This window comes from Tachypleus tridentatus, chromosome 1 (genome assembly GCF_004210375.1).
Source record: "Tachypleus tridentatus isolate NWPU-2018 chromosome 1, ASM421037v1, whole genome shotgun sequence".
NCBI classification, from domain to species: Eukaryota; Metazoa; Arthropoda; class Merostomata; order Xiphosura; family Limulidae; genus Tachypleus; species Tachypleus tridentatus.
Window position 1 is genome coordinate 65,703,370 of NC_134825.1, and position 144,179 is coordinate 65,847,548.

General features: G+C 33.7%; 2 protein-coding genes across 3 annotated transcripts; both read left to right on the plus strand.

The window, feature by feature from the left end:
• Positions 1–13,281: 13,281 nt before the first annotated feature.
• On the plus strand, positions 13,282–89,448 carry LOC143250794 (pleckstrin homology domain-containing family M member 2-like). 2 transcript variants are annotated; one of them, XM_076501806.1, is made up of 16 exons: positions 13,282–13,549; positions 20,224–20,327; positions 29,004–29,238; positions 35,534–35,596; positions 39,242–39,340; positions 45,999–46,951; positions 49,415–49,484; positions 57,714–57,869; positions 64,375–64,463; positions 64,770–64,899; positions 66,689–66,864; positions 73,932–73,997; positions 75,240–75,405; positions 79,506–79,685; positions 80,406–80,525; positions 86,694–89,448. In XM_076501806.1, exons 1-16 carry the CDS (start codon positions 13,427–13,429, stop codon positions 86,808–86,810), a joined length of 2,847 nt encoding a protein of 948 aa, XP_076357921.1. In that variant the 5' UTR covers positions 13,282–13,426; the 3' UTR covers positions 86,811–89,448. The 2 variants fall into 2 exon arrangements, with proteins under 2 accessions (XP_076357921.1, XP_076357912.1); XM_076501797.1 differs by having other exon boundaries at positions 39,224–39,340; positions 86,694–88,158.
• Positions 89,449–123,095: 33,647 nt separating this feature from the next.
• Positions 123,096–136,971, plus strand: LOC143250801 (protein hairy-like). Its single transcript, XM_076501819.1, has 4 exons — positions 123,096–123,743; positions 132,742–132,837; positions 134,183–134,270; positions 134,526–136,971. Exons 1-4 carry the CDS (start codon positions 123,693–123,695, stop codon positions 135,326–135,328), a joined length of 1,038 nt encoding a protein of 345 aa, XP_076357934.1. The 5' UTR covers positions 123,096–123,692; the 3' UTR covers positions 135,329–136,971.
• Positions 136,972–144,179: the final 7,208 nt, after the last annotated feature.

The window sequence follows — 144,179 nt, forward strand, 5'->3', positions numbered from 1 at the left end:
CAAAAAATGTTGTACATATTTTAAATGTTACAATATTAATGAAGACTACATGATATTCAGTGCTGATTAAAGTTATTTAATGTGAATGGTTTCTTTAAGTACTAATTCCAGATCAGTGTTAGCCTTACAAAGAGTATTTATATTTTATAGTTCGTGTCTTGTTTCTTCACTATGTTGGTGTATAAACGAAAACCATGAGTTACTCAACTTTTCTGTGTATTTTCATGAACAATCCCATATTTTATTAGCTCTTACAACTAGATGGCGTTTGGTCGTCAATACGAAACGCCCTGCAGTTTCTCACATGAAAATATGAACAAGCCACCAACAACGATAAATTCGAATGTCTTCAGTCAGAAGAAATCACATGTGTACGATATGGGGTTAAAACTAATCTGGAACTAAACCATAATATGTGAGTTACAAAAAAGCAATTACCTATTACCATATTGATCTGTGTCTTTTGTTTTTTAACCTATCTTTTTATCTTAATTGTTTTTTTTATCCTACTACGACTTGTGAGCACCTTTCACATGTTGACTACACATTTACATATCATATTTTAATATTTATATAAAACATAATTCTAAATGTATACTAACAGTTTTACTCAGAAATACTTTAGACTTCATAATTTTGTAACATTCATTCAGTGTCTGTCACAAATAAGAATGAAAACCAATCCAGACTTTAATGTTTCTTTAAATGTGAACTCTGACGAGTTTCTACGGTAAACAATCTATCTATTGATTTTTAACACTTAATCCCAAATCCTATGATTGAATTTGTTAAATAATTATCATTTCGTGACATACAAATCACTCATGTTTTGTTTTTCTTACAATTTTCTTACTGGTTTACTTCCTACAATCTTTTTATCTTACCCTTTTATGATATTACAGAATTTGATCTGAACAACAACCACGACTTGTGAGTAACTTTCAGATGTTGTGTGCACACCTTTATGTCGAATTTTAAACTTTAAGTAAAACATAATTCTAAATGTCTATTAAAAGTTCTCTTCAGAAATACTATGTAATTTATAATTTTGTGACATTCATTCAGTGTCAAGTTACAAAGAAAAATGAAATTCAATCCAGATTGAACAAAGAACGTTATGTACCATTTGTTTAATATATATCGTGAATCATAGTGTTTGTTCGTCCGTTCACCAGTCTCCTGTTTGTGATGGCCACTTCTTGTGTTGAGTGTAAAAAGCTGCTGATGAAGTCAAAGTTTAAAACTAACTACTTAAAAAACGGTATAACAGGTATGAATAATGTTGACAACAAACAGAATATTCTACACTAACTTAAGATGTTCGAGGTGGGAATCGCGCGCTCGAACAAAGAAAAGCCATGGCCTGGATATTGAATGGTCATGGTAGCACCAAAACAAAATGTCTAAATTACAGTTGACCTTCACAGAAAGGCTGGTTTCTTCATAAGTTCACATTATTCATACAGGCCAAACTGTGATTGTGATATTGTTCTTATTATCATAAATGTGACAAGCACCTGTTACAATAATGTTACATTGCATTAAATTAGGCACTTCTAAATAGCCCAATGACAATTTCAAAATTCATTCTAGAATTGTTTAGAAATATTATTTGGTCAGTTAACATGTAAGGTTATTATCTAATCATAAGTATAGCATTAATTGGATTGTAAGTCACAATTTTAAGTGTATGCCACAATCATCAGTACAATTTTGGATGGCTGATACACAATGCAAAATGATCTCACAGAGGACACAACACCGGCTAAATGCTTCATAGTTTCGACCTATACACAATACACTTATACATGCATGCTATGTTTAACTTTTCAATAAAAGATAAATGAAATTAATGGGTGAAACTTTCATTAACTTAGGTGAAACCTGTGAAACTTTTGGTTTATCAAGTAAAATCCCTGATGATCTGTTATAACTTGAAATCAACGTGGTTGTCTAATCTTCGTCAAAACTCAAGATAGAATGGCATTACACAGGGAGCGGCAATACAGCGCATGAGTTTCAGTGCATTCAGTACGTTGCTATGGGACGCATGACACATACTTCCGTCTCAATGAAGACGTTGAGTTTTACAGATCTATGTCTCTTTGATGTTAATTGATAATCAACAACTACGATTGTGTTTTCCATATTTTATGAATATATGTAGATAACAGTATTGGGAGGCTAAGGGGGTTGACTCATTTGGGGGGCTCAAGCCCCCCTCCCTGCCCAAACTTCCCTTGGCGCTGCCAGGATGACTAACAGGTAGTTCAAACAGCAGCATTAGTCACTTGAAGTTGTCCTTTCCAGTTCTGGTTTCGAGTTATTTGACGTTACGGCCATTTCCTAATTTAAAATCGAACTACTTGTACTTTGATTCTTAAAAGGGAATCACATTAAAAAGGTCTGATGTATAAATTTAAAAACGTAAATAGCATTAACAAGATTAATGGCATTTAGAAAACTAAAAGCATTTCTAAGGTCGACAGTGTCACCATCGCCAATAACACTGTCTAACGTCACGGATAAACTTCGGGACAGAACATGTTTAAAACGGTGCCGTCGTTGAGAGTCATAACCACGGCAAGACAGTAAAATGTGGTTTATTTGTGACCTGAGTGTTACACAGACAACACATTGGTGCATCAGTTCCAGATAAAAGAAAACAATGAGTTAAACTGTGACCAATGCGTACTCTAGTTAGAACAACTTTCTCTTTCCGATTCTTACAAAAGCAAGATGGCCAAAATCAAATATATGATTTTATTTGAAAAAGCTTGTTTTCGTTTTGCTCACTCCAAGTGTACTGCCAGCTGGCAGGGAGCCGAGTCGTAAATACAGGACCATAGTCCACATATGGAATAGACACAGCAGTGATAGTGCCAGAGCAGACAGATTAAGCTGCGGTGTCGGCGAGCCCGTTACCGCGAATACCAATGCAGCCTGGTATCCATAAAAACTGGATAGAAATAGATGTTAAAGAGAAATGAGCCAGTCGGTTTTCATACTCGGCGAGAACAGGGTGAGAACTAACGAGAAATGGCATACAGTTCAGCAGTGAACACAGAAGCTGTAGAGGGGATTATGCACGCAACCACCAAATCACAACAAACCATGGCACAGCCCACACAGTTACTTGATTTCGAACCATCTGTATAAATAGGAATGGAAGAATGGTTCGAAAGATGTTGAGCAAATAACAGACAGTATTTCCAATCGGGAGTGTCTGCTTTACTCAGATGACTTAAAGATAGGTCACATTTGGGGACTGTAATAAACCATGGCGGGATGGGCTGACCAGTAAATACAGCAATGTTATCCAAGAACAGACCCAATTCATCCAACTACACCTGAATACGAAGGTCAAAAGGAGCAATGGCAGATCGTTTGTTCTGAAAAGTATGGCCCACCGAAGAAGAAAAACATAACCCCAGATGGGATGCTTTGGTAAGGAATGAAGTTTCGAAGCATATAGTAAAGACACTTGCAAACGGCGGACGTGCAGAGGAGGTTAATGAAACTCTGTGTATAAGCTCTGAACTGGGGAAGTGCAGAAAGCCTCAATGCAGAGCCGAAGTCCTTGATGATGAATGGGGTCCAGCATCTTTAAGGCCGAGGTCCTGGTAGAGCCATAGACCAGTGATCCACAGTCTAGTTTCGATCGAATAAGAGCACGTTATATCTTTAGTATAGAATATCAATCTGCTCCCCAAGTTGTGGACGAGAGGACAAGGGGAATGTTCAGTGCTCTTGTATGTTTGACCTGTAACTGCTTTATGTGTGGTATAAAAGTCAGCTTACAGTCAAAGATAAACCCCAAGAACTTTGTCTCAGGGACCACAGGCAGCACAATTTCTTCAGTATGGAGTTCAGGATCAGAGTGAATACCCCGTTGGTGGCAAAAGTGCATACGAACGATTTTAGAGAGATGGAGAAGTTAAAGCCGTTTGCTGTGGTTGACTTCAGTAAACGATTGAGAGCAGTCTGTAGCTGCCGTTCAATATACCTCATGTTCGACGACTGACATGAGATGTGAAAGTCGTCAACATACAGCCCGTTTGCAACAGTAAAAGCGAGTTTTTTAGTGATGACATTAATCTTTATACTGAAAAGTGTGACACTCAAAACACAGCCTTGAGTGGTGTCAAGTTGTTGTAGAAAAGAAGGGAAAGTGTAGAACCCAACCAACTTGGAATCACCTGTCCACTAGAAAATGTTAATAAAAATGAACAAATGGCCACGTAACCCATATAAAGGGAGGTCTCGCAAAATTCCATACCTCCACGTTGTATCATAAGCCTTCTCAATGTCAAAGAATATTGATAAAAGATGTTGTCATTTGAGAAATGCTTTTCTGATTGACGTTTCAAGTCGAATAAGATGGTCCCTCGTGGAGCACTGTCGTCGGAACCCATACTGTTTGGTGAAAGGAGGTTGTTTGACTCGAGGAACCAAATAAGGCGAGCATTTATCATCCTCTCTAAGGTCTTACAGACACAGTTCATCAAAGCAATTGGACGGTAGTTTGAAGGAATCTTGGAATCCTTTCCAGGCTTAGGAAAGGTAGGACAATACCTTGGTGCCAGGCATCAGGAAAAACATTCTCCTGCCAGATTCGGTTAAAGATAATCAGAAGAAAAGCAAGAGAAGCAGGAGATAGATGGTACAGCATTTCGTAGTGTACATCATCAGGTCCGACCGATGTACTGCCAGATCGATGAAGGGCCAATTTGACTTCCACCAAAAAGAAGTGATCGCTCTGCCCAAGTCTTGATGGCTAAGAAGGTAGAGGAAGAAGCAGAAGTGCTAGATACCCGGCAAAAGCTTTCACCTAGAGTATCGGCGATGCTTCAAGTATCAGTTACTTTCTGGCCATCATAGAGCAAGATCGAGAGGGGGACAGAATTATATTGCCCACTGACCTTTTGAATCTTGTCCCATATGACTTTGGAATTGGTGGTAGAAGATATGCTGGTTGTGAACTTAATCCAAGGGTTCTTCTGATTTCGACTTCTAACCCACCGAGCATGTGCATGGGCCTGCTGGAAAGCAATGCAGTGCGAGAGTGTGAGATACCTACGAAAAGTATCTCAGGCTCGTTTTTGAGCCTTCAGTGCCATGTGGCAGACAGGGTTCTACTATGGACTAGGATATTGTGGAAAACATGTCGAGGTTTTAGGAATATATTAAGCAGCTGCATGTATAATACAGCAGTTACTGCTGCGACACAGTCGTCTATTAATGGCGATGACAGGATAAAGTTCTGCAAGAGCAGTGAAAGAGTACCAGTTTGCTTGATCCGGTTTCCATTAGGGCACGCGAGTCTGGTGGCATCGACCACGGCCAGTCTCTCTCAAAATTATAGGAAAATGGTCACTGCCTCGTGGGTTATTGTCAACCTTCCATGAAAAGTAGGAGAATAGTGAAGAGGAGAAAACTGAGAGATCAATAGCAGTAAACAACTGACTAGATGCATGAAAATGAGTATAAAAACCAGTGTTGAAACGAGAAAGTTTGTAATCAGAGGGCATACGCTCTACATAGCTACCCCTCCCAACAATATCAGCACTTCTCCAGAGGGTATTATGTTAATTAAAGTCCTTTTAAAAAGGGTTAAAAATGATTAAAAAGGGAGACTGCAACTATTCAATGACAGCATCAAGGGTTGATTGATCATAGGTCTCTCCAGGTGGCAGGAAGAGAAAACAAACAGTGATGGTACGACCCAAGGAAACACAGATGGCTACGGCCTCCAAGGATGTGTCGAGTGGCAAAGACAGGGTGGGCACATGTTGATCAACCAACAATGCCATCCCTCCATGCACTCGTCCATCACACAGCCTGGTATTTCTGTACAAAGAAACTGCCAAAAGGTGACTGTATCGGATGGTTTCAGAAATGTTTCCTGTAAGGAAAGACATACAGGATGGTAGGAAACAATCAGTGCTTTGGTGCCATCCATATTAGAATGTAAACCTCGACAGTTCCATTGTATCAAAGTGGCCATTTTTATTTATGTGTAGACGAATTGAGTCGATAGCCGTTCTGTTTACGACCACGTCTTTTTTCTTTATTGTCTTTATTCGAAGAAGATCTGTAGACCTCCATGGTTTCTGCCCTGGGTCGATTGGACAGGTCTTTATTGTTGAAAGAGGATTTCAGCGACTGAGAACGTGAACGAATGATCGTTTTGTATCTTGGGGTGGGAGAAGAAGATGCACACGAGGAAACGCCGGTACCTGGAACCAAAGGAAGTGGTTCTTGGGGTTTGTTGGAATATATGTTAGTGACAGAGATGGGTGTTGACATTGATTCATCAACTTTTTAATCATGGAGGTCAAAAGACTTTTTTGGAGGCACAGAGAGATCTGTCTGCACTCCCACAGTAGTAATGAAACAGAACCAAACTGAGATGAAGTGATGGACAGCAACGTTCAATCCTCAGGGTAAGTATTGTTTTGAATCGTCTTCAAACGTTTCATCTCTCTTTCTTCGAATCATTTCGGGCAAGAACGAAAGTAGGATGGGTGAGAGCCATTGCAATTGACGCAATGAGGGTTCCTTTCACATTCATAGGCATCGTGGTCCTTGCCACCACAACAAGCACACGTCAAGGAACCACAACGTGACGTCTTTGAGTGACTGAACCTCTGACACTGGAAAAACATCTGAGAGGGTTTGGAATGTATGGCCATACCCTGCAATTAAGATAACCTGCCTTGAGGTAAAAGTTAGAGTGAGATCATTGGTTGGCATCGTAATTCCATCTTTGTGGGTGGAGATGTACCTCACTGCAGAAACTCCTTGGGTGAAGAAACCAGCGAGAATCTCTGACTCGGAGATGTTCTTCAAGCCCCTCTCAACAATAACTCCTCGTGACGAATTCAAAGTAGCATGAGGCGTAACCTAAATAGGTTTATTCCCAGTCACCTTTGAATGCAAGATGAGTTCACTATGTTGAAATGTGGATGTTTCCACCAATATGTCACCAGAGTAAAGCTTTTTGACTAACTTTGGAGAGCCAGCAAGTCCCTTTTGAATGAAAAAGGGAGATATTTGCCCTAAAGGTTTGTCTGAAAGAGAATGTAGTATGAGAAAATGAGATACAGGTATTATAGATATTGAAGATTGCTGCTCAGAATCTTCGAGACATGGTCGCTTACCTATGGACTGTTTTTCCACTATTTTATTTAAGTTTTTATCTGGAGGATCCATAATAACAAAAATAATATTTGTGTGCCCAATGACCCCACCCACTATGGAGCTCTACGAGGGGACCACCACAATGCCAAACAAGGACACTGCAGCAACGCCAGGGTTTCGTGAGCACTACACCCAAACACCAACAGTAGATAACATGTCCATAACTCCTGTCAAAAATATCCAACACTGGTGCTTGGTTGACCTTATCCCAAGTGGACCAGCCGACTGACGCAAGGGTGGCCACCCCAAGGTCGCCCGCCTACAGGAATTCAAAGCCAAAGTGGTGTGTTAGGGCTGAACCTCTCAATCACCAGGATCCTCTCCTCCACTTCACGGGTCACCACGTACGGCAAACACGTGGGTGGATTTTAGATTTCAGAGGAGATAAACTGAAAGAACAGAACTTTCCCTGGGAGGTCTCCTCACCACGTACAGGAATCCACACCACGAAACTCACAAAATGACCAAGAAAGAAATTGTATATGACCCTTATAAACTAAGATGCATTCCAGGTGGTATTGTGAACCAAATATTTATCTTATCTACATGAAACGCTACAACCATAGCAGAGAGAAGATTCGTAGATGACTTTCCCACATTCCATAGATTCATTGGTTTCAAGTCATGACAATTAAACATCACCCAGATAATTTGTTTTACCATCAATGTTTTTTTTTTTGTTTATGTGATACATTTGAAGTAGAGAACTTCAACAGCATTTCACTACACTAAACCTTTCTATCTGTTAAAAAAAAAAAGAGTTAAAGTTGTGTTTCAGACAAAAGACTTTTTCTGAAGGGTTCTTAGCACCAAGCAGGTTGTATTTGCAATATTTTGCAGAAAAGAATGACATTTGTGAAGAGGTATTTATTACTTAAGGTGCTGCTGTGTAGTTTCTGGTGCAGTATAAAATTCATTTGCTGTCTTTAAGGAAGTTAACACACAAATAAAGTTTCTCACAGTTTTCTCTCTGCTATGGTTGCGTCTGTTTATATAGACAGGATGAATAGTTGGTTCACAATACTGCCTGGAATGCATCTTAATTTATGTTTACTTTCTTGGTCAAACGTCACTATGTAAATTCACTTATGCATACACCAAATGTGCAGAGTTTTTTTTCATATTACATGTATCTATGTCACACGTGGAATTTTATTAAATTGTATTTATTGCTCCTTGAAGCATTTGAAAATAGCATAAAACGCCTCAAAATTTCACAAATGATTCATTCCTTCTCTTTAAAGAAATGTTGAGCATCAATAAAAATTTCAACACTAAGCCTGCACATTTGTACCTTCTTTTATTGTATTAAAAACGATTACAATAGCCCCTCTAATTATATTTTACTCCAAATTATATTATATCTTTGACCTTAGTACCGACCACATAATTAATTTCAATATTATTGATACTTACCATGATTACCAAGTAATCATTTTATATTTAATTTAAACATCATTATTTATAGTAATTCTTTACTTCGTTATTCAATGCCAAAAAAAAATAACTTTAACAAAACAATCATTTATTTGAGGCTTTAACATACAAATACAAAATATCAGTATCATTACTTAGTAACTCATACGCATATCATTAACATTAGACCCTTACTCATAATAAATGATAAAATCCATATTAGAAAAATTAGAATAAAATGAAATACTTCTCTAGAAACCCTATTTAGCTTATATATTTATGAACTCGTAATAAACATATTTAAATATACTGTATGCAATTAATATTAAAATACTAATTTATATTATCTTAGTACTCAATATTTTTACATCTAAATCTTTACTCATAAACTATGTCAATGAATTACAAAGACATTGTTAATATTCCAGTACCTTGTAATATGATTTTGGTTCATGTTTCTAGGTCATTATTTTAATATGTTTATGACCAATTTTGAGTTGTTTCAAGTTTACATTAATTCACTGCACACACTTTGCATCTACACTGGTTTACTTCACGGATTCCAGTTCCCGTCATCACGTTATCTTCGAAAATAATTTTCTCGTCCATCTTTCTTATGTTGATTAAATCAATCCTATTTGTTTTGCCTATTACTTTTGAACTATAATAATTGCATCTTATAATTCACTAGCTTAATTTATTCATTAAACTAGCCTAATTTTATCATCAGTCTGTACAATATGTCCATCTCCCATTAGACGGTTCACAATCGTTCATTTCGACCATTTCAGTAAGTCTCTGAATATGACAGCTCTCTTTTACTTTTGAATTTGCATAATCCACCTAATCTCATCAACCTAATAAAAGCCAATTTAATCAAATGCTTTATGAAATAGCATGCTTATTAATACAATTATTAACCAGAGAGTTTTCAGTACTGAATTCGATAACTTCCACTTATCTAACCTGTACCTTTCAGTTGTAGTTTGTAAGCGACTACATTATTAACGTAATTAAAAACAGAAAATTAATTCTATATAAAATAATTGGAAAGAAAATTAAATACTCTTAATTGTCAAAACTTTGACTGGAAGAAATACGATGGAAAAATGTTTGCAAACAGACTGGCAATTTACAATTTTCAATCATAACCAATCGCTGATTTAGTCTTGATTTTAGTTCCGAATATTATGATGAGTCAACAAAGCTTATCTAGTGAGTGTGTGTGTGTACAGTAGCATTTACTATAGTTATTAGTTGATGAGGCTGACTTTACTTTCTCAGTACATATTTCTATCCTCGCCAATTTGGCCCGGCATGGCCAAGGGTGTTAAGGTGTGCGACTCGTAATCTAAGGGTTGCGGGTTCGCATCCCCGTCGCGCCAAACATGCTCGCTCTTTCAGCCGTGGGGGCGTTATAATGTTACGGTCAATTCCACTATTCGTTGGTAAAAGAGTAGCCCAAGAGTCGGCGGTGGGTGGTGATGACTAACTGCCTTCCCGCTAGTCTTACACTGCTAAATTAAGGACGGCTAACACAGATATCCCTCGAATAGCTTTGTGCGAAATTCAAAAAACAAATAAACAAACATCCTCGCCAATTCACTCAAGACAGTGTTCCAAACTGCTTAAATTTCGCATCATATAGTTGAATCAGTAACATCAGACATTCCCAGAGAAACTAAGGTTTGTCATCTTCATATTAACACAAGGGAAGTCAAAACAATGAGATTACGTTTGACTAAATGTTGAAGGATATTGCTCTCTATATTGAAGCAGTAACAAAGCTAACAAATATGTCCAAAAGGAAAGTCTTCAAGATCTAATTGGAATTTAAATAACTGAAAAAATTAACAGTTTTCAGTGAGAATGCTAACATAAAACAGCTAATTTTAGAAAAAAAATTTAATAGATACAGCAGACGAACTGTGAAGAGCAATAGGCACACAATAGCTATCCAAATCACTAACTGTTCAACTATAAATGGAAAACAAGTATTTCCACATGTATACTACACCAGAAACTACACAGCAGCAGTTTCAGTAAGGGAATACCTCTTCACAAGTGTCAATTATTTCTACAAGGAATTCAAACACAACCTGCTGTGGTACTATGAACCCTTTAGAGAAAATCTGTGGCCTGACACACTATTTTAACTCTTCTTTTTTCTAACAAATAGAAACTTTTAGGTAGAGTTAAATACTATTGAAGCTTTGTACTTCCCGTGTATCACAAAACAAAAAACAAAAATGTGATTGGAAGTAAAACAATTACCTGGATGATGTTTAACTGTCATGGTTTGAAACCAATGAATCTGCGGTATGTAGGCACATCATGTACGAATTTTCAAAATTTTTTCATTTATTGTGATTATGTGCAGTTTTTACACAAAAACGTAGCCCATTAACTATTGAGTCAGCTTTGTTTCAGTTATTTTTGTTGTCATTCTGTAATAGAAAATACTTGCTTTGCCCACATTGTGTAAGCAAGTGAACAAAAGCATTATTCTTTGCTAATTCTATAGATCACATTTAGATGTTACGAATTTAACTCTATTGTATGAGAATGATCAGTCGCAAGGTTAGTGCTAGTCTTTATGTGTAAATTTGATGCTTTCGCTTTAATAAGAAGCATTGGACTGACACATTTCTAATTGTTTACCAACACAAATCAATCAATGAAATGATATCTGGAAGAAGAAGGAAAGCTGTTGGTTGATTTATAGATCCATAGTGAGCGACAGCCCCCTCCCTGCCTTTTGCTAGAATACATACTGTGTTTTGTGCGTTGAAAATATCAATAAATATTAATTTTTACTTTATATAACGTGTCCAGCCAGTTTATTTTCTTATATATTATATGTTATAAAACAGACCTATCTAACACTGGTACGAAAGTTTGTTTCACATGAGAATATCACAAACCCACTGGACAAACAGATGATTCATATGGAGTATTCAAGGATTATAATTTATTAGGAGCACTTTTTTGTGTTTCACTTTCATCCAGATAGTGATAGTATGGTTCACTAAGCCTTATTTTATGGAATATCTAATACTATCTTGTGAAACTGATGTCGCGTTGTTCGGCTGTTGTTTTTCTAACCAGGGGTTGTTAAACACATTATTTTGGACCATCTTATGATATTATAGCTATTGTGTGCGTATTTCTTAGAAAACTTACTCTTTAAGCAAAAATAATTTGTTCAAACTTGCCATGAGAATTGTTTTGTATAATGTTTATTTGAAAATTAATTTTAAAAATATAAAGAACATTGGCCACGTTATGAAGACTTACACTTTCCTTGTTTTTATTAATTTGTTAATAAAGTGTGTTCTTTATCTCAAAGTGAAATAATTGTGTTTAACCTCTGTTTGTTTTTTTAGTCACATTTAACTTAATTATCCTCTGCACAGAAAGTATTGTCTATATTCTTTACTTGATGGTTTCAATTTACCAAAAAATGTAACATCTTCTTTGTTTGTTGTATGCAGAATAACTTCCAAAGTATCGCTGTATTGTATTTGCACATTCATATTATAACAGTAGGGAAACACAGCCAAACATTTTTTTTTTTTTTTAAATGGAGATAGCAAAAAGTCAGAGAACCGCAGAGCATAAATAATTATATTAAATTAGATTAATAAGTATGATGAAGCTAAATAGTCACAGGGAACAGTGGTGACATTAAACTAATAAAGTTCATCTACACCTCTCAGGGGTACAGATGTATGTCTGCGGACTTACAACGCTAGAAACAACGTTTCGATACCCGCGATGAACAGAGCACACGCATACAGCGCCACGTGTAGCTTTGTGCTTAATTACAAAAAATATATATCTTTATATATTTTTGTGTACATTTGCTTTCTTAATTTAATTTATTGTATATTGTATATACTTAATTACAAACAAAAAATTCATCTGAACACATTTTTGTGTACCTTTGCTTTCCTAATTTAATTTATTGTACGTTCTTAACAAAACAGGTAACATTTTACTTCTGATGAATGTTAATTAAAATCGTAAGTAATATTGGTTTGGAATTTCTTGCAAAGCTACACGAGAGCTAACTGCGTTAGCCGTCCCTTATTTAGCAGTGTAAGACTAGAGGAAAGGCAGCTAGTCATAACCACCCACCGCCAACTCTTGAGCTACTCTTTTACCAAAGAATAGTGAGGTTGACCGTCACATTATAAAACCCCCACAGCTAAAAAGACGAGCATGTTTGGTGTGACACGGATTCGAACCCGCGACCCTCAGATTACGAGTCGAGTGCCTTAATCACCTGGCCATGCTGGGCCGTAGGTCATTTTGAAAAGCTATAATCTGTTTTCTTAAAATCTCTTGCGAAACAGTTTTTCAATTATAATAATTAATAAAAAAAATCAGTCTTACATACCTTTGAAATATAGCCAGTTGCCTTTCCTCCCCAGTGGCAGAGTGGCATGTCCACTGACTTAAACTGCTAGAAACCGGGTTTCGATACTCGTAATGAGCAGAGCACAGATAACCTTTTGTATAGCTTTGTGCATAACAAAACAAACAAACAAATATGTAGCCCGTTATTGTTTATTTGTATATTTTTATGCTGATCTGTTTTCAAAACTTTCCAAACATATCAAAACATAAATTATTTATTTTAGTTTTTGTACACTAGGTGATAGCTTAGTAGTAGTACAGGTGACAAATGGCGATGTATTGTTTAAGTTTTATTTCTATTCAAAGTTATAGGAATTTGTGTGTGGAGGTCCATGTTTTGAATTAGTTTTTAATTTTTTTTGAAATTCATTCCTGTTATTATAGTATGTCTACCGTGATGGTTTCACCAATTGGAAGTGTACCAGTTATAGAAACAGTTGCAACTTTAGAGGCTAGCGATGAAAGTAAAGACAGGATCTTAAGAAGTATTCAACTTGCTGTTAGAGAGGTAATGCTTTTCTAGTCTTTCAGTTTAAACATATAATTTAGTAATTAGTTGTTTGATCGTTTTTGTTTTGAAACCGTTAAGGTTGTGAAATAAGGTGTTAATAACAGCATTGCTTTTTAGTATCTGACTTTAAGAATACTGGCAAAAGATAAATGATTGTTAACTGCATAAAAATATTCATAATTGTCCAGACAGTGTATTTCAAAATTTGTCTGTTCAAAAGCTTTATGCAAGGAGCTACTAAAGTACTGAAAAAGGTTATTTCTAAAACTAGTACGTAAAAAAAAAAATTAATAAGTCACAGACATTTTTAATTTGGGTAACTATTAATTGTTAAGTGTTTATATGAAGTTCATAAAGAGTATTCAATTTGCTCAGAAAAACAATGAAATGTGTATATGATGTCTAGCACTTATTAGCATCAGCAATTTGTTCACTTTTTAAATTCAACAAAAGTCAGGTTTGGAATGCTGATAGCGATGTTGCACATAGCCAAAACATTGTGAACATTCACTATTGAAATTTGAATAATAAAACAAGTCTGGGGTTTCATGCTTAAAATAAAATTGCTTATGTCAAAAAATTATTTTATGTTGAATGATGCAGTATGAGAAGTATTTATTAGTGGGATATTGAAGTAAAAGTAACACAAATATATATATAAGAATGCAAGAGTTCTTCTCTACAGATATATGTACCTTATTATTTAATTATCTCTTAAGATTCACAAGCTAAATAGTGCATTATAAATTTTCTCTTTTGTAATTTACAATGTGTGACAGTAAATGTTTTGGACATAGGAACCTGTGGCTTATTTGTAGTAAACATTTCTGTTTATTTTTCAGTTAATGTTAAATGCTGATCAAATTTATCATTTAATTTCACATGGAAACAGCTATTCAAGTATCAGTATAAGCTTTTACATACCAAATGTGTGACTGCCAGCTCTTATGTTATATGCAAGTGATAATGTGTGCATTACCACTAATGTAGTTATCGTATTTGTCATCACCAACTTTTTTGTTTTACCTTCATTTACTGAATTTTATGAATCAAACTATGTAAATAAATACATTGAATACCTTTTTCATTCCTTCTGTTCTTTCTATTTTTTAATATAGAAACATATCAAGTCATTTAATACTTACAACACTTGTTACTTCATTTTCATTTTTTTAATTTTAGTGTTATCTGTGGTTACTACAGTGTTTTCTTTGTGAATATGATAAGCATATATTAGTACTTATGAATAGTTATTTTGTTTTGTCTACTTTTATTTCCTTTCACAGACCTAATTCTGTAAATAAATATTTCTAAGAAGATGTGAATGTGATGCTTAAAATTTTAACTGGTATATACGACAGACAAGTGACAAACAGTTTTACTTTGAGTTCAGTAATGTTTATGAGAGCAAATGCTTATACAGCTTAAATAATGTAGCAGACTTCATGTATATACTTACGTATTTATAAACAGTGTTTCTCACATTTGGAACCATCTTCTAGGGTTGTGGTTCTTAACCTGTGTACAATCAACCCCCAGGGGTTTGGCAGAGGTCAAGACATACACACTGCGTGTGTGTCCATTCCGTTCATCCCACTCATATGATTCGTGACATCGTGCTCCACTTGGCCATCATTGGCTGCGGCTGATCACGTCACATCACTTGGCCTTAATATCTGTGCTGCAGGGAACTTTGTGCACTTAGCAGTCGACTTGTGACTATAGTAATTGTGCGTCATTTGTGATTTTTTTCCTAATCTTTCAATCCCTTCATACTAACTATATCGAGCAAAAACAAAGTGGTCAGACAAATACCACAATATGGATTCACGTGTATAACGGAACATGATGGTAGTCAGCGTCTTCAATGCATTATTTGTAATGCCAAGTTGAGTAATTCTAGTCTAGCACCAGTAAAACTAAGAGAACACTCCGTAAAGCTGCATGGAAATGGGAAATACAAGAACACAACACTTGCTGAATTCAAGGTAAAGAGAGCCAGGTTCAATGAAAAGGCTACTTTGCCTGTTCTTGGCTTTGTACCCATCAACAAACTGATCCTCACAGCATCGAAGATGTGTCTGAAATCAGAGACATTTCTGTACCCAGGGAACTGAAGCAAGCAATTACCATGCACTTAGATGAGCTCGCAAAGTCTCTCGATGGATACTTCCCCATCAGAGACTCATATCCAGCATGGGTGAGACAGCCATTCACGTTTAGTGTTGCGACAACAGATGTCAATGAAGAATATCTCAACGAAATCATTGAACTTCAGCAGAGCCAGGTTCAATAGCAACTTTTCAAAACAACAACGCTCTCGACGTTTTGGTGTCACGAAATTGTAGCGTACCCTCTTATTGCTAAGAAAGCCCTTGAGATACTCATACCGTTTGTTACAATGTATCTTTGTGAGCAATCCTTTTCGAGGATGGTAGACATAAAAATGAAGAAAAGGAATAGACTTTGTTGCAAAAATGATATGAGAATGGCACTTGCAAAAGGTGAAGCCGTGCATTTCTGAACTTGTCTCTGAAAGGCAATAGCAAAAGTCACATTGATTTGCAGTAAATATTCATTGAGTTATGTTTTTGTTTTTGTGTGAAATTCATGTTTTTTTGGTTTTGTTCTTTGAACACAATGATATTGTGTGCAACTGATGCATGGTTCATTTTGTGCACTAATAAAATATCTACTTATGTTTTGAATTTGAAAAAAATCTTATTTTATTTTTCCAATTACGAAGGGTTCAGTGAATTCAAGTATGAAACTTCCGGGGTTTAGTACCTCCAACAAGGTTAAGAACCACTGTTCTAGGAGGAAGATAGTAAAATTCACCTTAGTTTGTAATGTTTGAAAATAAATTAGACTATGAGTAGAGAAACAAGTCAATGCAATTACCTGTAAATAACTACTTTGTTACCAATAGTTTATCATATAACATGGAGCTGTATTAGAGAATGGAATCAAAATCAACATGATAGAATATATTTTTTAGTTTTTAGTCATTTTTTAATGGAATGCATGTAATTAGATTTAATTTGTGAATATAAAGTAATCTTGTTTTTTAGGTGCTGAAGCACTGATAAGGGATTAATTTTACTTTCCTAGATAACTGTTTTCCTGTCAGTTCATTTTTGAATATATTATTTTGAATTATAGTTTAATATAATACTCTTGGGTGATGATTAAAATTTACTTTTAGTTAGGAATTAGATATAGTTTTATCATTTTAATTAAGCTGCTTTTTTCTTTGTCATTGACTCTAGGGTTTTGTTATCATTCTTTATATATATATATATTGAATTTCATTGAATAAATTGTTCAGTATTACATCACACTTTGTGATCCATATTGGCTCTACTTGCAATTCAATCTGTCATTGGATGGCAGTAATTGTGATGTAGTTTTTATTACAGTGATATCAAGTATTTATAATTATCTATAATATATATGATTCTATTTATACAATTTATAAGGGTAATTCTAAAAATGTTGAGTGAAAGCAAAATTACTACATAATAATATATAAGTAATGTTCAGTTTGATAATAATATTGTTGGTAAAATATATGTTTTTTTAAGGAATTAGGCCTAAATAATGGCATATTTAAATTTTCTAATAGTAATTTATTCTTTTTTTGAAAGATATATACTTGGATAGAAAAGTAATTACATGAGTAGGCTTAGTGAGAAAACATTTCATACAGAAGCACTTCAGATACTGAATATAGTATTAAAATTTTTTTTTAAAGAAAATAATTTTATTCAAGCAATTTAATGCAGTATTTTTTCTGTGTTGTTCATATCTAAGACAGATACAATGCTATGTAAATCTTTCTGATTGCTGTGCAAAGTGTTTTTAGCAATTGCTGCTATGCAGAATTTTGGAACAAGTTATTTCCTGGTTTTTAATTTTATATATTTGTAGAAGGCCAAGTCAAAAAAACAAACATGTTTAGTATCTATGCAGCTGTTTCCAATCTTTTTTTAAATTATCATAAGACTTGTGAATGAAACATGAGATGAACATGGTTGATTCATTTTGCCTTTTTTTCTTTATTTGTAATAAATCCTGTGTCAGTTTGATGAAAATATGAAACAAATAAGACTATTTGATATGGACCCTTTGAAAACAAGCAACAATTATGAAAAAAAAACAGTGCAAACTCTTTGTCAAAGAAGTCATTTAAAAAATAGAAGGAATTAATTGTGGACAGGATATTCTGTTTCAGTATTGTGAAAAGTTTATTTGATTGTTATGTAGTTCAGGATGTTGTAAAAAGAATGCTTTTTTTCTATTCTGAGTTATCAGACATGAGGAACTATTAACCAGGTAAAAATAACTCGGAGATTCAAGGATAGAATTGGTGAAAAAAGTCTGTCAAGAGTTTACCCTGCTAGGTTTAGGCAAACATTTTGAGAAGGGGTGAAAGAATAGAATAAGTAAATTATGGGAATATGTGTGTATTTGTAGGTAAATTGGTTACATTTAGAACTCAGGTTTAAAAGAAGAAAAGATCTATGTTTGTGTTTCCATAATAATGGTCTTCATTCAATTGTAAACAAGTTGTGAAGCAGTTTGTATGGGAAAGTGTTAAACAATATTTAGACTATTTAGTTTTCTTAAGAAAACAGATTAATGTTGTACCAATACAGGCTTCTTTCAATAAGTAATTCAATATGAAGGTATTGTATGTTGTTAGTATGGTTGGTATTGATATTACCAAGTTTTGATGAAATGAATGTTATGAAGGTAGAACATTGAAAGGTTTTAAGGTTTTTTTTTAGAAATGTGAAAAGGTAAAATATGTGGGATTATTATTATGTTTTAAAGAAGTTGGCTAAAAGCTTAATAGTAAAATAGTGTCTGAGGTTGTCTGGAATATAGAAAATGTATTGAAATTCCTGAAAGTGAAAGGTACAATAACTTAGTGTATTTTATGAGTTTCCAGATTAGACTGTTGAAGCCAGTTATGATATTTACAGCTATTTTTCTGATTAATTTTATAGTAATTAACTTCATCACACTGCAAGGAAAAATTTCTTTAGATTGTGGGTGACTGTTTTCTCACTCATTTAATCTATAAGCACAGATGTAATTTGAGGGTTTTTTTTTTAATAATGGTGATCTTATAATATAATTTATTAATATATTATTTTAGATCTTTCTTTTGTATTCTGCAAAGTCTTGTTAGAAATGTGTGGGAACATTTAAGTTCTGGCAAATAAACAACTTTCACAATCTGTTGGAAATTATAAAAGATAATTATTGGAAAGCTACTTTACATATGGTACACTTTCATAATGTTCAAAGATGTTTGGTGCTTCAGTTAAACTTGCTAAATAGCTCAGAGTTATTTCTGATTTTAAAAATTCTAGGCTTAGGAGAAGATGATATACACTCGTAAGATGAAGTACTTTATTGTGTTTTATTAAATACATAAAAGAAGCTAAGAAAGGATTTATTAAGGTCTTAATGTGGGGAAAATAAACATGGTGCAATTACTCAACTTTCATATATATTTATTTTACTGGTAAGGAAATGATAATTCATTCAGTTTCTTTGGAGCTAGAGAAAAATTATTCCTAGGTTTATCTTCAGTCTAACAAAGATGGTATTTTTAAACTCTTTTACTGTAACTATATATTTTTATTTAATGTTCTTGTCATCACACAAATGTTTTTCATTTCTCATTGATTCATTTTTAACTAATCTTTCTAAGTATTTTCACTATTTTACAGCATATTAAATATAAAAAAAATGTTTTGAAATTGAAAGCCAATTGTAATTATATTTTGAGTAAGCATACTGTATTTATTTTTTCCTCTTGGCTCTTTTAATACAACTGGATCAAAGTGTGCATGTATATCATGATCTTTTACAGTGTCACATTCAAAAGTTAATTAAATTACTTTATTTTCAATATTCGTCAATAACTTGTCCTGAAAAATTTAGTTTATTATTTGAATTTTTATAGTGTTTAAGATTTAACATTTTGATTTCAAAAATTTAAAACTTATAACTTACTTAACCAAAAAATATCAATAAATTTGTTAAACCTGCCATAGAAACCCCTTCCTTTTTGTTTTATTTTCTATATTTTGTGCTAATAAGCTTCATGAGTCTGAAAAACTTACTTGGGAAATAAAAATAAGAAAAAATAAGGTACAGAAGATATTTCTCAATTTTGTCTTCTTTACTTTGGAGATCAGTCATTTTCTCAACTGTCTGCAAGCTGTGAATGGTGATATAGGTGCAGGACATTGTGGGCTTGAGCACCTACATCTCACTTTCCTAATTTCTATATCTCTTATTTCTATTGCTATTCCTTTATTTTATTTTTTCATGTGATACTGGCAAATGGATGTTAAGACTGATAATAATGTATCCCCACTGAAGTATGGGGTTTACTTTTGTAGTAACCTCTAAAACCTAGAGTACATTTTATATCCACATATTATAGCTTGCACCCTGGGATTCTTTCTATTATTGCAGTGTTTTTTAATTTTTTTGCTTGTTTTTGGTTATAAAAACTAATATGATTAGTCAGAGGTTTGGATTTGCTGTTTTCAGTGCAGTTCTTCCTTTTGATTTTGTTTACTTAACTCTTTATCTGTATTAAGTTTCTCTTAAAATATATGTATGTACATGTATGTTTTCTTTTTCAGATTCATGATTTAGCCAGCAAAGCCAATCCTGACTTTATGTTGAATGGACAGTTACAAGAAGTGCACTTCCTATGTGAGAGGTTGGACAAACTTTTTTTACATGGGTAAGATGCTAATTACAGTTTTTGTTATGTATAATGCATTTACGATGAAGCACATATAGCTTTACCTCCTTTATGGCTTTGTAACTATGATTCATAACCTCTTCTTACATACAACTTTTTATGGTACAGTACTGCTCTCTATATGCAAACTTTTTTCTATTAGTTTTACAGTTCCCACCTACAGTGGCTTCTTTTATCTCCATCTCAACAGGCATTCTAAGACCATACCAAGATTCTCAGATGGATGTTAGGTTGATGCAGGACCAGCCAACATAAATTGTCATTGAGTTGTAGTTCAAATGTCACATTCCCATCCTTGGCTTGACGTGAAGATGGTAGGCACGGCTGGATTAAGACCTTTATAGATCCCAAGCACTGAAAACATTATGGTGCCCGATATATATGTAATTTAAAATAAATTGTACTAAACAGTAACATAAATATTTATCCTTCAAAATGAAACAAAACTTAGATGAATGCTAAAATTCAAATAGCTTTTTTCTAGACTCTCTGCTAGCAAAATTCTGGATAATTTCATCAAAGCTGAGTCAATAAAGCATGTTTACTTCTGTACATGGTAGGGAAAGTGAATCAAGTCTGTTCTAGCACGTTGTTTTCTGAGGGTTTTTTTTTTTTCAGTTGAAAAAAAGAGCTTTCTGTGGAGCAGTTAGTAATCACTAGTGTTAGAAAAATACGTAGTGCAATACCTACATTTGGAAATGCACATCATATCCTGTTTAATACCATAAGCACACGTTTGATCTGTCTGTTGGGTAGTTCATAACTGATGGTAGGGACCTTCCTCCTACCATGGTTCAGAAGACAAATTTTTGGTGCTGTCTGGTTTTTAGACTAGAATTGACACACTATCTATAATCTTACTTGCTATAGCTACATTAAATATTTAGCACTTTCATTAGCCTGTTGCAGTTTTTGAGTCTGTGCTTAGTTTTTCTGATCCTCCTGATAACACTTACTTCAGTTATAGGAAAATAATATACCCTTATACAGATGAGGTGCAATCACCATCAGAAGAATCCCTGTACTGTTCCATAGTATAGGCTGTTGCATTTTGTTATTTCCCTTTGGACACACTTCTTGAAGGAAGCTCAGCCAGGTAGAAAAACTTACACCAACCTCTCCTTCACATTAATATAGGATTCTAATTATATGTTAGTGGAGGTTGTGTATTGTATCGAAAGGTAACATTTTCCAACATTGAAAATATAGTTCAAATACAATACGTCCCTCCCCTTATGAGATTAGGTATTCTCATTTATTACTGTCCTCTATTTGCCAACTTCTTATTGTGCATACCACAAGCCTTCTGCTCTCCTCCAATTGGAATAAAATTATTCTGACACATCTCTTGTACAAATCATCATGCATCATGTATCTATGAATGGGAACATATATCTCTTACAAAAGGCATATGACAACTTTTATACTCTGCTACCAAACTACCACTTTTCGTTTGGCAGATTTTGCACTTGGGCATCTTTTTTTTTCTTCTTTTTGTTCAGTGTTTTAGGGTGTATTTTTCTTAAAATGGTTATATTTAATTTCACATTCTCTTTTTTTTTTTTTTTGACATCGTTTCAATTTACTTATCTTTATTCTGGTCACATTCCTTTATTTCAAATGCTTTTGTTGACTAATTCAATGTGCATTCCAAAGTTAATGTCATTACTTTGGGTGTAACACCATCAGCCAGCTTCAGGTTCTGAAAACCCAATGGGAGATTTGTTTATGTTTATTTGCAGGGAGATTAATGTCATATGGGTCAACCTTTTTTTTCAGACATTGCTTCCTTTCTTCCTAAGCCTATAGATCCTGGTTAGATTGATGAGAACTTTGATTGCATTTTCATCCTCCTGATTTTGCATACTGTCCCATAATTTCCGGAAGATTCTGTTTGACCATCAACGTTTTTACGTTGTTTGAACTTTATTTCTCAGGTATGCAAGGTTTTATTCCTTGCTTCCATACCTTATCACCTGTGTCATTTGTTATTGCAAGACCATACTTCCTGACACTGTTTGGTGTTTCCCCCATCCCCAGAAATTTGGGTTCATGCTGACCGATTTGTCTCTCAGTTGGGCTGTGGTGTTAGTATGCTTTGTGTGCCCCGTGAGTTTCAGACCAGTTAACCCTCACCTTTTATAGGGCTGACTTTCTATATTTAAACCAACAGCTGTTGGGTTTGGTTTTGTCTGTTTGGGGGAACCCCCAAATCTTTTGTTAGTTCCCCTTATGCCAAGTTTTACCACCTTTGTTTTGCCCTCAAAACCCTATTGTGGTACTTTTCCATGGTCCGTCTCCTGTTTGAGGCTCTTTGTAGAAATCCAGAGGGATATTCTGGAGACATTCTCTTTCTCCTTGTTGACTTGTTTATTGTCTTTGACTCTAGCTTTACAAACATGGTTTATTTGTTGTTGGGGCCTTTCAAATCACAATACTCTTTTATCTTGAACCTGTGTATCTGCTTCTTATCTCCAGGATTTGTGTATAGCTCCCTTTTTAAGATGGCTTATTTTTGATACAGTCCCAATATCCTTGGAATCTTGGATGGTACTTGCCAGCAACAATCTACTATTTCCCATTTGGTTTTCTATCTATCTCAGTCACAGCCAAGTATGGTGCTGATTCCAGTTTCCTGCCCCTTTTCCTTGTGGAGCCACAGCTCATTGTTTTTCTTGACAAGATATGCTGCCACCTTGTGGGTTTAGGCCTAGTTAGAGCTTGCCTTGTGGCCTTTGTTTTGTGGTGGCTCCCTTTCATCTCAGATGTTTGGGTTCTTCAAGTTTTGTCAGAAAGATTTAGAATTCCACTTCTTGCTCCACCTTCCTTGTCCCAGGCACTTGTTTCCTTACCTTCTCCTTAGGATCCTGTAACTGCCAACATCTACCAGAGGCAGTACAGGACCTCCTTGTGCAACAGGCTATCAAGTCTGTTCCATATCATTTACCAGGATTTTACTCCTTTCTGTTTGTTCCCAAACTCACTGGGGACTGGAGGCTTGTCATCAGTTGTTTTTGCCTCAGTCACTTTGTTCACCTCCCACGCTTCACCATGGAATTCTACCTCAATCTTTGGTGGGCTTTTTCTCCAGGTCTCAGAATGATTGAGACAGATGTCTCTCATGGCTATCTACATATTCCCATCTTGGAGCAGTCTCATCCTTACCTTTGGTTCCTCTGTTAATGGATGGTATACCGATTTTGCATCCAATTATTAAGGCTATATTTGGCTTCTTTTGTTTTTTGTCAGGTGGTACAAGCTTTTAATCTTCATTTTTATACCCTGGGTCTGTGTTTTCAATTTGATGTAAATGACTGCCTACTTCTGACTCATTCTGAACAAGTTGGCCATTTATACTCATCAGCTGGTTCTTGAAGCTGCTCAGGTAAACTGGTGGATCAAATAGAATTCTTTCTCCATCCTACCCAGTACTTTATCTGTTTGAGTGTCCCTTTCAATACTCATCTCAGTCTGACTCAACTTTCTTTTCTCATACTTCATTCAATGGAATTATCATTTCACCACACTATTTGCTCCTTCACTTTCTGTGTGCAAGGTTCTGTCACTTTTGGGTCCCCTACTAGTACAGTGGTAAGTTTACAGATTTACATTGTTTAAATCAGGGGTTTGATTCCCCTCAGTGGACTCAGCAGATAGCCTAGTATGGCTTTGCTATAAGTAACACACACACACACATATATACTGTCATTTTTGGAGATGTGGTCTTCTATGACACCATTAATCCCCCCTTGCCATACACACATGACTCTGTATGATCAGTGAAACTTTGCTGTGGATCCCTTGCATACTATTTTCACTCTTCTTCCTTCCATTGTAAATGATCTCCTTTAGTGGTTGGACAAGACTTGTACATCATCAGGTCTCCTGCTTCCTCCTTCTCATCTGAACATACATCTGTTTATGTACACATCCCTTCAGGTCTGTAGTGCATGGGTTGATCACCAGGAGACTTTGTGTTGTTGGTTTCTAGAAAAACAAATTTCACGTATCAACATCCAAGAGCTCTTAGCTTTTTTTTTTTTTTCATTTTGGACCACTTTTTTACAATGTTAATGAATCAGTCTCACAGTTCCATAGTGGTAGCTTATAACAATTGCGAAGATGACACCTGTTTGAGATTCCTCTGTTTTTGCACATTGGATCTCTTATATTGTTCCCAAGTACAACACTTTTATTCAATTGCATGCCATGTCCCAGGTGCTTTCAATCTTGTGGCAGATTGTCTTTCCTGCCCTGACAGAGTTTTCCCAAGAGGTGGTTCCTTCATCCTCTCATTTTCTGGCAATGGATGCATTCAACAATGATTTGGGCATACAAATTCCTATATGTTTATCTTCCTTTCAGATTGCCTCATGGGATAGCTTTCCCACTCCATGTTGTGTCATTATTGCTTCCTACTGACCTGTTCAACCCTGGTTTCCTCAGTTATTCCACTTGTAGTTATTTCCTCCAGTACCACTTCCCTTAATACCTGACCTCTTTCATCAATCTTTATCACTGGTTTTACATTCTGCCCTTCATGTCCTCCATCTTCACACCTGGCTTTTGTTTGATCCTTCATTAGGAAATCTAGTTTTTCTCATTGTGTTGCTTCTCATTTGGCCCAGTCATCCATCCTTCCTCCATGGAAGTATATCAGTGAAATCGGAAGGTCTTTTGCTCATAGTCCAGGATTGGGAATTTACTGCTCCTGGTGTCTAAAACTTTCTCATTTGGCTTTTTTGACCAGTGATCTTTGGCCTCCTAAATTCAGGTTATTGGGCAATTTTACCTCATAATTTGTGTCCTTCCCATTACCACAGAGTTTTTCTCTTGCCCATCATTACCATCTTAATCTGTTTCTTCTGGATTTGTTGATGTGTCCTTCTGTATTGGGATATTAATGTGGTCCTCCATTTTCTTACTTTACCTCTGTTTGAACCTATATCCTTGTGTTCTTTGTTGCATCTGTATTTTAAGACATATTTTCTTCTCCTTCTGGCCTGTAGGTATCGACAATTTGACTTGTTTGTCATCATCGTTACACTCACACTTTCTTACAATACCTATCTTCTACTTTTTCTCTGGATTGCTCCTACTGCACCAAAATCTCAGTGGCCTGTGAGGGAAAATCCTCCTTTTCACAGATTTCTCTCACTTCTATTATTCATCCTTACCTCCTTCCCGATCCAGATAAAATTCTATGTCCTGTGCATACCTTTGTTGTTATATTGCCTACACAGCTCCATTCCATGGTTTTCTTTTCTATCTCTTTATCCCTTTACAATCTTCTTTATCCAGGGATCTCTCCAACTACATTCATCATTTGATCTAATTGACTTGTCCCTTTCCCAGCATACTTTGTATTGCATTACCTCTCATCAAATCTGACATCTCTTATCTCACTTCTTGTCTTTTTTGACTTCTGGAGGAAATTCTACAATTGGGCAGGTGAATCACTCTTAACACATTCATTTTTCATTATTTACATCATATCATGGTTTTGGCTTCTTTGGGTTTTTGCCTCTCACCTGTAGCTATACTCCAATCTTTGGTGTGACTCTGATTCTGGATAAGTCCTTATTCATTATTTATTGTCTTTCATGGGCCTAGTCTTTATACCTTCATTACTTATATCCCATTCTGTGACAAGTGGTGCTTAACTAGGTATTCTTTATCTCTAGGTGCACACTGTATGCCATGTTGAATTACACTTTCATTCCATGGTTCCACATGCTTACCTTGAGATGGGATGTTTCACAAAATTTCTTGTAGATGAATAATCTCATGACTTTTGCTTTATAAACTTAATTGTACTGCTCATGGACTTCATGAACAAAGCAGAAGGGGTGATAGCTGTCCATCCTTTTCATGAATAAACTGCTATGGTCTGCTTTTCAAAATAGGGTTTTGTGATCACTCATTTCATTGTCTTGGGTTTTTGATGTTCCTGTGGGTTCTCCAGTACATTCTATCCCTCTTCGAGTGGATTATGGGAGTCTTTACAAAATCCAAGCTGTTAGGGTAGTTGACCACGGAGGCATCCTGCTGGAGGATTCTTACATAAGGTGGCTATAACCATTCAGTTTAGAGTAGGGCAGTGATGTTCTGCTTGTGTAGAAGATATAATATCCCCCAATTTGTAATTAAACATACAGAGGAGCAAGATGTCTGAATGCAGTTTATCCTTTAATTGGGATTCCTCTTCCTACCCTCGTGTGGATATTGGTATCTCATGGGCTGGATTTTATTTTAGGGTGAATCAATCAACATATTTCCTCATACTGGTTTTGGGTTGTCTGTCTTCCTCCCTTGATCTCTCTTCTGTGTTGTGGGCAACAGTAGAGATACATGGGACTACTCTGGTTCTATCCTTGGCTGTATCTCATTCTATTTTGTTATGTGGACGTTATTGCTCTTTAGATGGTCCAGATCTGTTTTGCAGGAATTGATTGCATATGATAGACTTTCTTTTGGTACCAGCTGACATATACCCAGATTAATAACTCAAAAGTATTTCAGGAATTGAAGATGTTCTAAATTTCCTGGTTCTTAGGTTTGAGGTGAAGACAGTATGATTCTCATCCTACTTTCATGCAAATGTTAGTAACCGACAAAGAGGTTTAGGATGTAGTTGACTTGCCAAATATGGTTCACCACTTCCTTGTAACTCTATATTGTGAAATGCATTCTCATTTACCCAATTTCTTATTGTAGGATTGAGTTACTATATCTTTCTCTGGTTAGGATCACTTTTCTGCTGCTTCGTCTCCCACTAGGATCTGCTCCTCTCATTTGTGGGTTTGATTTTTACATGTTTCTCAACTAGGAAAAGAGCATAACTGGTTCAGAAATGGTGCAGTTCCCATCTCCAGATCTTTGTATCTGACTTTCTCATCTATAGGGGTATCCTTTGGGTGCTTTGGGGAAGAAGGCTATTCCTCCCTCCTACTGGTCCCTCCTCCTAATCAATGTAGGATTCTAGCTATTCTTGCAAATGGAGGGAAGTGCTGTGACAAAAGTTCATTTTATTATACAGAAAATGTATTTCCCTCTTCTCACACTTCCCACTCACTTCCAGTGCTTCTGTCATCTAGCAAATTTTAAAGTTATAGTTCAGTAGAGGCACATAGAGGAGTCACATGTGTCATACAAATGTACTATGCTCCTTTTGGTGTATAGGTGATGTATGATGATTTGTATGAGAAAGACGTTGGAATCATTTGATTCCACTGGGAGGGGGGTGCAGAAGGCTTATGGTATGCATGATAACAGTTTGCATATAAAAGAGAATAATAAAGAAGAATAGCTAATCTTGTGAATAGAAGAAAGTACTTGTTGGAAAAACATTTTCAGTATATAATTTCTGATAGATACCTTCCCTCACACTTCCAAAATTTCTTCCCCATTTGTTCTGTATCGTATTCTTGCCTGAACTTGAAGTAATGATTGAATAATTAGTACAGGGGGACCCACCAGCTCTAGGAAAGTTTGTTGTACTCTTATTGGTAGAGGATTTTAGCATGTTCATTAGAATGCAGCCAAGTAGTAATATCACATAGCAACACATGACTTTAGGTAATAGTCTCAAGGCTAGTGTTAAGGAAAAACAAAGCTTGTGTATAGAGGACATTACTAAATCAAGAAAAGCTGTATGTAAAAGAGGTGAGTATCTATTGAAAGCACATTTTTAGCCATGGCATTATATCTTACAAAATAATTCTGAGATTTTTTGTTTGTTTTATCAAATACAAGCTTTTAGCTCATAGTTCCATCATCTCTTTACCAATTTGAAATCTGATTAGAGTTTTGGACTAAGGATGTCAAACCCTTTTGATTGATGTATTTGACCATTTCCTAGGTTCCTATAAATCTAGTCTAATTCTGTGTAAAAGAATTTCATTTTAAAGGTAGGTTGGTAGATATCCTGGTGAATAGTAAAATTGAATTGGTATACGTGCACCCCACTCTTGGAATTGTTAGTGTACAAAAATATAGCTAATAAAAAGGAATAGAAGGTTTCGTAAATTAATTTACTGTAATCCTTCCGTAAAGAATTTCAAGTACCTTGGCTCTTGAGGGTTTCTTCTTGCTAGTTTTGGAAAATGTTAACCATAATGCTTTTCTATACAGTATGTATGAAACATAGTGTCTCAGTTTTATATTACAAGTAATTATAGATGTGAGTTTTGAGATGAAAAGGTAAAACACACATACTTATATCACAGCTGTTTAAAGCAAACTGATAGATTGATAATGATTTTCTTCATCATACACATCAGACATGAACTGTTTCTGTGAATTGAAATATCCACAACTTTTGTGACAAAATTAAATTGAAGTATGATAAATTTGCAAATTAAAATTATGCCAATATGTATTTTAAATTGTATATAATGTACAAAATTTCTCTTGTACTGATTTCGCTAGCATGTTCATTTGGCAGTTTTATATGTTTAAAGTCAGAAGTAGTCTTTCTTTTCTGCTCCATGATCTGAAATCCATATCATATAAGCATGAGTGCTGCCATTAACTAATATATGCATGTGTATATGTTAAAATATTTTTTATCTTTGAACATTTAAAAACGTTGGTACTTATTGTTTTGAAATAAACTGTTGATGTATTGATTTTACTAATTTGGAAACATTTCAGCTTGAAACAATTACAGTGGGGGTATTGGTCTTTTGTCCAAGAATTTTGTCATCAAGACACCCGAGAATATCTAAAAACACTGGAACTAGTGACCACAAGTCTCGGAAGGGGTCGTGCTTGGCTTTTCCATGCTTTAAATGAAAGTACATTGGAAGGTTACATTAGGTCATTTCTTCAGAACCCGAAAATAGTTCGCAAATATTATATGCAACCAGCATTACTTAGAGATGAACAGGTAGTGTATAAGAAAGGTTGTTTGCAAAGTGATTTAACAACTTGATTGAATTGTCTAGTAAAGACATTTGAATAAACATCAGGTAAAGTTAAAAAAATATTGGAAAGTTTTTAATTAAAAAACAAAACAAAACTAGTGTTAAGTCTTTGTGAAATATTTAATGTTGTGATGCTTAATGATTTGCAGAGGAGAGATACTATAAACAAATATTATATATATAAGGTGGGAACCATATAAGAGCAGAAGAAATTTAATCATTCACATGTAAACTGTGGCTGCTTATAAGAGCTTAAGAGCAAATGCTTTTAAATTCTTGAGTGAAAAATCTGAAGAATGTTTACACACTACCCTATGTGTTACTCATTTTAATTAAGTTGGATGCTTTGTTCATCGGCACAGAAAAATAAATGAATGAATGTTTGTTGTGGCAAAAAACATTTAATTATTTTTGTATTTCAAAAATGTAAATGTCTTACTGTTATTTTTCAAATGTTTTACTAGTTTTGGTTTATGACCAGCTTAAAAATATAAAACTGTTACAGTTACTGTAAAATAGTTTCTCACTCATGCCCTTATTACATTAATAGCATGCAAAATTCATTTCTCAAATGTAAATTTTCTTTCAGAAAGTGACCTGTGTATCTCAAAAAAAATTAATACATTAATTTAAATAATCGTGTTGTATGTCTAACCAAACTCTTAACATTTAGAACTGGTAGTATTAGTGTTTTTTATTGTGGTATATATAAAAAAACAAACAACAAAAAACAGCATAAATAACTGTAGTCATAAAATTGAACATCATTTTTCAGGATGTTTCTTAAGCTTTAAGATCCATCTACTGTGTTTTCATTATTCCTATTTCCATTGTAAAATTTCAGTAAGTAAATGAGATTTTTGTTATGTATATAACATGAAATGTGATTTTCCAATGAAAATACAAATTACATTAATAGTCTTAATAGTTGTAAGGGATGAACTTTAAAAGGGGTTAATATCAGTCATTTTTGATTTATGCAATTTTAAAAATTCCTGTAGAGAATCTTGGAAAGTTGTGCTACTAAACTTTAAGGATGGCTACTTCCCGTAACAACAGATTTTTCAGAATATTGAATAAAGCAAAACCATAACTTGACAACAAACTATGATATCACAATGGAATATATATATATTATTTTATTTTGTTAATATTGCTGCATTGAGAGATGTCATATAATATTCTTGTTGATGGAATGGTGTTAATACATCCAAAATGTTGTTATTTTGCCCTTCCAAGATATGACTGTGCAGTCTGAAAGTGTACTTATCTAGTTTATAAATTTGCAAATATGCTGTGGAATATACTTAAACAGTTACCTACTTATGCTGTCACATGGTATAGTAACTCTACTTCATTTAAAGGGAAAGAAAATACTGGAATTCTTCTCTAATGCAGTAAGATTTCCTGATCCGCAAAGACAAAAGATGTATTTGAAATTGTAGATGGTTATGTTAACAGTTGTAAGGCTTTTATGTACAAGACTTGCACCAACCAGATGGAACACAACTGTGATGTTTACAACATTCTCAGATTTAAGATTTTCTACAGGAATTTAGCAAATGACTTGACATTACCATTTTATGACAGGATGTACTCATTTAGCATTTAAGGTAAGCAAAATAATACTGCTGCTTGGAAACATTCTGGAATATCAAGCCAATTATTATTTCGTCTGAAGACCATTGCTGAAAAGTGAATGCAGAAGAATTGGAGTCAGTTTTGATGCTGCAGTCTGCAACCCAGTATAACATCATTTGTTTGACCATTATTACTGCAAGATATCAAAATATTATAACCTACAGTTAAAGTGCACTGAGACTGAGAGGTACAGAAGTTTGTGAAGCAGAATCTAGCCACTGTTATAAACATTACTGACTGTAGTTAAGGTAATGAAGAGGAATTAGGCTTGTAATTTGTCTTTTAAATTGTTTTCTAGAAGATTAATAAACTTTGTTAATTAAGTGATAGTAAAAGAAATTGAGATTTCCTGTTCTATTCAGTGTTATTGGAATATATGAACCATAACTTAGAAAAGGCAGTTGTTTTACTTAATGTATTAAGCAATTATTTAAGATTTCCCAGTCTGTGATATTTTGAATTGAGATATAATGTACCAAACAGTCAGAAGGCATGTTTTGCTGCTAAATTGTATAAAATTCATAATATATCATCTTAAAAGGGCAACACAACATCATTTTGGATGTATTAACATCTTTCCATCAACTTGTACCCAATAGCAATGTTAGTAGAATAAAATAACATTTATTTCACAGTGATCTAACAATTTTTTGTAAAGTTGTGATGGAAAACTTTGATGAAAGGTATTGTCAGATCTGCTATTTTGAAAAATTTGTTATTTAAAGGGCTTGCTAATACACCATGAAAGCAGAAATTTTTTACATGGGGTGGGTCAAAGAATCACCTATGAATTCGATTGTAACTTGGACAGTAATAAATTGAAATAGTGAAATTATTTAGTATAATTTTGTGATGAATTATGTATATGTGAAATTTTATCAACTAGAATTTTTCTTATTGTATTTTAGCCAAGAATGTTACTTTGTTGTAATTAAGTGGATGGTGAGCAGATTGGAATAATTTCAAGTGGCAGATCACTGGTTTCTTTAATAAAAAAATTTTCAACCTTCTAAAACTGAACCTTTCATTTGCTAATGTAAAATTATATATATATTATAATCATTTCATTGCACGTACATTTGTGGATTGTTTTGTAATAGTTTGTTTTGTCTTACTTTAAAAAATGTATGTTGTGTAAGTTAGGGAAAAGTGGTTATACTTCAGTACAACTATTGAAACCTAAGAAAGCTCTTTAGCTACAACTCAACATTTTGTGAGGCAAATGTAAAAATAAATTTAATTTAAATGGTGTTTAAACTCAGTCAAAATTAAAATACTGTTCAAGTATGTAAAATTATGTACTATAAATTTTGTATATTTAAATAATGATAAAACTGTTATAAAAATTGATATTACAGGTATCCAGTCCTAAATCCAGAATGCTTGCAACCTGAGCCATACCATATTTCAGGAGTTTCCAATTTTTGAGTTGTTTGGCTTGGCATGCACAAATGATATAAATAAAGTATTGAATATGTAAGAGATGTTATTTGCATTCCAAATTATCATTGCTTTTCCCCTTACAAAACAAGGCCTGTAGGATAAACCTTCTGTAATTGACAGGGGTTGGGTGAAGCAACATTTGTAAAAGTTAAAGGTGTAGGCTTTACAGGATTTTCAGTACACTCAGTAACTTTCTTGAATGTGTCTGACAGTTTTGCTTGTTTGATATTCTATAGTTTTTTTGCTAGAAATTAATAATATGTAGTTCACTAATAAAACTCCTTTGCCCCAGACCTGATAAGTTCCTCATTAAGGCAGATACACTTATTGATAGAAATTTTTTTCCTTTTTCCCCCTTTTTTTTTTCCAAAGCATTATCTTTATCATACCATAACCCTCAACTTTGCAAAATGTTTATCTTGTGGGCATGTATATTTGCAATAGGGGTCACGATTTTCCTGTCTTGTCTCCACTTCTCATCATGGAGAACTATTTTTCTCCATTTTCAAGGTGCAGATACAACATCATTAATAAATAACACGTGGATCTAATCCACTGGTACCGTCTATGTAAATATAAGAGTGCTTTCTGTTATATGTCCATGTAAGTACTTTGCAGAGTTTGGATGAATTTTTGCCAAAATTGGTATGGAGGATCATTAGGTTCATGGGAAAATACGCACAGATTTTTAATTTTGCATTTTGAGGTTTTTGTGGGGTTTTTTTTAACCACTAATTTGCCTCTCTTGATGGATCTTCACCAAATTTGGCATAAAGATTTGTTGCGTCTGTGAGGAGATACATGCACAAATATGGTTTCACATTTTGTGTTTTCCTGTTTTTGTGGGCAATTTGTTTTGGTTTTTTAATTATATGTTAAGGAAACAACTTTCCATGTCCTAAAATAATCTTTCATTAATCATGGATTTATATAACTTCCATCTAAGGTACGGGTACCCCAGCTAGTCTTTCTAATTTGCTTCCTTTGTTTCCCTGGATTCATCACCATTTGAAATATTTCACTGTCTGTGAATGGATTCACAACTGAAACACCATCATCTATGTGCATGCATTCTTTGACATGCTCTCTGTGTAATATCCTGGCTTCTGTATATGACAATATTTAACATATTCCAACAGGTCATGCAAAATTTATTTTTCATATGTAGTATGTAATATTTTGGTAAACACTTGACATACCTTTTAGCCTTGTAAAATGCTTCTTGAGAACCTTGTCCCATGCTTTATCAGTGCACCAAATAGCACTCTTGATGATGTCCCTCTAGAATACATGAATCCCTGGCTACTGTTGTAAGCATTTCACACATGAATTTTTCCTTGCAGCAGCACATAAGCATTTAGGATTCCTTAATCCATCAGTTGGATAAATGAAGTGCAATTGGGAGAAATATAGAAGCTGTAAGCAGTATCTTTTACAAGGAGTTCTGCATCAGAACTTTTGTTCAAATTTAAGAAAATTTTACAATTTTCAGGAAATCCAACTGACCAACAGCATGCCTTGATGTTAGACAGAATAATTCTCAAACACATCCCTTACATATTTCAGTTGTAATCTGTGTATGTTTATTGGCCTTGTACGACACTGGAAAAATCCTGACCCCCTTAAAAGTCCAAAGATTCTGGCTTCTACCAGTAACTAATAATTTTAACTTGTGTGCTCCAACTGCATTAGAACACCTGAAAACTATAAGCATTTCGTTTAAACCTACAAGTCCTTAGAGTACTTACTGTCTTCCTGCTGTAACTTGCATCTTCCTAGTTACATTTCAACAATATAAAATGTTTTATCAGCATTAAACACCTGCATTAGTAATAAATCTTCACCAGAATTTATTTTAGAGAATTTATCCAAATAGGTCTCATGGGATTAATGATAGACTTATTATTTTTCACCACACACTTTCAATTGTCATAAGCAATGATATTTCTTGGATTTTGTGAATCAGCCTGAGAAATAGTCATGTGGAGTTGTTAGGACTAATTCATCATGTAATACCATGGTTTGTGCCATAATCACACCACCATGAAATGAGCCTTCTCACTTAAGTGAAGTTTTATTCATCCAAACAATACTTTGTCCAGTTCAGTGTTCTTAAGTTGATACAAAATTTTTCCACAAATTTTGGCACTTGATTGTCAGCCTAAAATTTCAGTTAAGTTGGAAGTTGTGAAGTTACTGACTCCATACTCTTCACTGAGGCTTATTTCTCTAATTTCCTTGGTAATTCCACCTTCTTTGCAATACTTAGAAAAATGCACTTCCACAAGCCACATGACTGTTTCCTTGTCTTTTATGCTTAAAGGAATCTTTTACTTATTTAATTTTTATTTCTTATTTGTACAGTAATTTTTGGTGCAGTTTTAAATAATTTCAAGTCAAAGGTGTACATTAGTAATCAGAAAAAGTTCAGGTATAAGGAATTTCTTCAAGTTAGTTCACCAGAATAGGCAGTTTCTGGAACATTCTGGTGTTATGGTCTCTGGATTTGGGATTGTCTACCTGTATTAAAGACTAACATGAAAAACTGAACATTAAGGTCAACTGTTTATCAAGGTCATCCAAAAACTTATCTTTGTCATGAGCCATTCAAAGAAAGTAAATGTTTATCGTGTAATTTAATATTGATTTTCTAGTTAGTATATACTTCAAACAATAATATTTGTGTCAAGTACTTGAAGAAAAAAAAACACCTTCAGGTTAGAAAATCATTTGCATGAAAATGAATCAATTATTTTTCCTGGTTGGAAGTAAAGTTTTGAGATAAACCTGGATATAAAGTTATTTTTATTTTTTGCACTGAATTTAGTAAGACTGAGTTTAATTCCAATGTGATTGTATAAAAAAATATATTTAGAATCACATTATAAAAACGAATCTATGATCTTGCCTTTTTTTTCATTACAATAATGTATAACATTTTGGATGAGTTTTTATTTCTATGTTGGTGTTTGCTTTACATAGGAAAGATTATATGTCAATTGTGATATACCTGATTTAGAAGTGACCATGAAATTTTACTAAAGTTATATCTAATTGCAAGAAATTAACAGGAGATAACTTTGAAATTAGGTTAAGGACTTACAACTGTATTTATACTCATTGTTAATTATATATTTTTTAAACCTTCACATCCTTTGAATTTTCTTTCCACAGAGAACCCAGCTGTTGATTACTATAGTAGCCGGCCTTGAGTTTGTTCCTTTTCAACTTCAACTGGTAATTGTTTTTCCACATAAAATTCAAACTTTTAGTTATCCTGTAACAAATTCTTTGTCATTTAATTTGATGTTTTCAAATCATTATACCTGAGATTTGTGTTAACTTTTATCTTTGTGTTCACAGCATGAGTTGTTGTACAAATTTAGCATTATTTGTTGAAGTAAATCTTAGCACCGACATTACTCCTTATGTTTTATTGCATTTCCCAGTTTTGAGATATCAATACTAAATTTGTTAACATTTTAAAGCTTTTGCTCAGAAGTATATGTTTTATACAATAAATCACTAAGTTTTAAAGTATGAAAGTATTTAGACTATGCTAATAGTTGAAAGCAGTTTTATTTTTTCTTAGCTTTAACTCCAATATTGTTGAATTCACTGAAAACACTAAAATTTATTGAGATCGAGTTAGTTGTTTTCATATATAGATATTTTCATGTGATAAAAAACTTTGTAAACGTATACATTTGGACTAGTTTCAACATGTATAAGATTAAAAAATTCTAATTTCCAATTTATTTGTTCTTTGGTAAGCAGAGGCCAAACTAAAAGCCTTGTTACTTAAGACGTTACATTCAAATGTAAGTTAGATAAGGAATCAGTCAGAAAATTCCAAATATAGAAACAGCTTAGTGTATTTTATAGAATTATTTTAAACATTTTTATATCAGAACAAAACTATTAAAATAGTACAGCTCAATAAAAGTAGAGAAATACTCAACATTTATAAACATTTTCCAGGGATGTTTATTATAATTGTTTTAAGTAAGTTTTGTTATTACTTATGAAGTTTTAACTTCTGATCAGAGCAAGCTATGTATTTGGAGCAAAACAAAAAATCAATCTTATAATAAGTTTACCTAATTAAGTATTATTCTTTTACATTCTAACATATGAAGATTACAATGCATTGTTTTTTCAGTAGGGTATTTTGGTTATATATCCTAATGATATCTCAAGAGCTTTAATTAGCCTAGGCAAATTAGGTATACATGTTTCCATAGATCTGAGAAAAAAAGTAAAGGAATATATATATACTTTTGCTCTTCTGGCTATAGAAAGGAAAAATTATGGCAACTACAAACACTTTTCAGACTTTTCATTTTATTCTAACTTGAAGGATGTAGCAGAGAAACTGATTTAACTTTTGAACTTGTATGTGATTGCTCATTATTCAGTTGTACCTATGAAAAGTACCTCATGACCAAGCCATTTAGACATTCATCTGTTGTATGCATTTGTATGCTACAGTGTTCTGAAATGGAATGAGGTCTTGATCCAGATATGTAGGAATAAATAGTTTTTTAAATTTATTTATTTGTAATTCTCAGTGATAGCTAAAGTATACAGCAATATTTTCTAAAGTTACTATATTTATATATATATGAAAATGTGTGTATTTTCAATCTGTTAGATCTGTATGCCTGTGTCATCTGCAATGTGATTATCATTGCTCAAAGTTTAATAGACTTTCACAGAAAACACACATGTTCAATATATGGCTAATAACCCCTAGTTACAGTTATAGTTTTATATTTAACTAGACTGTACATGTGGCTGATCAATATTTAACTAGACTGTACATGTGGCTGATCATCATGGTGTTTAATATTTTATGTAGATTTTAAGCTCTTCAGGACAAAACTTTCAATGTCAAATTTAAAATAATTAGACTGAAAAAACACTTATTTTGTTGCTTATTAATGGAAATTTTTGTGGTTAAAACATTTGAAACTCAAAAAGTTATTTCATTTGTACAATATTTTGAGCTATGGGATTCTTTACAGAGAAAACCAACCTCAATTTTCTGCATTATTTTTCAATATATTATACAAATAATTTTTGCAGCTTTCTGTCATGGGAAAATGTTTAGTTGTGTATAACATCTACTACAGTGATAATATATTATTGGGGTTGTATATTGTTTATTTAAGTGAACATATGTTACTTTTGTCAGTATTTTGTAATATTGGAATTACAACATAACAAAATGTTTTCCAGCTGCTTAATAATATTAATTTTTCAATCTAAGTTAACATTTTTGATTAACTTTGACCTAGGTGGGTTTCACAAGTTTTAAGTTTATAGTTAGGTCTTCTTTATTAATTTTTAAAATAGTTTGGGTTTCACCAATGCTAAGTTGATGGTTTATGGCATCTTAATGAACATTTAAAGTAGTTTGTAGTTAACCAGTGGTAATTTTATGTTTTAGGGCTCAAAATTGTTGTTATTAAATTGCAGTTTTGCTAGTGAATCTTAGAAAACACTAGAAAGGAATTTCTAGAACATATTTCAGACAGAAGTTTTATAGATTCTTATTGTCAAGTATTAATATACCTGAGATACATTCACTTCAGTAATTTATGTGACAAAATTATAAGAACAGAAGGTTGATGAGACTGTGATTAACAATGTTGTTTCTCTTTCTGGTGCTGTGCTGGTTTTGCATTCTGTCTCAGGAAATGGGATAGTGAGGTCATATTTTCAACTAATTTTATTGGTTGCCAAGGCAATTAGCACCTGGTGAGGCTTGCACTATCTAGCCTCTGCAATGCAGTTTTTCCAAGCAGTTGCTCATTAGAGATAATAATAAGATAAAAAAAACAACAAATTGCAGATGTTTTTTTCTTCATTCTTCTTAATTTGTCCATGATCAACCAATTGTTAGGGCTGTTGCCTTCTAATACTTCTCTAGCTTTGAGTATTTAAATCATAATGCTTAATACAAATACAGAAATACCTTTTTTAATATAGGGAAGCCATTAGCAGTGTGATATGTAGATTGTGTATGCAGGTGTTCATAACTGAAATGCCGCAATTTCATCCCAGTCCAAGATATTTTATCTTGTGTGAAATAGTTTAAAAAAAAAAGCATTGTGACTTGTAGATAACATGAGATTTGACAATTAAAAATATTTAGAGACATGACATACATGATTTATACATGTAAACAGGATAATACATATTAACATTTAAGCTTTGAGGAAAGTTAAAATAAAATAAAAATTAATTATATTTTTTATCATTATGTTCAATTTTAAACCAAAACATTCTTCAAAAAATGATTGAATTTCTGTAATATCTAAATCAACTAAACATTTAATTACATTACTGTTTCCACAAGAGTTCTTATTCTTGACTTCCTATAAATATTGCTTTTATATCCAGAATCCATCTGGTACATGGTTTCCACGTGGTTGGTTTTAAATAAAGTCTTGTTGGTCTTAAAAGAACATCTAAGTTTCACATTTATTTTCCATCAAAAACTTTGTTTTATTTGAATTTAATTTTTGTGTGTGAAAATATATTCTGCCCATAATATTCTTATAGCTAGTTTATTTAAACAAACATTTGTGTACAAATCCACACTTAGCTGAATATACCATCAGTTTTATTTTTATTATAGTAATACAAAGACTAACACTTTTATTTTATGTAAACACTTCACCTTTTCCTTAAAATCCAGATTTCGTATCACAACTATATTTCAACAAAAATATTTTGTATCTAAAATCTGCTGTTTTTACCCACACAAGGTATATGTGTGTGTGTGTGTAGCTTTTTTTTCCTTTTAATATAAAATTTTGTAAATATACGTGACAGTCATTCATTCTGTTTTTGAAGCAAAACCATAAATTACAGGACATGCTTAGTCTTGACACTCCAGAGTTCTTTTCCTCAAAAAGAAAAGTGAAAAAACGAGATTCAGCATCATCATGGAGCCTGGACATGGACTCAGAGGTACAGTTTGTACATAAACAGTGTGAATAATATGAAAACATTTTTTATTACTCCTGGAGAAAATGAAACTTGAGAACTTGTTGTTTTTGCTTGAAAGTTAAGTACATTATTTCACCAACACCATGAAATAATGAAACACCTTCAACCACAAACGCGCACTTTTTGCAATATGTTGAACTGTGTTGTTGGATATAAAAAAAATCAACCAACTATCAGTTAGCATCAAAGAGATATGGGGTATATGTCTTTTTCTATGTTTATATATAGAGAAGCACAATGTTTATCAACATTCACCTTTTTTATAACATTTGATTTTTGAAGAAGTAATTTAACTGTTTTATTTACAAGAGGTAATTGTTGGTATAATATGGCTTATTTTGTTTCCATTTTTTCTTGGTTTTGTTAATGTTGGTTTATCTACTGGTTTAAAATTAGTTGAAAGTTTGGTTTTAATTTTGTTCTCCTAGGAACTAACAGCTGAGGAAAAGGCTTGTAATGTACTGGTTTTTGTGACTTAGTAACTTGTTTCTTGAAAGTACTATCTTTATTATTTATTCTTTAATTTATTCTGTACAAAAGTCTGATTTTTTTTCATCTGTTATTAACATCACATTTTACTCATATTTTTAACAATATTTTGTAAGCAACAGTTAACCTTAGTTCCAGAGGAACTCAAAATTTGGTACTAAGTTTAACTAGAAATGTTATGGCTCAGTCATTTTATGTTTTAAAAGGATTTTATGTTTCTATGGAACTTAGGTTGAATGTTATTCACTGTCCTATCAATGAGTCTGTATTAAGTGTGGTAGTGAACTGTGAATACTTGTGTAGCTAACCAATTACCTAGAATAAACAACTGAAAATTTTAGAGTGTGGACATATTTACTGCATTAATGTCATATTAAATGAAGAGCAATACCCTTATCTCAGGCAAGCATGGCTTCTGAATTTTGTTCTCAAGATATTTCAGTTTTTGACATTCCTGGACTAATTAAAGGCACAAATTCAGAGTTGTGTTTCTAGATAATTACAGTATCACAGGTCAAATTATAGAATGGTTTAATGTCACAGTAATGAGTCAGTTTCTGATAGGGTATCTTACTTCTACTCACATACATAACTATTCTTGTTTAGTGTTGCCTTCTATTTACAAAACTTTTTCATGCTACAGGACTTTCACTCCGATGCAGCTTTTAATTTGAATAGTTTAACTTATTCTTGCATGCAAATTATCATGTGACAAACCTCCACCAAGAACAGTGCCACGTTTTACTCAGCTGTCACTTATTGTTGGCAGTGCTCATGTTCAAACATATAGATTGTTCTCTCTTCAGATGTTTTATGTTATTTTCTTATATCTTGTTTCAATTTCTCATGACAAGTTTGTTATTTCTTATACAATAGTGATATTTGCAACTTATTCTGAGGTTGAACTATTTTATATTTCTACTCAATTACAGAACTTAATACTTCATTACAAATTTTTTTTCCATTTTTTATTTCTTTCTGCCAATACAGTTGTGTTTAGTTATTCATTTTAAGTTATGAATTCAGAATTTTAAGTTACTTTTTTTGAGGTTATACCTTATATCCACACATCTACACAGTCTTTAGGTGGTAGTCATTTGCTGGGGAATTATTGCCTTTACTTCACTTGAAGATTGATCATCCAGTGAACTGATCTTTGTTGAACCCAGTCGTGAGCTCTGGGGCCCACACATTTTGAAATATGGTCTGCCTACTTTTGGAAAGAAAAGACTATACTCTTAAGGTTTTTGAATATGTTTACAGTTATTTGTGTTTAGTACCACAAATTTAGTTAGACTGACCAATATTCATAGTCAAGTTCAGGTTTGAGATTAGAGTTCACTTCTATTCTTTGTCCTATAACAATAGATTAGGCTTAACATGGGTCTTTGTCAATTTAGGATTATCTGCAATTCATCATATTGGTATACTATAAATAAGGTTAATTATATCATTTTTCTTCAAAACTTTGTATTTCAAACACACATCAATACACACATAATTAAAACATCTGTTTTATTTGTGTTATTATTTGTCTTTTATACTTCTACATATTTTAACTTTGTTGGTGTGGATTCCTGAAGCTGGAGTTGGTACTAACTTCTCTTGATTTTGTACATAGTTAGAATGTTTAAATTAGAACTTAATGATATACTTTGTCCTGCACGATTCTATAAGACTTAACAAATGTCTTTGTTATTTTCTGTTTACCTACAGTTTATCTTGTACGTAAATTGATAATCATGTTAAATATTACTACACACATTCTTAAATTTACATTATATTGACTATTTCAATTTTGTAATTCTTTATAATTTATACTTCTTACAATTAATTTAATTTATAAGGACTCATGAGGCTAGGATCCATCTTACTTTCTCCTGACATTTCTCATCTACCTCCTACAACTGCCAAATCTGTTCAGGATGACCTAGATATTGGCAGTTTTCTTCAGTATGATTGAGGCTCACTTTCCCAGGTGTTTACTGTGGAATCTATTTGGCCAATCTAAGTCTTTTTTTTTAAAAAAAACGTTTTATAGTATCATTTTTTTCTCTTTCTCCATGGAATCTGTTTGGCCAGTCTAAGTTTTTTTTTTTAAACATTTCATAGTATCATTTCCTTCTCTTTCTCCATGGAATCTGCTAGGCATATCTAAGTCTTTTGTTAGACATGTTTCATAGTATCATTTTATTTTCTTTCTCCATACATTATTTTCATGATGAGCATTTTTGTTCTCTTTTTGTGAGAGGCTATGTGCATGTCTTGCCATAAACAGGATTAGTTTCATTTTGTCTCACCATAATCATCAAACAGATTATTTTTTTCTTGATTCTGTGCACTTAGAATTCCTGTTGCCTTTATGTAGAGATGGTCTCTGTTAATCCTATCCATTTTATATTCTGCCTGGTTTTCCAGCTTCATCTTACCTTATTATTTGTCATACAGGAAATGTCTACCTTACTCTCCCTTGTGTAGGAGTTTGTCTTGTATCTAGGAGATATTAATAGATACCTCCTTGTTGGGGTGGGGCATTTGCCATATTTGGTTTTTCCCCTCTACACATGACTTCTTTGCTTTATGGATCTTCTGGGGTGGTACATTGTCTTGTACCAAGTTTGTTTACCATCCATTTCTAATAGAGACTTGCCATTGGTTCTTTTTCTTCATCGTTCCATGTTTTGGAGTTATTCCTGTGCATTTAGCAACATATGAAGTGTCTGCAGTCTTACAGTCTATTTTTTTTGCTGTTTGTTTGTTTCATTTTGAGGCATTGCCATCTTTATTCATTTCTGTCTTTGGCATCTTCCTGTTCTTTACCTTTCTTACCTATGGATTCTACATTCTTCATATATGCTTTATGCTGATTGGAGTTCTGGATCAATTGGACCTGCCTCCATTATTTCTTGATTCTTCTTTTTCTCCATTTTAACATGTAGCCTTTAATCAAAATCATGTGGGCAATTTCTGTAGGAGTGAAAATGCAGCACACATTCTTATTTTTCATTTTAATGTGTGATTCGGTCCCAGCTTTGCCTTGCTCTTCAGACTTGCTTTAGTTCCATATGCATTTTGTCAGGTGGTGAACATTTTATCCAATTACTGCATTTTGAGGGATTTTACAAACATCAGTATTTGGACATGTGACTAAAGGTTAGCTCCTTCTAAATGAGGCAGTCATTCTCATCTGCTTTTTACTCAAGCAGCTTTGGTGGTTGGATTTTCCTGTGGGGTAAGTCTTTTGTGTTACCTACTTAACAATTTTGTATATTTACAGTTTGTCTTTTAAAACACCCATCTCCATTGGGACAATCCATTCTTCTCCTTCAATCCACTCAATGGATTTTTCTGTTATCCATACCATTATGGTTAACTATCTTGCCATTAGCAAGGTTCTAATGCTTTGGTAATGTAGCTTCTATAGAAAAATATATATGTAAAAATGGCTGGTATGGATAGAGAAAACTCTAAGTAGAGGACCTTCCACAGAAGCACTTCTCTCTTTGGGTTTGGCACATGGCAATCTATTCTGGGGAAGCTACATGACTCATGATCTCTTGGTTGTGTTCCTCTGGATTATCTTTGTAATTTTCCTCCTTCCATCTTTGATTGTGTTAATGATTAAACACATCTCCTAGGTTGTCATGTTTATTGCTTTCTCCTTAAGTTGTTTGAATTTATTTCTCTTCCTTGATGCTCACCTCCAAAGTTGTGGTTCATGGGTTGATTGGCAGGAGGCTTCAGGACAGTGGTTTATGAATGAAAGATCTTACCATGCTAACACCTTGGTACACTTATGTTCCATTTTGACTATTTGACAGTAGTGGCTTCTATCACTCTCCAAAGAGGGATTTCTTCAGGTTCACTTTGTGGTAGGAAGTGGATCAGTTTTTGAACCCACACATTTATCATGTGTCTCCTGGACTGTCATGTTCTGGATGCTTTCATCTTCCTTGCTGATTGCCTTTCCAGTCCCAACACACACACTGAAGATTTGTCTCCTGTGGGGTACTTCTCTTCCTTTTTTAATTCCAAGTTACCTCTGTTTTTTGTTTGTTTTTTTTGGTTGTTGTTGTTCTCTGGCTCATCATCTCTGGCTGTTGGTGTGTTCAGGCAGGATTAAATCCAGTATAAAAGTTTAGTTTTTCTTATTCCATCAGTCTTCTTCCCAAGTTGATTTTGATCATTTGTCTCATTCTGGTCAAGTCTTTCTGCTTCTGCTCACACTTCTTAACCTTCCTCCCCACTATCAACTGGTGTGCTTATGTTTCTGCCTAAACTAGTTGGACAGATAACATAGAGGCAGTAATATAGGTGTGTGGGACTACTGTTAATGGAAGTTTGTTGCATAATAATTTGCATACTAGAATCAGTCAAATCATATGATGTGCATGATGTGTGGGAGTGAAAGGCTTGTGACAAACAAAAAAATGTTTTGCAAGTAGATAGCAACACTGAATGAGAATAGTTATGCATGTGAGTTGTGAGTGGAAGTAATTACTTGTCAGAAATACATTTTTGATGCAGGAAAATTATAACTTTGAAGGATTGAGATAACTGTCAGTTACTAATTTTCACATTTTAAATTTCAAATAGTTTTTGATCTCACTTTAATAAAGTAATTTAATTTGCAGGTCAACTTAAATGCTTAAATATTACAGATTTTAATAGTTATTACTAATATTTTGTTATGTATCAGGTGTGTAATTATTCTTAGTTTTATCAGGTATGCTTCAGTATCACAAAATGTTAACTATAGCCATGTAATAAAATCAAGTTATGTTTAGTAAAAGTGCATTAAATATTGATGCTACTACTGATCACAGTAAGTATTTTATCAAACATGTCATCTTGATGAAGGGAACAAGCTTTTTGAAAGTGGTTTTATCAGAGAAGTATGTTGCCATAAGAAGTGTATGAACTGCACACTTTGTTTTGTGGAATGTGATACCATTTAAAAATATATATATATATATATATATAATTCCTTTAGAAATATGTTTCTGAAAACTGAAGAATTATAATCTTGTAGCTGGACAGTGAAATATTTCAGCTTTTAAAAGTAATTGGGCAAGTGTACTTAAAATTAAATTCATTGAGGCCATTTATCATTTTGAAATTAAGGGAAGTATTTTACGATAATTTAATTTGGGAAAGCAGATGTCTGACTTTAGAGGTTGCACTCAGATGAGATAATTTTTTCTCAAGGTCATCTATATATATTAGCTCTTTTCAGTGTATGGTGATTTGATAGGTTAAGATATTTTTTTATTTCTGAAAGTGTAGGTATTAAAATACTGCTTAGAAGAAATTTTATAAAGAACCTTTCCAATACAGATTTGATAATTGTTAGTTTTAGATCACATCTTGAAATACCACAGTTTTATGTGCTTTGTAATCTTGTTGTGCTGTACTACCAAAATAACATCATTTAAGAGAATGAATGTTTATTCATTGTGTATAAACATAGATAAGAAGAAGAAGAGAAAAAGATGTAGGCAAAAAAAATTGTATGTAGATGTTAGGTCTACTAAGAATGACTTGTTGATGTGTATTAACTTTTATATGTATGTGTTCTTAAAATGTAACAAAAAACTTTTTCTACTCTAAAGTGTTTAAATCACAATTTTCATTTAATGTTGTAGCATTAAAATGATATTTTAAAACCCCAGTCTCAGAGTATTATTTGTTATTTATGCTCATGAAAAAATATAAAAGTTTTATATTTTAGAGAAAATACACTTGGATTGGGCATATTTTGTTTTTATTTTAGTTTTGAATAGGTTTTCTGTGTAATTTTCTAAAAATTGTGTTTACAAATTTAATATTTTCTTTAATTCTGAGAATTCTGTTAACAAGTGTAAAAACATGGATGGTGAATTAAAAGTCTTTGGATGTGAGGTAAGTACTCACAGAGATGGATTTTAGTTTTAAAAGAACTTATAGAAAGGACATAACTTAGTAGTTAAATATTAGATTTTGTGCAGTAAGTATAATAATGTGAATTTAATGAAATATCTCAACTCTAGATTTTTTGTCAAATTTTTGACATATTCTACTTGTAGTTTAATTAAATTGCTTTGACTTTCTTGTTAGTAATTTCTGTTTCAACATGCTGTTCTTTTGTCAGGGAACAATGCCTAGTTCTAGTTCATTGGGAAGTTTCCAAGAGTTTGATTCAGGTGTTGTATGCCCAGAGAATGCTGTTGAAGTTACTTGTGAAAATGATGTTGCTGAAGTCATAGAAGTTGAGGTCCATGCAGAGATGGATGACAATGCTACTCCAAAAGCAACTCCTCCAGAGGAAAGGGCTAGGATACAACATATTATTGATATGGATCTTCTTAATTGTGATGCTGCTTCCTCTGACACCACTGATGTTGAAATAATACGCACTAAAGTTGTTCGCAGACGAAAGAAAGTAATATCCAAAATTGGTTATAATGGTAATGATCTCATTCCTACTGTTGAGAAACAAAATATACTCGCTGAGCATAAGCCAGGAGAGGAACAAAATGGCATTTCTTGTAACAGGTACAGTAGAGATTCTGGGATGTGTTGTGAAACTCCTTCTAATCTGGAGTTGGATGATGACTTTGAGCAAACTAAGAACATAAGTAATTCCCTGAAAGTACTTGAAATTCCTTCTCATTTTGATAATGAGTTATTAACACCCTCAGAACCATGTAACATGGAAGGTTTAGTAACAAAAATAAGAAGACAGGAAGATTCTACCCAAGTTTGGATGGAAGAACGAGGAGTCCCTGAAGGTGAAGAAACACCTCGAACTAATGAACAACACCAAGAAAGTTTGTGTAGTCTTTCACTACAACTAGATTCTCCAAAATTGGAAGACACCGAAACATCTATATATGATTTCAACAATGTTTTTGTAAACAAGATTGGCTATTTTAAGAAATCTAGTCCTGCTTTTCAACCCTGTGAAGAGGATAGTTTTGAAACAGTAGAAATTGAAACAGCTAAGAACTCTCCAATTGAAGAAAGAAAAGATACAGATTGTACAGAAATGTTTCAGAATCAACTGTTAAATATGAAAGATATTGGATCACAGTCAGATCTCAGGTAAAAATATTTTATAAAAACATTCATTACTATTAACACCAGTCAGAGTAAGATATGTACTTTGAATAGAACTAAAAATCAGCCTGGAAATCAGTATAGCTAATTAAATAATTTTCTTGCATTTCTATTTAAAAAGATTAGAATGCATTGTTAAATCATCAATATGCAACTTTTGTTTTTAAATGAAGTGCTTTATTTGACATTAAAAATGTGTTTTTGTAATACTTCAGGCATGATTTAATAATTTTCTTTCATTATTGTTCAGGCAGTTGAGTTTTAATGAGGTCTTGTATAAATTGAATTGTGTTCCATCTTGTAAACATTGTATAGTAAAATAGGTTGAATTATACTAGCAATGCTAGTTAAGTATTCATATATTAATATCTTTCAGTAGACCATATAGAAAGACTAAAATTCAGCATTCAATAATAAAATCATTGTAGGGTAAAACATTGAAGTCTTTTATCCTACACTAACTAACAACTGAGAAAATATTCACCATTGTTTGGGTTATAATTTTATGTATAGGTAGATAGGTGTGGTTAAATATTTTTCTTGTACATGTAAAATAATTTTAGAAAACTATGAAATATAATTTATCAGTAATATGTTTTCTGTAACATAAATATGTTTACCTGGAATAACTATGACACATGAGCATTGAACTCATAAGTTTAGAACTTCAAAGAGATTGAAGATTTTCCCCCTTTTTTATATGAATATAAATAATATATAGGGCATTATCCTGGAGGAAAGCCTTTATTTAGTGACATAGTGAAATCAGTTTTAAGTGTTTCATTCAGAGAACATAAGAAACTAATGTGATTCCTTGTTTAATCTGAATAAAACAATAATCCATGTAAACCATACATGAAAAAAAAACTTTACATTTTAAGAACTTTAAGAAATATTCACTGAAATTTGCAATACAAGCTGCCATTTTTGTAACAAGTAAACTCTTAAAATGCCTTCAGACAGTTTAGAACAGAAACATTAACTTTACTCACTAATAAAGAGTGATTTGTGTAATTCGGTAGTGTGTGTGTGTGTATATGATCTCTTTGTTATAGAGAGGTTATTTGTTTTTATTTAACTTGTGAAGTCTCATGTAGTTTTTATTGCCTGAATTCTCTCTCGAAAAAAAGGTGAGAATTTTAAACTCTTAAAAATATCTTTGTTTCAGATAATCATGAATGATTTTCCAATTGTGTACATAATGTTATGTTGGGAATAAAAGTAAAAAAAAGTCCAAAAACATTGTTTGACAAGCAGTGCTAAAAGTTTATTGATGTTAAAATTACTAAGATTTTTTGCATGATCATTGTTTCTTCAGATTTATAGAAGTTCATAGGTGAAAGATTTTATTTAGGAAATAAAATATTTCTCAAGGCAATGACATAGTTATGGTTATGTTAATTGTAACCCACCAATTATTGCATGAGTGTTGACCATTTGTTTAATTAACATAACATTAGTGACAATCACAACTACTCTTTAAAACATGTAACAAAATGTTTTTCATGTTAGTCCATGTGTTTCAGTTATATACTTCAAATCACTTGTCTAAAATATTTAAACATTGAAATGTTTACAGGTTACTGAAAGTAATATTAACAGTAAGTAACAGTTGCAGTTTTATATTACGTCATTTATGTTATCATGCTTATTTTCAGCATTACATAAGATTCCTTATCACTGTTTGGTCTTATATTTAGTTGTTTCATAGCAGTGATTTTCATTTCATTTGATCATGATTGCTATTGTGGGGCAGATTCTTCACACAGTGGGTTTGAATGTTAGTTACTGAGAATGCCTCACCACATCAAGTCCTAACTGCCTGATATGTTATTTTGTAGCTAGCCACGGGTCTCCCATGCAGTGATGTTGCTTGTATTACTCCCAACATTTGACTTACTAATATGAATCTAAAATGTGAATTAGACACATTGATCTTGGAATACTAGACCTTTGTCACCCTCTTCATGGTCTGTTATATCATAGATATATAGTACTTCACTTACTCTCATTCAGGGAGTGTCAGATGCCTCTGCTTTCTCCAATTTTGCCTCTACAATTATGTTGGGCTGTAATTTAAAGTTATAGTAGACGTATTTGAAATTAACATTTTAGATTTAAAATGGAAGTTAAAGAGATGTTTACTTCATTTCAACTGATCATGTTCTCTTCATATCACTAAATATGTAGATTCTAGGTGAGAGCATTCAGAGATAGTCTATGTTGATGGGAGGCAGTAATTATGTGAAAACATATAGCTGTATTATTCACAAGATATAGATGATGAACCATATAGTGTATAAATGGAAAGATGTTGGACAGAAGGAAATAGAAAATGAACTCTCTTTTCTGACACAAACAGTAACTTTTAATTCAAAATTTGAGGTGAGAACCTCTGTGTTTGATTTAATTCTAAGAATGTTAATGCTGATTATTACAATTTTCTAGATTAGACAGTAATACTCTTCTGTTCCTGATGCTAGAAGTTTTTGAAAATGATGACGAAATGATTTACAAGGTAAAATATTTTCAAACATTTTCAAAAATAAATATTGGATTATGAGCCTAATCTTTAAATTGCTTCAGTGTTTAGAATCTGTAAAAATTGTGTTCTTAAGTGTGTAAAATTGTTAATTCCTGTATTTTTTTTAGTTATTATAAAACCTATGAGGAAACAGTCACAGTTGTTTCTTATATTGTATTATAAGTTTAAAATAAAAAAATATTAAAGACAGTGAATAACTTTAAAAAAAAAAGTTATGTCAATAATATGAATGGATCTTATTATGTATACCATATGCATAGAGTAAGCAAATAGTAGTATGAATATAAATTTGATAAATGTCTTAGTCCCATGCTATTATACAAAAAAAAAAACACCAAAAAAAGCTTTAAGAATTGTATTATTCTGCTTCCTGTAACAATGCTGAAAATGTTTCGTAACCTCTGTAACACATGTATATTATGTTTGTGTGGTTCTGGATCCCTTTTTTTTGTGCATGAATTTATATTTTACAGTAAAATCAGTGGCTGATTTTGGGATTTCCATATTTCCTTTCTGTGCTTCATTTGACACTTCATTCAAAAAAGCCAGTAGAATATTTGCTATTAAGGTGTTAAGCTCAAGGCTTTAGTGTTTGCTTGCTTTTCATTAAAACCAAGATTCTGAATTGTCAAATAATTTGTTTTTATTTTTAACCTTTTGTATTAGTTTTATGGCATTTTCTGAAATTCTGTTAAATCATGTGGAACCATTTGAATTTGTTCAGCCTCATACTGTCACTTCCTGGTTGCATTTTCATTTCAGATTGAGGTTAAAGGTTATGTTGCTGCATTCCAGATTAGGATTCCTCATTGATAATGTATGACAAATTGGCTAGAGTATCTTCAGTTGTGTTAATAATTCATTTTTTATTTTATCTTCAGCCTTATTTAGTGCAAGTTTTCCATAAAGAACATGAACCAGTATTTTAGGGCAAGTTGAATTTAGAGAAGGAAGTTTGTTGAATATTTATGCCTTGTATTATGCTTGCTGACACTTCCTAATGGAGTTGACAATTTTAGGCAATTTAATGAATGCTGTAATGGTCTTGTGTATCAATAAGCAAAATTTCCACAGTTCCAATGGTTATCTTTTTTGTATCCCTACATGAACGTGATACGAATGGAACTGTTGAGAACTTGTTTCTTATTAGAAGTGAATAACCTGATGACAGACTGACTGTTTTGTCTTGGCTGAAAGATTCCTACTAAGTGATTATCACAGATGGTTATTTTGTTGAAGTTAATTCAAGGTTAAGATACTGGTGTTTTGACTTCCCTATTACTTTACAATACCCTAATGATGCTAATTTCTATTTCAAGAACATTGGTAAAACCAAGCTGGAAATATGCTTTATCACAGCCTTCTAAATCAGTCTTTCATCATAATTTTTCAGGTTACAGGTTGATGGATAATTTTGTACTTACAAGACAAGAGTCTTCAGTTTTGTATGCATACATATTTCATTTTGATGTTAATATTCCTTCCAGCTATAAGAGAATTATTAACATTATTTTTATGCATAGAATTTTACACTTAAAAGATACTTTTTTGTGCTGTTAAGGAACATAAAACATGGCAACATAAATAGTAAATTTAGCACTAATGCAGTATTTATTTCTTTGTTTTTTGTTGAAACTCTAGAATGTATTCAAAGTTATACAAGGTTTTCTGCATTTCACAGTTTTTGAAATTAATAATTTATGTATTTTAATACTGACGTTTTCCCAGAAAGTCTTTGTAGTTATTTATTCTTTACCTAAGTTAAAATTTTAGTGATCATTTTTTGGAAACTGTTGTTTTTACTTCTACAAGATTGCTCTTTCTTTCTAGTGAAGTGCTCTGAAAGTTAATTTGTTTCCTTCATTTTTATTCACAACCCAACATTTAAATGCTTTAAAAATTGAAATTGGATGTAAGTTTTGTACATGCAATTCATAAGTATGTAATTTCTATAATTTTTACAACTCCCTCACTACATGTGTGTTCTGTTTGTCCAGCAGATAATTTTCCTTGCATGCTTTAATGATTGGTTATTATACTTGTAGGTGAACAATTCAACTACTAATTTTATACTTCAGAAGTGCTCTATTACTTTTCTTTTTTTATTGCTACTTTGAGATTATTCATGAAAACTATCTTGAAGATAAGGATGTTCACTCCTCTCGTATAAGCTTCATTTTTTTTGCTGTATTTGTTCTTCTTTCTACAGTTAGATCATAATATCCATTACTCAAAAGGGTAAAGGACAGGAGTATTGTCTTATCTTTGAGATGTATGCTACATAAACATAATGAACTTTTCTTCCTGAGTTAACTGGCTCAGTTTTATATACGAGTTCATTTATGCATTTGCACGTTTTAAGTATTTGCACTCTAACTTTTGATACAGCATGTGTATCTTTAGAAAATTTGGAAGACTTTTAGTATAGGTTACAAGTATTCTGTATACAAAAAATTAGATTTCTTAGTGAAATATTTTTACTAAAGATTTGTTTGTGAAAATAGTCTGTTTTGTTACTTGTCTGAGTGCAAAGTGATTTCTTGTTATGATTAAAAAAACTATTATTTATTCCAAAATTCTCAAATGTTATTTTCATAATCTCTAAAACCTCCTAAATACATTTCAAATGCTTGTTTTAAGCAAGACTTTATATTTTGTTATTTTCTATACTCTAGCTATTTGGGGTCTGTTACTTGACCAACCCTGTAACCATTAAAAAAAAAAGATTAGGAAAAAATATAAATTATCAGTTTTTCATGCTAGAATGACCACATATTATAACTACAATATTATTATATTGACTTTTTCAGTCATGCCTAGCTAACAGTATATAACTTGAATTGACAAGGTGCATTTTCACTCATCTTATGTATCCAGTACTGACCTTTAGTCTTCCCAGTTTTGGCTGCATTTTAGTGGACTAATATTTTATATTATATAGTTGCATTTCAATTACTGTACATTATATATATGTATACATATTTATGTTATTACTATTAAGAAATAAATTATCTTATTGTTTTTTTTTAAATATAGAACAATAAATTATGAAGTAAAGCAAACAATTATCTCTTCTCATTACGACCTTTCTACTTGGTTGCTGCTGGACATAGGTTGCTGCTAAGCCTTTTAAAATTTTGCATATGCAGGATATGAAACAAATTTTTTTTAGATTAGATTTGAATGACCAAAATATCATAAGTAACTAAGATATATTTAGATTTTAAAAACTATGAAACTTTGAGCAGATTAAAGACACAACCTACCTCTATGAAATCTTAGGTCAAAAGAACATTGTAGCCTTTTCAAAGATTAAAATGGCAGGGAAAAACCACTCTGGGTATATTCTGTGCTGTTGATTGGTTATTCACATGTCATATAATGTAGTAAGTGTATATATGGGACCATTTCCAAAAATGGAAAGAGGTGAATGGGGCCACTGTGTTTGATTCAATACATAAGCCATATCTCAGCAAAATAAAAAAGATATGAAGTTCTTATTTTACATTCTAGTTGATAACGTTAATAATTTGAGTTCCTAATTTGTAGGAAACTGTAAACTTAATATTTTGATATTACAAACACCTGATTTTAAACAGTGTTGCACTAAAAACTATATTTGGATATGTTCTTTTAATATTTGCTTTAGAATTAAGAAATTGAGTCATATATAATATTAAAGTTTGAATTATACTACACAATTTGATTCCAAAGTTATTGATATAAATTTGTAAAATAGTAGTTCAATAAAATTTTGAATGCAAGTCAACAAAACGATGACATGGCCTTTGATCTAAAATCTGTCCCAAAAGAGTGAATTAAATTTATTTCCCAGTGGTTTCAGAAGGTAATGTTCACAGACTATGCTTGTCATGTGAACTTGGACATTTTCCTTGTTCCCAGCCTTTTCCTCTGGTCTCCTGTAAATTGAATATTGTTATGCACTGTGGTTGTGACCCTTACCATCTTCTCTCTGGTAGTATAGTAAGGTTTAATTTACACCTCTGATTGTGTTTTTGGGTCATAGAAATTTCCACTTCTAATTTTCTTGTCTCTTATGCTTTATGATAAACTGGAGAAATTAATGTATCATATTTCATAAGATCACCTCTTCCAAGGAATGGTCAATTTGTCTTTTTGAGGTTTGTATTCATCAGTTAGTGCTATAGTATCTGCTTACTTCTTCATGTTCTGAGTTTGTAGAACTAGTCCTGTAAGAGTTCTGGATCATATTTAGATAGTACCTTACCATTCATCCCCATTCCTAAGTTTATCATACTGCTGGCTTATTTAACTAATTTTTGAACAGTATTATACATCAAGTTAAGACAAGAGGACCATGGTTTGATGGTGAAAAAATTTAGTTTAGATGATGTCTTGCATTATAGAGGAATTATATATGTTGAGTGCATATACACAAAGAAAGTTTACCAAAACTACCCAAAAATACACATTATAATGATTATGGGAAAGAGCCAGTTGATGTTTAAATGTAATATAGAAGTTAGTAGCTACTATTTTACACACTTTACTGAAAACAATTATCAACTTATATCAATTGAAATACAGTATTGTAAGAGTAAATTAATTAAAATTTTTTGTATTATTAAAACAATACTTCTTGTTCATAGTAAAAAAAAATTATCATGATATTATTAAGATATGAAAGTGATAAAACTCATAGTTGCAGAGTAAATGTTACTTTTATTTCTCGTGATGAAAAATGAACAGAAATGTACTTTTATTTCAAAAAAAGAAAATTACATTTTCGATACAATACTTCCTCTTTCTATCAAGATTAGCTGTTCTCATCCAGTACTGCCCTCAGTATGCAAATTTTTCTTTACACATACCAGACTTCTACTCCCCCTTATTGGAATCAAATGATTCCAACATGCCACTCATGTAAATAATTGTACATCACTTTTCCACTTATAGGTGTGAGACATACATGATGCATGTGACTGCCTGTATATGCTTCTACTGAACCACCATTTCTCATTTGGCAGTGCTTGTGCTCAGACATGTTATTTTTCTGTTTGTTTAAGTTTTTTGTTCATCTTCAGTAGACTCACTTCTAGTTTCTATTAAGATTGTTTCTTAATTTCACATTAATTAAAGTTCATTAAAGTTACACTGTGACTTATACTTTCAATTATTAGTTGACTATGCCTCATTATGAATTCTAAAGTGCATATTACAACTTTGAGAATCATATTTGTGACAACTGCTATGTCTCGGGTGTTGGTGACCCAGCTGGGATTTATGTGTTTATTTTTCCTCAGATTGAATATTACATGGGTCAGTCTCTATCTCAGGACCTTGCCCTGTTTCCTCCCAAAACAAGATGAGTCTGTTTAGGCAGACCAGAACTTTGATCATCTTTTTTGCCTTTTTATTTTTCTATACTTTCTCATGCCCAGCCTAAGGAGTCAGTTAGGCCTAATATGTTCTTTTGAATTTTGTTTCTCAGGTATATGATGTTCTATTCTTTTCTCCTATTTCCTGTGAACTGCTTCTTTCCTTACTTCATGACCAATCTTCCTATCCCTATTTGGTTTTCCCCTCTCCCCAAATATTTGGGTGCATGTTGACCAATTTCCTTCCCAGTTAAGTGACAGGATTAGCATATGTCCCCATATGTTGGCTTCATATCAGTTTGCTCTCGTATATCATCATGCAGGCTGCCCTTTAGTGGACCAGTAATTGTTGGTTTCCAATTTGAGTTTTGCTTCCTTCATCTTACCCTTACAATCTTTTTGTGGCATGTCTCTACTATCCCTCTCCTCTCTGAGGCTCTCCACCAAATTCATGAGGGGTTTTCTGATGACATCCTCTCCCTTCTCTCCTCCACATTAGCTCATTTGTTGTCTTTGGCTCTGCTTTTAAATTTATGATTTCTCTGTTGTTGTAACTTTGTAGTTCATGAAGCAATCTTAACTTGTATCCATTCACAATCACTTTATCTTCTGGATTTGAAAATAACCTCATTTTTGTGGTTATATATCTTTGACACAGTCCATGAGTCTTTGGAAGCATAAGTTGAATTAGTACAACAACAGTATGCTATCCAATTGTTTATCTCAGTCAGAGCCCAATATAGCACCCGTTATCCTTTCCTGTTTCTCCATTTCTCAACCCTTACCTGTCCCTTCTTCTCATTTCACCTCACCTTGTTGTTTTCTTTGATGAAACCACACACCATGTCACTAACAATATTTGTAACTACCCAGTTGTTTCTGGACTGTACCACTCATGGACTACTTGGATAAAACAAAAGGGGATAGTTGCCCATCTGTGCAGTGCCTTGTATTGAATAAATTGTTATGGTGTATTTTTCAAAATAGGATTTCTTGGTCATGTACTGCACTGTCTCAGGTGATGACATTCATCAGGACTCTCTATGTTCTCACTTTCATTTCTTTTAGTGGAGTATGGGACTCTTTATCACTTTCCAGTTCCATTCACTGCAATGGTCAACCATGGAGGCACCTTCCTGAATGGGTTTCACACAAAGATGGCTATAACCATTTACTGCAGAGCATGGTGGTGGTGGTATTCTGCATGTGTACATGATGTGCTATCCTCCAGTGTGCATTAGGTACTCATAAACGAGTGAGACATCAAATTGCAGTTCACCCTTTCAGTTGGGATCCTTCACCCTGACCCTACATGGATCTTGATACCCTGTAGCTGGGTTTTGGATTCATATTATAACCAATCAACATAAGTTCTCACATATCTTTATAGCTGTCTTTACTCCTTCCTCAATCATATTCCTTCTTGTTGTGGTCACACCAAAAGTATGGGGAACTGTTATGGTTCTGTCTTTTTTGCTATCCCTTGTTGTATTTTATTTGAAGGGTTTGAATGTTTTTTTTGGATGGTTCTGGTTAGTTTTAGTGTTGGAGGAGTCGATTTATATTATATAGACATCCTTTTCATTACCTGAGTTGGGTCCCTAGATCTATATATTGAAGCTAATACTGGACTTACTTTGGAATTGAAGTGATTACAGATTCCACCCTGTCTCTTGATCTTGAGGTAAAGATGGTGTGATCCTCATCCTATCCCCATAAGGATGTCAGTTCTCAGCAGCATGAGTTTTGGATGTAGTTGACTTACCAAATACAGTCTGTCACACCCTAGTCACTCTACACTTAGGAGCATGTACATTATTTTACCCACATTTATACTTTATGGAATTAAGTTATATATGTATTTACATGGTTAATATCACTATTCTATGACAGTTCTCTCCCACTTGGATGTGCTCCACTCTTTTCTGCCCATATTTCGTAAATGGGAAAAAAGAGTATACCTTGTGTTCAGAAGTGAGGTGTTTCCTTTCATCAGATTTTAGATCCTACTCTGTCATTTCCAGGGGTATCCTTTGGATGCTTTAAGGGTGTACTTCTCTCATTCCTTTCCACTGGTCCAGCCACCTAAGCAGCGTGGGATTATAGCTAATCTTTTGAGCTTAGGGAAGGGCTGTACCAAAAGTAATATTTCCTTAATAAAAATGTATTTCTGATATGTACTTCCCTCATCTCACACTTCCCACTTTCTTCCAGTGCTTATGTCTTTTGCCAAACCTTGAAGTGATTGTTCAGTAGAAGCATACAGAAGGAGTCACATGCATTAAGTTTGTTATGCTCCTATTGGTGGAGAAGTGATGCATGATGATTTACATGAGAAACATGTTGAAATCATTTGATTCCAATAGGGAAGAGCAGAAGGCCTGTGGCATACATAAATAAACATTTGTACATAGAGGGCGGTACTGAACGACAATAGTTAATCTTATGAGAGAAGAAAGGCAGCTATTGGAATATATTTTTAGTATAGGAAAAATACAATGTTAGTAAAAGTACCAGTTCATTCATACAAAACAAATAAACATTATTTTAGAATAGGTTGCACTTATATATCAATAATTTTCTCTTAATCCTGTTGTATGTTTTCAAGTTTTAATATACTGTTTACTTCTAAATGTTTTATTTAATTCCAATACATTTTCATAACAGCATTTTTGAAAAATCAAATGTATTCTTTACACTCATACCCACAAAAATATGCAGCATATAAGTAGTTTTTATATAAAATGCACAAGTCATAATGCCATTTTATATGTGGATATAAATTGTTAATTAATTGATCAGAAATTGAATTTTAAAAATATGTTTTCTTTCTTTTTCATAGATGTTTCTAACCACTACAGAATTTGTGGAAGGTTTTGGTCGGCATATATTTCTCTTGCTTACCAACAAATGCCTTTATGTATTGCAACCTGGCATTGGTGTATACAAATTTCACAAGCTCCTGTCTTTCACCTATTCTGAAATTGACTGTGTGTTGGTATGGATTCATTATTCTTGATATCAACATTACTGAATAAATGAATAATGTTATGAGATTTCAGGATTTAATTTCTTCATTATCTTTAATAAAACTAATTGTTCTGGTTCAGTAAGACTATGTTTATGAATTTCAGTCCAGTTAAAGAGTGAAACTAATGTTCAGTAATGCCCTTCATCTCTTTACTTGTTACATCTTAGATCTGAAATAGAGGTACACCCATCACAGGCTGAGAAAAAATATTTTTGAATCGTGATGTCCTTGGGACAAGTGAAATTCAAAAGTTTTTGTCCTCTATATAATTTTGCTTATCTCACTGAAGTCAAGATTAAAAAATTATTTTTACAAATTGATTTAGTGTAGAATTTGTATAAGTTTAATAGATTATATATTAATTGTGCTGTTTTTTGTAAGTGAAAAAAAAAAGAATTATTACTGATTAAAGAGTTGGATTTTATTTTTCAGAACAAACTATCTTTTGGTATATTTTTTTTGCCTGCTGAAGACATTATGTAACCTGATTCCAAAGTATGTAATTCTGGCACGATCATTAATTACATTGAATGTCATAGCTTGCAAAAGAACTATTGTCCAACTGTGATGCTGAATATCATTTGCTAACTTCTTAGTGTATGGAAGTATTTTTGTAGCTTTAAAAGAATATAATATCAACAACAAAAGAAATGCCATGAAAAACAAAAATTCCCAGATCTCTAATTTCCTTGGAAGTATTGTTTAAAAGCATTGAAGTTAACTTTCAAATATGACTTTGTCTTATCACTTCTTGATAGCTAGTACATATCAAAACTTCCAATGTGAAAGATTGGCAAGTGTTTACATTGTTCAATAACTTAGCTCATCCTCTTTACAACCAATTTTTACATTCACTCATTCTCAGCCAGTTTTTGTCCATCCTAGATAAGTTGCCAAGCAATTTTCTGCACAATGTATTATCATGCTTGGTCGGTTTTGAAACCTGTAACTGAGGTACAGAGAGCATATCTTTCACAGTTACCTGATGTTACAGCCTGTAACTGAAATGTGGATAGTATACCAGTCCTTTTTACTTTGCTAGTGTTACAGCCTAAAACTGGAATATGGAGAGTATATCTGTATTCTTATATGCTAATATTATAAGAATAGATAACATAAGAAAAAATTACATCTTTTCACAGATAGCTATTCTTGTTTAGTGCTGCCCTCTATATGCAAAACATTGTTTTTACATTCCACAAGTCTTGTACTGTTATGTTCTCCACACTCGTCGTAGTTAAACTGCATCTTGCACATAAATTATTATGTGACAACCCTCCATCTATAGGACTACAACAAACTCATATGATCCATATAACTTCATCTATTAGATTCTACCAAACTATCACTTGTTCTTTGGCAGTGCTGTCATCTAGACTTTTTCCTTTTCAAGCAAAGTGGAAATATTTTTTTCTTTTTTTTCCCCCCCATTTCACTTTAATGGTTTTAAGTGACAGCTTTATTGTTCTTATATTTTGTGTGATTTTCACAAAGTTTATATTTCCATTTTGAAAGTGATACCATTTACTTCCAGCACACCCCTTGGTGCGGATTCTTGTACATGGTGATGGAACCTCCCAGGGAAGGTTCTGTTCTTTCAGTTTACCTCGTCTGGGATCTAAACATCCACTCTTGTGTTTGCCATGCATGGTGACCCATGAAGGGGAGGAGAGGATTCTGGTGGTTGAGGGGTCTAACCCTAAAACACCACTTTGGTCTTGAATTTCTGTAGATGTACGGCCTTGGGATGGTTCCCCTTGGGTCAGTTGACTGGTCCACTTGGACTCGGGTCAACCAAGTACCAGTGTTGGATGTTCTCGACAGGAGTTGTGAAAATTTTATCTAATGTTGGTGTTTGGGTATAGTACTCATGAAACCCTGGCATTGCTGCAGTGTCCTTGTTTGGCATTGTCATGTGTCCCCTCATAGGGCTCCATGGTGGGTGGGGTCATTGGGCACAGTAATATTATTTTTGTTATTGTGGATCCTCCAAATAAAAACTTAAATTAAATAGTGAAAAATAGTCCACAGATAAATGATCACATCTTGAAGATTCTAAGCAGCAATCTTCAACATCTGTAACACTTGTTGTACTTCATTCATAAGGAACTTGAGGGACTTGCTGGCTCTCCAAAGTCAGTAAAGAAGCTTCGATCTGGTGAAATATTGGTGGAAACATCCACATCTCAACACAGTGAACTCCTGTTGCATTCAGAGGCAATTGGGGATATACCTATTGAGGTTACACCTCATGCTACTTTAAATTCATCACAAGGAGTTGTTGAGAGGGATTTGAAAAACATCCCTTAGTCAGAGATTCTCATTGGTTTTTTCACCCAAGGAGTTTCTGCAGTGAGGTGCATCTCCACTCACAAAGATGGAATTACGATGCCAACCAATGACCTCACTCTGACTTTTACCTCAAGGCAGGTTATCTTAATTGCAGGGTATGGCCATACATTCCAAACCCTCTCAGATGTTTTTCCAGTGTCAGAGGCTCAGTCACTCAAAGATGTCACGTTGTGGTTCCTTGACATGTGCTTGTTGTGGTGGCAAAGACCACGATGCCTGTGAGTGTGAAATGAATCCTCGTTGCATCAATTGCAATGGCTCTCACCTGTCCTACTTTTGTTCTTGCCCTAAATGGTTGGAAGAAAAAGAGGTGGAGCATTTGAAAATGATTCATAACATTACTTACCCTAAGGCTCGAAAGTTGCTGTCCACCACTTCATCTCATACGTATGCTGCTGCACTTCGTTCCACTACTACAGTAGGGAGTACAGATGAATCTTTCTGTGCTTCCAAAAGAATCATTCTCAAATCAAATGAAAAGTCTTTTGACCTCCATGATTAAAGAAGTTGATGAATCAACGTCAACACCCATCTCTGTCCCTAACATACGTTCCAGCTAACCCCAAGATCCACTTCCTTTGGTTCCAGGTACGGGCATTTCCTCAGGTGCATCTTCTTCTTCCACCCCAAGATGCAAAATGATCATTTGTTCACGTCCTCAGTCACTGGAATCCTCTTTCAATGCTTTGAAACTTCGTTCTTTACCAAAGCTTTCTACCTGGGGTTGTGTTTTCCTAAATATATCTGCTCTGGCACTATCACCGCTGTGCCTGTTCTGTACGTGGACTATGGTCTTGTATTCAAGGCTCAGCTCCATGCCATTTGGCAGTTGACTTGGAATGAGTAAAGTGAAAACAAGCTTTTCAAAATAAAACCCTGTATTGGACTTTGTCTGTCTTGCTTCCATAAGGATCAGAAAGAGGAAGTTGTTCTAACTAGACTATGCATTGGTCAGAGTTTTTCAACTCATTGTTTTTTTTTATCTGTTACTGATGCATGAATGTGTTGTCTGTGTAACACTCAGGTCACAATAAGCCACATTTTACTTTCTTGCCAGCTTTGAGAGTCATAACTATTTTAAACATGTTTTCTCCCAAGGTTTATCTGTAACGTTAGTGTTATTGGCAGTGGTAACACTGTCCACCTTAGAGATGTTTTTAGTTTCTTAAAGGCCATTAATCTTCTTAGTGTTTTTTAATTTATACATTAGACCTTTTTAAATGTGATTTCCTTTTAAGAATCAATGTCCATCTAGTTTAATTTACAATTAGAAAATGACCGTAACGTCAAATAACTCGAAACCAAGTGACTAACACTGCTGTTTGAACTACCTTCTAGTCATCCTGGTGAGTTATTATTAAAATTTTGCTACAGTTGTTTAAAACTTTTTTTACTTTACTTTTCGAAAATGGCCATAACATTAAATAACTCAGAACCAGGACTGAAAAGGCCAACTTCACGTGACTAAAGGTGATTTTTGTACTTACCTTTTAGTCTTCCTAGCAAGTTATGATAATTACAATTTGCTACAGAAAGTTCTTTACAACTTGTATCACTGTAGTTTTTCTTTTAACGTTGTAGACCAGATGTAAACATTGGTTTTATGCTATTTATGTTTTTTTTTAAACTTTGTTTTGTTTTACCTTTATTTCCTTTTATGAATTTCACTAAATTCACTTTAATTTTAACTTTTTACCAGATGTTTGGCACAGATAGCCTAGCTGCTTTGTGCCATAAAACACTAAATCAACCAACCAACTTCCAGCACAATTATGCAGGCTTCAGGTGTGGTACTTGACTAAGAAACTGTCAGTTTTAGTTCATATCGAGTTTAATTGTTATATGAGTTGACCTTTCTTAGTCTTTAGTTTTTAGGGCCCACACATTTTGATTACAGTTTGCTGTATAAATTCTTATGCTGTTGTAGGATTTTGTTTTTGGTTTTTTTGTATTAATGTTATCATTTTTATTTATTTGGGTTCAATTACATAAGTTTAGATAGATTTGTAAAGTTAAGGTTTTACATTGGAGCTTTGTGATATTTTTTGTACCATAAGATTTAATTAAGCTTAAGAAGTGTTCTTTGTACTCTTTTACTCCTCAAAGAGTTGCATGTACCAAGGATGATACTGAACTGAAGACACTCTCTGATTGATTCTGAGTGGCATGCAGCACAGTATGAGGATGTCTGTTATTCAGATTATCTGGGAATTAGAGCTTAGTGATATCTTTTGTGCTACAAAGTTTAACAAATGTACTTGTTAGGGTTTCACATTGGAGCTTAGTGATGTCCTTTGTACTACAAAATTTGATTAGGCTTAAGAAGTGTTCTTTGTATTCTTCTTCTCCTCAAAGAATTTCATGTACCAAGGATGATACTACACTGAAGACACTATCTGATTAATTCTGAGTGGCATGCAGCACAATATGAGGATGTCTTAATTATTCAGATTATCTGGGAATTAGAGCTTAATAATATCCTTTGAGCTACAAAGTTTAACAAGTGTCCTTTGTGTTCTTCAACCCCATGAAGAGTTGCATATACTGAGAATGATATTGCCTTGGGATACTACCTGTCTGGTTGTTTTTGAATGGGACATTTCACAATACGGCGACATATTTACTATTCAGATCATACAGATGTCAGGTTTTTGCTCACACTTCTCACCTGTCCTCCCCACTGAAAACTGGTGCTTCCATTGTATGCCAAAACTTGAAGTAATAGTTTGATAGAATCAGATAGAGACACGTGTCAGAAGGGTGTGCCGCACTCCTGTTGGTGAAGATTTGTTACAGGATAACTTTGCACATGAGACACAGCTGAACCATGATGATTGTGGGGAATGTAGTAGTGCAAGGCTTGTGGCATACAACATTCTTTACGTATAGAGGGAAGCACTGAATGAGAACAGCTGTCTGTGAAATAGTGTATCTATTGGAAATACGTTTTTAGTGTAGGAAAATTATAACTTTGCAGGTGATGTGTCTTTGAACAAATGTGTGTGGATAATCACAAGGTAAAATTAGTTTTAGATCATTTTACTGAAGAAAGAAGTTAGTAATAGTGTAATTATTTATATAATGTGTTTATATAATCCAGTTTCAGTTACTGGTGAGATAAAATTAATCCTCATCAGCATATCTGGGGTCCACATGGACCATAATGACTTTCTTGGTTATATATTTTTTTATGTAATCAAATTTATATCAACTCATGTAGTTGTCAAGTAGAAACTCTGGATCAATATGACACTATTGTTTTTGAAGCAGGCAGATAGAAAATGTTGTTATAATATTTATCTAGGGTCCATACAGCCCCTATACTGTCATTGACCATCACTATACATGCAGTTTGCCCAATACCATACAAAACAAATTTCTAAATGTTTATTTCACTTTATGTGTTTTAGAGAATAATCCATCAGAGTTGCACAGTATCATCTTGTTTATTTGCTTATAACACTATTGTAGCAAGCATGTTTGCACATTTCATTCCTCAACAAGTGTTCTCTTGATGACTACTTATAATGCCTTATTTTATAGAAATATTGTCTTATAATTGTTTTAAATAACTTGTTTGTTGTATTTTCAAACAATAACCTACTCTTAGGATATATTTGTGTTGGAATCTGGTGGGGCCCATGGTGACCCCACGACATACATTTTCAGTTTTCTTTGAGTTAAATATTGCAGTGTTATGGTAGTCTCATCATATGTTGGTGAATAGTGACTTGAATTTAGGAGAATAATAAAACTTTGGCATTTTTGATGCACTGTTTGTATAAAAAGTTGTTTAGTATTGTTTATTTGTATGCTGAAGAACAATGGAATTTTGTAATTTATTGATTTGTTGACATAGTTCATCTATAATACATATATTTTTGTGTTGTTTAGATTTCATGCTAACCCAAGTAAAAGTTGTATTGCTGTTGGTTTTTGGAATTTCAACTCAAAGCTTACTGTAATGGTAATTTTGTGCTTAGGTCCAACTGAACCTTAGATATTAAACAACATAACTTTTCAAAAGTTAATAGCACAATCATAGGATTTGTAAAAGAAATCATATGTAATGTAAAAGGTTTTTGAAAAGTAAGGAAATTATTACCTTTCACCTTTTCAGTTGTTTTTAAACTACCAAGGGTTTTTGCTTATAAGTGGAGACAGAAAAAAGAAGTTTCCTGTCTGGACAGGTTGTGAATATATGACAAGGTAATTGGTGGGATTGATTATTTAACCTATATTTCATTGTTGTTAAAAATAAAATCAGTTTGTAATATAAAATACTTACATCAAGGGTATTTGGTTACATCATATTTGAGTTGTAGTTTTTATTGTTTGTAATTTGTGTCATTATTGAGACATACATATGAAAAATAAGCAGGAGAATGGAACCATATATTATTAACACAATTTTTGTCTGAAGTTTAAATTTCATTATTTTGTTATCATTTTTGCAAATGAATTTTTTTATATACATTTGTGTCGAATAGTACTTGATTTGTTTTCTAATCTTAGGAGCATCATGTCTAGTTTAGAGTTGGCAATTAGACGAACAAAACCTCCAGTTCTCCCATGTGTTCCTACGAGCTATACTGGACAGATAACTGTTTTAAAGAAAACCTTAGCTGCAGAAAATAAAACTGAAGTAAAGATATTTTTCAATTTTCAAGTTCTTTAAAAAATCAAAAATCTACAAAATGTTATTTATTATTTCATATATTTTACATTAAAAAATAGAAATAATGAAAATGTTGATGTTTTAATAGTATGTGAAATCGATTGTTTTGGTAAACTTAATCATTATTTAACATATAGTTATAAGAAAATATAATTAAACAAAACATCTTTAAAACAGAAATCTTATTAACAACCAAATGAAAACAATAAAGTGTTGCAGATAATGTTCTATATGGTCTTGAAAAATTTAATTGTGGTTTTAATGACTATCTAAACATGTTTAGCCATTAAGTTTTCACTATTTTTTTCATAAGTAATTTAATTTAACCCTCTCTATATGGGCTTAATCATTTTGACAAATCTTTCAACTACCATGTAACAATAAAACTGTACATACTATAATTTTTAATGTATTAACTGTATCTTCATGAAATTTCATAAGCTCTTAGTAAACATTACAAGTCTTTTTGTACACAAAAAAATCAGTTTTTGTTTATTTTTTTTAATAAAGAATTGACTGTGAATTTATAGTCATAGACTTTGACAAGTCTGAGTGCAAGGTGATACTCATGTTAAGATTAAAAATACTCTTTGTTAAGTTACAGTTTTCAAGTTTTAATTACATGACCCTTAATTCTTCCCAAATGAATATCAATAGTTTATTTTTTTTAGAACTTTATATTTTATTTTTTATTTTCTTTACCTTAACAATATATAGGCTTGATCCATTTGACCAATCCTATAAATCACTACAAAACAGAAACAAAATCTAAAGTCATAATGACTGCAGATTGTAGCAAAAAATTACAATTGTTTATTCTTACCAGCTTTAAGCTCATAATGTTTTACATCAGATTTTATTTAACTTTATTGTTTTATTAGCCTTTAAGCCGTGTTTAACTACTAAATATACAAGAAACTTGATGTCACCCACAGTTAGATAAGCCATGTCTAACTACTAAACATACAAGAAGCTTGATGTCACCCACAGATACATAGCTCAACTTACAGTATTGTATTATATAATACATGAGCTTCTTGCATATATTGCTGAAACATTTTTTTCATTTGTTTCTTTTTATAGCAACCTAATAGGTTTCTAATTTAAAATGTTACTTTTACATTAATAAATGGAAAAAGTGCATAAATAAAAAAGAAATGTATTACCTACATGTGGGTTTTGTAACTTGTTTTCTGCAGTTAAAGACTGAAAGTTTGGGTGAAAATTAACCCAACATTTTGTTAGGGTGGTTGCTAATGCCATATTGAGATCTGAAAAGATCCAGTTTTCTGCAGTATTGATTGACATATCTAATATAACCTCAGAGCGAAAAGTGGGAAAATTTCATATTTCTCATTTTCTCAGGAGTGTTTGATGTTAAATATAAATAAAAGATAGAAAATTATTTCATATGATATCAGAAATGTAATATATTGTTAAATATTAAATATTACTTTACAGTTTTGATTGTTTAAGCTAATGATCACTTCAGTGTTTTTTTTAAAGAATATCTACATACATCTTATATTTATAATAACCTCTAAAAAGTTACGGGAGTGACTAAGGTAACTGTTTTATTTTTCTTTAGAAATAAAAGTTTTTAAAGTGTATGATTATAGTGTAAGTTTTCTCACATATATGATTATTTTCATGCTAGTGGTGTATATTATTTATGTTGATAAAATTTCTTCTATTATACTGAGCCTTTCAATATTTTTTTTATGTTGCTATTAACTATAATTTAATTTCTCTCAAGACATCTGAATTTGAGGTTCATCATTATGTCCTTGTATTCTGGGATAATCACAAGAATAGTCCTTCACCATCCTCAACTCCAGGTGGTCCAAAGAGAAGTGGCTTTCTCATGTATCGAACAAAAAAGGGTAGAGATGGGAGCTCTAACCCCTGGAAACCAGCTTATTTTCTTCTTAAGTATGACCTAGAAGCAGTTTGTGTACTACAAATAATTAATAAAACTAATTTGTACATGACAAATACATATGTAATCACAATTTTATCTAGCAAAGTTATTGAAAATAACTTTCAGAAAATAAGATAATCACTAGAAAGATGAAATAAAACTTTCAATTAGATGTTAAAATTTTTAGCTTAGATATATGAATTTTAAATTTTGTCAAAGCATATTTTTGGTAATGAAGCTAAACATTCAAGATACTTGTCTAAAAACTGATTAAAATAAATGAACAATCAGCTGTTTACATACATTATATAAAACCTTTATTCTGATGACCTCTACTCAGAAAAATAACCATTCCTATTCATTTCTACCCTTTATAATTTTTACTCATGCCACAAGGTTTTTATCTCTCCTTCATTGGAATTGACTGATTCCAATGCATCTGTCATGCAAATCATCATGCATCAACATTCCACCAATAAGAGTGTGCACATACTCTCATGATGCATGTGGTTCCCTCTGTTCAGTTGTACCTCATTGTCGCTTCTTGTTTTGCAGTATTCACATTCAGATGTTTTGTCTTTTGGTGCTCTTCATGTGAGTCATGATTTTAATAGTTTATTTGCCAAAGTGGGATTTTTTAATTGTAGTTTAGTTTCTTTACATTGAAGAAGACTTAATTTCTTAATCTTTTTTCTGTTATTATCCATTGTGAGATTGATCATTATATGGATAAACAACTGATCATCCTGAACAAACCAAAATGTGTTTGGGCCATTCAAGATTTGATAGATTTTTTACAACCCCAGGATTTTACAGTGTTTTTCCCTACCTCTCCTGCAAAATTAGCTTGGCCTAATACAGAATTATTCTGTGTGACTTCTCATGTATGTTATGTTCTGTCCAATTCTTTGTTTTTCTCTGATTCTGTATTTTCTCTTTGCTGGCTTTTTTGTTGTCTTCAACTCTCGGTTTGCACATGATTTCACTGTAGTTGGGATTTGCTGGGTAGGGATGTAACTTTGTCCTGGGTGCTTTTTCTGCCTCTGTTTGTTTCAGAATTTTTATATTTTAGTTTGGTTACATGTTTTTGATGACACATCTATGACTTTTAAATCTTGTTTATAATCTGTGCATCAACACTTGATCCATTCTTCTTTGGTTGCATGTTTCTTGCAGTTGGACTAAAGATATGCTAATGTCCATTTCCTGTCTTGATCTTTATCTGTCCATTCTTGTACTTTCTTTTGGGGTTTCTCATCTCATTGTTTTATTCAACATTCATAGGCATATCCCAATATTTTGTTACTCACAGCCCTCTCTTCAGTTTATTCTCCACCTTGTGTTTTCTCACACTGCCTTTTGAACTTGCTTCAACCTTACATGGTTTCAGATTGTGCTTCCCTCATTCTTTGGTTGACTGGCTACTGATCTCTTGATCCAAACAGATGTTACCCTTATTATCTGCTCCCATAAGCAGCTTTAATGGGCTGTTGATCAAGTTGGAGATGTCCTCACTGCAACCTATCCAATGTTTTGTACATTTAGATGTTTTTCTTTTTCTACATACATCTCAGTTGGGCCTGCCATTCTCCTCTTTGACTCTATTCAATGAGGTATCAGTTTTTATTATAGCTCATGAAGTTCTGTCACTTTTGGGGATGTTCTTCCATGGTAGCTTTAGTCCCTTAGGTAAGATCATATGTTTACTCTTTCATGGGCTTTTCACAACCACTTGGAATTTCACAGGGATCCTTTGTCAGATTTCATCTATCCTTCTACTCCTGTAGTCAGTTGGTGTTGGTGGTTAGATGTGACCAACATGTTAGCAGGCTATCCTGTGACCTCTTCATCATCTGGTTTAAACATTTCATAGATGCATCCCTTCGAGGATGGGGTATGTGAATTGATCAACTGGAAGATTTGGGGTTTTTGGTCTGTAGCTGAGATGTCTTATGCTATCAGTGTCTTTGAACTTCTCACTGTAGGTCGTATTTTGTTTCTTTTTCTCCATCTGGCCAGAAATTGTCTAGTTATGATCCAGTCTGACTTTTATTCATTGGTTACTTATTTTAGCCCTCGTGAGTTGCCCTTTGGGATGTGGATATTAGCGTGGTCCTGCACTACCTCACTTTGCCTACATTCAAACCACTCTTCTGGTGCTCCTTGTTTCATCTTCCTTATATTTTCCTTCCTTCTCCTATTTGCCTATGGACTTAAGTGGTTTGTTTATTTTTCAATGACATTTTATGTACTCATTATCCTTCAACAATTCTAATTCTTTCTCAGGATTGTTTTATCTCACTCTTACTTTGGCAGCTTTTAGGGATAATTCCTTGATTTAGCTATTTTCCCTTCCTATTGTTCCACACCTATGCACCTTTATCTTAGTTGTGATCCAGATAATCCTGTGCATCTTTTCTCTGTTATGTATTGCCTGCATGACTTTTTTCTGTGGTGTTCACTCTTTCCTTTTTCTTTCTTGGCATCTGTCCTCTATTTGTGTTCTTTCTCCTTCTTCTTTCATTAGTTAGGTTTGGCTCTTTATTGGATTAGCTGCTTTTTCTTTATCATTTTTTTCCCATACTTTTTCCTAGTCACTTCTCATCCAGTTACCTTTTCAATGGTGTTTCCTCTTCATTGTCCTTTGGAGGTACTTCAATCAGGCATGTGAACTGCCCATGATATGTTTGTCTCTCACTATTTGCATTGGATCATGGTACTCTTCCTCTTTGGGTTCTCTTCTGCCTATAACCATTCTAGAATATCAGAATTCAATGAGACTTTGACTGGGTAAGTTTTTTTCTTATTTTCCTTTTCAGAGGACATTTCCCTTTTGTTATCATTCAATGTTTGGTTCCTACTCTGTAGTGAGTGGTGCCTGACCAGATATTCTTTAGCTGTTCAAATCCACATTGTCATGCCATGTTAACTTGTATGTTATAATTCCATGCCCACACAATTTACACTGCAGAGATGGAGTTTTCCTCAAGATTGCTTATGTTTATCTTCACAATAAAATTCTTCATAAATTTGCCTGTGCTAGACCATACTCACTTATGGATTATAAGAGCAAAGCAGAGAGAAATAACTGTCCATCCCTGCCATGCCTTTTGTTGAATAAAACAGTATGGTCTGCTTTTAAAAATAGGGTTTTTAAAACTGTGTTGGATGTTGTTGTTTTTTAAGATTCTACACCATGTTTTACCCACCTCTTCATCTAGCAGCACTTGAGAGTCTTTACTACTTTCCAGTTCCAAGCTGCTTGGCGATAGGCCATGAATACATTCTCCTGAATAGGTTAATAAAATACAAACAAAATACAGAAATTATTATAAAACCATTCATTTCAGAGTAGGACAGTGGTTCTCTGTTGGTGTAAATAGTGCTATATCCTTCAGTATGAAATATTAAATAGAATGGGAGTGAGATATCCAAATTTCATTCTCTCCTTTGGTTGGGATTTCTCATCCAATTCCCATATGGAAGTTGGTCCCAGTGACTCGATTTTAGATTTAGACTAAAACCAATCAACATAAGTCCTCACACATCTATTGCAGATGTCTATATTCCTTCCTCATTTATACTCCATCAGTATTGTGAGTTACAATGGATTATTAAAGTTGTTTCCTTTCTGCTATCTTTCAGTGTTTCTTATTTAAGAACATTAACAAGCAGGAGTGATTCCAATCAGTTGCAGTTTTGATGGAGCATGTTTATGTTATGTAGCTATTTTTTTCATTCGATAATTGACTCTTCACATACTATTACTCACACCCTAGTCACTCTACACCTAGGAAGATATAGATTTCATTTTACTCACTTTTTATAAATTTCTGGGATTGAGTTTCATAAAGATAACATGATTTTGATCATTTTCTGGCTATGGTTCCCTCCCAGTTGGATGAGCCTTTCTGTTTTTCACCCATATTTGCAACATCTTTCTGTGATGGGCAAAAATGTATACCTGTTTCACAAGTTATCTGTTCCCCACATCAGATCGTAAAATCTATCTCATCTTAGGAAGTGCTCTTTGAATGCTTTTGGAGGATACATCTTTCTTTCCATCACACCAGTCCCTCCACTTATTCAGTGTGGGGTTCCAGCTGTTTATATGAGGAGAGGTAATGTACTGTATCAGAAGTAATCATTTACCTACACTGAATGTACATTTCCAATAGGTACTTATCTCTTTTCACACTTCTCAACTTTTAACCTCACTGAAAACTAGTACTTTCATCTTCTGCCAAAACTTGAAGGGAGAGTTCAGTAAAATTAAATAGAGGGAGCCACATGCATCCTAGGAGGATGTGGCACTCCTATTGGTGGTGGGTTGACACAATGATTTGCAAGAGAAATGAATTTGAATCAGTCAGTTTCAATGGAGGGGAGATGCAAGGCTTGTGGCATGCATAACAAAATGTTTTTGCATATGGAGGGCAGCACTGAACAAGAATGGTTATTTATGTGTAAAGATGTGAGTGCCTATTGGAAATAGCTTTTGATGTAGGAAAATTATAACTTCTAGGGACCATTGCAGTGTGTAAAAGTTTTATGTTGTGTGCTTGTAAATGTTGATTGCACAAGTATTTTAAGCATTTTCCTAGTTTTTCAAGAATAGGAAAATTTGAATAGCAAATACTATTTTAAGAAAGTGGTCCCAGTTTTAAGAAATAAAAAACTGAGATCATATAACAGTTACAGTGTTTACTAATTTCTTGAACTTGCTGAAAGTCTGCATAAACAATTTAAAAGGACATATGCAATGCATAAAGTTTCTAATCTGGTCACTTCTGTGTGTGTGTGGTGTAAGGTGAATTTGTTACACACTTACTGAATTTAAAAAAAAAATGTTACTACCAAACCTTTGGCATAATATTTCTTAACTCTTTCACGATGGCTCAGTATAATGTATACAAGTTCTTCCATATGTTTGCACAAATTAACTATTTGCACTATAACTTTTGATATAGCATGTGTATTGTCACAAAACTTGGTTGATTTTTAGTGAAGGTTATAAGTCTTTCATATAAAAAAATTCGCATATTTTAACAAAATGTTTTTACTAAAGATTTTTTGTGAAAATAGACTTTTTTGTTAGTATTCTGAGTGCAAACTGATTTCATGATGTGATTAAAAAGCTTTTCTTCATCCCAAAAATCTCAAATATTGTTTGCATAAACTTTAAATTCCTAAGTGTATTTAAAACATTTGTTTTCAGTAAGACTTTATATTTTGTTATTTTCTATACTCTATGTGAGGTCTGTCATTTGACAAACCTTGTAACCATCAAAAACAAAATTAGGAAAAAGTATAAATTATTCTATTTTCATGCTAGAATGACTACATATTACAACATGAAAATACAAATGTTTAGTTTAAGTAGCTTAGTCTCATAACTCTACACATTAACATGCATATTTATTATATTGACCTTCCAGTCATCCCAAGCTAACATCACATAACTTGCACTGATACAGTGCACGTGCAATTAAGTTACATACCCAGTAATATAAAACTGACCTTTAGTCTTCTCAGTTTTAGTGGACTAGTATTTTGTAATATACAGTCACATTTCAATCATTGTGCATTATATATATGTATATAGATTATTACTATTTAGAAATAAATTATTAAACCTATTTTTCTTAAAATATAGAACAATGAATCAAGAAGTAAAGCAAACAGTTATCTTTTCTCACTACAACCTTTGTACTCAGTTGCTGCTGCATATAGATTGCTGAACCATTTAAAATTTTGCATATGGAGGATTTAAAATTTTTTTAGGTTGCATATATGCAGAAGAATAACCAAAAAATCATAAATAACTACAATGATACCATAGAATTCCACTATATTTATTAAGCTTAGTAACTAAGATTTATTTAGATTTTGAAAAATATGAAAGTTCAAGCAAACTAAATACAACACCTACCTCACCGAAATCTTGGATCGAAAGAACATTGTAGCATTTTCAAAAACTAAAGTGGCTGAGAAAACCACTCTGGGGACATTTTAAGCTGTTGATTGTTATTCACACGTAAAAAATGGAAAGAGTTGAATGGAACCACTGTGTATGATTCAGTACATAAACCATATTTCAGCAAAATAAAAATATGAGGTTATTATTTTATATTCTAACTTTATATTATTGGTAATTTGAGTTCAAAATTCATACAAAACTATAGACTTAATGTTTTGACATCACAAACATCTGATTTTTAAACAATGGTGCATTCAGCATACAACGTAACTTGCTAAAATCTTTGTTTGGATGTGTTTTTTAATATTTACTTTTAAGTTAAGAAATATATAATGTCATATATAATATTAAAATTTGAATTATTATATACAATTTGATTTCAAAATTATTGACATTAATTCATAAAATAGTAGTGTAATAAAATTTTGAATGCAAGTCAACAAATGCAGTGGCATGGCCTTTGAACTCTGACCTGTTGCAAAAGGGTTAACAGATAGAACAGCAGTGATTTTTTTCATGTTAAGAATTAGAAAGTGTTATTCTACAATTAATAGAAAAGTGGTTGTTTAACTCATGAATTAAAAGGTATTGTGTAATTAAACTGTAGGATTTACTGTTAATCTTCTATATTCTCAGTGAGTGCATTAGATATGAGCTGATCATTCTTGTGCATGTTTAGTCTTTCTCTTTATATCACCTTCATTATAGTTCTGACAAGTTGAACATTTAGATTTAAGTATATTTAATATAATTGTAAAACTGATATGTTTGGTAGATGGTGTGTCCTCATATGGTTAAATCTCTTTCTAATTGCACTTTGTTCTGATTATATAATACTGTATGACTTTACAAAATAAAGGGTAGGAAAGTCATTGGTCTGGATGATATATTTATTATTTAAATAATATTTTATTTTAAAAATATGGTTTAAATGCTAAGTTTAAGAAAGTGTTGAAAACAAATAGCAATGTAAATTGTTCTAAGAGTCAAGTTTGATGCAGATGTTTTTTATCATTCCTTTTAATTTATCCATTGTGGCTTTAAAATCTCCATTTCCTATGGTTTCAATTGCTCTCTTTTTTTTTTTTTTTTTTTAAGAGCTGGTGTTCTCTACTGCTTTGAGCATGAGGAAGTGAAAGAACCAAAGTTTTTTATACATTTGAGGTATGAAATGAAATGTTGAGTTAATTTCTAGCATCATAAATACTGTGGATAAATAAATGTATATATATACATATACCACTTTTGATCTTTTTTATTATTTTATTTGTCCTAATGTTGTTTGTTATAAAACCAGTGTCTTCATATTTTCTGAAAAAATATTTTTATATTTGATATTATATATATATATATATATATATATATATATACATATATATGTATGTATACAATGCTAAGCATAGAATCTAAATACCAGGTTTTGAAAAATCAGAATTTTATATATATACATACATATATATATAACAGCTAAATGTGTCTATAGCATAAAACAGTATAGCTCTGTGTTCTTATCAGGTTGTAGCTCAACTCAAATTATCTGGTTTTTCCACAAATTATTTTATTGGGATACAGAAGGTCTCATCCTGGAATGAGTGTTTTAACATTGTAGAAAAAACAAATAATTGTATAACTTAATTATGGCAGTAATAGGGCAGGTTGAAACCACTTCCATTGTTATTGTATTTGGAGGCTGCCTGAGAAACTTAAATGATAGCCTAACATAGGGGATGCCTAAAAATTTAATGCAATAAATATATCACAAAACAGTGACGTTATAAATCAGCCTTACATCATCATTCAAACTTTTTCATTTAATCTTTTAAGTTTATGACTAAAGCTTTCACAGTTGTTGATATTATAAATAGAACTTAATAGAACTTAGCATGGCACAAATATGTCAAAGTAAACATATTTGCTCTATGGAAACACAGTTGCAAGATGACTTGTACTTTGTACTTAAATTGGCAAAAAAAATACATAACTATATGCCTTCTGATAACATATTTAAATGTTGAGATGGGTCAACAGTTATTCATGACTAATGTTTACAGTGAAGACCAGCTTCTACACCAGTTAAATAAAGAACTGTTTGGTAAATAAAAAAGGAAAGGCTTTAATTTTACTTTTGTTGTACATATTCATTTTGAACTGACACCACCTTGAAGTATGGTTTATACATATATATATAGTTATTGAGGTAACTTTGTGAATACAGAAAAACTGGTAGAGTGCACCAGCTTTAATAAATTAAACTAAAAAGTAAGAATTGAAGCTTTATGGTTATTTTTATTTTCACTTGATATGATACAAGAGGGTAAAAGCTAAACCAGTTTGATGATTTGGTAATTGTTTGTATGCAGGTTTCTGTAGTAATTAGAGCTAAATACCATATTTGTAAACATATAGGGTTCCCCATTGTGGTGGTTGTAGGAGACTCCCCCTAGAAGACAGACCTCATTCATTTGAAATTATCCTTCCAGACTGGGACTCACTTCAGATGGCAGCATCTAATGATATTGAAACAAGTGATTGGTTGCAGGACTTGATTTACACAGTTTCTCAAGCAGATCGTGTATGCTAACATTGTGCATGGAGTGATGTCTTTTATTTAAAGTTCTAATTAGAATAAGAATTTTTTCATTTGTTAATCCAAGTTCATAATTATCGGGTGTGAATTATTTCCATTTTATGTAAAAAGTTAAGATGCGTATTTGATTACACTCTTAATAATTAACAAATTAGATATTTTTTAGCTTCCTTTTTGTATAGTGTTTTTAAGAATTTGTTCTGTACTTGTTTTCTGTTTAGTTTTGTGTAGTATTTATACACTGCAGTCTGCTGTAAGTTTGTATGCTGCTGATATGATATAAAGGTTAATGCCTATTGTCAGAATGTATTAAATATATCAAAATATAGCATATAATAATTATGTCCTTCTGTTGATGGTAGAAATCATTTGAAGTCATAAGTATGCTGTTTAACCTGTTCAGTGCTGTAGACGAGATAATTCGTCCAAGCCGATCGGTAAAACAGTGCCACAGACAAGTTATTGTTTCATGTTTTGTACATATTTCTTTATTTTGTGTTTGGCTTAGAAAAAAATAGTATTTGTTGCTTATTTCCTTTGTTTTAAAAATTACTCAATTTTGCTGGAAAAATACCCAGCAGAGGAGCTGCCATAGCAGCTGAAGTACTTGGCAGTCAACAGGTTAAAAAGGTTACTAATATAGACATTTTCTGCAATAATTCATTCATATTTATGCTGATTAATGCCTTTTTGTTAATAGTAGCAGCATAGAAACAGGTTTGTTTGATTATATACTCTTCAAAAAAAAGAAATGCAAAAGGCAAAATATGAGACAAATTGTTAACAAGTTTATTCTGGGTAGTTCTGTATGACATGTGTGAAACTTTGCACGTTCACTGCTGAACATCCAAAGTCTGCAAAGGCAAAGTCCACGCTCACCAGTTGAAGTTTAACGTCACTCAACGTCAATAACGAGTATGCCCCCATGAGCATCAATAACTGCTTGGCATCTCCTGCCCATGGAAGCGATGAGATGTCGAATCACATCCTGTGGAATGGCTGTCCACTCAGCCTGCAAAGCTGCTGCAAGCTGAGGTAGAGTCTGCGGTTGAGGTTGTCACCGTTGTAGACGTCGGTCCAATTCGTCCCAAAGATGTTCGATGGGGTTTAAATCTGGTGATCTGGAGGGCCAGGGAAGAACGTTGATGTTGTGGTGTCTCAAGAAGACAGTGGTGAGTCGGGCTGTGTGAGGATGGGCGTTTTCATGTTGAAAAACGTCCTCGACGTTCACCATGATGGGTTGCACATGGGGCCTAAGAATCTCGTCGACGTATCATTGAGCCGTAAGATTCCCTCAAATGTGCAAAAGGTCTGTTCTGGCATTGTAGGCGATGGCAGCCCACATCATAACGCTGCCACCACCAAATCTGTCAACATCCTACACACAGTTTGCTGCAAAACGTTCACCTCGACAACGGTAAACACGGGTCCTTCCATTCTGCCTACGAAGCATAAAACATGATTCATCGCTGAACCAAACAAGCCTCCATCGTCGATGAGGCCATACCCGATGTGCCCGAGTCCACTGCAGTCGTGCTTGACGATGTTGCTGGGTGAGGATGACGCCTCTGACTGGACGTTGAAGTCAGATTCCTGCATCTCGTAGACGGTTGCGTACGGTCTGATCAGAAATCCTATGCAGCCCTGGTATCATTGAGGCAGTAGACGTCGCAGTGGTGGTCTTATCCCGAAGGTGACGTAACCGGATGTTGCGATCTTGTGCGGGCATGGTCACACGAGGTCTGCCAGGTCATAGACGGTCACGAGTTGATCCATGTTGTTGGTGACGATTCCATAGCCTTGTGATGGTGCTTGGGTGGACATTCACAGCTCTGGCAACATCTGATCGAGATTTGCCTGCTTCCAAGCAACCAATGGCGTTGTTGAGTTGTGCTTCAGTCAGTCTTGGTGTAACTAAATTGCGTGTCGGTGGCTTAACACTGAGCTATGGAAACCGAGAACCCGTCACTTTTATAGGGATTTTGCACATGTTGCACTTGCAGAACATGCAGATCTCTCAAACAAATTTATTGGACACGCATGCGTTTTGGCGAAAAATCCGATGTTTTCCTCCGTTTTCAAAGTGCACAACTTTTATTGTCATTTTGGTCTGACAATCAGTGCCTTAACATGTGTAACATCACATACTCTGAGCTTGTAACGTTATTACATATATTTCTCTTTAAAATAACAAAAATATCCTTTTGCATTTCTTGTTTTGAAGAGTATATATTTGTGTTTGTGTGGTTGTGAGTATACTGAACAATCAACAACAATACATAGTGATTTACTCTTTCTCAAAGCACTTGCTTCAGTATTTTGTTTTACAAGTAGGAAATGTACAGTATTTTGAGCTTAGGGGGCTATGTATCTAGTAAGAACTGTCAAATGTTTTGGGACTAACGATCTAGATTTTGTGCTGTTTTACTGTTCAGGCTAGTTCCTCTAGCTGATGACCATACTCATTCTCATGGCTAGGATTACACACTACTGCCTGGCACCTTAATTTCTGATATGTAAAGTTTCTAAACAAGTGACAAGGAAATTCGTAAATCACACATGGTGACAAACTTTTCATAATTCCTTCTTTATATGTGGATGTTAAATTCAAGAACATCATGTAAGCAGACCATTGGTTTGGAGCTGCATCAGGGAGTTTAATATTTATGTGATCAAACAAAAGCTTGTGAGTTTTCATCCATTTCAAATTCTTGTTTATTATATTGTTAAGTGCTCTCAGGAGATACATTTAGCTTCATTGAAATGGTTTTTAAGTTGTTTCTGTTTTAAGAGCTCTACTTGAGGAATTTTTCTGCTTTTGTGGAAAATGTTCAAATCTCTTCTCCATCATATCTGCATTCCTTGGTTCAACATTGCTTAACAGTCTAGCTGTATGAATAAGTTTCTTCAGAAAGTGGTTTCACATTTCTGCAACCATAAGTCTCCTATGGCAGTATTTCACTTTGGGATGGATGGTGATTTGGTGTGAACCAAGTATAGTAGTTAAGTAGCTAAATGTCTTCAGTGACACACACCTGCTTTAACCATATTTATGTATACATATATCGTAGATAAACTGTTTCTCAATGACTGTTGTACATTTAGCAGTATATGGTTGTGTTGAAGTATTGAGACATTGTTGCAAACCCATATGCTCTGTAGGTCATGCTCTTGATAATTATACTGTTATCTTTCAAATATATCATGAAATAAGTTTCAACATGAATTTTATCTTGAATTGATTACAGCGTGGGCTAGAGTAGGAACGTTTTTTCACTGTTTACCTTTTTTTTTACAAAGGTTTTATGATAAAGCAGATGTCAAATCTGAGTGAAGTCCTTCAACTTTGAATCTCGTACTTTCCAGTATGAATCCCAGAAAACAAGAGTCGGACAGGTCCCTTGTGTGTTAGATACTCAACTTTTACTCACTTTTGAGCTGTTCACTCTTTTTATCATATTGTATAATATGCTTACTTTTATAATAATTGAATCAACTACATATAGTCATGATTTTTTTAACTAACACACAGAAGCTGTGAAATAAAGATATAATTAATTACCTAATGCAGAATTGTTTTTGTATTAAAAGTTACTATGATAGGAAATTGTTCAACTTCCTTAAAAAAGTTGAACACATTTCTAATTTTAGAACTTTGTGATTCACTGTGAGTAAGTCATGCCAAATCTAATTGGTTAGAGTGGCATCTGATTCCTAAACTATTGCTGAAAAACTTGTTTTCAGTTTGTTAATTTAATGAGAGAATTTAGTTATTTTTCATAATATATTTGAAAAATTACATTCATATGAAATACGTACATGAATAGTTTAAAACTGAACCATGCAATTCTTTACTTCATGTCATTCATAGCATGTTTCACCAAGATTATTACAGCAAAGGACTGGGTGTTGTTAATCATGTTTACCACTGGCATGTGTAGCTAAAGAAATAAATACCAGTAATATTACATAAAAAAGTTAATGTTTACATTTTACTTATTTGTAATAAAAGAGATGAAAGATATTCAGGTACTAAATTATTGCATTAATCAGTTCATTTTAATTGTTTCTTTGGAAATAAAAAGATCTTGGAAATAGATCCACCTCTGCCAACTCAGTGTTGTCTGGTTTTTGCTGGAGACTTCATGTTCACAGTTTTAATTAATAACTGTGGAGGAGAAATCAAGACGGTTTTAGGAAGAGCCAGTATCACTGACCTCGTCACATTGAGCTGTGATGAAGAAACACCAAACTGTTGTATATTGGTATGAAGTTTTTAAAGAATTTAATCATTTTTATATTTTGTATCAGTAAGGTTTTTTCTTTGTTAAGTTCTTGATTCTGAACCAGTTTAATAGTTTCAGGTTTAAAATATATGAATTAGATATCTTACTGTTTAACCATCTCAAGTAGCAGCAAGACCATATTATAAAAAATCAGTATTATTTTATATTAATATTTAATCATAAATGTCAGATACTTTAGTATATTTTAGAAACTTGTCTCTATGAAATAATAGTAATTTTTCATCTTCAGTTCTTCGTACAAATGTGCTTTTGTGTTTTGGAACTCAAATTTTAGTAAATAAAATGCAAATTATTAACTGAACAATTGAAAACACATATTTAAAGGAAACAAAAGTCATAATGTTCACATTCAAGTTTAAACTAAAGATAAGAAGCTGTACTTGTAATGAAGAATATAAAAGGAACAACAACTTTCACTCTATTAAGTTGACATCTGAACAGTTGCAGTACCGTCAGTGTTATGCAGTTCATTAATCACTCACGCATGTTCTTATTGATACTGCTAAAAGTAATATGTATTGTAGGTAATGTACAAGTTAAGTTTTTAAGCCAGTTTCTGACTTGTATTTATTTTGTGCAAAGGGTTAGTAGTAACAAAAAATCCAGAATGCTCTATTATATTTAAAGCAGTAAGAACATAAACTAAAGTAAATGGAACTTCTATTTCCAATTTTTAAGGAGTTTGATTGTACAGAAGCAGACAGTTGTAGTGGAGAATGGGTCTTCTATTTTGTATCTGAGCATGAACAGAAAAAATTTGTGTGTGTCCTTTCTAGTTTATGGGAGGATCTGTTCAAGGTAAGTTTAAATATTTTAGGATTTGAAGGGGAAATGACATTTTTTTAAATAATTCAAAATAAAATACTGAAAACATTTAGAACAAAGAGTAAGAGTCAAATTTTTTTTATTTTAAAGAAATTAATAGTAAAACTATGCAGGATTCAAACTCACGATTCTGCTTAGCAGGCAGGAGTTTTAGGCATCTAACTGACATGATGCAGCCCCAAGTTGGTTGGACTCATGAGCTGTGCTGATTGGCTTATAAAGCCGAAAATCGTTTTGTTTTGTTCTCTGTTTGATTTTAGTAGTGCCAAATTAAACTTTTAAGTAATTAAAAGTACAGTACCTCTTGTAATACAGGGATATTTCTGAAGAAGTGAATCAGTTGAATGCTGCATGTATCAGTTTAACTATTGATTGGTATGAACAGTATTTTTGTTGCACTTTTAAATTTTGTATGTTGTTTACTAATCTAATTAAGAACATTAAGATAATATAATAACATTCTAAGTTTATTTTACGCATAACACTGTTTTTTTAATGCATGCTCTTTTTCCAGGCTTCACAGTGAAAATCATTATTTTACTTGTTTTTATGACTGTTTATACTTATCTTGTACAGAATCATAAAAAAAAGAAATAACAAAGCCTAATTAGGAACATGCCTTCTTGAACCTCAGTTATTGAAGTAAAGATTAGTGCTACATTATATTATCAAATTCATTACTATAAACCCTCCTTTCTTAGTGGCTGTATGATACTAATTTGTGTTTGTGTCATATTGTATACCAGGGGTGTGCAACAATTTTCGTCGGTGGGCCATATAACCAACTTCATCAATCAAGCGGGGCCACTTAAAAAACAAGCTTATTCATGTACATGCACAATAAATTAAAAAAAATTCTCAAAATGCAAGCAATAATATTTTATATTTTTGCATGAGTGATCATTTTAGTGCGACACTTGAAATTTAGAGTCCTTGCAGAGCTTGTCAATATCAGCTTTGACAGAAGTGGTTGCCACTCTTAACTGACTGGTCAAATGTTCATCAGTCAGCTGACTTCTACATTTGGTTTTGATTAGCTTCATTTTGGAGAAAAATTGCTCACAGCAGTAGGTGCTACCAAAAAGGGAGGCAATTCTTTGTGCATGACGGGACAAATTGGGAAACTTTTCACGCATTACACAGAGTTTGTAAAGTCTAGCAAACTGTTTTCAGAGAATTTCCTTTTAGTGTCCATGTCAGCCTGCAGTTCAATGAGTTCCATTTGGCAATCATCAGGACTGTCTTCCACTGCCAAATCAAAAGGTTGAGCGAACAATTTCAATCTAATTTCAGTTTGTCTGAAATCTGTTTGCAAACTCATCACGCAGCTTTTGTACACTGGTTCCATATTTGGTGCAATCCAGATTAGGAAATTCCAGCTTCCTGGTTGCAAGACATGTAAAATGGGTCAATATGGCTCTTCTCAACTGAACCTGGAAAAGTTCCAATTTCTTCTCAAAAGCACAAATATGCTCAAACAACTTATTCACGAGTTGACTTTTCCCTTGTAGTTTTAAGTTTAAATCAGACAGATGCTGTGTAATGTCTGTGAGGAATGCTAAGTCATTCAGCCAGTTCTCATTGCTCAAGAAGTCCACATTCTGACGCTTGCTCTCCATGAAGAACTTAATCTCCTCTCGCAGATTCCAGAATCTCTTCAAAGTAGCAGCTCTACTAAGCCAACGTACAGCAGAGAAGTACAAAACATCTGAATACTCACTGTCCAGCTCATCTAAAAAGTTTTAAATTGTCGATGATTTAATCCTCGTGTTGAATATAATTTACGCATTGGACGACATTTTTCATGACTTCTGCAAAATCCAGAACTTTGGTGCACAAGCTCTCTTGGTGAATAATGCAATGGCTTACAACTACGTCTTGTGCTCCAATTGCAGTTAGAAATTTCTTGGTGAATCCATTTGTCCTATCTGTCATGGAAGGAGCACCATCTGTTGTAACACCACATAATTTATAAGGATTCAGTTCAAACTTTTCTACAACCTTAAGCACTTGTTCACAAATATCCTGTCCTGTGGTTGTGGAGGAAAGGCTTGCCATATCTAAAACTCTTCGAAAACATCAAAGCCTGCAGTAACAGCTCTGATGAAAATGACAAGTTGGGATGTGTCATTGATATCAGTGCTTTCATTCAAAGCCAGACTGAAAGCTTCACACGAATTCAATCTCTCTTTCAAAGTTTCTTTGATGTCCTCTGAAAGATCTTTTGTCCCATGTGAGACAGTAAAGCGGGAAAGGCTAGTTTGCTCCACCAAATATTTTTCTCTGGACATGCATATTCTGTGAATATTGTTAAACAATTTTAATAAATTCTCCATCACTGAAAGGCTTTTCCTTTTCTGCCATACATTCACAAAGCTTAAAACTCAGTTTTGTCACCAGTTCTGAATTTTTCTTGAAAGTGGTAAAAACACCTTGTTGCTTTTCAATGGATGTTTTTAAATGTTCAATTTTGTCCTTTCGTGCCTGACCAACAATTTCATCAAACTGGGAGGAGTGCTTAGTTGCGTAATGTCGCTTAATATTGTACTCTTTCATGACTGCAATTGTAGTTTGACAGACGAGGCAGACAACACCTTGATTATGTGGGACAACAAGATATTTTGTGCACCATTCACTGTTGAATAACCTTCCTCATCATCAATTTTTCGTTTCTTAACTGCTGACATTTTACTAGCCCTGAAATCAAAACAAAAATTATTCTCACGAAAATAGCAAAGTAGAAAAAAACATAGAATTTATTTACACATGGAACCTCTTATGGACAGAAACACATGTTTCTAAATTGGCATCCCGATAATAGCCTTCCGGTACTTAAATTAATTGAGAATAGCAAAATACAGTGTGACCTCGCCTATTCGCGGTTCGCCATTCGCGGCCCCGCATATTCGCGGGTTATGCGCGAATTGCGTTTTGTAGGTCACAGAGACTGAAAGGGCTTTTCGAGGAGATTTCTGTTGTATTTACTCAATCAAGCCGTTTTATCAATTGTCGTCTTCACCAAACAAGATTGACTGCTATTGGCTGACTGCCTCAGCTTCCCCAACAACGCAAACGGCAAAGCACAGCCCGGTAACGCACGGTACAATTTTGTGAAATACATAACAGTATGCAATATTGCTACATTATTACTGCATCAATGAGTATAAGTATCATTACTGTTTGGGAAGCATTTCATATAGTATATAATCGCATACATATACGTTTTAAAACTGCGTCCAATATTCGCGGTTTTTCGCTATTCGCGGGAGGGTAAAGAACGCAACCCCCGCGAATAACGAGGTCACACTGTACATAGAATCAGATGCATCTGAAAGCAAAAATTTTAATAAATTCAGTAAAGTCACAACAATATGCTAAATAATAATCAATTTACCTTCAATCTCTTGTAGTAACTGTAAAAGGTAATAAAATTTTCACCAATAATGAATGACGGACAGCAGAGTTTAGGGAAAATTGTCGCCAGCGGGCGAAGGCGAGGTTCAGGACATGACGTTGAGTCGTAGACAATAGTGCTAGTGCACGTCACCTATTCATGCCCTAAGGAGGCCGACCAATCGAATTCGGCCTGCTCCTATCTAGCAAAGATAATTTTAGAAGTTTGTCGAGTCGAAGCCTGGGAATCCCGTAGGATCGATGCTTTTAAAAATATTCCATTTGCGTTGGATTACAGATCACGCCACATGGTTAGATTACAACAACTAGGGCCACACTAAATGGCTTGGCGGGCCGGGTTGTGGCCCGCGGGCCGCCTGTTGCACACCCCTGTGTAATGTATACCTTTCTCTGATAAATAAAATATGCAGGCCTAATTTTGTATTTAACACAAATGAATGTTATTGAAAGTTGGCAATTCTAATCACAAAGACAAAAGTAATTCTTTAATGTTATACTCCTACAAATAAACATTGTATGACCTAATTATTATTTCCTGCAGAATATTTGACAGACCAACTCATAGTAATAAACATTCCTAAAGTCTTGCATACAAAAAGATCTAGTGGCTTTAACATTGCCATCCATTTACGTACAGTCATGTTGGGTTGTTTTATTGTAACAAGAAGTGTCTTCACATAGCTTGCATGAGAAAAATGGAAAAGTTAACAAAACAGTTGACAATTTAACAGTTTAGTTTTGGCAAAGTGCATTCTGAGTGCAAACAATGTATTTTTTGTGGTATGTTATCCTGAGCAGTAGAGGATTTAAAAAAAACTAAACCTCTGTATTGGAGCTTATTATATGGCAAAAGAAAAAAATGTATCAACTTACTTATATGGAACTTGTATACATCGTCATATTATAAGATTGAACTTGTGGGAAGTCAGTCTAGGTAATCAGTCTGTTGAAATATGATTTAACCCTTTCACAATGGGTCACGTGTCAAAGGCCATATTATCACGTTTGTTGACTTGCATTCAGAATTTTATTGTACTACTCTTTTATGAATTTATGACAGTAAGTTGGGAATCAAATTGTAGAGTATAATTCAAACTTTAATGCTATATATGAGTTAATTTCTTAATTTAAAAGTGAATATCAAAAGAATATACCTGAATATAGATTTTAGTGAGTCGCTTGGTAAGTTGAATGCAGCACTGTTTAAAAATTAGAAGTTTGAAATGAAAAAATAATAAGTTTATAGTTTTGTACAAATTAGGAACTCTAATTACTAATATTGACCAGCTAGGATATAAAATAAGAACCTGATATCATTATATTTTGCTGAGATGTGGCTTGTGTACTGAATCAAACATGGTAGCCTTTTTCAACTCTTTCCATTTTTGAAACAGTCCCTTGTATACTTTCATAACTTTTAAGCTGTGAAAAGTCTATTATGTTCTTTTAAACCACGTTTTCCAGAAGGTATGTTGTGTCTTTAGTCTCCTGGAAGTTTCACATTTTTTAAAATCTAAATACATAAATGTTACAGAGCATAATAAATTATAGTGAAATTCTATGGTGTTAGTGCAGTTATTTATGATGTTTTGGTTATTCAACTGTATATATGAAACCTTAAAAAAAATTATATCCTCCATATGCAAAATTTTAAATGGCTTAGCAGCCTATGTCCAGCAGCAACCCAAGTACAAAGGTCATAGCAAGAAGAGATAACTGTTTGCTTTACTTCTTGATTTATTGTTCTATATTTAAAAAAAATAAGTTTAATAATTTATTTCTAAACAGTAATAATCTATATACATATATAATGTATAATAATTGAAATGTGACTGTGCATTACAAAATATTAGTTCATTAAAACACAGCCAAGACAAAAGGTCAGTTTTATATCAATTGGATATGTAACTTGAGTGCATGTACACCATGTCAATGCAATTTATGTAATGTTAGCTAGGCATGACTGGAAAGTCAATATAATAAAAAATAATAAAATGTATTTTCATATATAGCTTTATGAGACTTAAGCCACTTATGCTAAACATTTATATCTTCGTGTTATAAAATGTAGTTATTCCAGCATGAAAAGAATCATAATTTATATTTATTTCCTTTTTTTTTATAGTTTCAAGGTTGGTCAAGTGACAAACCTAACATAGAGTATAGAAAAATAACACAAAATATGAAGTCTCACTGTAAACAAATATTTGAAATATATTTAAAAGGTTTTAGAGATTACACAAATAATATTTGAGATTTTGGAATGAAGAATAATTTTTTAATCACAACATGAAATAACTCTGCACTCAGACTAGTAACAAAACAGACTATTTTCACAAACAAATCTTTGGTAAAAATGTTTTGTTAAAAACCTGACTTTTTATAAATAAAATACTTGTAAACTTTACTAAAAGTCTACCAAATTTGATGAAGATACACATGCTATATAAAAAGTTATAGTGCAAATACTTAACGTGTGTAAATGTATTGACAAACTTGTGTATATTATACTGAGGATAAAGGATTAAATACTTATTCTTTTAGATGCTTGAAAGAATAAATGCAACTTAAAATTGAAGAAATTTGTTCACTGTGCACAAAATGTACACTTTTTTAAAATTCTTTTAACTGTATGTTTTTAGCTTTTAAGTGTCTCAAAGTTCTCTGGTAAGTATGAATATGTTTATATAATTCTGAAAAATATGTGTTGACTTTTAAATTTTTCAGATCCCATTGGCCAAAACAGCAATTAAAGACCTAAAGTTGAAGAAAAGATGTCAAGAAAGGTGGGCTTATATATGTCAAACTAAGGAAGTGCTTCACAAACTTTGTCTAGACAGTTGACGGTAACGAGGATATCATTTTTGGAAATCCCTAGACGTGCTTGATTGTGATGACAAACTGTACTTTTAGTGTTTTCATTTTACCAGAAAACTTCCTTAATTTGTACTCCTTTAACCGAGATGTGTTATTCAATAATTACTTAGGTTTTAAATGCAGTAATTCACTACTGTTGCATCCTTGAACACAAAACTGCATTATAGATACTCTTGAATATAAAACAAAATGCTAAATGGCAAGTTGGGTTATTGACATACAAATAAAGGAGGTTTCAGTTATTTCTGTATTATGAGAGCATTTTCAGCCATCATACACACAATGTGTTAATTGTTTTTGTTCAGATAATTTTCAATTTCAACTTATTTTTTGTATGTTTTGTATTAGCAACAAGACTGTGTATATGTAACAAGTTTTCATTATTTCTTTAAACTATTGAGTTCAGTAGGATATATTTAGTTAACTGTTAGAAGGATAAAGAAATATAAGTTTAACATTTATTTCATTTTTTTATGAATGATGTAGTAGCTATTTATCTATGTAAAGTCTATACAATAAACATAAATATCGTGGTAGCCAGATTTATGTCAAATTGAAATAGCATTTTTTGTGTAGATGAAAGAAAAGTATTATTGATTTTCAGTATTTTATGACATTTTGTTAATATCATACTTTCAAGCTAAACGTAGAAAGCTGTGCACTTCAAATATCTGTAATTTACATTTGTTAAAATTCATTTATACTGAGAGGCAGTAACATATGTTACTTCACATGTACAGACTTTAAATTTCAGAATAAATGATAGGTTAAAAATATACAATTTACTGTAAACACCAAATTTCAAAATGAGAACATTTTATTGTGTTTAAGTAAATATTTGTAAATAATGTTTAATAGAAGTTCTCTTGGTAGATGAACTCTGTCTGGTCATTTTAATGATGTGTTATTTAAGATATAAGCCTTTAGTATATGTCATGCTTTTTTTTTTTTTTTAATGAAGATGACCACATTTCTGTATTTATATTAGTTACATATTAATTTCTAAGACATTTCTTCCTTAAGCTTTGCCTTTCAGCTAGCTGGTTTAATTATGTGAGCTTTTTATTATTTTTTTTCACCTTTTCTACGTGATTGAGTGAAGCATATTATTTTGTAAATTATTCACTTTTTTATGCCAAATTACTCAAAATGGTTTAAATAAGTGTCATTATCATTGCAGTGACATATAATTATATGTTGTAATAGTTTATCTGATATCTGTTTTATGACTTTATTTAAGTTCAGATTTTATTACTTGTAGAGTATTTTTATTTATTATGTTCTTTCTTTTTGGTTTAAATAAAAAATAAACTTAGAGTTCGTTATTGTTTTAAGGAACACAGCTGTGACAACAGGTGTTACTTGAAAGGATCGGAGATCAGTGAAAGACAAAAACAATGGTTAATGTTTGCTGTTCAAGCTGATCAAATAATGGTGAAAATGTTAAAACTGTTTATTAAATGTCACAAGGAGGTTCATAGCTCTATTAAACTTGTTTATAATTTGTAGCTTTTAAAGTTTGCTAAGTTTTTATTTGAGATATATACACATTTGGTGCTTTTTTTTTAAGTGTGCTTGCTGATGTAAAGATACTCATGATTCATACTGAGTTGTTTCAAATTATGTAACAAATTATTATAGAAAGTTTTATTTTTGATATTGTATAATTGCTAGATGATCTGTTCTTAGTCAAGGGGGGGAGGGGTCCTGTTCTGCAACTAAATGGTTTTTCATGCATTGTCCAATATAGTGAACTGCATAGCTTATTATGAAAATATAACTTAGATAGTAATTTTAATTAGTTTCTTTTCTGCAGTGTTAAGATAAACATGTGTTTTTTAAAAAAAAAATAGGGGCATGGTATTTGTTAGTCCAGAAGTGTTCCTAATATTAACTTGGTGTAAACAGTGATTGTTCTAACTGTTGTTGGTATTGGACAGTAATATAATATCATTGTTTTTTGTTTCTTTTCTCTCTTCTATAGGGTATGATAGATAAAAAATAATATAATGTCCACAGTAATATAATATCATTGTTTTTTGTTTCTTTTCTCTCTTTATAGAGTATGATAGATAAAAAATAATATAATGTCCACAGGTGTTTCCTTTTCCAATTTTATAAATAATTCAGAGTCAAATTTCATATGTTTTGTTAGTGTTGTCATAATAATAAAACTGTTTAGGAAACTGTCAGTATCAAATATGAAATTTTTGAGTTTCTTAATTATTGGTCAGTTTTAAGGAGAGAAGATACTTGTATCTATGAGTTTATTGATTTTGATTAATTATTATATTATTTATAATGGGGCAAAATTATTACTTTATGATATGGTTCATTTGAATAAAGAAATAATTTTGTTACTTTTTGTAACTTTAATATATATGTATATACTACAATGTGCATTGATCAAAAATAGTATTGTTATTTAGTGGATGTTCAACATAAACTTTTCTACACTGAAGTAGAGTTAGAGGGACTTTACCCTATTGGTCTTATGAAATTATGTTTTTCAATTCCTGACCATTATCTGTAATTCTGTTTAAAAATGTGTCCCCTTACTCTCTTGTATGAAACTGAATTTTCCAACCTGAAAAAAAATGAAAAATTGAAATTTAAAATGCATTTAAGTAATCCTCTTGATTCTCTGAAGAGTTAGTGATTTCTGTCACTTAAAATATCAAAAAAATATATTAGTAATGTAACTTCTATTAAAGCAATTTCTCCACATAATCCATTAATGTTCTTATTTATAGCGATTGGAATACATTGTGTTATCAGTGAGGTATTCTCAATATTTGCAATATATTTTACTATAATGCGAGTAATACCTCTCAGTGGTTACATAATGTAATTAGTGATAGAAAGCTCTGCAAAAAAAGTCAGGATGAAGTTGTGCTCTTCTGATTGGTTGACACCAGGTGTTTGAAAAGATAAAATTGATAAGTTGGAAACAGAATCAAGAAATAAACTTGTATTAAATTGTTTGGGTGGTTAATAAAGATTCAGAGATGACTTGAATTAGTACTAACTGGGATGTCAAAATGGTTATAGTGTGTCCTTTATAAAGAACAGTTATTAAAAATGTAGGCAATTTATATAAAGTTTATAAATTTTAGAATATAAAACTTTATTCTCTGTAGTTGCATATTAATATCAAAACAGTTTTTACTTACAAAGCCATGAACTAAAGGCACCAGTGCAACACTGTTAATATACCACTAGAGTAATGTTAATGATAAAGCTTGTCACTATGGTCACAGGGTGAAAATTCATTTTATGTAATTCAGGGGTAGATTACTCTAGATTTCCAAAATAGCGAATATTCTAGTTGTGTTGGTTTACCTTTCACCAAAGATTTGCTTTAAGAACTAGACTATTTGGAATATAATTTTAAAACAAGTGTATGCTCTTTCATATAAGATATTTTCATCGAGATTGTTAAAAGATAGCTGGAAAATTGTTTTAGTTAAACTGTACTTACATTATAGCTAAAAATCTGCTTTTTTGAGAATTGATTTGAACTCAAATTTTTAAAATGGTGAAGAATAACTTAGATTTGTTTATTTTAGGCCTTACAACCAAAACTGTGAAATTATGTTATTATGTTGAACAGAAGCAGTTGCTCGTAGAAGGTATTTCATTTATTATAATCTTGGCAGTAGCACCATTTAAAGGGTTAAGCTCAGAAATGATACTTAATTACATGCAACTGATGTTGCAGGCTAGTAGTTTCTGTGTTATAAAAAAATCCATGATGCATGCTGATCTGTGTATGTTAATTGGTGATATCACTTTGAAGAAAATCCATATAAATTTCATTAAGACAGAATGCCTTACTGTGTTAGTATAAATATCTGGATTAAATTTATAAGTTGCAACTGTCTTATTGGAGAAAATCTTTTATGTACACCAGTTGGAAGGTCTTTTTGTCATACTGTGTTAAACTTTTAATGGATACTATCACTGGTGGGTAACTAATATTTAATTTTGTGTGATACTTGTAGTTGAGTTATTTCATTCTGCATTATTAATTGTGAACTTGATTTAATAATGGATATTCGAGCTTGAGGTGTTCGGTAATTAAACGATGATTTTCTGCCAATGCAATGATATCCAGGATGTTGCCTTGTTTGTTTCAAGAACCACCAAGGTCAAGAAAATTTGAATGTATATGTTAGGCAACAACAGTAAGAAAATAGATAATAAAGTGTATCATTCACTAGACTCAGTTATTACTGTTCACCTTTAATTTCACAGATACTTTTGTGGAAATATAAAAGTATTTTTCAAAGTATTTGTTTGATGTATATATGCTAACAGAAGAAAACATTATGTGTTATATGTCAGAATAATCTAAAGTATGAGGCATATTTTAAAGTGTTTTGATACAGGATAATGCAAAACTTAGTTACACTGTAACTTTTTGTACTCTATCTTGTCAAGTTATGTTCTGTTTACTCATACTTGTACATTGACTTGTTACCAACTATTGGTCCACCCTGTATAATGAGTATTATATTGCTCTGGCTAGATACTTTGTGCATCTTTTAAATGGTTGTTTTTTAGAAACCCCTAAGTTTTCGATGCAAAACTTTTCATGTTGCTGAGTGATAAGTAAACCTAGTGTGCCCAAAACTAAGATTTTCATTCTGGAAGAATAGTCTGATCAATCAATCTGTGGTAGGTATTTTGGTGTAAAACAAGGAATTAAAAATTTCTTGTTTCTCTGTTCTTGGTTCAGCTCTTATTTTGGCCTTGGTGAATAATTTTTGTCAAGTGGACTTGTAATTTATATACTGTTATGTCATGGTGATAACTTCACATGGTTTTTGAAGTGTAGTGGTGGAAGCTTCTTAAGAGATTGAAGTGGTAGCATCTCATGTCTGTTGGAGTACAGTTTGTGTATATTGATCTTTCATTACAGATTTCACTTTGGATGCATTGACTGGTGATGTTTTTTTGTGATGTGGTGTTACATTGCTGGAGCTTAATGACAGGGACTTGTCAGAGGTCCTTCTCTAAAGTGGAGGTTACACCCATGAATTAAAATGAAGTCAGCAGCTTGTATTGATGTAGTATCTATCTTCATAAAACGTGTGTTTTGTCCAGTTGTTCTTGATCCGATTTGATGTACTGCATGTATTTTGATCTGGGTAGTTCCTTCTAGTGAGTGACAGATTTCACTGGGAGAAATTGGAATCTCTGAGAAAGGCAAAAAAAACAACCCTTTAGTCAGTTCTTAGTCTGCATATTTTATAAATGAGTAAGAGCTATTGAACATTACAACTTTTGGTGTATCCACCTGTTTTCCAAAGGTAGTTTATTCTTTGACTTTCTTTTCTATGGGCTTATTGAAAGTGGGTGTTTCAAGTTAATATAAGTTATGCCCAGAAATGTTATTGAATTAGTGAACTTGATTTGTGTGTCATAGAGTTTGGACTGTATTCTGTTTGCTTTTATCTTGTTTCTTATAAGTACTTTCCTGAGTGCTATGATTTATATCCCTAGTGGGTTGAGTGATATATGCCAGGTGTTATACCATGTGGTTATATGATTGGGCAATTAATGAACTTTATTGGCTGTAAGCAAGGGTCCTGTGACACTCTTCAAACAGCAACGTTGTTAGCATACTTAGGAAAGTGAGTTTGTGCTGGCATGGGTAAGCTAATTTAATTCACAAAGATAATGTACAGTAAGGGTCTTAAAACAGAGCCTTGTGGTACACCTGCTTACAGTTTAAAAGCTGTGGATATGTTATTATTAATTCTTAATTTTGGCTGTTCTGTCTGATAGGAACTAGAGATCCTTATAATATGGGGTATTGGCATTTTGATTTGAGATAACTTGTATTGTAGGCCATTGTGCCAAATGCTATGAAATGTTTCATTAACATCAAAAAAATGTGGCAATTCTTGCTTGGTTATGAATAAAATCATGACAGATGGATTTGATTAACCTTAGTGGTCTGTGATGTGACATTGCTTTCTGGGCACATTCTGTGTCTCCAGTAATTTGTTTAACTCTTGATAGAAGAGTAATCTAGTTTTTATTTTTCCAGTAATTTTCTTGTACATTTTAACAGGCTCATTTTTCTGTTATGTGTAGAGTCTCTGGGGTCTCTTCCTGATTTGGGGATGATGTTTATGATATTTATCTTCCATGATGTGAGGTAATAGCTTGCCTTTAGTGATAAATTATAGAAGAGAGTAAGAAGAAGAGCAGATAGATGACTTATAGAAGAGAAGCCAGTTTTCATTTTATTGTTCTCTGATGAGCTATTTAATCTCTAGATTTTTCTATTCACTAATAGTTTAGGGTTTGGGTCTCACAATTGATTGAAAAGCATTTGTAACTGTCTTTTTTTCTAGAATTAGAAAGTGTATTAGAGGAGTGAGCTTCCAGTGATTGGTGTTTATTATTTTCTGGAAGGAAGTAACTATTCTGTTTTGCCTCACTGATGGCATCTGTTATGTTAACCTCATACACATCAGTGTTTAAGTTGAAGGAAAAAGGATTGTGATCATCACATCTGTTATTGTGCATTGAAAAGCTGTTTCCATGTGGAACAAGTTGTTCCAAAGCTGTGGCTAAGTCTAGAATCTCCTGTAAGTCATGATGAGAGGTGTGGCATCATTTATTATCATAAGATTGTTGTTTTCTGTTAAGACGTAGAATTATTCCATTGCTATTAGTAGTGCAGCAGCTGAAGTTTACATGCTTGGAACTGAGATATCAAAGAATTATTATATCTGTGTTTTGTCTACAATCTTTTGAAAAAATATATTGGTGTCTAGTTACTCTCATTGGCATACATAAACTGCTAATAGTGTTATTTCAGCATGGTTAGGTGGTTGATTGGATATGACAAAGTATGTACTTGTTGGTGCTGTCTATATTTGTGTTTGGGAAGGATACTTTTAAATCTTTTTTTCTTTATATATATAGTAGCATTAGGTTGCATGTGCCAGTTGTTTTGAGTATTGATTTTGTTTTAAAATCAGGGAGGTTAAGATAATTTTTAGAATTTAGGAATTTTATTGATTATTATAATACTGGAGTAAAGATAAGTGCTCTGGAAGGTCTCTGTCTACATAATGTTGTTTCACACCAATTTCGTCATTTAACAATGTCTTTAACTGCTCAAATTCACTGCCCTTTGGAAGAGATCATCCAGGTTTGGTATATGAACAACTTCTAATGTATCTGTCGCACATTATCAACATAACATAACTGTGTCTTTCTCAGTTGGGTATCATCTTTCTTCATGTAGCACTTCTGCACATGTCTGTTTACCTTTGACTGGGATAAATCAAAATATTATTTTTTGTCTTATTTAGTTGATATACACCATATTTCAGGATTCTATCTGTGGTAGGTGTTGCCTGTTCAAGTATGCTTAATATTATTTTCGCACTAAATCTGTATACTTCTATAATGCTCACTGTGGAGATTAATGTTTTAAGTACTGTGCTACTATAGAGGGTGAATGCAGTATAATTGGTAGAGAGTAGCCACATGATTGCCATGTTTTTTGAAATGTTGCCAAATTGATACAGTATAAAAGACTGATGTGCTGTTAGCAAAACATTTTGTAATGCTTAGCAGGCATTCCAAAAATGAGAGAGCTTTGAGTGAGTAGAGGTAAGTATATATTGAAACTACATTTTCAGTGTAAGAAGATCTTAATGTTTGTGTTTTCTAATATGTAAATCACCTGAATATTCACCTGTAAAAATTCGAACATTTATATTTTCCTGGTATCAGGGTATCCTACTCATCAAGTCTGTCTTTTGATAAAGTCTTAAAAGTTATGTAGCTTGGCATTTTGGAGGTCAAAGCAGAAGAAGACTGCATGGTAGGCATCTTGCAAGAGCTCCTTGTGTGACATGATATATCCATTTCATAATCTAGTCATCAGTCAATGGTGAAAGTTACAAGGTTGTCTCTAGTGAAAGATAATATTGGATCTGTTTGCATTTGGCTGCATTCATGTATATTCAGGTGGATATGGTGCTTCTAAAGCTTTCTGATCTGGTAATGTGCTGATTGTTCTGAGAAGATTTGACTGCTGGGTGCTTGACCCTGGATCATGGTGAGCTAGTGTTGGGCTGTTTGAGCATTGGTTTGGATGAATCTGGCTACCTTAAAGATTTGTTGGTACTTATGATATCCATTATATGAGGCTGTATGATGTCTCCCACAGTTGGTACAGATGAGATATTGTCTTCAATGGGAGCACTTATTGACAGGGTACTGCTCACCACAGCAGTCACATGTGGCTCAGGAGGTGTACATTGTCTGGGTTTGTCCAAATTTGTGGTAGTGATAACACTTCATTAGACAAAGTTGTTTGACTTTGGCTGTTTTATCAGTTAATACCATTCTAGATTAGTTTGGCTACTTAGTTGTCCATAGCTACTGAGATCTTCACAAAATGGTCTTGGAGGATGAGAAGCCTTAGGTGTTTAATTCATGAGAGACTTCCTTGGGCTTTACATTGAGAAGGACAGCTCATTTGACAATATAATTTAGTTTAGGTCCTCTATCTTTTCTAGCACATGGACATTGAGTTAGGATACTTGAAAGGCAATGTTGAGCAATTTGGTTTACTTCTGAGGGGTGCTGGTCTTAATCATTATTCCTCTTTTTTGGAAATGTGTGCATATTGGGGAAGGTGATGGTTAGAAATAATTGTTGACTTTGGATCCAGTTTTGGGCTGTCTAAAAGTAGGTGAAATTCCACCTGCAATCATGGTTGAGTAAATTTCGCACACTTTTAGACTGCTTTCTTACTAGAGGTGGTGTTTTTTGGTGTTGTGATTTGGCTGGCTGAAGGTTGGGGCAAGCTGTGCTTGGCAGCATTTGTTAGTGAAGTTGGCTGAATGATGGTGGGTCATCTACTGATGGCATTCTACTGGAGAGGCCAAGGGCTTGCAACATGCAACCTTTGAGAGCATGGTGAGTTGCTTGGCATCATTCATGGGCTTGATAGTGGACCACTTTCCTCTTCACAAATAAGTTGAAGGTGTCTGAGAGCTCAAGCCTTCAAATGATTGCTTTTAAGGTGTTCCCTTTCAGGGATGGAACTTGTTATGGTGATTGTTTTCTTATGTTATCCTATGGCTAGCATCAAAGAGTAATTATTAAAAATTTTGTTTTTCAATTCTTGGTAATATAGTAAAGAAAAGACATGCCTTTACTGTTTGGAGTCAAAGGCATGTTTCCAAAAACCAAGAAAGAGTATTTCTGCTAGAATTTAAGTTTAAGATGCACTGAAGTAAAATCTTTGGTTAATAATATGTTTAAAACATTCATCTTTTATCAAACTCATCTAACTTTAACATAATAAGTAAATGTCAGCTTTGCGTGCAGGAAATTTTGGTAATAAATTCATAAATATTACACAGACGCTTAATCTCCGATATGATAGTCGGTGTCAACAGCAAAAGTAATGTCGCTTAATGGAAGTATAGGTTAGGAATCCATTTAGATGCACAATAGTAGGTTTGGAATAGAAAATTGGGTTTGAAAAGTAATGTCGCTTAATGGAAGTATAGGTTAGGAATCCATTTAGATGCGCAATAGTAGGTTTGGAATAGAAAATTGGGTTTGACTTTGTTGTTAATGTTCATTAAATAAAAAAAAACATAGTTTTATTTCAGTTGGTATTGGGTTTACAATCAGTTCGATGGCTTGGAAAAATAGATATATGTGTCCACATTTGAGATTAAAAAAACACTCGAGTCTTGGCAGCAGTGAAAGGAAGTTTTAAAGAACGTTACTAGTATATGTTTCACAAGTAAACACTGTATTATTATTCTAACAACGACGGCATATTGTGAAAACCCTAATAAAGATAATAATGCAATTAAAAGGTGAAAATGTTGAAGTTTGAAACAATGGGTGTGGTAGTTATATAATTCTTGCCCTTTTGTTATTGTTCATTATTATAGAGCTTCCACCTTTTACACTTTAAATTCACTTATATTTTTATTTACATTATGTGTCTTTGTTTTTAACTGTGTCGTCGTTTTTCAGGTGTGAGAGTCATAATGTCTGCACTATCGAGACTGAATAAAAGAACTGTAGAGATAATTTTGTTTAAAAGGATTAAGACAACTTAATGCTAGCTAAATATTAATACTGTTAATAAGATTTAAATCTGTATGATGTGTAGATATGTTAAGACGTGATAATTACTAAGAAATTCTCCAGTTTGTTTTCAGTTAAATGTAACTGATTCGACGTTACGTCAAAATTATCTAATATTGATTTCGCACATACATCGACTCGCTGTCACTGTTGCGTATTGTATGTTTATCTCATCAATGTCGTTTGAATTATGACGTTTAACAATCAGATCTTCTTAATTTTGTCAGCCCTCTTCTTCTTAACCTTTATATGTTAACAACAAGAGTTTGTTTCTTTCTCATCATTTTTTTTTTTTCAAAACAGCGGTTAACTGGATTAAATATGATTTTATTGTCTGTTACATCTTATACTGAGGGCGTGGCCAAAAGGTTAGTGATACTACTATGTATTTGCAGGTTATTGTTTGTATCCCGTTACCGTGTCCTGCAAGTGGGGGCCCGTGGATGTGCATCTATGTTTAAGTCCTACTATTCTCTCAGACAAGGGTAGCTCAAGAATTAGTCATGAGTTATTTATTAGCTGCTTTCTCTCTATCAGCTCAAAATTAGAGAGGACTACATTGGTAGCCTTTAAGCAGCTTTGGCCGAAAATTCGAAAACAGCCTAATTAACGAAGTGGCGCCTCAAGTTTTGTTTGTTGTTGAGCGTAGGAAATTATCTTTACTGTTCTCGGCGCATTGAGACCAGAATTTTAGTGTTTTAACCCTTCGGGCTTACTGCTAAATCACCGGAGGCGCCTCAAATTTATTACACTTAAGTTTCAGCAGTCCTAAGGAAAAAAAAATTAAAATTAAGTGTACTTTCTTCCCAAAACACCAAAACTTAGATAATTGTTTATATTGAAATTGCGTTTGTTTTTTAACAATTTTGGCAGCATTATGATTTAATGATCTTCCATACCAGGATCAAGGGCTAATGTTTTGTTAAGTTTTCTTTTCAACGTGTTCATTAAGTCCATCAACTTGATGTCATAAGTCATTACATTAACCGTATTTTCCGATGGAATAGTGGAAAGTTTATAAAGTTATAACGCTAATGTCCAGTGTGAGATTCTCTGTGGTGGACAGAGCGCAGCTAGCCCATTGTGTAGCTTTGCTCTAAAAACTCACCATAAGAAATTAGCATAATTGAGTTGAACGTAATATTCAAAATTGCGAAGCTTATAAATCGCCGTTTTTTTCGTGTTACAGTAATAAATGTTAGTATTGTTTTTGTTTATGAGGCATTTCTCATTGAGTCGAATATTACAGAAAGAAAAACGTTTAGATCGCTTAGTCCTCAGGGTTATTCACTAAAAAGTGCTTTTTAAAAAAATGTAACAAATTCATTCTATTGAGAATTTAATATATATATATAGTTATGCGTGTTTAAATACTTCGCATTCGTATTTTATTTTGAAAATTATGCATAATCGTAAAGTCGTAGAAAAAATATCTGGCTTTTGGGATTTTCTAGAAATATCAAGCATTTACAATGTTTCTTATTGTAGTTATTTTGGTGTATGGTGGGAATGCATTGTTAAAATAGGCATTAGGCAACGAAGACGATAAAAAGCTACGAATCAACTGAACTGAAAGAGTAGATTCTGCATTTAGAAAGTTCCGTTTGTAAGTTGTTGCTCTTATTACTGTTGAAAATAACATATTTTTAAACCATAAAGTTTCGAAAACCTATATAAGGTGTAACACTAAGAATTTGTTTCTATTTAAGTCGATTAATTTACTTAAGCCCACGGATTTGTAGCTATAAAAAATTGTTTTTTCTTTTTTTATACAGTAAGCTAAATAGGTTATGAAAAAGAACATGAACGCGTAATTTCTTTGAGTTTAATTGTGACGTACTGAAAAGGACAATATTGTTACGATACGTATGCATGGCTAGGGTTGAACTACTTGTGTATTAATCATACTTGTCTAATCAGAATACTTTAACCTTTGGGTACTGCTGTAGTATGGTAAATTATGTGAAATGCAATATTCTTTTTACCAAACTTTTCACTTTTACGTTTGAGCAGTGTCTTCGATTTGTATAAATAGCGTGTCGATTCAGGTGTATTTTCATTATAAAAGAACAAATAATGAACTATTATTATTACTGGTATTATAATATAAATTGCAATATAATTTTTGGTTCTTTCTCTTTGCTAGTCCTCTTTCTTGACCTATTACTTTTTTTTTTTTTTTGCTATCTAAAGTAAAGTTGCATTAATTTTCAGTTTTAATAAACAGCGTACTGATTAATTAGTTTTAGTACTTGTTTATAGAAGTTATTAAATGTGGTGAACAACCTCGTCAATTTATTTATTGTAACTGCATTAAATGCCTAAAAGGAATACTTTACATGAAACAGTGTCAATAAAATAATTTGGACATAACAAGATAATATAATTTGATTGAACTTATGGTTATTGTCACGGTGCTAGTTGTTTTCAGAGAATTGTCACGAGCAACAATACTTATAAATAAGGTTCATGGTGTATTAGACTGGATTTTACTTACATTTGTATATATGCTATATTATTGACAGAAATTGTGCTTATGTGATATGATACAATAAAAATAGATAAAATGTGAATGGTTTGAAGTATAGATAGGAACGTATAAATCAGGTTTTGCTTTGCAAATGTGTTGAGCTTGGTCGAAAAATAAAGAATTTGAAAACCATGTTCAGATGCAAGAAATTCTGTGAAACTGACAACGCTTCCTGCTTGATCATGTGTAATTCTTTGAACAAATAAAAGAATCTCTAAAAACCACTTCTGACTACTATGTTTGCTATAAATTATGATATTCTCAGTATTGTAATAAATAACTTTGTTTTAAAATATTTCCTAAAGTCTATTTCTACATACTAAAAATAACTAAAATACACTAGTGGTCTAATATTGACATTCAAGAATTCACTGCTCGTGTTATTGTCGTTGTTTTCAGTCTGACCGTCATTACGTCATTATATGGCTTATTCATTTATTATGTTCTTGCAGATAAGGACGTTTTTTGCAATTACAGTATCTAAGATAGGAGGTTAGTCATAAGAAGGAATGAAACACCTGAACAAGTCTGAATGTTTTATTTCCTTATTATATTTATGTTATGCTCCGAAAGTTCATACTTCATGTATACGATACTAAATGTAAATGAAACGTGTACATAAGACTTTTTTTTTTTCCTCATGTTCCGGACCTTAAAAATTTTCATCGTCTGCTGCCAGTCATTTATTTTGCATGTAACAGTTAGTTTGAACAACAGGCAGGACATTTGGGAACTGTTCAAATCTATCAAAAGTATCTTGTGATACTTTACAAGGTATTCGGCAGCTTCCAGATGTGGAGTAAAGATTCCGATAATGACACTGATCTGGTGATTAAGTGAATAAAATTATTGAAATTAAAAAATACACCGATCCTCTAATATCTTTTGAGTGACCGTACACAGTTCATTGCCTTGTAATTTATTTCCACTTGACTACCTAGATTTTCAGCCCTGCATGGCTAGGTGGTTAAGACACCCGACTTGTAATCCAAGGGTCGTGGGTTCGAAATCCCGTCACATCAAATATGTTCGCCCTTTTAGCCGTGGGGGCGTTATAACGTTACAGTCAATCCCACTATTCGTTGGTAAAATAGCCCAAGAATTGGCGGTCTTAAACTGCTAAATTAGAGACGGCTAGCGCAGATAGCCCTTGTGCAGTTTTGCGCGAAATTAAAAACAAACAAACCCCAACAACAACATAAGTTAATAACAAGCTCTGATGATGTAAAGTTAAACGCACACGATACATACATACATATCTCTATTTCGTCTACAAGTTAAGTCTTATGTATAATTTCTTTTATGCTTTTGTCTAATAAATATTGAATATACCTTGTTGAGGACTGATGTTAGATGTTCTGGTGGGTTAAAGAACTGATATTGGCAGATTCTGTACGATCTGTGTTGATTTTATTTCAACATACATGTTTTCCATTGATATGTTTATAGCATCCATGTTCTTTTATTCTTTTTTGTTGAATCATAAAACATTGCCAAATAAACCATGCTGTGGGAAACAAACTAATTTTAACTAACCAGTAAAAACTACCAACAATGAACCTGTATATTCCTCGTACAATTTATAAAACTTGAACTCATAAGATGTAAACACTAATATTGAATATCTAAGTTGATTTTGCTTTTAGATCCGAGTACCTTATGTGCTGACACATCATCAGTGATTCTTGAAAAGCTTTATCCGATGACGCCCATATTCAGGTAGAAGTTATAAAAGCGGAGGAAAATGTTAAGTATTATCGTTCATTAATAGCCAAAATATTTATAAATTTATACACGTAAAGTGAAGTTCGTAAACTAACATAACGTTGTTGTTGTCTTTTTATCTCAGAGTTTGACAAAAAGCTACACAATGAGTTTCTGGTTATAACCATACTTAATTTTGATAAGAAAGACAGGAGTGAAAACAACTAGTCGACACCAGCTACCGTTGACTCTTGAACTACTCTCGTTTGGTTAAATATGTATGTTTGAAAGTCATTCTTTCAGCGTGCTAATGACAACAAAGTAAGGAATATGCTTATGCGGCAACGAATTACCAACCATGAACCCTCAAATTCATAATCCAAACACGCTAATTACTATTTTAGCTTGACCAACGTGCAATGATAAATAAGTGTCTGAAACACAGGCTTTAAGTCTTTATGTTTGTTTTAGCTTATTTTTTACCGTGTATTTCTAAACATTCTGATAGTATGTATGAGACACTTCATTATTTTTAGTTTTATTTTACTCTAAATGTGCTGATTCCTTTAACTGATATATAACCTGATATATTTGGCATATCAGATGAAATAAATAAGGATTTGTCCATTATTCACTGTAACTCCAGACTCAGTGGCAGCATGTAACTTCGAACCATATTAGCAAAATGCTGTGGGTTGTTTTTCGTCTTCTCTCATGTGGGATGCAAACGTGGTGATAAGAACATTATAACAGCAGCACGTATTTAGACCCAGATGATCAGAATCTTTGTAGGCGTGATCTGATGGAATACTAAACATGGCAAAGCCGAGTACATTAATGGTAGCCTTTGCACCATATGTTTAGGGATATTGTGAAAACATTGTTTGTTTGTTTGCTTTTAATTTCGCGCAAAACTACGAGGGGACTATCTGCGCTAGCCGTCCCTAATTTAGCAGTGAAAGACTAGATGGAAGGCAGCTAGTTATCACCACCGACCGCCAACTCTTGGGCTACTATTTTACCAAAGAATAGTGGGATTGACCGTAACATTATAACGCCCCCACGGATGAAAGGGTGAGTATGTTTGGTGGGATCGGAATTCGAACCCGCGACTCTTTGATTACGAGTCGAGCGTTTTTACCACCTGTTAATATGGCCCTTGTGGAAACATGCCTAGAAAATTATACACAAAGAAAATAACACGTATTAGAAACTGCATCGAGAAATTATCTTCTAAATACCTCATTTAAACTTTTCCGTTGCAGTTTTCTATATTTAAAAAGAAAGAAACTGTTTTATAAATGTTATTATCGGAAGGTATGCTTCAGCTTCCAAACGTTTTAAATTCTAAATACATAAGAACTTGTCTTAAATCGTCTGAAGTTAAAAACTTGAAATCCACAATGTGACTTATGCACACAGATATTTTGCAATTCTTCAAATATACTAGTCATATGTGGGCTATATCTTTAAATCTAGGTGACATTCCAAAGCCTCTATTTGTAAATAATGTCAGTTTTACTTATGGAAATTAAAGTACAGTGGTACCTCGGTTCTCGAACGACTCCCTTCTCGAACAATTCGGTTTCGAACATATTGTTTGAAAAAAAAAATGTCTCGGTTGTCGAACATAAACTCGGTTCCCGAACCAAGATGTTATGGCTCGAACCCCCAAAATAACTCGACTGATGACCCGAAAGACCCTTCGACTATTTTCGGCCCACGCCAAGCTTGCCCAAAACATTTTACCCGCACCTGTCGCTCAGTCCACACACCCGCTAAAATCTGCTGTGGACGTTCTCGTTTTTCTTTTTTGTTTTTCTAAATATTCTGATTAAATAAGCCACCATGGGATCAAAGAAGGATAATGAAAGCAGCAAACCAAAAGAAAAGTTGTTAGAGCCACAATAGAGGTGAAAAAAGATCTCATAGCGAAACATGAGAGTGTTGTTCGCGTGTCTGACCTTGCTACACAGTTTGGTATGGCGAAGTCTACAGTCTGCACCATACTGAAAAATAAAGAGGTCATCAAAGAAGCTGATGTTGCAAAAGGAGTGACAGTGCTTACGAAACAAAAATCACAAACAATGAAAGAGGTAGAAAAACTTGTTGATTTGGGTGAACGAAAAACAGCTGGTGATAGCATTTCTGAGACCATCATTTGTGAGAAAGCAAAGCAATTCCATGCTGACCTCTTGAAAAACACCCCTGGAACGAGTGCTGATACAAGTGATGCCTTTGAGGCTAGTAGGGGTGGTTTCAAAAATGTAGGAAGAGAAGTGGCATACATAGTGTGGTGAGACATGGGGAGGGTGCCAGTTCTAACAAAAACGCTGCTGATAAATTTGTTAGGGAATTTAAGGACTATGTATAAGCTGAGGGTTTTATTCCCCAACAAGTGTTCAGCTGTGATGAGACAGGCCTCTTTTGGAAGAAAATGCCAAAGAGGACCTACATCACCAAGGAGGAGAAGTCACTGCTAGGACAAAAGCCAATGAAGGACAGGCTAACTCTATTGTTATGTAGTAATGCAAGTGGGGAGTTAAAACTTAAGCCTTTGCTTGTGTACCATTCTGAGAACCCGAGGGCTTTTAAGAAAAATAATGTCCTGAAAAGTAAACTAAATGTCATGTGGAGGGCTAATAGTAAAGCATGGGTAACCAGGCAATGTTTTATGGAGTGGGTCCATGAAGTGTTTGTCCCAAGTGTAAAGAATTATCTCACGGAAGAACAGTTGTCACTCAAGGCCCTTCTTGTGATGGACAATGCACCTGCTCACCCACCAGGCTTGGAGGACGGATTGGTGGAGGAGTACAGTTTCATTACGGTGAAGCTCTTGCCCCCTAACACGACTCCTCTCATCCAGCCGATGGACCTGCAGGTCATGTCGAACTTTAAGAAACTCTACACCAAAGCACTATTTCAAAGGTGCTTTGAAGTGACCTCTGACACAGAGTTAATCCTCACTGAGTTTTGTAAAAATCACTTTAATATCCTCCATTACTTGAGAATCATAGACAAAGCCTGGATGGAAGTGTCTTTGAGGACCATGAACTCTGCCTGGAATAAATTGTGGCCAGACTCAGTAGCAGATAGAGACTTTGAAGGCTTTGAGGCTGAGCCTACTGTCGAGGATATTGGTCCCCCGCTAGTACAGCGGTATGTCTACAGATTTACAACGCAAAATCAGGGGTTCGATTCCCCTCGATGGGTTCAGCAGATAGCTAGATGTGGCTTTGCTATAAGAAAACACACACTCGAGGATATTGTCTCACTAGGCAAGTGTATAGGCTTGAATGTGAGTGGTGATGATGTGGAGGAGTTGGTGGAAGACCACACAACACTGAGCTCACCACGGAAGAACTCCAAGACCTTCAGAAGGAGAAGCAACAGAAGGCAACTGAGGAAGTGTCTTCAGATGAGGAGGAGGAGGGAAGGGAGGATGTTCCTAGTTCACTAATCAAGGAAATGTGTGGAAAATGGGGAAAGTTACAAAGTTTTGTGGAAAAAATTTCACCCATCACAAAGCTGTAGCAAACCGCAGCATAAACCTTTTCAATGACAATGTCATGTCTTACTTCAGAAACATTTTAAAATGTAGGCAGAAACAAACCTCATTAGACTAGTTTTTAGTGAGAAATAGGTCCAGTGAGTCTCAAGGAGGTTGTAGCTGTGCAAAGAGACAGATAAGAGAAAGAACCCCAGAAGGAGAGTTACCTGACGTTTTTATGGAAGGTGACCCCCCTTCCAAACAACAATAACCCTCCTACTCACCACCTTTCACTTGCACCATCTACTCTCCTCAGCATAGGTAAAGTGCAGTTAAATTTTCATTTATTGTTTTTTTGTTGTGTTTAAAGTTTTTGTGGTTGACTTTACGGATGTAAGTATTATTATACAGGTATAAATAAGCAATATTTTTACTTAAAATGCTTCATAATGCGTAATATATGGAGGTCTGTAACGGATTAATTTAATGTACAGTATTTCTTATGGAAAAATTCATTCGGCTTTCAAACAGCCTTCTGGAACGGATTAAGTTCGAGAACCGAGGTACCACTGTATAACTCTAGTATTAACCTTAAAAAGTAAAACTACTCTTACTGTCATTGACTTACATTGCTCTCCGTGAAATAACTGAGATGTAAATCTGCTGCAAAGAATTGTAACCCAGAACCATAAGTACATTATGATTGGTAACTAAATTCTTGACGACGGAAAACCCATTGAAGTAAAAATGCATTATTAAGACGGCTAGTAGGGGTATTAAAACTTTGATTAAACTAAAGTACAGACCAACGTTTTGACTTTCTTAGGTTATTTTCGGGTTAACAAAGAAAGTTTGCAACTAACCGTGGATTGGTCTGGGTACATGTCTTAGAGCAAGAGTGTAAACGGGTATGAGATTGTAGGGGACGTTACAGTAAGATGTTACGTTATTAATTAGTATAGGTATAAAATGTTCCTTTATAATGGTTTAATTTTAGATGGGATTCTTGTATATGTAGGGCTTCTTTGATTTTGCGTTTGTTTATATTTGTGTCCCTGCTTAGTATGTTGGTGTTTTCTATTGTTGTGTTGTGATTATTTGATTTCAGAGTTCAGAAACGTGTGAAGGTGTTTTCTTGTCTTATTTGAATCCGGTTTCCATTTTTCTGCTTGTTTCTTCGATATGGAAGTAGTGGCAGTTGTTGCACTGTATTTTATAAATAATGTCGGTTTTATGTTTGTCAGTGTAGCCTCCATTCGTATATGTACAGTATTAATCTCTTTAGATAACATATTGTTGATGTTTCACAATTTGGCAACTACACGATTTTTTGATTGGTTAATATATCAAAAATAACGTTGAATATTAAAAGTTCTCAAACGTGCAGTTAAAGTATAAAACAACTTAAGTGATCTCTGGTAAGTTGAGGACGTAATTTGAAAATCTTTAAAATAGGAACATATGTTAAACTGTTGAATCGAAAGGATGAAATAAAACAAACGGGTACAATGACAACACTGAGGCATACAGTCAATGTTAAATTTAGCGATAGTAATACATTGCCTTACTGATTTATAATGCGGTGTCGTTTGTTTGTAGTTAGGCATAAAGCTATACCACGGTCTGTCGGTGGTCTGCCCATCTCAGCTATCCAACACATTTTATAGCTTTGTAATTATGCTGACATACCACTGTATCTCTGGGGGACAATACGAGCTCCCAAATTAAATAATTATAGTGATGCTAAGTTCTTCCTTCAAAGTTACATTTCCTCTCTATTTTTTTGCTAATAACTAACCACGAAAAGTCTCGGGAAATACATGATACCTTAAATATATATTCGACTTTTCTAAATTACGGTATAGTGAATATTCGAAATATAAATATGCTAATAAACAGCATCAATTTAGGAGATTTTGGACGACGTTTCGAATTGTTACGTGATGAAGACCTGCGTTAATAACTCGAAACGTCATTCAAAACTACGTTAACAACGCCTATCAAATATACTCTCTTCTGTCTAAGCCTCCTCTCAAGCATAATATTTTCTAGCTTTCAGAAAAGATATAAGGTTGTATTATTGACTAAACAAAGATGTTAAGTTGTAAGTTAAATTTCCGGTCATTTGACACAGTAATACGTTAACGTACGTAATGTAATAAATCGGAGATTCGTCCAAACTCAATTACAATACTTAGCAACTCCCATCGATTAAAAACATTTTTATACAGCAGTCGCTAAATTGCATGTGTATTCGTGGGTTTGTCAGTTATTGGAGTTCACGTGTCCTAGTAATTAATGTCGGATTTTGAGTCAAAGGAACTATGGTCTGCATCACGTTGATGCAGGGAAATGCTTGTTTGTTTGAAATATAGCACAAAGCTACACAATGGGCTATCTGTGCTCTGCCAATCACAGGTATCAAAACCTGGTTTTTAGTAATATGAGTCCTGAGACAAACCGCTGTACCACTGGGGAACGCAGAAAAATGCGCTCAGCACTTTGGGTGTGATGAGAACAATGGTTTGTTCTCACAACTTGATCAGAGTAGTTCAAGAGATACTGGTGGGTAATATTGACTAGCTATTTTCGCTCTAGTCTATTAGCTCAAAACTAGGGATGGCTATCGCAGATAGTCCTTGAGCACCTTAGCAGGAATTTCCGAAATATGCAAAAGTAATAACTTTTTATGACTAATTACTAATGGTGTGTGTTTTAATACCTTTGTCAAAGGGAACAAGAAAGTTCATTCTTTTTATGCTCAATTATGTATATTGAGTGTTGTGACATAAAATTACTCAACATGATGTAATATGTGTGCTCGACTTATGGTACATAATTTGAGGATTAAAATTATTTCTGTGTTTTCGACACTGCTGCTAAAACTGGGATGGAATGATGCTATTCTCAGTGCATTTCAATGCTGAAACGATAAAGCGAAAATTGCATCATATTCTCGGAACTGCCAGCAGTGATATGTTTATAAGAGTGTAACTAAAGATGCGTTGGGAAACAAAACTTGTATTACGACTTACAGATTAGCATGCACTCAGTTACATGCTAATATCTTTCCTCGGCCACTAACTTATGATTTAGGTTACAGAAGTTACTGAATATAGTTTTAACTGGCATGTGTGGCATACAGAAAATCTAAACAGTGTATAAGACTTGAAATCAATTCAAAGCCAGGTGTGTGTGTGGAAGAATTAATTTTGAAACTGATTTTTATTTACTACAGACTTATCTGTAGGTTTAATAAAAAAGTGTAATGTTTGAGATTATTGATGACGATGATAAACAGTACTGGCCTGAGATAGAACTTTGAGCTTTAAGCGAGATAACTTTATGTAACCAGCATAAAAATTAATTATTTTCAAACTTATCCCGACATAAACGAGTATTTGAACTGAAGTAATAACAAGCAATTAATAAAAGGGAATTTTGCGACTAAGAGTTTCCAAAAGTGGAAGAACATTTACAAAATGCAAACAAAAAAAAAAAACAAATAGCTTTCAGCTCTCCAGAAAAAGACGACTGTCTGTCTGTCCTGTCAAATAACTATACATACTATTTTTGTTAGTGAATAAAATATTATATGTTTTGTGCTTACACATTCACGAACTTCATCAGGTTCAGGTAATTCAGAGTTATTTTGCAATCTGCATACATTGTCGAATCTCTTCTTGATCTCCCGATCTATTTTATTCTTTTTTAAAGGAATTAGTTTTACTTCAGAATACCATACTAGCATATATGCCACTATTCATTACAGATATAATGGAAAAGAAAGAACAAATATCCTATATAAAAATGACTGTTTCTCAAACAGGACGAATAAAAATAAATAAGATACATAGACATTAGTTCAACCAAGTGAAGGAAATGGTGTCAGAAAAATAGAAAAAGACTCTACTGAATATTTTTACCAGAGGGATAAGCTGGAAAAAGAAAAGTTATGGTTTACGTTGTACCACCAAATCCCTAAAAACAATGGGAAACTTGTATTTTACAACGGCTGGTACGAGTATTAACACTTTTATTGATAAGCAGTTATCTGCTTATTATTTAAAAGTGTTAATACCCATACCAGTCGTTCTGAGATAAATTTTTATTCCGAATGGGTTTCTCGTCATCAAGAATGGGAAAGTTATTTACGACAAAATTACTATATCGTGGGACCAGAACATGAAACGATACTTGTTTTAATAAAGCTGTGACACGAAACCTATAAAACCATTTCTATGGGCATTACGTAAACATATTGGAGGCACGTGTATTTTTCGTTTTATTGCATAGAGTCATAAACAATACACAATAGTATAACTTGATCAGGTATAAACAAAAGACTTCACTCTGGTAAATATGTTAGTAATATTAATAACTTTGTTATCACACAATTACGTAAAGCTGTTTATAGTGTTCTATTTTCTTATATTAGTCTGTTTTCAGAAGCTTTGGGAAAACGAAAGGCTTGAAAGTTTCCATGAAGTAAATATTTCGTATTTAATTTCCTGTGTTGTTTGTCGCCATGGCTTATTGTAGCAACAAGAACTAGTTTTTCGTACTTATTACAGCTGATTTATACCCTTTATTTCAAATTATTCTTCTGTTTAATAGTATCTATCTATGATCGGCCTGGCATGGCCAAGCGTGTTAAGGCGTTCGACTCGTAATCCGAGGGTTCAAATCCCGGCCGCGCCAAACATGCTCGCCCTCCCAGCCGCGGGGGCGTTATAATGTGCGGTTAATCCCACTATTCGTTGGTAAAAGAGTAGCCCAAGAGTTGGCGGTGGATGGTGATGGCTAGCTGCCTTCCCTCTAGTCTTACACTGCTAAATTAGGGACGGCTAGCGCAGATAGCCCTCGAGTAGCTTTGCGCGAAATTCAAAACACAACAAACTATCTATGATCACCTTGTTATATTTGATATTTAATTTCAAATTATGCCTTTAATCTCACACGCGTCGTTTTTATCAATATCATTTTAATTTTTGTTTTGAATGTGTATTTTCAATTTTGTATACTCTTTTGTCATTTGCATTTATAATTTGTTTAATGTGTATGTCTGTATTTTTACTTCCGTGTTAGCAATTTGTCAATTCTTTTGTCAACCTTCCAATTAAATTGCAAAACATGATTAATAAATATCTGTTAATACTGTGCAACTACATAGTATTTTAGAACAAGACAGTTCTATAGCCTGTTGACCCAATCATTTGGTCAGAATTCTGTAGGATTACTAAAGGCAAATTAAATACTTCAGTCAGGTTTAATGAATTTCGAATGTGCAGCAGCGCCCCCTACACACAAATCACAACTCACTCGCCCCTTACAATCTTACTTTATAACTTCTAACTTTATATAACAATCCTACCTATCATACATTGCACTGTCATGATTATTTGGTCTTTGAAAGATAAGGGTAAGACAATGAGCCTTAGTGTTATGAGAACAGCTAAGTTCTGGGTAAACTGGATGTTAGTTTGACGCCCGGGGGGGTGGATGCTCCCTGCACCTATCTCACTATGCCACAGATAATGTGAATTTTTTAAACTTGTGTTACTTTGTCGAGATTGTAAAAACAGCTAGGAGTAAATAGGATTCGAAGTAAACATATCTAGTAGGGCTGAAGTGACAGTTTGAACAATAAAATATGTTGAGCAAAGCCACCTATAACAGAAAACTTCTGTGCGTTTTGAAAGAACCTATAAACAAGCGTGTTATTTAATGTGAATATAACGTGATCATTTCTATTCTTGAATTATTTAATATCTCGTAATCCTTGCAGTTTCTGTAATTTTTCCACATACAAAAACAAAACGTTTCGGGCAAACTTAAAGTGTTATAAAGTGAGCTCATTTTCTGTTATCGGAATCATTTCTTGACTGTTTTACCAAAATTTATACGTTAGAGGTATATTGTTTGTTTGTTTTGAATTTTGCGCAAAGCCACACGAGGGTTATCTACGCTAGTCGTTCCTAATTTAGCAGATTAAGACTAGAGGAAAGGTAGCTAGTCATCACCGCTCACAGCCAACTCTTGGACTACTCTTTTACTAATTAATAGTGGGATTGACAGTCACGTTCTAACGCTTCCACAGCTGAAAGGGCGAGCATTTATGGTGCGACGGGGATTCGAACCTGTGACCCTAAGATTACGAGTCGATTAGTGGTATATGTATATATAAACACACGAATATTTGCTTTTCTAGAGTATTGCACCATCAAAACTCCAACTGAAGAGCGGGGTGAAGAGAAAGCTATTTTCTGAGCACCCCCGGTTATTTCTGTTTCCAAGCAAAGGGGACAGAAGTATTCAAACCGAAACACCTGTCAGTTTTAAGGTTAAGGTTTACTAGAGTCACTCTGTTACATGATGTGTGTGTGTGTGTTTTCTTATAGCAAAGCCACATTGGGCTATCTGCTGAGTCCACCGAGGGGAATCGAAGTTACATGATGCATAACTCAGGAGTGCCACATGAAATCCCGCTGCTTAGAAAATTGAATGATTCTGGAAGACAGAGATGTTCCCGCTGACAGCCATTAGGTGTCGCTCTAAATCTGTTTTGACCTCATGCAATGTGAATAGAGACAGACTTAGTGGGAGATAATTTTAAGTTTAGTTTTGGATCTATTTTTGTAACTATTTAGCAGAAAAGATAATCATTTAATAATGTATGAAATGATAGAATATCAACATCGAAAATGTGTTGAAACACTGGCTATTGACATTTGTTGTGTTATTAAAGTTTGAGTGAGGTATTTCAGTATGTCCCCTCCAAAATAGTTTTGTTAAAATCTTTTTACTTTTTTGTATAAATAAGAAGTCTTTTGATGGCTACATGCAATAGCTACTCTACTGTGTTCGAATTTAGGACTTTAACGTCTATGAGCAATCAAACTTGCATCTCAACCACCAAGGGGAGAGTGAAGAAATATTACAGCTAAAATGAATGTATGAACTAGAATAAATATTATATAAGGGTTACCGACAGTGGTTATTTTATATAAAACAAATGGTTTGGTTTTTGGAATTTCGCACAAAGCTACTCGAGGGCTATCTGCGCTAGCCGTCCCTAATTTAGCAGTGTAAGACTAGAGGGAAGGCAACTAGTCATCACCACCCACCGCCAACTCTTGGGCTACTCTTTTACCAACGAATAGTGGGATTGACCGTCACATTATACACCCCCACGGCTGGGAGGGCGAGCATGTTTAGCACGACGCGGGCGCGAACCCGCGACCCTCGGATTACGAGTTGCACACCTTACGCGCTTGGCCATGCCGGGCCCTTAAAACAAATGACAAAGTTATAAGTTCAATTCTAATTCTCTATCTGACTTCAGTCCGACTACATATTGCGCAATGCAAGGTATTACTCAGAAGACAGTTATATTTCATAAACAAATTATAAATTAATTTTTTAGGCGAAATGGTATAATTTTCGCTTTTTTGTTTCTCGGAGTTACCGTATATAGGATGAAGAAAATTTCAAATAATTTTCGTAATATTTTTTAACAATTCAACTTCGACAACGTTTCTTCCTTGAAGATTTACGATGTTTTGAAATTTATCACTAAGTCATGATACAAATACGAGTTGCTTTGCATGTAAATGTTGCTTAAGCTACATTACTTATTGTACTTTATTACCGTCAGCATTTTAAATGAGATAATTAAGCTGGGACCTGGCATAGGCTGGTGGCTAGAGCGCTCCAAACTCCACTTGGCAGGTTCGAAATCCATCGCCAAACATGTGGGATGCCATGTATCTTTTCTTTGGTAAAAATGCCATCAAAGTGGGTGGTGTTGACTAATTGCCATCCCTTTATTTTATAAATTAGGGAAAGCTTTGAAATTTCAACCTGAAATGGCGCTTTCGTATATAATCTATCGCGAATTAATTTAACAGACGACATAAAGTATTGTCAAAAATTACATTTTGATTATTGACGTTTTATTTCTGAAGCAAACTATTAGATTAAGATTTTATTTCAAAGAAAATTAGTATCTTGAATTTTCAATGTTACATACAGACTACGTGTTTATGCCTAACTTCTACTTGAATGTGAAAGTAGTGAAATGTTAAAACAAAAATTGTTCGAATCCCCGTAACACCAAACATGCTGGCCCTTTCAGCCGTGGGGGCGTTATAATATGACGGTCACTCCCACTATTCGTTGGTAAAATAGTAGCCCATGAGTTGGAGGTGGGTGGTGATGAGTAGCTGCCTTTCCTCTGGTCTTACACTGCTAAACTGGGAACAACTAGCGCAGATAGATCTCGTGTAGCTTTGCGCGAATTTCAAAACAAACCAAACAGAACGAAGATAGCGCATTGTGTAACTTTCCACTAAGAAAATAGCAACACGGGTAATATAATCACGTTCAATGTTACGATACAAACGTTAGATCTAACTTCAATGTCAACAATAATATTCCTTGAATTTTATAATTTTTATTTTACCAGATTGTTCAAAAACAAAAGAAAATTCAAAGAATGCGAAACTCTAACGCACTATATTTAATAACAATCAGTATTCTTCTGTATATATATTATTTAGGGTTAATCGCACCTTATAAGAACTATGTTTCAGGTCTCGTGTTATTTTTGGAATTTCTTCTACCATTGTTGATTGTTGTCTCTTATCTGTTATTATGTACTACTCATTGCTCGACACCACAGTTTCCATGGTAACAAGCTTCTACGTCGCGGGACTTATGGCGTTGTTAATCTTTACTCTTAGATCTTACACCTTGACAAATTTTTCGCAGACCTTCTGCTGTACGTTGACGTCCAATAACACCTGTAAGCAAATTAAGGACGCGCACAAATCCATTATAGTTGAATCATCGATGGGAAATTGAGAAAAGAAGATTAGTTATCTTTATCATGAAAACAGCCGTTTATATTTAGGCGTAACTGAAAACCTATGAGTTTTTGGCTTTTAATCTTGTAAAATTTATATCCGTTTTTATTATAGATAGCAAGAAACGTGTTCCACTTCGTCTTAATGACTCTCTGGTAAAGAAGATTTTATTTGTAACATCAGCTTTCAGTTTACAGATGAGGATGTTATTCTGGATTGGCTTGTACTTTCAAGATTCTTTGCTGTTTTAAACACTTTGTGTACTTTGATTTATTCCATTTGGAAATTTCGCTGTGTGGTTTTTTTTTTTTTTTTCCAGTTACTTATATTAATCCTGCCATACATCCACCAGAAGTGCCACTCCAGTGACAAATGAACGGATGATTTCCGTCAACGAAACATACAGAAGCTTACATCTGCGGCGACACTATTCATCTTATCTGTAAAAGTAATAACAGTACGTTTTATCATACACTGTATGCATTACTTTGTGATATATATTGCCAAAAGAGAAATGTCTCCATGAAAAGAATATGAAATGGCAACAAGTTTTGAAACATAAGTAAGAGAAAGATAACAACAAACTACTAATGTACTCAATTTTAAGATATTACAATTTTCAGATGTTTCATGTTTAAAACTGTGCAACATTGTTATGATATGAAAACGTCTTGCCATTCTTTTCATTTTATGCGCTAGTTCGTAATTCTTCCATGTCTCTAAAAAAATGTAAACTACAACACCTTGTTAATGCTTTACTGATTTTTGTTAACAGTTGTATAACCCAGGGTGAAAATACTTATTATTTAGAATTCCCATATGCTTCTCCCAAGACCACGTAATAATGGTTCTGCTTGAATGAACATACTGATCAAATTTATGGTCTGAAATGACAGTCATGGTTCCATTATGCAGTACTATTTAGAAAGAAGCTAGCATGTGCTACTGCTGTATACCAGGAGAAAGCAGTTTGAAAGCACGTTACAAATAAACCTTCATCAAATCAATGTTTAAAACCATATATTAAGTTTTGTTGTCATGACACAGCCCAGAAAGTGTAGAGAATTCTCAGTAGAGCAGAGAGTTTGCATAAAAGCTTTACGTGATGTTGGTTGGACACTCCAACAAATCGCTGCAGACTTGAAATGTTAACCAAACACTGTCAAGTATTCCCTGGATCATGAGATCGAGACAGGTAAATTTGGAAATAGTAAAGGAAGAGGTAGAACAACTAAACTCAATGATACTGATGTTGAGTATCTTTGTTTATGCAGCCTTTGGAGCAGAAGGAAGGCTGTCAGTGACTAAAAGCATGAGATAAACAACCATGTACCAAATGATAGAAAAGTGCCCAGATCTATACTATCAAGAAGATTCAACAAGAATGGAATAGTTTGTCATTTAGTAGTTTAAAACCCTTTACTTCAGTCTCCGAGTAACGTAAAGAGATTGAAATTTGCTAAAAAGTACAAAAACTGGACTGTTAATGATTGGAAAATGGCGAGCTTAAGTTTGAAATATTTGGTTCAAAACGTAGGTTGTACGTCCGGAGGAAGAAGGGTCATATATACTTACCTCAATGCATAGCACCTATGAAAAAGCTAGGGGGAAGCATTGTGTTGATTTGTGGGTGTTTTTCTGCTAAGGAGATACTGTAAAATAGATAAAATAATGAACCAGCACAACTACATCCAGATACCGACTAGTCAGTGGTTCGCGTAAAGGATTCTACTACTAAGAAGATAATTACTCCAAACACCCATCCAACCTGTGCGGAAATTACGTAGCTAAGAAAGAAGCTGCTGGAATCATTCAAATGATTGGTTGTTCGTGACAAATGTATTGGTTAAAGTGGTCGTCTTAGAGAAAGCTGAGGGTATCTGGGAAGGAAGTCATACAACCAGTTTATTTAGCTTTTTTTGATGCTTTGTCAAATGTACGATCTGGTAACCAATGCTAATGATTTTCGAGTATCGTGTGTAATACCAAAAACATATCACCTATTCTTACACTGTAGTCATAAATCTGTCTTATTAATGACCTGGGCAGAGTATGCTTACCCATCTAAACAGGTTGTGTTGATTTCACATGGACATGCACGGGTGCTTTAGGAATCGTAAAGCTTTGTGATGCTTGTCTAAGATATTTTTTCCCCTCACGCATTTTACAGACATTTCTAAATCTACAGAATTGTGATTCAGTCGAAAAGTTTCCTTTATATATCTTCACCCTATTCTATAAAGGAAAATCATCTAATGATAAAACAGTGTACAACTCCATGTTTATATAGACTTGTAACCCCTTGGCTATAAGATATCGACTTCAATTTTGATCATCATGTTGAGTTAATGTCACTTCATCCTTGCTGTTTGGTAAAAGTTAAATTACTATATGTTGTTTTTATTGCTTTAAGCCAAAATTCAATGAAACATTACAGAACATACTGTTCACATTCTTTTACACTATTCTTACGTATTCACTGTCATTGAATTTCTATGAAATTACCATGTGGGATAATACCGAATGATCTTTCGAAATTACCATCTATTGATACAAGTGTTTTTTCTCCCCCCAACTGTTGCTTCAAGGGATACTTCTCTATAGTAATAGCGTGCACTCTATCATGGTTGCACAATTATGCTTTCCTAAACACACTGTGGCCTGACCCTATAATGACCTTAAAATGTATAATGAAGAAATGATGTGGAATAATTTTATGAACTTGTTTCACGTTGTTAGATGTTTTTCCGACGGAAAACGAGCGATTTGGACTTCAAGAGCAAAGTTAGGTTGCTGGAAGTAGTGGAACAAATAAAGATTAATTAACGACACGTATTTCACATTACTAGACATCGCAGAGTTCACTGTTGCTCCACATTCGCGATTACCCTACTCTCCCCTAAGTTTATGTGCTTTGTTTGTTTGTTTTTTTTAATTTCGCGAAAAGCTACACGAGAGCCATCTGCGCCAGCTGTCCCTAATTTAGCACTGTAAGATTAGAGGGAAAGCAGCTAGTCAGCATCATCCACTGCCAACTCTTCGGCTACTCTTTTACCAACGAATAATAGGATTGACCGTCACATTATAACGCCCCTCCCCGGCTAAAAAGGCGAGCATGTTTGGTGCGACGGGGATTCGAACCCGCGACCCTCAGATGACGAGTCGAACGCCTTAACCCACCTGGCCATGCCGGGTCTCTTACTTTAATCATTTATATATATATATGTTACCCATAACAACTAACGTTATATTGTAGATATCGAAAGGTCATTTTACCAAATGTTTTGGCCCGGCATGGCCTAGCGCGTAAGGCGTGCGACTCGTAATCCGAGGGTCGCGGGTTCGCGCCCCCGTCGCGCTAAACATGCTCGCCCTCCCAGCCGTGGGGGTGTATAATGTGACGGTCAATCCCACTATTCGTTGGTAAAAGAGTAGCCCAAGAGTTGGCGGTGGGTGGTGATGACTAGCTGCCTTCCCTCTAGTCTTACACTGCTAAATTAGGGACGGCTAGCACAGATAGCCCTCGAGTAGCTTTGTGCGAAATTCCAAAACAAACAAACAAAACCAAATGTTTTAGGGCCTGGCATGGCCTAGCGCGTTAAGGCGTGCGCTTCGTAATCTGAGGGTCGCGGTTTCGCGCCCGAGTCGCGCCAAACATGCTCGCCCTCCCAGCCGTGGGGGCGTTATAATGTGACGGTCAATCCCACTATTCGTTGGTAAAAGAGTAGCCCAAGAGTTGGCGGTGGGTGGTGATGACTAGCTGCCTTCCCTCTAGTCTTACACTGCTAAATTAGGGACGGCTAGCACAGATAGCCCTCGAATAGCTTTGTGCAAAAAAAACAAACAAACAAACCAAATGTTTTAATACTTTTTGTTGTAACTGTATCATAACTGTGCTATTATTTTCATCGTTAAGCATTAAAATATTATTATAGAAAGGCATGTAAACATCTGATTACTTTTGAATAGCAGCTATTATACTGCGTTTAGACTTTTTACTGTATGTCTGTTCGTTTTGTTTGTGAAAACGTCTGTATAGATCATGTAGAGAACCCTTTGGTCAGTTGTGATGCATCACTGATTTTGAAACGTACTTAAAATATAAGAAAAAGGCAAACTCCTTTGCTTGTGAATTTCACAGCTCGTCAGAGAAAATTCTATAGTTGTTCTAAAAAAAAAAAAAAAAAGACGTGTTTTACTCTCTAGTTAACCTCCCCGATTTTGTCTCACTAGTAAATATAACGTTAGACAGTCGCCAGCAGGTGTATGTTTTGTTAACCTTAAAATGACCACTACATTCATTTGTTTTAATGCCCTAGTGATACACTGGCGCTCTTGCTCAAATATTGTTTTTTTTTATGAGAACGGTTCGTTTGTTTGTTTGGAATTAAGTACAAAACTACACAATGAGCTATCTGTGCTCTGCCCGCCAAGAGTATTGAAACCCGATTTGTATCGGTGTGAGTCCGCAGCCGTGCCGCTGTGCCCCAGAAGGGGTGGGTACACGAGGACAATAACAGGTAAATAATACAAAAACAACAATTATTCAGGCCAAGAAAAAACAAAACAAATAATAACACATGAGCACTATAAACGGTTGTATTTGTTGATTTAACAGTTGAGGCCGAAGAATTATGTTTAATGAGAAATTATTGTTTGTATTTTTTTCCATTTGTTCCCTTAGAATTAATCTAGGTCTCTTAAGCTGGTCGGGCCTCACGATATGTTAACGGGATTACAGCCAAAAATAATGTTAACAGCAAAGGATCCCAACAAATAATTTAACGAAATTTAATCGTTATAGCTTTTAGTAGAGACGGATGTAAACAAGTAATTAACGTACCAAGCTTTCAGTAGAAACGAATGTACCCAAGTAGTTAATATGCCAGACCATCAGTAGAGCCGGATGTAGTCAAGCAGTTAAAGTGCCAGACTATCAATGGAGATGGATGCAGTTAAGTAGCGAACAAACGTGCCAGGCCATCAGTAGAACAGAATGTAACTAAGTAGTTAACGTGCCAGACCATCAGTAGAACAGGATGAGTCATAAAAGTAACCTAGGAATTTGCAGAAGGTACTCTTCATTAGCCGTCTTTTCCCTAGTTTGTCTTTTCATAGATAGGAACGGATAGTGCAGATATTCCTTGTGTAGCCAGCCATGCACAAATATCCGAAACAAACAAATAAGTTTTAATACTTTGACTCAGTTTGATATACCAGATTGTCCATATTATTTTATCGAAGTTGCATCACATTTTCATTTCAGTAGTGGTTATGATCATGTTTAGAATCTTCATATAACCTGCACTGGTGCTAGTGTTTACTGAATTTTGTCTGATATGATGAGGCCTGAGAGTTATTTATCGCAAAGTGTCGCTAAACCACTAAAGTAACATAGAAGATGTATTCTGCAGAACGTTTGTTATGAGTGTACAAAAGGCTGCGTTTTTGTCCTTTTTGTGCAAAGTGTGACTTTTAAATTCTAAACACGGTTTAGTGGTGGGTGGTGTTGACTAATTGCCGTCACAGTTTATAAGTTCAAATTTAGGAACGGCAATACGCAGCTTGTATACACACATACGGGGATTCAACCGGTAAATTTGTCGGCCTATAATGCTAAAACCCAGTTTTCGACACTACTAGAGAGCACAGCATAGTAAGCCCATTGTATTGCTTTGTTCTTAACACAAAAAAGTCATGTAACGTCAATAGAATTGTAGACTAACAAAAACTGTAACGCTTATGTAATATATTTTGTTTATTGAATTGTGCCGGAAGTTATTCGAGGACTATCTGCGCTAGCCAAATTTACTTTTAACTTTTGGATTCATTTTTACCAGCAAAAAAGTATACGTGATTGAAAGGACAATCATCTTTGATAACGGGATTCGAACTCGCGACCTCCAGATAGCGAGACAGACACCCCAAACCACCAGACAATGTCACGCTGCAGTTTACTTATTCACATTACACTTGAATTAACTCTATCTTAAAGATCGTGTGAAACATTGGAATAAAGTGAAATTTGTTTATAATGGTTTGCGAAAGTGAATTTGGTTTGGCTTGTTTTGAATTTCACGCAAAGCTACACTAGGGCTATCTGCGCTAGCCGTTCCTAACTTAGCAGTATGAGACTAGAAGAAAGGCAACTAGTCATCACCACCCCCGCCAACTCTAGGGTTACTCTTTTACCAACGAATAGTGGGACTGGCCGTCACATTATAACGTCCCCCTCCTAGCTGAAAGAGCGAGCATGTTAGGTGTGATGGGGATTCGAACCCGCGACTCTCGGATTACTAGTCGAGTGCCTTAACCATCTGGCCATGACGGGCCGAAAGTGAATTTATCCATGCACTTTGAAAGTTGATGTACATATAGGTTGAGACAATGTATAATATTTTCCATCAGTTCAATTCCTCTGTACGTGGTCACGTTCTCAGTGTTGGATTTTGATTACATGGGTATTATATGAATATATGTAATCGCAACAGAAATAAGTAAATGCTTGAATTAACCAATAAAAAACAGCTAATTTTCAACAGCATATAACGTATTGAATTAATAAACATATATAAATATACATATGCACTAAAGTTCATATTTAAACACCTCCACACCCACCCCAATCCCTAGTGGCTTGGCGGTATGTCTGCATAATTACAACGCTAGAAACCTGGTTCATGTGGGATACAGTTGAGGTTGAATTTGCTTTTGACATTAAAAACTTAAAATTAATTGATATTTAAATTTTTTCATCATTATGTGTGTGTGTGTGTATATATATATATGTATAACATATTTCGTGGATTGCAGATTTGAAGATGTCACATACAAAAATACAAGAACAGAAATTTGTTTGTTTTTAGTTAAGCACAAAGCTACACAATAAGCTATTTGTGTTCTGCCCTCTACGGGTCTCAAAACCTGGATTCTAGCGTTGTAAGCTTGCAGAGATAGCGCTGTGCCATAGATGAAAACAGGAAATGAACATAACAATTGAAACTTAGTTAAATTTTTGTACAGACTAATAAATTGTTCAGAGTCGCGAAATAAGCTGTTTTTATCAGTAATTGGCCTGTATTTTGAGCATATATTATCTGAGTAGCAACTCATGGATTTAATTTCCAAAAAGTTCTCAGCGTTATGAAAATGCAGCCGGGAGAAAATATGGCGTATGTGTATGTTTTTCTTATAGCAAAGCCACGTTGGACTATCTGCTGAGTCCACCGAGGGGAATATGTCACTTATCGACCAGCCGCTTAAGGAAGGAGGTTACGTTCGTTTCTGGGTGAAGTATGCCTAAATTAGGCAAATTTAATCAGTGAAAATCATTTCCTGTTTCTAGTAGATCATTTCCGTTTTCTGATATATAACTAACTGTTCTTTTGGTTAGTTCTTTGAACGCAGTACGTCAAGGTAAAAAAATTAATTAGTTTGGTAGAAATAATATTCGCACCAGTTTGTTTTATGTTAGTTAGTCAGTAGACACTAAAGTGGAGTTGCATGAGGGATCCTTAACGTTGCAATTTGTAATGTCGAGACGACGGTAAAACGTGCGCATGCCATGAATCACAAAAAGAACTGTGCACTTTACAGATTACAACACAACATGACGTATGAACTTCAATATAAAGTAATAAAAATATTTGTCGCTCTTTGTTTTGGTTTTATTCAATCTTGATACAGAATACTGTCGAGAACTTCAGTTACAAATGAAAGCTCTAGATGGCGCCATATTGAAGAAAGCTTCAGGGCTATGAAGCAGAAGAAAGTCGCACCTTGTACATCTTTTTTGTTTTGATTACTATAATTAAGTTTTAAAATTATTATTAGAAATGTGTATATTTTTAATAAACTATTTCTAACTCATAGAACACCATAATACAATTACAGATAATTGGTGCCATTTCTCAATAAACAGTATTATTAAAAGCTGCCAAACATTTTGTGGTATTATAGATTGACTTTTTATGTTGTTGTTTTTCAGACTAATATTTTGTGTGTTTTTTTTATTCTACAGACTCTGTTTGTTTTTAAGAGAAATATCTGTTGCTTTTTTGTAGTGTGCTATAACTTTATCAAATTATTAAAATGTTCTAAATATTTACTAAGGCTATTTGCGTTAGTCGTCCCTAATTTAGCAGTGTAAGACTAGAGGGAAAGAAGCTAGTCATCACTACCCACCGCCAACTCTTGGGCTACTCTTTTACCAACGAATAGTGGGATTGACCGTCACATTATAATGCCTCCACGGCTGAAAGAGCGAGCATGTTTAGTGTGAAGGGGATTCGAACCCGTGACACTCGGATTACGAGTGGAGTGCTTTAACCGCCTGGCCATACCGGGCTATATTTATATCTCCCTTCGCTATAAAGTGAATCATAAACTCAGAATATTGATGTGATTCCATTGTTAAGGCATTCGATTCGTAATTTTAGGGTTGCAGGTTTGAATCCCTGTCACACCAAACGTACTCGCCCTTTCAACCGTGTGGGCGTTATAAATTTATGGTCAATCCCACTATTTAAAAGAGTAACCCAAGAGTTGGCGGTGGGTGGTGGTAACTAGCTGTCTTCCCTCTAGTCTTACACTGCTAAATTAAGGACGGCTAACGCAGATAGCTCTTGAGTGGCTCTGCGCGAAATTCAAAACAAACCAAATCAGTCCCTAAAAACATGACGCGGGCTGACTGTTTAAGAGTTCTAGATTACAAAATTGACAAGTCGATTTAGTTTCGTAAGATGCCATAAAATATTCTTCATATATGCAATAAAAAGAGATATAATGCTAAAATAATTACACAATAAATAATTTATTACAAACAGCGACCAACCGTATAAAGAAGATGGTCTCCTAAGAACACTTTTTAGGGTTGGCGCTGTTTTTAATAATTATTTATAGTGTAATTATTTTAACTTATATATATATATATATATATTGCAAAGTGCTGTTTTATATAATACATTTCTCACACTTTAAACTCTAAAATTTAAAAGAAGTTTTTCTCATTTGATATGCTTTACGGTTTTAAAAATATTATATATTTTATATGCCTGTATAAACTTCTTTCACTTATGTATCAAATCGTCATTAACGTTTGCATTGGTTTTAGAAAGAAAGTTAGATTAAAATATTTAAAGTTATGATGGAATTCTTTTTTTAAAAAAAAAAACTTTGTAATAAGGTCACAAAATAATTTTACAACTTGTTTTATTTACCGAAAAACAATTTTTGAAATTTATGTGTTAAAACATCATTCTCAACTTTATAGTTAAACTAGAGTCCTTCATGAATACCTTATAACTAAGTCTAATCACGTGATCTACAAAGGAAGCCTTATTTACAGTTCAAACGTTTTGTCAAAATATTGAAACTAAACAGCTAATACCATTTAGTGTTGTTGTTTTTTAATTTCTCAGCTGTTTATTATCCAAATATTTTTGTATCTATACTGCTCATAACGGTTGTTAACGTTTTAGAGGCCACACAAGATGTCTTTCTTTAATTTTTCAGATGAAACTTGACATTTGAAAGACGTTACGTTTAAAAAAAAGGAAAAGAAAAAAGAGAGAGTAAGAGAAGCGCTTCCCTCCCTCACCACAGGAGTCTTCATTTAGGGAACGCTTGTTTGTGATCAAGGAGCACGTGGCACGGTTGTGCACGCCACACGCTAGTACTTACCTTGTTCCCGTTGGTCGTTATGGGCTCGCGAGAATCAAGACCAATCACGATTTCGTTTAACCTGTCAGTAGATTGGCTGAAAACCACTGGTACGCGCAGCACGTGTTATAAGATTTCGCTGTAGTTGATTATTTTACACTGATGCGATGGATCAAAATTGTGCGTGCTCATTGAGGAGAAATTTCTAAACGCTGTGTGAGGCCTAACAACTGACCTGCACTTGTACACCACGTTACTTCTAATTAGTCCTCAGAAGATTATCACATCGCTTCTTTGTCATTGCAATAAATTTTTGTCATTAATTCCTTTAAGAATAATAATTAGTTAAGTCAGTTGATAAACATTTGTATGGTTAATTACAACAGTGAAGCTTAAAACATAATCTTAAAGCTTTGTCAATAACTACAACTTAGAAGTTTACAGTGATGAACAGCGAGGACCAAAATGTGGACAAACCAATGCAAGAAGTCAGCCGGGTAAGTGATTAAAGATTTTATGTGAAGTTCTGAAGTCTATAATGAACGTAAGATAATTATTTCTTTTCAACTTCAGTCTTATGATTGATAATTTAATGTATGGCGAACAAAATAGTAACATTTCATTTATTTGTGTTGGACAAAATAAAACTAATAACAATGCTAGTAGTACTAGCTGGTAATTTTACGTTTACTTATTGTATAGGGCCTGGCATGGCCTAGCGCGTTAAGGCGTGCGCTTCGTAATCTGCGGGTTGCGGGTTCGCGCCCGAGTCGCGCCAAATATGCTCGCCCTCCCAGCAGTGGGGGCGTTATATAGTGTTTCGGTCAATCCCACTTTTCGTTGGTAAAAGAGTAGCCCAAGAGTTGGCGGTGGGTGGTGATGACTAGCTGCCTTCCCTCTAGTCTTACACTACTAAATTAGGGACGGCTAGCACAGATAGCCCTCGAGTAGCTTTGTGCGAAATTCAAAAAACCAAACCTTATTGTATAATTTTTCTAAAGTCATTTCTTATTTATTGTAATCATGTAAGAAGGAACGATTTTTTATTTTATTTTTCTGGAATGAATGTTGTTGAAGTATGAACATGTAAAATCGTGTGGAAATCTAGTAATAAAAATATATAATAAATTTATATAATCATCAGAATTCAAACAATAAAATAGGCATAACATACTTGCTTGAAAATACTCATTTAAAAAAATTGAACTATACATTTTCCTTAGTTTAAAATGCGTGCATCATGTTAATACTTTTTCAAACAAAATTTTCAAAAAGTTTCGAACATCCAAGTAAAGAGGAGTATAGTAAGCGTCACAAGAAATAAACTGTTTTTCATGGTTTCAATAAATCAAGGAATTTTTACGTAGATAAAAAACAACGAAGTTAAAACAATGGGTTCACCGGTATAACTGTGTGATATCTAACAATAGAGCCAAGTTGTATAAAACATTTGAAGATATATTCACAGTGGTGGTTTTTTCCAGTTCCAACAGAAAATGGAGGAGCAAGTTTTTTCCAATTTATTCCTTGTTTAACTTAACCACTTTTACTCTATCTTCAAATGGCTTTCCGTTTTATAAATGTTCATTCTTTTTAGATATCACATGTATTTAGGGACAGCCCTTTTATTATAACTTGTTTGATTTTGTACATGTAAACTGGTGGCTATTTTAACATTCATTAATTACTATTTCACCCGAAGTTTGGTGCGAGCCTCAGTTGACAGGGTCATCAGAAAAATTACTGCATTCGTATATCTTAGACTTTACGTGTATATATAAATCATCAGTCTTAATGTAGCGGCTGTTGAGCATATCTTAAACTTTACGTGTATATGTAAGTCATCAGTCTTAATGTAGCAGCTGTGGAGCATATCTTAGACTTTACGTGTATATGTAAGTCATCAGTCTTAATGTATCGGCTGTAGAGAGTAATTAACCGTTAAAATTATCGAAAGCACTTTCATAAATGAAATAATGCTATATGCGCTACAGTCATCAACATTCGCTGGTACAGATTCTGGTGGAGCTTCGTTTCGTGTCAGTCTTTATTGTCTCGTTCCACCGTGGGACAGTGGTAAATCTTTGAATTTACATTGCTAAAATTAGGGGTTCGATTCTCCTTGGTGGACGTAGCAGGAAGCCAGATGTGGCTTTCTTTAAGAAATCACAAACAAACACACGCTTCTTCAGCGAGAAGAATAAAAATAATAATTTTTACCACTTTGTGTCTGATCTTAATCTAAAGTTCGTATATAAATGTATGTATTAATTAATGTGACCTTAAAGTGTTTAGAAATGTAAGAGTAGTTGACATCGAGCGTTTGGAATAGATCTGCCAATAACCGCATATGTGATCAAATGTTGGCTCCTGAATATGTCATACCCGCAGCAGTGTTACTCTGCCCTTTTAACTTGGTTGAAGTTACTATCATGATTGTCATATTATTTAGATTTTGTTGAAAATAGAAACGCTACTTGAGTTGGCCCGGCAAGGCCAGATGGTTAAGGCACACGACTCATAATCCGAGGGTCGCGGGTTCGAATCCCCGTCGCACTAAACACGTTCGCCTTTTCAGCTGTGAGGGTGTTATAATGTTCAGTCAATCTCACTATTCGTTGGTAAAAGAGTAACTCAAGAGTTGGTGGTGGATGGTGATGACTCGCCGCCTTCCCTCTAGTCTTATATTGCTAAATTAGGGACGACAAGCGCAGATAACCCTCGTGTAGCTTTGCGCGAATTTCAAAACAAAGCAAACCACTTGAGTTAGGTATGGCTTTATAGTTAGAGTACCGAAATTTGAACCTGAGGGTTTGTGACTCGTGACCAGTTGCTTAAGAAACTTACTCTATACTTAGGGATTGTGGGTGCTGTCTTCTCTCAAATTTATTAATTCAAATTAGATAGGGCTATTCGCAGATAGTCCTTTATGTAAATTTGCGCAAAAATTAAAACAAACGTGGTATATCTTTCCAATACTCTCTCATACCAGTTGCTCAAGTTTTTTTACGTTGACGTTATATATATATAATGACCTAATCTGTGTGTAGAGCCCTTAGAGCTATGATCCAAGACATATTTCTCAATATAAAGCTTCGTTGTTTTAATATTAACGTTCGTGTGTAAATGTTAGATTCAGCGTACAATGAACTCTGCGCTGTGACCATTGTGAAAATCATACCCTGAGCGTTAACATTGTAAGCCATGAAGCCACCGAATAATATATATATTCAAGTGATTAATTTAAAATTGTTACGATTATTACGATGATTATTACGATAGAATGTTAATAGTGTGTAAGCTTTCCGGAACTAGTTTTATATTTAAAGTTTATTGTACTCAAACATGTTTCTTACAAATTACAAGTAGGTCGAAGGCTGTGATGTAGCCAAGTTTTCAGACCGAAAAACAAACATATGTTTGTATTTTATTATTACATATCCGTCTTCTGTTTGTGGGTAGAAAACAGATGGCGTTATGTGGCTTTGCACTGAAATATTTAAATATTTCAATGATTTCATAGTGTGACGTAATCGTAAGGTAAAAGTTACATTCAGAATGTAATTTAAGTTGAACCTGCGAACTGTAGAAATTGCGGTTATTGTATTTGTGATATTAAATATATAGTTCAATATATTTTTTACTAAACATTAAATAAACGAATCCTGTAAGACGTTAGTTTTATTACCTGCTGGTTGTACGAGTGAGAGAGTATCTTGGTTTAAACATTAGACCCTTGCCTAATGTAGTTGTTCGGTTTTGCGTATTAGAAACCTATATCTTTGTCTTAAACAACTGTGTAATTCCATAACCACAAAGCTCGTGCTTCAAATGAAATATTACATCATTAGAGGATGTAATACTACTCGTAATTATTTCGTATTCGTGATGTCTTCTTTTGTTGTCGACTTTAATAGTGATAAAATACTTATACCAACAGTTATGCAGAGAAAGAAACCTCAAGATAAATTAATTAAAAAGAGCACATAAAAAATAACTCTACCTTTACATGTTCATTCTTATTAATTGATGCTGAAATATTATAATCAAATTTTAGAATACGGTTTTATAACCGAGTGTTCTGTACTTAAATCTTAATGCCTTTCAGTACGTTCTTTTTGAGCGACCATAGACAGGCGAGAGGATATTTCAACCTCTAACGCTACGCGTTTATGTAGCTCGTACGAATCACAAACGAACAGCTTAAAACGAGAGATCGGTATTTGATATTCATTACATTCTCTCCCGGTAATTCTACCGATTTACAACACTAAAACCAGAGGTTCGATTCTCCTCGGTGGACACAGCAGATAGCCCGATGTGGCTTTGATATAAGAAAACACACATACGACATTCTCATATTCCTAAACGACAAATATGAGTGACTTTTGGAACTTAAATGTGTAATGATCTGGAGGCCTTAATAGTCGAATTTCATCATATTCAATGCCCTATAGTTATTCATATTGGGTTATGAAAAATCTTCAGCATGGATATTAGTAAGCTTACACTTCAGCAATTGCGATATTCGTACCTGCATCGAAAAACAATAAAAACAAACGATATTGGCATGCACATATTCATCCGAACAGTATAAACTGAAGGTATTAGCATGCTTGTTTGTTTTAGTGCAAACCCGGACATCAGACTATGTAAATTGGGACCGTCACGGAGCGACAACGGCAGGAATAAAACAATAACACTTTCCAGTTTCACACTCGAAAAGAATGATGGGGTAAGTAGTAACATCAGCATTCCATTGTAAGCCCTAACTTCACATTTCACAGCTAACTGAAATAAATAAATTTTGCGAAATCAAGCTTGATTAACAAAGAGACAGAAAAGTGTAGTGGCGGTAGTCAGACATCGCTAAACTACTTTGTAAATCAAAACTAAGATAATTCATGAAATGAAATTGTTGGTATTCATAGAATAATTATTGGTAAAAAAATCAGATTAGCAACTTCTAATGTATAGAAAAGTCAGTGTGTTTGGGTAGTCCCTCGTTGGGACAGTGGTAAGTCTTCGGATTTTCAACACTAAAATTAGATATTCAGTTTCCCTCGGTGGACGCACCAGGTAGCCTGATGTGGCACTGCTATAAGAAAAACACACAAACAAACGTATTTTGGTAACACTATGTTCCATCAATGACTTTTATGCAGTTGAACTTAGCAACAAAAGTATTTGTTGATTTCTTAATTTAAAGTCTCAGTTGAGTAAAGAAGTTTGTTCTATTCAAACACGTTGGTACTATAACAGGAAATTCCCTAATTTTAAAATTGAATCCATAATTTTACTTTCTTCATAATTTTTTTTTGTACTTGACTCTAGGCTACAAGATCTCACACTATATATTTACTTTAGGCTTATTATACAAACATTCACTACACTTATAAGGTTTCATCAACCCACTTTCTCATGATTCCTTGCACCCCTGTTACTAAAATCGTAATAGGCAGACATTAATCGAACTATTCTATCTGGATAAATTCATTTTGGATTTTATGGCTCCTCCTATTTCGAGAAATCAAGCATGATGTGACACGACACATTTTTTAAAAGTTATTTTTATTAAAGGTGTGGAGATACAATACTAGTATCCTATCGTGAAGCTGTGATACGATTGTATTGATACATCGTCCGATACGATACAATTTATGTATCTTCACGAAATTTGGCAAACTTTGTGTAAATATTATAAGTCGTTTGCACAAAAAAAAATCATAATTTCAAATAAAGTAATGATTCAATAAAAAAGATGAGTATTGAGTACTACATGTTGTCATCATTTCTTTTATCAAAAACATTACATGCAAAGTAACATAAATTAATAATAACAAAATAATTAGACGGACATTAACTTTTTCGTTTTACTTCTCTTGCCAGCTGCTATTTAGTTGATTAAACCTGAGAATTAAAAAAAATTTGTGTAAACACTTCTTGATTACGAAAAACCTATTTGAAATAATAATGTATATCAGAACTGCTGATATGGGTATTACACTTTACTAATAAAGCAGAGAACAACGTTTCAACCTCAAGATGATCTAAGTAGGTCGAAACGTTGTTCTTTGCTTTATTAGTAAATGTGTTAATACCCATACCAGCCGTTCTGAGATACAAAGTGTAAAAACGTACTTAAATAAGACAATGTTAGTAATGTAGATAACAAATTACATACGAGACTTAAACTTTGTAATTAACTGTTGGTAAAATTACTGTATTGTATCCACTATTACAATAAGATACGTATCCCTAGTTTTTATATAATTTAGTTGTTTGGTGGAATTGAAAATGCCACTTTTGTCATTTAGAAGTCTATTTGCATGCGAGTGCCGCGAATATCACTCTAACTTCAGGCTACCCAAAAAAACGTTTATGTTTTGAAAATGTTATCTAGTATCCATATGTTTTACTTCTTTCAAGAAACGGTAACCTAGCAACTACCCGGAAAGAACGCAACGACTGTACTCTTAAGGGTTGTTATTCTGTTGCTATGGGAGATTCTCAGTCAGTAATCGCTATTATTCAGTTCACTTTCAAAGTTGTTATCCCAGCGTCTCGGCCAGTTTTTGTTGGAAGCTAGCATATAGAAACTACTTATTTATTGTTCAACATATATTGGAACTGTTTCCCAGCAAACACTCGAAGGATCTATTTCTATAAGGTTTTCTTCAAGTTGCTACATTCAAACTGTATACTTTTCAGCCGTTGTTTGGACTATTTTCTTATTGACTATTCAACACTGTGTGAAAACTGGTTTTTGTAACATACTCAGGATGTTTGCTTTGATTTATTTAAAAAGTATCTATTTGTTAATGTTAGTTACTTCGAGGTTTATCCCTACATACAAAGTACTTTTCTAACTTGTTTATGCAATTTTTTTCTTATACAAAGCATAAACATTTGAAACTGACTTGATTTCCGAGTATCCTAGTTCTGAACAAATGTATTGAGTGATCATGAAGTCAAACACAGGTTAAGAATGTTTGTTAATAACAGTTATGAGTGAAAATACGTAATTGGCAGAATATTTAACGAGTATAATCAACTCATTGGTAAAGCTGGGCGATTAGTCCAATTTGCTTACTGAATAATTATCTCGCTCATTAATTAATTACTTTCAACCTTTCGATAATTCTCACTTGAAACTTTGGATTGTTGGAATAATTTAAGTTAGTGTAATTGGAAACACTAATTGTGATTAGTTACTGATTTTCTTGAGCAGTAACATTAAAAAACTGAGTTGAATAATTTTTAATAAATCAAAAATAGTAATGGAAAATCATAATGGAACTATTTCGATCACTTGGCTAGTTGAAATAATCAAACATAGTAATAGTCAGAAACATTATTTCGATTAGCTTTTTATTTACGAGCCCCCGCTAGTAAAGCGGTATGTCTCCGGACTTACAACGCTAAAATCAGGGGTTCAATTCCCCCGGTGGGCTGAGCAGATAGCCCGATGTGGCTTTGCTATAAGAAAAACACACGTTTATTTTCGTGATGTGATAGATTTAAGAGTAATTCGATAAATCGATTATTTTAAATGACACTAATCGATGTAATCAAAACTTATAGGTAATCGAATACTTCCAAGGTCTAACCATTTGACATTTTTCTCCACTGCATAACACTTTTTGGTTTAATAAAGGTAATCTATCTGAGAAAACAAAGTATTTGAGAATTCTGACCACTGGAGCACCTTCCACAAAATTGTCCAATGTATTCTTAAGACGGCTAGTATGAGTATTAGCACTTTAATTAAAATAAAGTACAGAACAACGTTTTGACCTTCTTAGGTTATCTTCAGGTTAACAAAAAAAAACACCTGAAGATGGCCTAAGAAGGTCGAAACGTTGTTCTGTACTTCATTTTAAAGTTTTAATACCCATATCAGTCGTCTTGAGAATACATTTTTCTTCAAGTGAGTTTCTCGTCATCACGAAAATTGTCCAATCTTCATTCTCTTAATGAACGACGGTTAGTTGGTAGTAACAGTTTTTGCCATTGCTGACTGGCTCTAATGAAATATATTTGTGAACTGTTTTTGACAAAAGTACGTCTGCTAAAAGAGTGTTAACTATCACGCTTCTTTGAATATTGAATGGATCCTTGGTCTTACCAGTTATCTACTAGATTAACCATGAGAGGCTTAAAGTTTTGCATGTGATTAACTAAAGTAGATTATAATCAGTCTATTTTGAATAAAAATATAAGTGTAATGTTCTATAAGTTTGTTGGAGAAGTGGTGAAAAGAGTCCTAATACAAGAACCAGGTTTGTTTTCAGTAAAGTTAAGTATTTGGACAGTGTTCAATTTATGTAAAGAGAAATGGAGTGGCTTTAATTACACGATATTTAATTATTTTGCATACACATATAAAACATTACGAAACTGAAGGCCATATATCCACGTAAAATTCAATTGTCTTGTTACATCTAACTTGATTTACGCTACATGATAAAAAACGACCTGAGATAGAGTAAGGTTCTTGACGATCTGACTGAGAAAGAACACATGAAATTCTTATGTTTTTAAAACTGATTTGAACAAAAAACGATGCAATCACTTTACAGATTTTCCTAAAATTTGTAACTTTTCTTTTTCTATTTGAACTAAAACCTAAAAGGTTGTCGACTGATTATTTCAATGTAAACTGATTTAATTAACTACGTAAGAAGGTTTAAGAAAGGACTACATGGATGTGATTCACTGAAAATGACAGCTACAAGCAGGTTAGGCTTTTTGAAGTATCAAGATGTTGTAAAGTAATTCCACATTTAAATTTGTTGGACCAATTCATGAACGTTGGATAAAAGACGAGAAGCCCACCAGTAGTATAGCAATGTGTCTGCGGACACAAATAGAAAGAAGCGGCCAGCGAATCAATCGTGTTCAAGTTTTGTTTTCTGAGCGAAATATGTTTTTAAAAATAAACTTGAAACAACATTAACACTTGTGAGCCCCCTAATGAGTTAAAGATTTGCAAATAACGCAAACGTAATAGTTTTTACTTCTTCCCAGCTATTTGGTAAATAGAGGCAACATTGCTGTTTCAGTCTTTGTTTACATAACTCAAAACCTGAATTTGCTAAAATAAAAGCGAAAAGTTTTTGTAATTTTTAAAAAATAAAATTAACTGTCGTTAGTCAAATTAAGATAAACTGTTAAGTGTTTCAAACAAAACTCAGAAATCCATAGCCAACTAGAATGGAAATGTATTTGATATCAATGTCACTTTTGGTTTAGCAATATGAACTGGAGAATAAAAAAGCTAACAAACTGTTCCGAAGCGAATAGAGAATTTTAACACTATACATTTGAATTCCGGACAAAGTTATATGATCACAGATTTACTTTAGTTTTCCTTCGTTATGAATCAAAACAGCATTATATGACCTGACAAAGAAAAATTTTAGTTTAAACACAACCATGCAGTCAGACTTGGGCTCTGTGAAAGTGAAAATAATGTGGTCTCTAACGTTACAGGTATCAAAACCATTGATGGAGAAAAGGCGTCGAGCTAGAATAAACCAGAGTTTGGCTGAATTGAAAGGACTATTACTGGAAGCCGTCAAACCAGAGGTAAGTTCTTTGTTCCTGTCTAGACATTTTTATCTTTCCATAGAATGGCATACTGTTTTTGTACTGTTTCTTCCTCTTCCAAACACATTTCGATCGAGTTCCATCCCTTCGTTTCTTGGCAGATTGACTTGAAACTAGGTATTGTTATACTTTAGTCGAATACGTCGAGTTACTTTTTCATGTTATTTATTTATTTTTTCCTTTTATGGACTTTATGTGGTAAAAGATCAACCAACCCAAAAATATATATTTTGCTTCTCCATTGCAGCCATAATCACAGCAATCAAAATGAAAATTAACAGAAATCTAGTTTATTTAAAATAAAGCACAAAGTTACAGAATGGGCTATCCACAACGGGTATCAAAACGCAATTTCTAGCGGTTTGAGTCCGCAGACATACCGCTGTGCCACTGGGGGCGACAAAAATATAGATTTTCATGCACCCAACAGAACAACGTACAAAAAATTTGGACTTGAGCCCTTTTTTTAGGAGGTCAGAACTGACATAAACGCATAATTTGGGGAATTTTTGTCAATTACATGGCCGTATTTTGAACAATTTCAATGAGATTTGGTACAAAGATGCATTTCTACAGGTCCTACACATTGACAAATAAAATTTTTGACAATTATTCTGCCGTTTTTCAGCCAATTTACATTGAATTGGGTATAAATATACTTTTTTTACATGCAACATACATTGTTAAATAAACATGTCTGACTTTCCCATTTTTATTAACTATAGTGGGATCTAGATGCCATAAAGAGCATAATTTTAGGTGTTTTTGACAATTACTCCGCTGTGCTTGGTAATATTCATGAAAATTGGTACATAAATAATGTTTTTTTCAGGTCCAAAATAGATACGTAGATACCTTTTTGAATGTTTGTATTTTGCTGAGTTTCAAATAATGTAATACTTTTAATATGTTCAAGAAGAAAATACGTCGTTAAGTTAATTATTTTAAAATTTTTAGATGGATCTAGTTTTGCGTATAAAACCAGTTCGAAACTATCCCTTTTATCAAGGCACATTTTCTTAAAAATTATATGTTAATCCTTTGTAAATGTAAAATGGGTGATATTAAAGTATAAAATATATTCAGTCTTATTTAAAGTACTATTAATATCACAGTTGGTAGTATTTTATTTCGGAAATATTCAGTTAACGATGTTAACTTTATAAAATTCGCACACATTCTGTTTTATTTGTGTGCACGTTCTCATGAATTTTATTTAAATTATTTTAACCGTATTTAAAATGTTTGTAGTGTACACGATACTAATGTTTTTTTTTAAAATTATTTATGTGTTTCACCTCTATTCAAAACGGTTTCATCATAGAATCCTAGACATTCCAAGCTCGAGAAAGCCGACATCCTAGAAATGGCTGTACGCCATCTACAGGGTCTTCATCGTCAAGAAAGAGCAGGTACTTAAAAAGTATACATAAGCAATGCCTTATGAAAATATTTATTAACTAAAGGTAATTAAATAATATATTTCACTCTTGGAGAACAAGAATGAAGCATGAATATGATATTTTAAAATTGCAAAATGAAAAGGTTTTTCCATAGAAAAGCTGTGAAAACGTTAACGATATTTTTAGTTCTTGTACATGTTAAACTAGTATGATTGTGTTGTGTTTATTTGCTACAACACGTGCCGTTTATCGTTTCTGGTACAGCGACGCTGGTAAACGATTCACAGCTTAAAAACAAGTTCCTGGTCGGATTTGAGGAATGCCTCCGCGAGGTGGAGCTGTACTTGAAGAAACAAGATGACATCGAAGAAAACACCCTGAAACAGCTTCTGCAGCATCTGGTGAAAAGAGTCCAAGATTTCAAAGATACGGAACATTTGGAGTTACACTCTTCATCACCTCAACTTCAGTTGCATAGTGCCACGATCCAACACTGTAACTCATCTGGTTGCGACGTTATGCAATCGTGTTGCCACTTCAAGGAAATTCCAGATTCATCAGTGTCCTCTAGCTGTCGTAACGATTCTCTCTCCTCTAACTGTCGTAACGATTCTCTCTCCTCTAACTGTAACAAGTCTAGTTGTTGTACTGTAGGAATTACTCAATTTTGTTTAGTTCCAAAACGTCTAGCAAACGGAGATTTGGCTTTAGTGTTGCCACAAAACCTAGTTAGGGACGCCAATGATTTGCATCAAAAATCATCAACAGCTAGTGCCTTTAAACTTCTTCCTGTGAATTTAGATTCGCCTGCTTTAACTCAGGAAATATCCACAAACCCTTTCCTACCTAAACCTGATTCTTCTATGTTTTGCAGCGCTGAAAAGTATACCAGTTCAGAATCATTGAGCCCCATATCCAGTGAAACTTCTGATTTCAGCTCAGATGAGTCAGTTGGAAGATCACAAGAATCACAAACACTTCGTTTGTCTCTCCCAGCGACTTTTAATTTTGTCGATTTTCCAGATAATCGTTCTCCGATGTTAGATAACGTATGGCGACCATGGTGAAGTAAAATTGTGAAACTGACTCTGTTTTACAGTGAAGATTTAATTTCTATGGGAGATATAGAAATCATATTATTGACACATTATGCTAAATAAAAAATAGCAAGAAACTCGTGTATATATAATAAATAACTTAATAAATGTTGCAAGGCTTTTACAGACGTAAATAGATCTTGAACTTAGGAAATCAGAAATTACGTCACATAATGTGTTTACGTCTGGAGTAAAACAAAATATTCGAAAGAATAAGTCTGTGGGATAGTTATATATTTTTGTGTATATGTGTGTATATATGAGCTATGGTCTTTTTACATTATATTATAATCTCAGTAGGATATATGGAGTTTTATGTTATTGCTAACTATAGTATCCAAAGTAAAATAAGGCTTTGTATTTGAACACTTCGGAACACATTTTATTCCAGTGTGATGAAGCCATAATCCATCATAACATTCATATAGAATCCACAGAAATATATCATTTCCTACTAAGAGTTACTCAAACATAAGATACTTCAGGGATGTGGATGAATTTGAAATGATAAAAATGTTTAATGATTTATTTGAAGTAAAGTAACAGGCTTAATATACATTAGTTTACTCAGTTATAGAAAATTATAAGTAAAGTGAATAACAGTACACTATTATTTCATTGTTCTTTTGGAAAAAGAATTATTGTGAAACGTGGGGGACTTTTAAATACTGGAAGCGTAAATAAAACACGATACTTTTAAGAATTATGTGTCACAAAAATTTCGTTTCCAATGGCTTGTAGTATCAAATACAACTTAATACTGTCTTATGTGAGCAAATATTGACGTAATCTAACGTAATATCGTTATTAATTAGGTTTTGTCACAGTATAAATTTTAATTTTATACAGTTGAAAAATTATGTATAGATATGGATATTAGTTAACTTGGGAAAAGCAGTGGTCACAACAACTCGTGACTTCTTTATTCCATACAACCAGTGGTTTGGCAGTGAGTCTGGAGGCTTAAAATACTAAAAACCGAGATTCGGTATCAGTAGTTAGTACAGAACAAGTAGCTCACTGGCAGCTCCGTGATTGAAAACTAACAGAAAAGAAACTTCATTATGATGGTTATCAAAACCAGTTTTTTATGGTGGATTCAACCTATATGAAATAAGGGAATGCTGGAGATACTTTCAAAATGTAAGACGTACAGATTTAGGACATTGGTTCTTCCAATGGTTTATGTACATATGTTTGTTTGTAACTGAGCACAAAACTACACAATGGACTTTCTGTGTTCTGCCCACCATGGGTATCGAAACCCGATTTCTGGCATTGTAAATCCACACGCATCATGCCATTGTGCCACTAGATGGCTGGTATATGTAGTGCAACTGTAAATGCAAATCAATAAATGGATTAAAAATTTGAATGCATGACCAGGAAACTGGATAAAACTAGTTTGGATAATTAACATATATGTAAATCATTTATTTTGATATGTCTTTAAAACGCATGCGTGCGTATATACTTCTTTAGATAAACTAAGTAATTTATAAGTGTGTAAACTAATAACTCTTATATTTGAATTTTAATTAATAAAATGTTATTAATGAAGCTTAAAAATGTGTGATGCCATTTTAAACTTTTTGAAAAGTTGCAATTATATGAAATAATTTATATTAAAGGATTTCACTTTGTGTGAGCCATAGCTTAAAAAGCTCTTTAAATGCTTTTACATGTAATTCAGAAATTACAGCATACTACATTTAGTATGTAACAAATACAGAAAATTATACTTTTAAGAAGTGTTATTTATGTTCATTCATTTTCAATTTCATGTAAAGAGAATAAACAACAAAAATCTAATTAAGTAGTTAATAAAAAAGATGACTAAGCTATTATAATAAACATGAAATTCAACAGCTCAGCTAATAAACATGATACTTCGTAAGATGTTTCAGCTAAATTCTAAAACATTACCCTTAAACAAGATGACATAGCTAGTAAACAAGTATCATTGGAAGATGGCTGATAACAGTTGTGTTTTCCTAAGTGTGTTTTCTTCACCAAATATGTTTTACTTAATACGTTTTTACTGGTCCTTCCAGATGTTTTGAGCTTCTGTAAAGCCTGATATGTTGAATTTGAAAAAAAAAAAAAAAGGTTATTGTTATACGTACTCATAACGAACGTCTACTTGTGTTTTCATGTAACTGTGGCTTTCATAGGACTCAAGACAACGACGCTGGATTGCACATTGCTCATTGCGCGTGTTTTGGTGAAATCAACATGCTACCCGCAATAGTCATTATTACCAACAGAGTCAGATGCATAGTAGAACGAATACTTAATTGTCTATTAGCACTCGTTTTTCTTCTGAATCGCTACAAAACAAAAAACTTAATTTAAAGACAAAGATTCTACTTCAAACATCATATTTACGTATGTACACTGTTCAGACTTCCCGACAATTTGTAACATAACTTCCGTTATCCTATACTAAACGCAAGACTATATTTCGTTTTTCATACAGAAGAACCTGGGTGAAAGATAGGATTTCTGGCTGTTTCCTTCTGTTCCTCGAAGTCGCATCCATTCCTCTCGATTTCTGTGTTTGTCTCGTAGTTTTGGTTCATTTGTTTTATCTGTTTTCCGAAATCCGTATTTCTGTTATTTCCTTGCGTTCCTTGCATGCCGTAATACGTAATTATTTCTGTTATTTCCTTTCGTTACTTACATGCCGTAATACGTAATTATTTCTGTTATTTCTTTCGTTCCTTACATACTGTAATACTTAATTTTCACGTTAGTTCTTGAAGAATAATTTTTAAGATGTGTTTTTACATAGTGAACATCCTATAAAATGGTTGATGAGAGTAGACTGACAAGAGTGAAAGTTTGTATGTCACTGATGAAGAGAGGGATCGGAAACCACTCGAGAAAAAAAAAATTACGAAGCTGCAGAAACACGTAGACTAGTATTACATGAGTCATTAAATGGGCCGTTATTGTCAGATGGTTAAGGCACTCCACTCATAATCTGAGGATCGCGGGTTTGAATCCCCGTCACACCAAACATGCTCGCCTTTTCAACCGTGGAGGCGTTATAATGTGACAGTCAATCCCACTATTTGTTGGTAAAAGAGTAGCCTAAAAGTTTGCGGTGGGTGATGATGACTAGCTGTCTTTTCTCTAATCTTACACTGCAAAAAATAGGGACAGCTAGCACAGATAGCCCTAGTATAGCTTCACGCGAAAATTCAAATAATAAGAACCGTATGTAACTCGATGTGCAAGGAGACAAGAGACAGCGAATTAAAAACACAAATAAACAGAGTAAGAAACCAAATAAGAGCAGAAGTTAAATTATTAAAACAAAAAAATGGGACGATTTCTGCACTAAACTTAATGAAAAAACAGATCCGAAACAATTTTGGACACACCTAAAAAGACTAACAAATGAAGATACAACAACAAAAAAAATACCCGCCACTAGAACACAGCATATACAAATAAAGAAAAACCCGAAATATTCAAACAACTTGAAAACACGTTTAAAACACACAACGACCCAGGCATGAGCACATACTTCTATAATAAAGCAAATAACTTTATAATGATTAACAGTGAGCTATTCAAACCACTTTTCCGAGTAGACTTAAATAACTATCAAATCAACAACACAAAGGGCAACATAAACACAATTTCAGAACTCTTAGAAGCAATAACAAACACCAAAAATAAATCACCAGGCATAAGATGGTATACAAATCATTCTTCTTAAAAAAGGCAATCCGGAATTATTTGAACATCTCACAGCAATTTTTAATCTTATCATTATATTCTGGTTAAATCCCGGTTTCTTGGAAGCATGCAAAAGTATTAATGTTCCATATAGAAGGAAAGCCAGCCAATAACCCAAATAGCTACCGACCAATCAGCCTGACCAGCTGTGTAGGAAAACTTCTTGAGCGAATAATCAGTAACAGACTCTCCACATTCCTGAAGACAACATCAAAATTACCAGAAGAACAAAACAGATTCAGAAAATTCAGACAAACAACAGACCACTTAGTCAGTTTAACAGAAACAATTGTACATAGTTTTAGTAAACGAGAATGCACTGTCGCTTGCATTCTCGAAATTGAGAAAGCGTTCGACACTGTATGGCATAACGGTCTCCGGTTCCGAATGCAAGAAGTGGGACTACCGCGGGGAACTATTCACTGGCTGTTAAACTTCCTGGAAAACAAATCATGTACAGTCAATGTTGAAGGGACCTTCTCAGAGTGTTTTACTCCAAAAGCTGGTGTCTCTCAAGGAGGAGTAGTTAGCCCTATCTTATTCATCATGTACGTGAATAATATGCCTCTGAAAATTCAAGTAATGGATACTCCTCACAGTTCGTAGACGATGTAGCAATCTGGAAAAGTGCACCAACACCAGCAATAGCAACCACAAACATACAACCACAATTAAATAGAATAAGTTAATATTGTCAACAATATAGAATCAAAATAAACATAACTAGTAGTATTCACTAAGTTAACTAAACATAAAAAATGAAGAACTAATCCAGACTGCTACATCAGCAAAATTTTTAGGACTTACGTGGGTAAACCACATAAATAATATTAGAACAAAAATTTGGCGAAGAACAAAGTATGCTAGGAGTTTAACTGGCAAAATCAGTATAGCTACAGCAGACATCATAAAAATATATAAAACATACATTAGACCCGTCATTGACTATGCAGCCCCTGTATGGATAATTGTAAGCAAAAAACTACTTCAAACAATACAAAATAAATTACTCACAACAGCTTATAAAGTACCTAGAACAACATCATCTAAATTTATGCATAAATATGCTCACATGGAAAAAATAGCTATTGTTAGAGAAAGTTTGGTGATCGACTTCATTTGATTACCGCATTCAAGTCTTATAGTTATAATTTTTCATAAATATGCATCCAATGCTTTGTCAAAGTAACACCAATTTTCTGTGAAACTCTGCATTTATTAATAGGAATGCAATGTCAAAAGTTAGTTTGTTTTAAACCGAAAGTCTGTGATGATGAAAGTGAGACATTGTGAGACATTGTCCTAGATTTGGCACAACCGCGACTATCGAAATCTGATTACTAACATTATAAACCCTGAAATTTTCCGCCCAACCACTAGGGGGATGAGGTCAAAAGAACAAAATGTTAAACAACAAAATTGTTGGTGTTGGCTAAAGGTGGCACAAGTGTTGGACCCATAACGACTCCATCGATCTAGTCATAAAAGTGACCATTCAACAAAGGTTAAATACCCCTTAATTATTTAAAATCAACAAAGACAAGTCATTCGTAATGTACAACTGAGGAGTGCTTTCAAGTCTAACTTCTGCCTGCCATCTTCTTTTTACTTAATTTAAGGACTATATTCCTATATTACAGTTCTCTTTAATACAAGTCGTAGTTTACAAGTTTACTTGTCCTTGCTGAGGGCAAGGTTATATTGGATCCACGAAAAGGAAACTAATAGCACGTACAAAAAACACTAGAATTTCATATCAGCCACCAAATCTGGTATAGTTGAATATGTCCTGTGACGTAACCATCATATCCAGTCTGTCCCAAGGACTAATGATGAAAGAAGTTTCCGTGTAAAATAGTCTTCTGATTTAAAAATTAAGGCTTGACATCAGCGTCTTTAAATCATCATGATTTTTAATGATTTTCAGTTTATTTTAGATCATGTTATTATTAATGTATTTGATAATTGAATTTCGCACAAAGCTACACGAGGGCTATCTGCGCTATCCTTCCCTAAGTTAGCAGTGTAAGACTAGATGGAAGGCAGTTATTCATCACCACCCACCGCCAACTCTTGGGCTACTCTTTTACCAACGAATGGTTGGATTGACCGTCACATTATGACGCCCCCACGATTGAAAGGGCGAGCATGTTTGGTGCAAGGGGGATTCGAACCAGCGACCCTCAAATTAGGAGTCGAACGCCTGGTCATGCCCGGCCTTTTGTTTTATTACTACTAATTTTCTGTGTATGTATGATATTTCAAGTAATTACCCTTAACTAATATTTCTTTATTGTTCAATTAAGTACAGTCATTTTCGTGAGAAGTCTTGAATCAATGTTGTATTTTCTTTATATTCCCTCTATGAGAGTGGATTAACAAAGGCAAAAAAAACATTTAAATTACACTGTCTACTTATCTGTTTTGAGGGTTTGTTCTGGTGGGTTTTGTTTATTATTATTGCTAATTTTCAGAAGTAACCATGTAAATTATTTCTGTATTATATGCACACGTTTATGTTTATCTGTATTGTTACTATGTGTATGCCCCCTCCATGAGGGAGAGTTGATGAAAAACAAAGAAACAAAAGGACTAAATTAATTGTAAGGCTACAAAATGTAAATTTTTCACGCATATTTTGTGTTTTTCCAGTCATCTTGGTTTTCGTGTACTTATGTAACGTCACAATGAATATTCTTTTACAAAGTTGTATAAATTTTCAACTTGACACCCCAGAGTTAGTCCAGGATTTCTTTGTTGAAGACGAGAACTAGCAGATTGAAACTTCCTTTCCAATTAAGCAAATGAGGCTCGTTACAACTGTTTAAAAGCTTTCTGTATATTAATTTCACTGTTCAGTCAAGTATCGTTATTGATTATAGATAATTTAGGTTTCTGATTTCAATGATTTGGGTGCTTTACAAATTCATATGGTTAGTAACATCGCAATAAGATAGAATAATTGTAGCATTTTTAGATGAACTAATGTCGCTTAAAATATAGGACAGAACTACTAATAAGAGATTGGACGCTTTTTACAAATCGTGAAAACAATCTCTATTACAACCATCGAAAAATGTGTGCGTATTTGTGTAAACAAGTGAACGACTGTGTCTAACGTATCTAGATCTTTCCCCGAGTTGACTCTCTGCGGAACAAGTCATGGTGGAAACAAAATAGAAAACATCTCTGAATCTCAAGTTCACTGTGTTGTCGTCACCAAGTGACTTGTCACTGCTGTGCATTGTCTGTCTTAAGCATTCTAGTCTCATCTCTTGTGACAACAAAAGGATGTGAATCAGAACAAGTGACGCTTAACCCGAAATAAAATTAGAAAATTTAGTTTTGTTTTTAATTTCGTGCAAAGCTACAAGAGGGCTATCTGCGCTAGCCGTCCCTAATTTAGCAGTGTAAGACGAGAAGGAAGGCAGCTAGTCATCATCACCATCCACCGCCAACTCTTACGCTACTCTTTTACCAAAGAATAGTGGGATTGACCGTAACTTTATAACGCCCCACAGCTGAAAGGGTGAGCATGTTTGGTGCGACGGGGATTCGAACCTGCGACCCTCAAATTACAAGTCGAGTACCTTAACAACCTGGCCATGCCGGGCCAAATAAGAAGAGGAGAGAAAAAAATATTTTATATCACTAAAAAATGGTGAAAATTACATGATATTTTTGAATATTATTGATTAATTTTTTACTTATGACAGTTTATTTATTATTTTCAGTTGAGTGAGAAAGTCCATCATTTCCTCTTTTGTGTCCTTTCTCTCTGGTATTTCCCTCTAAACATGTTATTCAACAGTAACTGTGGCCCAAGGTAATCAATTGTTCTAAAAAGACTTCTAAGATTGAAATTGCTTTTGGCCTTTGTATAACAAATATCGTTATGAGGAAAATACCATTCACATGCAGATATATGTAGGTCACATATTTCGTTGATCAATTTATTACTTTATGTTAGAAGTTGTGAGTTTGCAGAGGTCAGCACTAGCCTGAATAATAACTATTTTTTCGTTTGTTTGTTTTTTGTTCTTCTGAACTATTGTGCTGGCACCTGCTGACTTTTTTTCTGAACCATTAAAATTTAGAGAGGTGTTTTTATTACATGACAGAGAAATTCGAACAACATACGCACATGCGTATATTTACTCATCGACGCACTGTACGTTAGTGTGCGTGAATTGACCCTGTTGCAGAACTCTGAATTTCGTAACTGAAGAGCAGAAGTTGAATTCGTGCGCTATCAAAATATTGCCCACTCTTTAAAAGAGTGGGTGCGTTATAAGAGTGATAGCCTTTCACTTAGCTTGGATGGTAGGGCGCTACGTACCAGCTGTCTTCAATAGTTGAAAATTAGGGACCGAGACAGATAATGTTTGTAGTTATGCCATAAATCCAAATGCTCTTACTTTATTCAAGATAGTCTGACTTAAATGGTACTGAGTCACATCTGTAACATTCTTAAGAGGTCTCTGCATAACCAAGTGATTAGGGTGCTTGACTCAAAATATGAAGGTTACGGGTTTGAATTCCCGTCCCATCAAACATGCTCTCCCTATCAGTCCTGGGTGTGTTATAATGTCACGGTCAATCCCACTCTTCACTGGTAAAAGAGTAGCCTAAGAGTTGGCGATGGGTGTTGATGACTAGCTACCTTCCATCTAGTCTTATACTGCTAAATTAGGGACGATTAGCAAAGATAGTCCTTGTACAGCTTTGAGTGAACTTCATGACAAACAAGCATTCCTAAGAAATTACTTCTATTGTACTATACATAAGTCATCTATAGAATTTATCTTGTCATATTTAAGTAATAAAATAAAAGAGCAATTATTTAGTATTCGAAACAAATAATATACATTCACAAAAACCAGTTTTCCAATGAGGATAAATGAAATACTTTTTTGTGAGGTAATGAGTTACTGGGAGTTTCTAATGGGCTTGAACCTTATACAAACACATTGTTCTAGATATATCAGTGGGAGTGGTCAGGATTTTAAAGGCTATCAAAGCATATTCAAATAAAGATATTACTTGAAATCAACATTTTACAGCTGTTTCT

Excerpts from the sequence above, each read along its gene's own strand:
- LOC143250794 (XM_076501797.1), top strand. The coding sequence starts at position 13,427 with ATGTCTACCGTGATGGTTTCACCAATTGGAAGTGTACCAGTTATAGAA. Across the intron at positions 35,597-39,223 it reads TTCCTTTTCAACTTCAACTG|CAAAACCATAAATTACAGGA; the intron begins GTAATTGTTTTT and ends CTGTTTTTGAAG. Across the intron at positions 73,998-75,239 it reads AAGTTTTTTATACATTTGAG|GGTTCCCCATTGTGGTGGTT; the intron begins GTATGAAATGAA and ends GTAAACATATAG.
- LOC143250801 (XM_076501819.1), top strand. The coding sequence starts at position 123,693 with ATGAACAGCGAGGACCAAAATGTGGACAAACCAATGCAAGAAGTCAGC. Across the intron at positions 123,744-132,741 it reads CAATGCAAGAAGTCAGCCGG|GTATCAAAACCATTGATGGA; the intron begins GTAAGTGATTAA and ends CTAACGTTACAG. Across the intron at positions 132,838-134,182 it reads TGGAAGCCGTCAAACCAGAG|AATCCTAGACATTCCAAGCT; the intron begins GTAAGTTCTTTG and ends GTTTCATCATAG.